This window comes from Neolamprologus brichardi, chromosome 11, assembly GCF_056152115.1.
Source record: "Neolamprologus brichardi isolate AB-2024 chromosome 11, ASM5615211v1, whole genome shotgun sequence".
NCBI classification, from domain to species: domain Eukaryota; kingdom Metazoa; phylum Chordata; class Actinopteri; order Cichliformes; family Cichlidae; genus Neolamprologus; species Neolamprologus brichardi.
The window spans coordinates 7,880,263-8,024,441 of record NC_142114.1 but is presented as its reverse complement, the minus strand read 5'-3'; the positions used below and the strand labels follow the sequence as shown (position 1 = coordinate 8,024,441).

Sequence of the window (144,179 nt, the reverse complement as noted above, 5' to 3'; positions counted from 1 at the left end):
TGAGAAGAAAGCATGCTGGGGATGCATGTGGGCAATGTTCAGCTGGGAAACCTTGGGTCACATGTTAAATGCACCTTGGGTATTTTTAACATGTGAAATACACATTTGATTGTTGCAGACCACGCACACCCTTACGGTATCTGTAATGTCCGTGGCCTCTTTCAGTAGGATAATGTCGCCTCACACAAAGTAGAAATGGATCAGTAATGGTTTGAGGAGCACAACAGAGAGTTTGAGTTGTTGACTTGGCCTCCAAATTCCCCAAATTTCAATCCAATCGAGGATCTGTGGGATGTGCTGGACGAACAAGTCCAATCCATGGAGGCCCCAAGTTGCACCTTGCAAGACTTAAAGAATCCCTTGCTAAAATCCTGGTGCCAGGAGTCTAGTGGAGCCCATGCCTCAACGGGTCAGGGTTGTTTTGGCAGCAAAACAGGGTCCAGCATATATAGGTGGCGACAGCAAGACTTAAGTCACTAAAATAGTTTCAGATTGAGTAAATAAAAGTTTAAGACTGGAGATTTGTGTAAATTTCCACTTTATTCCCTTGCTTTCTGACTTTGTAGGTTTGACAAAGTCAGATTTTTGCAAATGATGTTTAAAGATTTAGCCTTTTGTTTTTTATCAATGCTGAGAAATGTAGGCCGATTGCATCCAGGAATAGAGGCTTCAGCATGACACGGACGGTGGCACTCTATCATGCTTTTGTTTAGGTGTTGTGTCGCTATTTAATTGTGATTCAGTCTTTGTGAAATCATTTTTGTTGTGCAAGCATTCAAAGGGTGTCAGGAGTAAATGTCAGCTAACGTTTGTGTCCCAAGCAGACTGAGAGAAATGCAATTCTATTTCATTTGACTTGATTCAATTTGCTGTCTGGCAAATTTTAATAATATAATTTAAATGTTGTTAAAGTTAAAAATGTCACAGTGAAACTGTAATAACTGGTGTAAGCAAGGAAGAAGACCTGCCTCACACAGAAGAGGAAGACATTAACCCTCATTTTGTTGTTGCCTCTGGATCAGCTGCTAATCACATGAAGGATGCTGCTGGTGAACAAACGGAAGGAAGATATTTTGTGGTCCTATTCTCTCAAACAATACGAATATTACAGTGATTACATAACAGTGTGGAAATACTCTAAAAAGATACAGCTGTATGATTGTTATGATTATTAATATAGCAGTTATTCCATACATAACATTATCAACCTAAATAAATAAAGCTAATGTCTCAGCATGTGTCGGGTGCTTTCTTTTAAAACCCCAAAACACATCCACACAGACAATAGCTTAACCTCCTCCTCTTATGACAGAATGTATCTGTGCCTCTTTGTGTGTCCACGATGTACACAGGGAATCCATATAATCTATTTTTAAAGGTTCGATGTACTGTTGGCACAGAGCTACTATTACAAAGACTCTACATAACCTTGACCGGGGTTATCACAAAACTAGAATTCCAGACTACTGATAATGCAGGAAAATACTTTTCAACACCACAGTGGGGAAAATGACAAATTTAAGAGGCTTTTGTTTAAAAAATTAAGTTCTTTAGTATCTCCAGATTTCTAGTCTTTAGGTTCTGGTTATGTGCCTTCACTGTGTTCCCTGTTATGTCTGTGCCTGTTTCCGTGTCCCACAGTTCTTGTCTCTATGTCTCTATCAAGTCCATGTCTCTGTGTTATGCTTCCTGTTCGACTTTGACAGTCTGTAGCTGTATCCCAATTCAGGGTCTGCAGCCTTAAAGTACGCAGCCTCAACGATCCTCAAGGGCCGCGTAGTTAAAGACCGCTAAGGCCGGAAGTGCGAGGGTTGTGAAATGGGACGGTCTAGCCTCCGTTGCGCTGCCCAGGTTGTCTAGCAACCATGATACTAACAGCTGGAAACGTTTCATACAGCTTTATTTGACAGAAATGAAGGAGAAAATCTTTTGTTCATTTGTTTGTTTGTTTCTACATGAGCTTTGATCATTCTCTGTAAGATTAAGGTCAGCTATTGAACGGTGTATATTTTAAAGTAAAGGCTGTAAAACCAAGTTAGTACAAACGTCACTTATGTCACATGACTTTGCCGACATGTGGCCAACAGTAATGTTTTAATGTTCTTTGTTATTAAACATTTGCACATAAATAAGTGACATGATATTCGGTACTTACTTAAAGTTTACTTTTCGGGCGCCCCTCATCCGCCGTTTTTTTCTGGGATATGTTGGGCCACGAAGTCTACACCGCCATGTCCTTAAAATTCAGGGAAATGAAGGATGCATTTGAGGGCCGTATTTCGAGCAGCCTTCGAATTGGGACAGCCTTCGTAGCGTCGCGGTGACGTAATCGGCCTTAAAATGCGGCCTTTAAGGCTGCAGACCCTGAATTGGGATACAGCCTGTATTTTTTGTCAATGTGTTCTGCTTTGCTTCCTTTGTCTCATTACATCTGATTAGTCCCAGCTGTGTTTCCCTCCTGTTTCTCACTCCCTCGTTACTGCCTGTGTATTTAAGCCCTGTCTTTTCTTCTGTTTGTTGCTGGTCTGACTGTGTTTCTTCTGCTTGTTATCCCCCTATGTTTCATTCATATTCCAGGTTCTATGTTCCTTGTTGTCTGTCTTTAAGTTCTGTATTCTATATCTCAGGTTTTTGTTCCTTTGAGTCCTTTTATTTTCTCCCAGTTTAGGTTTTTGCTCTAGTCTAGTCATTGCCATGTTCTGCTTGTGTTTGTTTCTCATTTCCTTACTGTAAATAAGGGTTCACTCGCAATAAGTCCTTTGTCAGTGCCTGCACTTGGGTCCTTTCTCTCACCTCTCTCCACGACTGCTGTCGAAGCCGTGACCCGTTTATGTCCTGTGCTTTTTTAAACTTGGTGCCACATTTCATTACCTTATCTTATGGAATTGGTAAGGTAGGCTTCAGTCCAGTACTTTAAGAGAAACATAACACATTCAAACACAAAAAATCTGTTATTCTGCTAATTTAACACTTCCTAGTAATATTACAGATGGGCAGGAACCACATTAACCTATTCTGACACCGTTTGTTTGTAATGGTATTTTTGAGTAATGATTAGTAACCTAATATGAGACTTTTTATATTACTAGCATATGTACTTAGCGTACATATGCTGCCTACAGTACCTACTGTAAACAAGCAAGTAGCAGAATTTTGGTATTGAAAGTTACTATAAGTATAAGCTCCTACCATCAGAACAATCCACTAAAACTGATGCTAGTTAGTCAAAGTGGGGACAAACCATAAATGAGCTTCAAAACTTGCCACACCAGGTAGGTTACCACTGTTTCTGTCTTGCTGTTATACTTTTCTCAGCTTCAATCTGGAACTTTAAGACAAACACATACACAAATATTTGTGTATAAATTTCTTTCCCAGTAACTGTGAAAGACTCGTTGCCAGTTATCACAAATGCTTGATTGTAGTTCTTGCATCCAACTCATCACTGTGTTAATGAGAGACAAAGGAAAGCACCAGACAATTAGCAGCCTGTAAGTGCCTGCATGTAAACACAGTCAACGGAAGTGGGTCACATTCCTGCTGCTGGTGACTTAACAGGTGCCTGGAGCGCCTTATTTTTCAAACAGGAAAGACAAAGTTTTAAAGTGAAAGAAACTGGAACATGGGATATGTGGAGTGTAAAATTAGTGTTACAGTGCAGACAATACAACCCTGCACCTGTACAGATGTGGTGATCAGACTAAGTCGTAACAGGAAAGACATTAAGATCATACAGCAAATAGTTGCTGGAGGGGGAAAATCAGCAAATTAGTTTAAGGAGTATATTTCTGCAGCATATTTACAGAATTAGAAGCATTACACTTTTGTGTCCACACTCTGCAGATATGAATATGAATGAGGGACCAGTTTTGTCTCAGGTTAATTAACATGAGTCATGAGGGGAAACTACTGTGGAAAATGTGCCGTGAAACAAAATGAATTTGAGAAGAGTTTTTAAAAGAAAACTTGGCTGACTGGTGTCATAGAGTCAGTTGTTGCTTTCTGTGATTCTGGCTCAAAGTACCCAAAGTCAGTGATAAACATTTAGTCAGGCAATGGAGAGATTAACTTGTATATGTGTCTTCTTTAGAGTGTTTGAAGGTCTTTGACTGAGGTACTCAGTTTACTGTCTAAGCTTTGCAGCGAGAAGCTATGTTGATGAGCCCAACTTACTTTCTTTCAATGAGGAACTTTTGCTCAAATAGTTCTGCAGGCTTTCTGAAAGTCTCTCAAAGTTTTTCTTTTGACATTGTTTTTCACACATTTTCAGTCCAGGCCTTGTATTTGATCATTTTCAGTAGTTGCTTTTTTTTCTTTGCTTGCTTGTTTGTTATATAACATATAACAGTGGCCTAGGAAAGAATCAATCATTAAAAGTGCACCTAACTCATGGGATGAACCAGTGTTGTGTCTGCAAACGACTTAACAAAGAACCAAGTATGTTTAGACACTTTGTTACTAGCAGCTTTTGAGAAAAATACATAATTAGTTCCAATTTCTTATTTGTACATATAAAATATACCAAAAATTAAAGTTTAAAAAGAATAAAAGAGTATTTTTATAGCAGCAAGATAATTCCAAAAGAGTAAGTAAAAAGAAACCAAGCGTATCAGCATGCTTGGTTTCCTTGAAGAGTTGAGTAAAGTGTAGGACAAGAAAAAAAGGGGAAGGCCTGAAAAGCTATCCACAGCAGATGAAAGTCTCAGTCATTTCTTTAAGAAACAGGAAAACAGCGAGTAAGAACCTGAGAGTCTGAAGCCTCATCAGAAACTGTCTCAGTTGGAGGTTGGCTGGAAGCAAAGGGATAAAGTGAGTGATGAAACCAAATTTGAAATTTTTGCTGGCAACTGTCATGATTTCCGCTGCATTTCAGACAGTGGTGTTTGGAATCGTATCAACACTGATGGAATGATGAAAGCAGAATAGTACAATAGTACAATACCACCATGCAATACCTGGATAGAAAAACATAATTCCCCACATTCCTAGATAAAAACTGTATATAAAATGAATGGTGGCACAAGACCTTTGGCCAGTACTGTATATCATATCCTATATGATATAGTTACAGTTAAGCCTTTTGTGACAAATGTGATGTTGAATGTGCTGTAAACATTTATGTTAAATGATATATTATTACAGCAATGCCTCTGCACCCCAAGGGCATACACTACACTTGTGGAAAAGGTGCATGCTTGTGCAAATTCCCAGCCAGTGAAAGTGTGAGCTAAAAGTCAGTAGCTCAACACCTCCTGGATTCATTTTCTTCCAAATTTAATTTGGTAGGGGAACAGATGAAGCTAAGTAAGTGGCCCGTATCATTTTCATCACAAATCACACAAAAAAAGCTTTATCTGATTTTGTAGTGTTTGTTTGAGGTTTCTGGAAGAGGCCTGAGTACTCTGCTTTCTGTCACAGTGGAAAAGATTGGAGTATTCACCCCATCGGGATTTGCCTCTTGAAGCTATGATCACATGAACTGTTGCTGAAGTCGAGGTTCTTACCGAGCTGTTGTTAATTACACTCGGAGGGAAGCCTGGGTTTTTAGGAGGTGTTTTGCTTTCTCCATCATTTCCATTAAGTTTGCAGTAACTTTGATCTTCCTCCACAGATGATGAACTGTAACCAACTATTGTTAATCTAAACTCAAATATATTCACGACACAAGCTTTTCTTTTCTTTCCTTTTCCATCTGCTCATGTTCTGGCTGACTCAGATCTGCAGAATGCTCTCATATCCTGTGTGGGAGCGCGCACACACACACACACCGGCCATTGCTTCTCCAAGCATTAAAGCCCACCTCACAACTAACCAGTGCTCCCCATCCATCTGTGCTCTCTTTTCATTCAGAGAGCAGGATTGCTCTGTCTCGGCTGAGATCCCTCCACCATGATCTTTAAGAAATCATTACATTAACATAGTCATTTTCCATCTCAGTTTGGATCACCATATTTACTGCAGGACACCAGAACATGTTCCTTTGGCTGCGCTAACATTAGTTTATAACTGAGGGTGTAACTTATTATGCTGGTGTGTCTGAGCATCACTGAAGCAGCCTTAAAGAAAGAAGCCTGGGAGAGATCTGCTGATCTTTATCGAGGCCAAGAGGAGCACATGTGGGTTTACTAGACCTTCACTTAATCTTTGACTGCTGGTTTACTTTCTTTCTGAAGGCTTACTGGCTTGGCTGTGGTTTGTGTTTATGCCAGCTGTCCATTCTGGGTCTGAGAGATAGCGCCTCCCTGTGGAATACAACTGTAAGTAGAACCAAAGCAGTAGAAACTCAGTGCCATCTGCTGTTCTTTGGTGTTCATTTATGGGGAGAAATGCCCGCAGTAATACTTAAATTAGTAAACAGGTGGATTGCTTAAAAAGTAGTTACAATGAAAGGGCTCCACCCTGTTGACTAGACGATCTCTAAGGTGTTACACGTTTCGTGGCAATATGCTCGCTCATTTGTGTAAAGAAGAAAACAAGGCAGCAGAGTCAAAGGAGTGCAGCTGTTATTTTTTGAGTGAAGGGTCTGGCAGCTTAGGTGTGGAGAGATGCATGAGAGAGGCCTGGACCAGCTGCTGAGCTCTGGCAGCAGATGCAGAAAACTGTTGTAGTCCAAGCAGGGGGTGAATAATTCTGCATAATTTAGTGGGTTTTGGTGAGATTGTCTCCCATTTGTTTTGTAGTTATACTAAAGTTAAGTAAAGTTATGTGTCGAGTTGAGCTTTTCACTCCCAGGCTGCTGGCTTATGGTTCTTAGGATATTTAAAAGTAAAATGGGAGGCAGAGGCCTCAGCTTTTTTTAAAACCAACTCCCAGTTTGGATTTGGGAGACAGACACCCTCTCTGCTTTTAAGATTAGGCTTAAAATGTTTATTTTTGACTAAGTGTGTCGTTAGGGCTGGATCAGGTGACCCTAAACCCACCCTTAGTTATGCTTCAATAGCCCTTGGCTCCTGGGGGATTCCTATGATGCACTGTTTACACACACCGCTCTGCATGTAGTCATTATTTATTACTAATTTCTGGTGCCTTTGTCTCACCTCCCCTCCCTCAACCCCAGCCAGTCCCCAAACCCCAAACCACTAACACTCAATATATGAAAATATGAAAAGGTGATTTTTGTTATATTAAGTAAAATGTGGCCATTAAAATCTGTTCAGAATTTGCAAATTGATGATGATCGATTTGATAAATGATAACGCGTTACTCTCCCCTACACAGCATCCATCGGCCTTTATAGGTAACGATAAGTATTAGTATCGGTAATATTGGCTCTGTATTTACTTGGTATTTGCAGGATTTGCAGGATCACACAGCACTACTCTTCACCTTAGAATGTCGAGCAGCTTGAAGTGACTTATTGTGATTCGACACATAAAAAAAGTGTACTTGGAATGAAGCAAAACAAAGTCTTTATTTATTTATTAATTTATTTGACAGTACAGTAAGTTCTGTAGAATAGAACTCATCAGTTTTCCTCTCTTTACCCAAAAATAAACAACTCAAATGACTCTTTATTTTTTTCAAGTTAGCATGACTATCTGTGTTGCATACATTTACAATGCAATAATAGTTCCCTTTCATGAGGTTAACACAAACGGAACTTAAATCAACATACTGTACACAAATATATGGCCCTACAGCAGATTACTGTTTGTCATAAATTACATTCAGATGAATTGACACACACACACACACAAAAGCAAAGCATACACACACAAACACACATACACCATCTCCTTGTTTCTTCAGTCTTATCATTTGTTTTTTTAAATACTGAAAATGGTCTGATTTTGACAAACACCTTGCTCTGCCATGAAGCATTGAGCAGCATCAGTGTACTGTTGGGTTTTTACCCACTGTTAGAAATGGAAATGTTTTTAAGATTTTACTATAAGTGCCAAAAAAAACTAAAAGGTTTCGCATTTAACTGATTAATATAATGAATGAAAGGATTCCAAATGCTTTTGTGAGATTTCAAAATAAATAAAATCCTCAAAATTCCTTCATTTAAACAGCTGTCATTACAGATGTGCTTACTTTTTACAATCCACGTACTTCAATGATTGCTAAGTATCTGTCCCCCCCCCCCACCAAAAAAAAACTTTGCTTGTTTAGTCATTTAATCATCAAGAACCACAGCAGGTCAGCATCCATTCATCCCACTAAACACTCACAGGTCCAGGTGCAATGCCCAAACTCGAACTCTAATGGAAACAATGTGCACAACAAAATGTCAGAGTGGCAATGAACAAAAGAAAGTTGGTTTGACAAATCGGATCGGTGAAAAAATGACTGTTGATGTGCTTAAAAATGTTCCCCCGCTTCATAAGTGAGCATCAAAGTGTGAGTTCAAACAGCAGCAACTGGACCCGCTTCAGTGACACCAAACCATCAGCAGAAAACTGTTGCAGACGAAACAACAAGCTGTTAAAACCAGCGTGAATATTTCAAGTCGCTCCATTTTTTAAAAATCTTTTTTTTTTTTTTTTTACAGTTACATTCAGAAATCAAGTCTTGTTTAATATTGCTTTAATCCTTTTTTACTCCCGCGCATGCTTGACAGAATAAATAACAAAGGTGTCAGCATGTATGCAAATTATTCTGCTACAAGGGGCACATGCAATATGAGCAAAAAGAAATAAATGAAGGAAACTAACTTCAAGCCTGCACGACAATGGTCCCTCCCAGTATTCACCAGCATATAACTTTGGTTTACGGTGAAAGCTCAGTGGTTAGCATGTTGCAGAGGTTTTTGTAATGTGGCAGCTTCCATTTGGAATTTGCAGGACTTAAAATGTTATCGACCACTTTATACATCGAAATCTCAATCAAATCACCCAACATTCATTGTCGTCCTCCAGCTGACTAGACAAATACAAAAACAGAGGTGAGCCAAAATTGGGGGGGAGTACTCGTGTTCTCTGCAGGTCTGTAGTCACAGTGCTTTAGCAGATGTCTGTGTATCTAGACTGGTCTGCATCCCCCTTTACGTGTGCACCAAACGCCCCCCAATTTTTTTAAATGACAAAAACAGAGAGCCACAAACACCTTAAATTGGCATAGGTACATTTATGTACCCGCTCTACTGCATACCGTACAATAACAACAACAATAATAATAAAGGCAACATAAAATATGAAGTAATCAACTAAAACAAACGCAGATCCATATTCCACAGACATACAGTATGTTCGTTTTTAGGCACATAAGAAAATTCAGTCACAGCAAGAGGACATAAAGCCCCAATCTGGATTCTCTCTGAAAGTATAAATTACAAAGAGGGGAGGGGTTGCTGGCAGAAAATAATCTCGATCTCTAGAGCCATGGCCACTGCTACGTACCATAGCTTTCGGCTAACTCCACTGCATTGCAAAACACACATAATGCAGGAGTAGCATTCATAAAATGCAGTCTGGACTACAATCCGTCACAATTAGAGACAAGCACGATCTGAAAGGTTTTAATAAAGACATTAATAGGACCACTGTTTGTATGTTAGTTTAGTCAGATTGCCTTCGTCTCTAACCGCGACTTAAATATAGAGCAGATCACATTTAATGAGTCGTCACTGCAGAAATCACAGTCATTCAAAACTTTTTTCTTACAGTTCCTAAACTGAAGATCTTCTAATTTCGCTTTGGCTGACGGTCTTTGGCAACACTGGACTGGACACGACAAACACTCCTTGGCTGCACATTGAGTTAAAAGTTAGAAAGCAAAGCCAAAAACTGGAGGAGTATCTTGTTTGTAGTATCAGCAGGTTTACATAGGACATACACATTACATCTGGTGTATGGCCATGTGTAATCTTAAAAGTACAGTGTAGAACCCCAGTTTCTGCATAAATCAAAAAAAAGAAGAATTTGTTACATTTTTCTGCGAAAACAGGTAAGATGGTGGACACGTGCACCAGATTGGGCATTTAATATTATACTATACTGTATGTCCAATATACTGGGCAGTTACAACAGACAAGAAGGCAACATCATTAGTCTGGCCTGACAGAATATGAGTATAACACAGTGTAACAGTTCTTAGCCAATATTTCCATCCCACCTCACTTATCATGACTGTTTAGAAAGATGAAAATTGTAGTTGGACTCTGTCACTCATCTGTTTTTTAACCTTTTTCTTCCGGGAGAGATGACTGCGGTGTAGTTGCTTATGCTGTTTTGTAAATGAGTGTGTGTGGGTGTGCACGTGTGGTCGTGTCATAAGTACTGTACTCTGTAAAATATGCGAGACTGTGTGTTGTAATATGATGTAATGCGCTTAATGCTTCCATTATGTCCCGGTTTCTTCATCGTTGTGTTTGTCGTGTCTGGTCGAATCCCCCTCCTCGCCGTTTGGCCTGACGTGTCTCTGTATTATCGTCTGCGATGTGACCATTTCTAGTGCATTTAGAGTCTGTGGTACGTGCACGCCTTTTGTGACCAGTGTCTTCTTTTTTGTTTGCACTTTGCCCGTTTCCTGTGTGTGCGCTGTGAGTTGTTGTGTATTTGAGGTTTGCATCGTATGCGGTATGAGTATCTCTGTGCTGGGGGGGCCTCCTGGGTCTTTCATCACCATGCTGGCCCCCACCATGGCGGGATAGCTTCGATTCCTCCTCAGTCCTGGAAGCCCCCCACCCAGTGCGCTGTTCCCCAGTCCAGCAGAACCAAAGGGGCCTAACAGAGTACTTCCAGATGAAGCTGAAGCAGAATGCGGGGAAAGGGTGCGAAAACTCTTCAGTTTGTCCACAAGCCGCAGATTCATCATCTCTGTTTGGTTGTCATCGTCCACCTGGCCCTCCTTCTCCCTTTCTGCCTCCCCCAGCACTTCCCTCAAAATTGTACGAGCCGGCTTAGAAGCGAGGAAGGTATCGTAGTACGGCGGGTCGTCATCGGAAGGGCTGAACTGAAACATGGGGCCTGTAGCGATCGAGGAAGCCGATTTGGAGTGAGGTGAGCTGGGTGGGCTGGATGGCTGAAGGAGGAGGAGGGTGTCTGGACGTTTTCCCAGCTGCTTGACTCCACCCTGCTCCGGTCTCTCTGTGCACCTCTGTGCTTGAACCCCTCCCAACACTGCCGAAGCATCCAGCCCTCGGTCCCAGCTGCGTGGGTTGTACACTGAGGCAGAAATTCCATTCTCCAGCAGGAGGCGCACCAGGCCTAGAGAGGTGCTGGTGGTTTTAGTGGAGTCCCTAAGGTTGGTGGAGGACTCGGCGAGGGAGAGGGAGAGGGAAAGGCGGCGAGGTGTGCAGCAGGGTGTGTAGGAAGGCGTGTGTGGGGCTGAGAAGGGTACAGGGGAGGCCGTAAGGGAAGGTGTGCCCGGGCAGGTACTGCTCTGACACGCAGCCATGGCTGGGCTGGAGAGGAATGGAAGGACATAACAAAAGAAAAATGATGAGTAAGCATAACCAAAATTATACAGACACCACCAGCCTTTAATATGACTATTAAATCTGATCTTGTTCTGGAAGACTGAGCCGTGCACACAAGTTTAAGCTCAAAGACATTCTTTGATTTGTACTCTTAAAACTCAGAAACATCGAGTCTGATTGACACATTGTTCACACATTAAACAATTTAATCACACAGTAAGTTAGTTAATCAAGCCCCGTATACATGGTGAAGAAACATTAAGCACAGCAGTCCAATTTGTAGCCCTTAACCGCTCTGCAGGGAGTACACCGTCACGTGACATTTATCTAATAGGAAAAGTGCCAAAAAAACTGAGACTGTAAACTAACTGACTCCAAGATGAAAGCTGACCTTAAGCATTAAAAGTGAGTGATCTCCTTTCAGCCAATTCTCAGAACGCTTTGTTCAATCCTCCCCCCAAAAAATGGACCTCTTTGCTTAGTTTATTTCCACCGAGTATAACACAGTTAGATTTAATCAGATTGGATCAGTGATTGGATTCCTGGATGTCAGGTTTGTTAGTTACAAAGCGGCTTCTTAACAGGGAAACTTATGAGGCAAATAAGAAGCACACTGTCCAGTGACTAACTAGAGGACACAGCTTTTAAAAATGACATGTTTGTGTTTGCAGAGCTTTTTCGCAGTTTAGTGCTTGTGAAATTTGCCTCACGCAGCTGCCCACAAGTCGCTGCCCACTAAGTTTGACCAGACAAAAGAGAGACAGTGCAAATTCCCCCAAATTATTCTGCTTCACACACCAGCAAATCTTTAGAAATGCACTACCATGCATTTCCTCACCCATGCGCACACTAGTAGGTGTACTCAATGGGTCTGCTCTACTTCGGCCATAACAACCATGTGATACAACTCCAGTTCTTCTTCCTCGTCACATGACCTGTTAAGCCAAATCAAGACATTGAGCGTTATGCGCCAGGTCTACGGCAACACAGAAGCCCTGTCTGGAAACCTACTCTTGATGAAAATCATAGAAAACCTGGCTCGTTCAATTACTTACTACTTCAGGTCTGCCAATTCAGTACAGATATAAAACAATATGTCTGACTGCCAGCTGTTGTTTATCATTACACAAATCAGGCTAAAGACAAAGGTTTATCAATTAAGTATTTAAGTGTTGATGTGTTTATTTATTTATTCTTTACCTGGGGGATGCAGTGGTCAGCTGATCAGAGGGGTGGAGAATCCTGCAGGTGGTGAAGGTGTATGTGGAGCTAGTGTGGGACATACACTTCCCTGGGAAAAGAACTGGAGGAGAAAGGGAGGGAAGGAAAAAAAAAGAAGAGAGGGGAAGATTTTTAGTGTTGACACAAAATAGACCAAACACAACGAGGCAAAAACAATGTTCACAACAACGTGGAGAAAATAGACCGTGGGCATAGTACAGGACCCGAGCGAAAGCCCCAGCTAACATTAGCCCCCCCAGTATACTTGTTTCTGTTAGAGAAGCTCGAAGTCTATCCCAGCTAATAGCCTTGGTTGTGAAAATGTAGTTGCTAAGGGTGAGCCTCGACAACAAGAAACAGCAGCTGAATCAGTCACACACTTATCTGATGTGACTGAATATTCAGTTTGTATACCTAAAGCATAAAGATGTGTTTATTCCACTTTGATCTTTTATAAATTATGAAACACTTAAATGAGGTAGAAGAGTTAAGTTATGAGGCAGATTTTTCATTGCAGTGGTATTAAAGTTACAACCAAGACCACACGGGGCTGATTCACTGCAACACTTTAGTGTTAATAAAGAGATCCAAGATCCATGCCTCTCAAGTTGTGCTCTGCTTTTACATTCACATTAATTACAGTTATAGCACTACAATGTTTACACCCTTTCTAGGGTTTGGTTCACTTGAATTTCTTGCATTAATTTGTTTTATTATTCTCTGTGTTTCCCTGTACTGGGAACACTTACAAAGGTTTATTCTAGTCTGCGCCTCTTCTCCATTTTAAATGGTACCATGTTGACTTAATAAAAATAAAGCTTTGGGTTTTAAATTCTCTCTCTCATTTTTGGCTCATAGCCGTAAAGTTAAAGCCACCCACTCCCACAAGATTTGTACTCTGGGACAAGAGAATATCAATGGCACGGCAGTCATCCACACCAAAGCTGCTCAGTAGGCTCCAATATTAGCCAGCCGCAAGTGTCATGAGTTCATGTGACTCGAACAGCTGCCCCAACAGCACTTGACCTGCCAAATTTCTTTCTGTATCTGTGTGCCTGTGTGCTACAAAACAGTATAGCTTAGCATGAAATATTAAACCCTCCTGCTCCTAAATAGTGTCTAAAATGTTGTACAGAATATACCTAAAGATACTAAAGACTTTGCAAAAGATGAAAAACTTTGAGTGTAAGCGTAATTGGCTGAAATAAAGGAAAAAAAGTGGCAGCAAAAGAAAGTGTGAACTGAGAAGAAAGGCTGCAGATGGAAAATGACGGAAATGAAAGAACAAAAATAAAAACATGTACTCTGTCTCGTTGCCGTTCGCTGGCTGCATACACGGGGACAGCTCCTGGGGTGGGTGCGTGTGCAGGTGTGTACACATGAGCGTGATCATGCAGGATGGGATGCCACGTGTCCAATGAATCCTTTCTCCTGCCCCTAAACCCGCTACCCCTCCTGTTCACCCTCGTCCCCTTTATCCCCATGCTCGAGGGCAAACATGAAGGTGTTGTGGTTTGATGCAGTGCTGTAACCCCAGCTAAGAGGCTCCCTCACCAGGCATGCGGTCCACAGTGTTTGGCTGTAAGGTTTGGCGCTCTTTGGGGTCCACATGCCCGTTGATCTCGGGAGAAAAAGGCAGCGGAGAGGAAGGGGACGTGTTGGAGAGAGGAAAGGGCATGCTTGCAACATGTCCATCATTTCCCTGAACTGCTTCTGCCGCCGCGCAGATCGTTCCATTCAGTGCGTCTGACTGGCTGATTTCTTCAGTGTTGCCATTTTTGTTGCGGCAGACTGCGGGAGTAGAGGTAGAGCGAGGCAGATCCGTGGGTGCAGGGCTCTCCCCTAGCACGCCTCTAAATGAGTCACATGATACTTCATCCTCCTCTGGTTGGTCCAGCTGCCAGCTGTCCTCCTGTTCCTGTTCCTGTTCGTGCGCTAAAGTGCGGAAGCCCTTCGTGACCACACCGGGCCGATGATCCAGCAGAGCACCCATGTGAGGCTGAGCCAGCTGCTGCCATGCGTGGAGCGTAGCAGAGCCTAGGAAAAAACACATCTTCAAGTTACACGAAAATCAACAGCAGCTTCAGCTATTTTTAACAAGTTCATGACCTCCATTAAACACGCATACAGAAAAAGTACCACAAAATCTGTGATTGTCGATTACAGATACAGATTATTAAGTTTTCAATGATCACAGGTTAAACAAACTACATCTGTTTGAACTCTAAAAGCACCCGATTATTGCAGGTGAACACGAAGACGTCACTTATGTTCAGGAGGTGTTGTGTATGTGTTGAAATGTGCTTGAAAACTAGAAAATTATTGTTAGTACGTTATATATACACATATATAAACTAGGCTAAGCTCCAAAGTAGAGACGGGAACACAGACGATGCACGTCAACATATACAACAAATGCTCATTCTTAGATTATAACACTGTCACAGCGTTTCTTTATGCAGCACACAGAGACTCTCGCACACAGCACTGAGGGTGGATGTCACGACAAAGGAGGAATGTCTATAGGCCAAAGTGTCTTCGCACACCGAACTGCTTGAATTTCAAGTCTAGAAACATGGTTTTCTACTAGAGATGCATTTTGAGAGATGCCAGTGCAAAAGAACAAACGCAGAAGAAATGAGAGAAAAGGAAAGTGGAAAATGATGAAGACTTTATTCAAGAAATCATCAAAGAAAGCAAACAAGGAGAAAAGAACAAGAGTAAAGTGCAAAGACCAAAGTGAACTGAAAGGCCAACAAATGACGAGTGGAAGAGGTGGACAGTACATACAGCATCATGACACTAATGAAAGGCTCAGAAATTTATAAAGACAGATGAACATTTAAGAAATAATCACTTGAGATTGTTTCTACATTACTTCTTATTTCTGCACCACTGTTAGACTTGAAATGAAACGTTTCCATGTCTTTTTGTTTTTTACATTTTCATAAGTTCACGTGCTTGGGGAACACATTTTTGTCCTATGACGCAAATGGTTGCAACTTCAAGTTTGGACACTAGGTGGTGCTATCGTACAAGATGTAAGGAAGCTTTCAGTTCCACTGGAGAATACTGAGAGTGGATGGATGATTGAAGAGGTCACAACAAGTACATGTTAACAAAAAACAGGTTTCTGAGATTATAAATATAGTGATAACTGCTCTGAATCGACAATCTAACACTAAGAATTCAATAAATAATAAATAAAGCTCCTCTATTAGAACAAGGCATCAGAAACATGTTCAGCATGTGTTCAAAAATACAGAAAGTGCATTTCAAATACCATACAGGAAATCGCTCACTGCAAATGTGTCAGTGAGCATATGTTGTTATGTGCTAGGTAGGCTTTTTAACACATTATGGCTGTGCACAACTTTATAGTTTGATACACGCTCCAATATCCAAGTACAACACTTGAATAAAATATTAGGAAAAGAAATCATTAAATCTACTTTGTATAAGGTACTGTGTGCAGAACGTGTTCATTGAAATATTCTCATGTTTAAACTGCAGCCTTCGAACCAGTGCACTGCTCCACACACAGCAGGGTAACCTATATTTCAAAGCTGCAGCGCAACTGCGTATGTCTAAAATAAAAGGAGTGCTGCAGATTTAAACTACCATCCTGTTGCACCAACCTCTCCAGCAGACCTGTGGCTACAGCCAGCGGAGACTGTGAGCTTGAGAAACTGCTCAGCTCCATCAAACTGGAGCTCCTTCGCAGCTTGTTAGGATCTGGTGAGGCGCTCAGAAAGATCTTGGACTGATTGCATTTGTGAAAAATCAGGTATTGATTCTCATTCTGAGTTGCTTGACTTTGGGTTTCACAGCCTTGGCTGCGTGCTCTGGGAGGAGTGAGGCTGCAATTTTGCACCTGGTTCTGATTTTCATTGTGTTTTTCCTTCAAAATCTCATTTTCATTGCGAAAGGCTTTTTCCCTGCCGAAATTCTGATTTGCTTTTTCATCGTGTGGAAGATTCGAGGACTTGTGACTCTGAGAGGAATAATCACCTTCTAGCGGCTTTACAATCTGCAGCTTCTCCGGCAGGTAGGACCTGGGTGTGAATGAGTACCCCGACCAGATGCTTCCAACTGAGGTATGTGAGGAAAGCGAGAACAAGCTTTCCGTTGGGGTTCCTGGTCCTCCTTTTTCCTCCTCTTTGGCCAGGTAAGCCAGCTTTCGCTCCCTCTCCTCCTCGAAGAATCGTTTTTCTGAGAGGTAGTTGTCCCGGCGGAGCGACAGGCGACGCAATGCTGCCTCCAAGTCCCTGCTGCCCGGAGTCCCAGGGGTACCAGGGGGGCGCTTGTTGGAGTCCTCTGACCTGAAGAGGGAGACAGACAGCGGTACAGTTTTTTGCAAAGTTAATCTCTATTTTGAGATAATAAAATGATAGTTTAATTTAATTCACTATCAAAAGGGGAAAAAATAAGAAGAAACCTTAAATAATTGTGTTATTTCACTCTTAAGTGTATAAAAAAACGCTCACAAGTCATTTGGAAAAATAATCCAAACGTTTGAATCAGAGAAGGAACTAAATTTTTCAACTTACTGTCAGATATGACAAATAAACACAGGAAATTATTTGTGAAACTGGAACTAGAAGGTTTTTGCCAAACTTTGAAATGAGAACCTTAATCAAATTTCAAAACAGCTGCAAATGAACACTCAACCACATAACTGGGGTGCTTCTAAATTAAATACATTTCATCAGGTCATTATGCTTCATCATTCAAATCTACGGTCCGTAGCGGGAGCGATGTCCGTACCCGTCATCAGGCATCTCCAGGATACTGCTAGTCCTGTTGTCTAGGATGATCCCACTTCCTGTTTCACTACCATAAATGGAGTTGGAGCGTGGCGTGCCCACCCTGCTGGAACGCCCTGAGGTGAAGCATGAAGTCTGATTGGAGCCTGGGATGTTGAGAGGAGAGGGGGCTAGAGAAGAACGCTGCTGTCGCATCAGATTGAGGTTTTTCACCGTTTGGAAAACTCGCTTCGGATGCAGTCTGCAGACACACAAACATGGAGTTGATGGATGACTTTTAGATTATTACGAATGATTAACATCTGAATCAGATCATACTGTGGAGGGAAAAAAAAGGATGTGTACCTCTGCTCTTCTACGTCTGGATCATCCATTTGGAGTTCCTTCCTCATGGTGCCCTCTATTTCTGCTGCCAGTGAGTCCTGGAGAAGAAACAAATTGCTACTTGGGAACTGAAGATGTTGTGATGCAGACAGACAGTCTCTCATCTAACTATGTACATTTCATTTGCATTGTAACAACCCTTAAAAATTTAACTCCATCACTCACCATCGGGAACAGGCCCAGGGAATGGAAACGCCTCGCTGTGCTGAGCGGGAGAGTTTTATTTCTCAGGTTCTTCAGTTCCTCCTGAGCTTCATGGAGCATCTCCATACACTCTGCATACTTGTCTTGCAACTCCTGCAACTAAAAGTGAAGAAAGGAGGAAGAGCTTTACAGAGAAGAAAATGAAACGCATTGAAGCAGAGTGTTTCACCTCCAGCCTGGAGGTCATTTGTTTCCCGTTTATCTCTCAGTTACATTTATACAGTGAAAGGACTGATTTTCATACAATTTGCTTCTCGGAGAGACTGAGCTTTGCATGCTGTTTTATTATGGTATAAAATATGTTTTTAAAAAGGACAATATACTGTGGGTGCTAAATTTGGTGATATAATAATATGTGAAGACAGGAGAAGCCATCAGCAGCATCTCTACAGGACCAATAACATGTGTTGATGGAAGCATGTGGAAGATGATTGCTTTATAATTAGCATCCTAATAATAAAGTAATCATTTTTAAATCATACAATCTAACAAAAAATACAAATCTGATGGCAGGAATATATATAACTGTCACACTACAAATTTGCCTCATCTGGCAGCAGCTGGCAATGCAGAAAACACAGTGCTGTTGCCATGGTGACCAGGCCCTGGACTGCCCTACCTCAGCAGTGAGTTGTCGCTGGGCGTCTTTGGCTGCACCCAAGTGCTGAGTCAGCTCCTCATTTTCCAAAGCATACTGACAACACGGCAGACAAAACAGGACAACGGGTGTGAAACCGACTGCATTCAAAGTATTTTTAGCGTTTAATGTAATCTAAGACAGAGATCGGGACTTTCGTACAAGCTTGGCCTTCTTCTGGAGGTCGACTATCTGGGAGAGGAGGTGTGTGATCTCCTCCTGCTGTCTGGAGGCGTCCTCAGTCTTCCTAGCCAGCTCTTCAGCCAGAGAGGAAATCTGCAGGTTGGCATCGCCTGGGAATGAGAACAGGTGTTCAGCAAAATACAGCTCGTGGCCACACTGCTTCTAAAGAGTGTGTGTGTGTGTGTGTGTGTGTGTGTGTGTGTGTGGAGACAAATAAACAAAAAAAGCCACTCACGTATTTCTTTGACACAGTCATTGACAAGTTGCTGCTCTTTTTCCTCATAGGAGATCGTTTCTGTCTCCAAATGACTCGCCTGGAGGGAAAATGAAAATAACAACAGGAAACAACATTATTATCCTAATAATTAACTTCACACCACAGCAAAGATAAGATCATGCTTATAATTCATATAAGACTTTCTTATATGAATGTTTTTGAAAGGGAATCTATAAGATGGTAGTGAGACCTGCTATGATGTATGGTGTGGAGACAATGACAAAAAGACTGGGGGCCAGTTAGAAGATTTTCAATGGAAGTGACCAGAATGGACAAAGCCAGAAATGAGTATGTGGCAGGGGTGTGGTTTTTGGCTCAGCGGGCTCGAGGGGCAGTGTCAGGGAGGCTGAGGTCCAGGTGAAGGGAATTAGGCTGATGAACTCTCTTTCCCCTTTTAGTGATGTCGGGGACCGGCAGTGTGAGCGTGGAGCCAGCTGGAAAACCGGCCATGGCTGAACTAGCAGTGCCGATCTAAACACATTGGGTGTGTGACATTTAAATAAAAGTGACTAAACAGTTACCGAACACCGTGTGGGTCTGAGTCATTCACTGAGTACTTCAGACTGACAGCTCAGCTCAAGTTGAATATTTTGGAGACAAAGTTAAAGAGGCAAGGCTGGAGACATGAGCAGAGGAGGGAGAGTGGATATACTGGACAAAGGATGCTGAAGACGGAGCCGTCAGGCAGGAGGAAAAGAGGAAGACGACAGTGGAAATTTATGGATATAGTGAAGGAGGATATGCAGAGCAGTCAAAAGAAGAAGAAAAGTAATAGTTTTCTAGTGCATGTGCGTTAGACTATCAGGCAAAAAAAACAAACAAACCTCAGATCGCAATGATTTGTTTTCTTCCTCCAAATCCTTGAGTTTCTTCTGCAACGACTCCAGGGGGAAAAAGTTTGGCGATGACACACTTGGTTCACTGGGACGGACACTGTGAACACACAGGAAAGAGTTGCGCTTGTTAGTTTAAGTCATTCAACAGACTTTATATATTTTCATTAAGAAAACCTGTTAAAACCCAAAGAACTTTTAAGTTAAATTGTGATATTATTAGGATTAATTTTTTGTTTTGTTTTTTTGAAACAATGAGGAAATATACTGAGCAGCAAGGAAAGGAGGTAATAAAAGGAGACTTACGGTGTAGAGGTAATCGACTCGCCTTCGCTTTCTTCGGCTGCATTGGTGTAGAACTGTAACAGCTCATCTTTCATGGACAGGTCATGGCGCAGCTGAGACACCTATAAGGAGACGATTAACGTCAGAAGAAGGGGGGGGGGGGGGGGGGGGGGGCATGCAAGACGTTCAGCTCATCAGAGACATACATTATTACACAGTTCCCACCACCAAATACTGAAGCACTGACGAGCACACATATTGTTGTTTACCTCCTCTCGTATGTGCTCCACTTGCTCCTCCAGCAGTTCATTCCTCTCACTGAGGGCCTTGTTTTTCTTCAGCAATGACTGTCCGATGCGAGCCGCTAACTCCAAGTCACGCTCTTTCTGCAGAGACAAAGCTGCGTTTAGCAAAATGAATTTCAATAGTTTAAACATTTGCAAAGACCAGTGTTAGTAATTTTCCCCCGTTTCAGGTCTACGTAAACTAAACCCCTCAACCATTAGCCTAGTTTAATATATAGATGCTTGTTTCAGCTGCTCCTTTATTAGAAACATGGGTTTGAAGGATCTGTATATTTGATTTAACACAGAGTTTTTACACCAGACAACCCTTCTTAGCGTTTATCAGAATTGCTAAAACCAGCTTTAAATGTTGTGAAAATTCAAATACATCAGTGAAGAAAAGGACAAAACAAAAGAGAGTGGCAAAAGCAACACAATATCCACTAATCACTAAATATGAACCTCAAAAGGAAACCTTTGTACATCAGCCGCACTGGAAAACTCCCGTCAGTCAACATGAGGCAATAATTAAAAGCTTATTGTTAACTAGCCACTCCTGTTTCTATCACTACATCAACAGGACTATTTATTGTACTATTAAAAGCTACTAGCAAAGCAAATACTGCAATAGTTTCATGTGCTACAAGAAATAAAAATAACTGACATGTTCAGAAATATACAGATCTGACATTAATTGTGTTCGCAGTAATGGAAGTCATGTGTTTGGTGATGGTGCTGTTTGTCTAAGCCATGCTTTCACAATGCTGTCCGGTTTCTCAGGTTCATACTTTAACAGTGACGTCACCCTGTTTTCCTCCCTGCTTTACATTCTGTTGGTCAGCGCAGTCAGCTGAGGAGGATAAAGTTACATTTGAATATCAGCCGATGGAAACAGCTTTATGACGTTGCTTTCTTTGTCGCAACCCTGATAAATCCGCCCGCGTTTTGACTATGACATAACACCATGTGACCGAACGGCCTTGCAGACCCTCTGACAGTGTCCTGGGTTCCTGGTTATTCTACTTTATTGAATTTTACCTCTTCCAGCAGTCGAGTGACAGCGTCAATGTCGCTGTAGGTCTTCGTCATCTGGCCCACTCTGTCAGCACACAACACTGCAGACACAGAAACAGTGAAAGCAACTGAGTGCTGAACATTTCCAGAAGAAGCTTTAACAGTTCTTTTTTTTTTTTTGGACTCTGTAATATAAATCATGTTATTAAATCATATTCTAGGCTGATTTCATGTTTGCTTTCATATCACTCAAGCCAGAAAAAAGCACTATGGGCAACTTTTTTATTGCCTCTTTAAAGATTTTCCATTTCTGTCATACATGCAGATACCGCCAAAGAAAATGAAAGGTAACATTTAATATAATAGAAATAAATAATATATTATTACAATTTTTGATAAAATGTCAGGTTGGATGCTTTAAGGAGTTAGTTTCTATTTTCATACCTGACAAACATGACCTGTATAAAAGTAAATACTTATAAACATGTCCAGTTTTGGGATTTACTTACCTGGATGATTGAGCGTGCATTAAGACATTTGTACAATAATGTGTTGGAAGAAAAGGCATTTTTTCTCCCCCATATAAAGCTCATAGTTATAATGGGTGTGGGCTGTGGGTGTGGAGTGCATTAGCTTTATTTGTCTTCATGCATATGCCCGGTTTTACAGCCCTGTGCAGCACAAAGTGCAGACTGGACTTGACAGCACTAAAGTCATGAAAGCATAAATACGCCAACAATGACCCTACGCATAGCTCAGGGTTTTTGTTCCTAGCAAATGACTCAGAAAAGATAAGTTATTGAATACTGACACAGAGGTCAGAGTGAAGGGCCACGCCTCAGCCATGCTGCTTATTATTAACTCCCTCAGTCCTCAAACAGAAGTTTACATCTGTATGACTTCATAGTTTAATTTGGAAACATCATTTATAGACAGATAACCTGCATAAAACAACAAAACTAGCTTGTCTGTTCCTTGATACCAACTTGTTTCATTCAAATTTATTTAAAAAAAAAATATAGCAACCTTTTTAGAAAGTATCTTCACTTGTGAGTGCAGTTTTTTTTTTTTTTTTAAAGTTTCCACTGCATGAAAAGTGAGACTTTCATAAATGAACATTGCTATAAATTCCTGTGGAAATGCACATTAACGGCAGAAACTCGGGGGCAGGGAAGAATGTTTCACACCAAGTTTCAGCCTGAAAGGACTGGCAGTTCACCCCCATACCCCTGCTCAGGCCCAGGGGAGCCTTTAAAATGTAAATGTTGTGAGCTATACAAATGCAAATCATAGTAGTATGGAGCCATCAAGCTCCACTAGTTACACACATTTCTAAAAAGGTACCAACTCTCTTTTTGATCAGGCTTATTTTAGTTGTAATCCCATAAATTGTCACTGATAGATTTGCAATATGTCGGTAAGCTCACTAAGATAAATTATGTTATTTGTAACCAATAATAAATTGTTAATAAGTAATTTCATCAACATGCTAAACTGTGTGACGTTCTGGCAGAATGCAAAAGAGAGCCGGCCAATGTAAACAACAGATTTTCATGTCCTTGTGTGGTGCAGACCTCATATGGCTGCTGGAAACAAGGAAAAGGATGCTTGATGGAAATAAAAGTTAATAATAGATTAAATCCTTAACTAAGTAAGCTAACAAAGGTAGGAAACGTTGAAGCACTACGAAGGCATTTTATTTGATTAAATAAGGGCACCTTGGCTTGTTTGTCATTTTGGAGGTTTTCCAGGCATGCACAAGTGGAATCATGCACCTGCTGGAGAGATTATGCATCTCATCTCTATTGAGAGGAGTCTTGGGATCTCTCTGGAGGAACTGGAAAGTGTAGGGAGAAGAACGTCGAATATCCTGCTTTGCCTGCTGTGAGCTGACTTGCATAAGTGGAGGATGGATGGATGGCACAAGTGTGCTGACATGCCAATATTCAAGCTACCTTGATAGTAATACTAAAAATAAATTGAAAAAAACAGTCCCACTTCAAAGAGGTTGTTCACAAAAGGCTAACTATCTGTCAGACACAAGTGTGTCTCACACACACACACACAAAGAGAAACATCCACGCTCAGTCTTTTCTCATGTTTGCGTTGCTGAACCACAAACTTAATGGAATAATTTGGTATGAGGAAACTTGTGTACGTGCACTCATGCACAGACACAGAGACACAACACCCACAAGACATTTATTTACTTGATACCTGGCCTAATAGAGGACTCTGCTGCAGATAGTGAGAGTGCAGCCTGTTTACCTCCCATCTATCAAACTCTCCATGCTGACTTGGTTCCATGGTAACACTCCACCCAGGTCAAACGGCTAAGCTGAAAAAAGTGAGGATGGTTTGACTAACAAAAGCTGATCTGACTACAGAAAGTCTGTCTATTACTGACTGACTTTAATAAGCCAGTCTGGTGAGAAACAGGCATTAAAGACAAACAGCACAGGTTAGAGAAGGTGACTGTAACCTGGATTATCAAAGAGGAAGCGTAACCTAATTCTGCAAGGTGAGCAGGATGTTTTCTTGATATATAATCCAAAGTCTGGGTAACTTAAGACACGCACACACCATCTCTTTCTATTTATTTTGCTCCAAGACAATGACAAAGGAAAGGGGACATCAGACAAGTGGTCCTGTTCAGCAGCTGTGAAAACTATGTGGGTTTTGGAGATAGGCAGGACTAAAGACAATCACCTTAAACACAGATATCTTACAGAGTTGGTGACTCTGTATTTAGAGCCATAATGTAATCAAACCTCCACGTGAGCACACCCTCGTGGCCTTCGGTTTTGTGTGTGCAGCAGAAGTAGTGGGTGCGCTTGAAGTCTGGAGTTACAGACATTATAATAACCTAAATTGTAGCACACAGGTTCATAGAGAAGAAAAGAAAAGTAAACAGAAAGGAAGCCCTGTTATTCACATTAATACCCCAAGCACAGCCTGTGTAGACCATTAAATACCACGTCTTTAGCTGGAGCAGCACGTATTTATCTTAACAGCCACTGCAAAACATATCCATGTAACAGCAGCCGACGTAAACGCGCTGACCAAACACTTCACACATTATCGAACATTAATGCGAAAAGACTTTTTTTTTCTTGCTTAACAAATTGGCATTAGAGTACGTGCACATCCCTCATGATGCACATCCTTCTCCCTCATCTCTTTTTAAGGATCCCTGAAACAAACCCTAGAAGGATTCAACACAGACCGAGTGCGTTTGCAGTTCAAACTGCAGCCTGCTGGCTCTTCATATCAAAAACAAAAGTCACAGCTGAGATGAAAAGCCAAGCCCATATTTGAACTTGTCAGCCCAGCAGGCAGGTGAACCGTGCTGTGTTGAAACCAAACACACAAATAATCAACATCAGGGAGAGTACCTGCTGGATGAAACCACAGCCACAGGAGATATGATAGCCTACAGGAAGGTTAAATGGCGTCTGTTATTTTTATATAGTTCCAAATCGTATCAACAGGTGTCTTACTGCACTGAGTGATAAGGATTAACAAAAGTAACATCAAGAGATTTAGTCACATCTCACTGCTACCTTCACACAGAACTTGCTGCTCTTCATCCATTTCTTCATCCCCTTCGGACCTTCCATCACTGGGAAAACTGGTATATTCTTGCTCCTCCTCCTTTTCTTCTTCTTCTTCTTCCTGCTCCGTGCTGTCATGTTTCGGCAAACAAACATATTCTTTATCCTCGTTCAGCAAATCCAAATTGTCCTCATCGCCATACAAGAAGAGTGCCATCCTCTCCCCTGATGCTTCAGCTAACGAGGTACAACGCCATGGTTTCTACCTGTGTGTGTTTTAATCTCCTAGTCTGTGTGTGTGTATGTGTGAAAGTATGCAAACAATGCTGTGTGTGTTCCGAACGCAACTGACTGAGTTTCTCCCTAAATGTCATGTGCCTCTCTGTGCACTCCATGGTACATGTCTGGTAAAGCCTGTGTGCGTGGACCTGCTTCTAATTGAATTTCTAAGCGTGTGTGTCATTTCTATGGCAGCTCAGTGAGACAACCAAACTCCTCCCCTTTTTCTCTGTGGCCAGTCAGTGAATGGCCTTCTCCACTCTGCCACAAACATCGGGTAAACTGGCACACTCCCTCAGGTCAACAATGTAACAAACAATTTAACGAAAAATAGGTTAAAACGGATTTAATCAAGCAGATGAGGGCATTGAAAATGCATAACATTTATGCCTTTAATTCTCATCTGTGTTATCCATCCAGTGGTTTACTAATGTGTGGTCGCTGTGGTTCAGACCAACAACAACAGAGACAACCAAAAGAGAATTCTCCTTGAACAATTCCCAACAAAAAACAGTCACTTTACAATCGGCCCCCCCTACCCTTAAAATAACTTGGTACAGTCCTGCTCAGCTCTATGGTGACAATAGGGCAGGGCATAAAATAACACACAACCTGTTTCCAGGGCTGGGCCAGACACACAAACACACACCTTCACAGGTGAATGTTTTTGCATACTATAGTTAACGTGCAGACAGTGTTATCAAGAGAGTCAAGAGATAAGCAAGGGCACTTTGAGCTGAGCTGCTTAGAGATTTTCCATGAAGTCAATCAGAAGAAAGACTGAAGAATAAACTCGTTTTATGAGATATACTTGTACAGCCATACAAATTGACCCTACAAAACACAAGGCACTGTGAACCCTAATCTTGCATGAACTGCATTTACAAGGTGAGCTATAATAAAGCTACTTTGGGTTGTTCCCCTATTTCCCAGGGGTCGCTACAGCGGGTAGCTTCTCATGTTTGATTTGGCAGATTTTATACACCAGATGCCCTTCCTGATGCAACCCCAAAGGCATCTGTGTCTCCTTCTGGCTTGTTAGCCCAGTGTGTGATGCAAAAGCAAAAATATTTCTTTTCATTGAATGGGGACATACAGGAAGTGGATGACTAAGACACAACAACAAAAGAGTTTGCAAAGAGTGGACAGACAGAGTTTCAGTTTGGCATCAAATCTCATGCCTCAAGTTCCTGAGCAACAAGCCAACCGCTGACATGAAACAAGCCATTCAAAAACAAAACAAAAAAGATTCCAGCAAAGTTTCACAACATTTCAAGAGTTTAATAAAGACCAATAAACATTTTGATGGCTTAAATTAAACCACAAATTAAACAGTAAATTTGTGACATCAGCTTAATGGTAAATTTATAACCTTTATTGCAACATTTAAATAGTTCTGGTGGAAGAGGTGAGGTAAAAAACATAAACATAAACATTTGAAAGAAGATATTACCATAAGACGCCATAATATTCATTGCATGTTAACAAAAAAGATTAAATATATATATATGATCTATGTCAGTGCCACATGTCTGTCTGAGCTTAGCTGTTGAGATGGGCCAGTCTTCAAAAATGACACATCAAAGAAGCTCCGTCTTCTGCTCATTAGTCCGCGATCAACTGTTATAATTATAGTAATTGGTCTAGAACACTGATGACAGCTCAATACTGTCCCGCATGCCTGAGTAACTCCGCTCAATGTTCCTATGGATGCTTCACAGCAGGCAACAAAAGAGCTCTGGACAAACACCACTCAGTGTCTCCAGGCAGTGTTTGCCTCCCCCATTGTTTTATGGTCGTGTTGACTCTTAATGCTCCAATAGTTCTCACACTTTAGCTCTTATGGAAACATAATATATTGTTTTGCAATAAGCTCTGAGTCTTTTATTCAAAAACCAAAAACTTTTTGTTTCGGAAAATGTTGACTTTTGTTGTTAATCCACTTAAATGGTGCATCAAATGTACATTTTATATCAAGTTAAGAAAAAGCTTCCCGAGAAATTGATAATCATCAATAAGCAAATGTAAGACTTTCAAACAAACTGAAATATGTAAGCTGAAATTTTTCAGCATACATATATTAAAAAAAAAAAGACACTAAACGCACAGGCAGATTAGATCTCATTTGCAACTGCTCAGACTTCACTTTCCACCTTCTACAGCTGACACACAACTTCACATAACACTGCTATGCCAGCAGCTAGGGACCATAGACAAGGTACATGGACGTAGCTACTGTGATATGAGAATGGGCAGGCTTGACCATTTCGTACCACGGATAATCCTCCAGTTTGAAACACCAACATTTACAAAATAGACTTAATTTTTTATTCAATATGACCAAAAAGGACTGACTGAGCTCATGAACTCAGCAGGAAAGTTCATGAGGTCAAAACTGAGCACTGTTTTCACATAGACTTCTATAGGACAAGACGTCTTTTTGCAACCACAGCTATCGCCACCTGGTGGCCTTGAGACATAACGCAGGTTTAAGGTACTTCCATATCCAGTCTTTAAGTCTGACGTCATTAGCCGTGTCCGGGTCCAAACTCCGCTTCAGGTCCCAAAATCAAACAAACACTGTGGCATCACTGAGAGTTACAAACTGTCTGAATTCTTTCACCTTCAATAAAATGATCTGTGTGGCTGCTCTACCAGGTGTAACAAATTTCCATCTAAAGATGATATACCATGTTCTGACTGAGAGATTTGTGAAAACATTTAAACGTACAGCTCTGCTATCACTTCTGACATAAATGAAGACAGAAAACTAAACAGTAGTGACGTTTGTATGGTTACTGAAGTTGGACTAGCTGGTATATAATGATGTGCTACGTGGTGGCTAGCTACACAGCTATGTTAGCTTAATATAAACATACTGAAGCTGGAGGATGAGCGCTAACTTTTTTCCACTCGATAAAAGTTAATGGAAGGTTCCCGATGATTAGGGGACGAAGGTGTCTGCACGGCAGGATGCTGTAAACGGACCAAACTTCAGTCAGGAGAACAACTGAAATAATCCATCTACCATTCAAGGTTAGTCATTAATATACTGATGCATGGGCTGGGCTGTAGTTACAGTGGGGCAAAAAAGTATTTAGTCAGCCACCGATTGTGCAAGTTCCCCCACTTAAAATGATGACAGAGGTCAGTAATTTGCACCAGAGGTACACTTCAACTGTGAGAGACAGAATGTGAAAAAAAAATCCATGAATTCACATGGTAGGATTTGTAAAGAATTTATTCGTAAATCAGGGTGGAAAATAAGTATTTGGTCAATAACAAAAATACAACTCAATACTTTGTAACATAACCTTTGTTGGCAATAACAGAGGTCAAACGTTTACTATAGGTCTTTACCAGGTTTGCACACACAGTAGCTGGTATTTTGGCCCATTCCTCCATGCAGATCTTCTCAAGAGCAGTGATGTTTTGGGGCTGTCGCCGAGCAACACGGACTTTCAACTCCCGCCACAGATTTTCTATGGGGTTGAGGTCTGGAGACTGGCTAGGCCACTCCAGGACTTTCAAATGCTTCTTACGGAGCCACTCCTTTGTTGCCCGAGCGGTGTGTTTTGGATCATTGTCATGTTGGAAGACCCAGCCTCGTTTCATCTTCAAAGTTCTCACTGATGGAAGGAGGTTTTGGCTCAAAATCTCACGATACTTGGCCCCATTCATTCTGTCCTTAACACGGATCAGTCGTCCTGTCCCCTTGGCAGAAAAACAGCCCCATAGCATGATGTTTCCACCCCCATGCTTCACAGTAGGTATGGTGTTCTTGGGATGCAACTCAGTATTCTTCTTCCTCCAAACACGACGAGTTGAGTTTATACCAAAAAGTTCTACTTTGGTTTCATCTGACCACATGACATTCTCCCAATCCTCTGCTGTATCATCCATGTGCTCTCTGGCAAACTTCAGACGGGCCTGGACATGCACTGGCTTCAGCAGCGGAACACGTCTGGCACTGCGGGATTTGATTCCCTGCCGTTGTAGTGTGTTACTGATGGTGACCTTTGTTACTTTGGTCCCAGCTCTCTGCAGGTCATTCACCAGGTCCCCCCGTGTGGTTCTGGGATCTTTGCTCACCGTTCTCATGATCATTTTGACCCCACGGGATGAGATCTTGCGTGGAGCCCCAGATCGAGGGAGATTATCAGTGGTCTTGTATGTCTTCCATTTTCTGATGATTGCTCCCACAGTTGATTTTTTCACACCAAGCTGCTTGCCTATTGTAGATTCACTCTTCCCAGTCTGGTGCAGGTCTACAATTCTTTTCCTGGTGTCCTTCGAAAGCTCTTTGGTCTTGGCCATGGCGGAGTTTGGAGTCTGACTGGTTGAGGCTGTGGACAGGTGTCTTTTATACAGATGATGAGGTCAAACAGGTGCCATTCATACAGGTAACGAGTGGGGGACAGAAAAGCTTCTTACAGAAGACGTTACAGGTCTGTGAGAGCCAGGGATTTTCCTTGTTTGAGGTGACCAAATACTTATTTTCCACCCTGATTTACGAATAAATTCTTTACAAATCCTACCATGTGAATTCATGGATTTTTTTTTCACATTCTGTCTCTCGCAGTTGAAGTGTACCTCTGGTGCAAATTACTGACCTCTGTCATCATTTTAAGTGGGGGAACTTGCACAATCGGTGGCTGACTAAATACTTTTTTGCCCCACTGTACATCGTAAGGTTTTAAAAACTGAGCTTTAAAATAGTGGTAGAATAGTGGTAATAAAAATTGAGAGAGTTAAAAAAATAAAATAAATAAATAAAAAAAGATCTTGCCACATTTGTTTAAGCAAATACTTTGATAAACAGCAGCCAGATGTAAGTCACAAAACTTCACAACACCATGATTGTTGGATCTGTAAATAAATTTTTTGTATCCATGAAAAAGAGAGCCACGGATGCGATTTTAATAAAAGTGTCTGAATCTTAAAAAAAAATAATAATAAAATAAAATAAAAATAAAAATTGAGAGAGGTGATCACCACCTTTTTTAAATTTTTATTTAGGGGCTTGTTCAGATTAAATAGGACAAGATAAAAAGCATTAAGACACGTTGAAAAACCAACAACCTTAATAAACACAGAGTAGTTTGGACCCGGAAGCAGGGTTTATCACGTTATCACTTAAAGATTGGATTGGCTTCATCTTTTTCTGTCAGGCACACAGGCCCTCTTAAGTAGCTGACGTTCACAACATTGAATATCACTTTATGGACCTGCAATTTGTCAAAGCTCCAATTTGAAAAACACTGAGGTATTAAACAAACATTGACGTTATGGTTTGCATTGTTTCTTTTTGTCCCCGCCCCCCACAAAAAAAAGGTGTCCAATATCAAGTATTTTCCTGGGATTTGCTGTCGAGCTTGAAATTCAAATATTGTTCAAACCATCTCTTACATTCCCAATGGAAAAACAGGGCCCTTTTATTTAGCCCCAGTCTGAGCCCAGCTGTCCTGGTTGTCCTCTGTCCATGAAGCCATTTGTTTGAAGGCCTCTGGAAGTGCCAAAAAGTCGTTGTCAGGTTGATATCAACAAGACTGGCTTGGAGGAGCATGCAAATCATTGGGCTAAATATAAGCCAACCTACTTCCTCATCCCTCCCCAACATAAAACCAGCTGCGTATCTATTTCTGCCTCGACACTCCATGAAAAGCTTTATCAAAGAAGCCGTGTGTCCCTTCTCATCCAGCATTTAAACATTTTAACACAGTAAACCTACAGTCAGTGACTACCAGGCAATATCAGTTCCTAAAAAAGACTGGAAATAAAAGCTATACCAGCTGGCCACATGTGAATAACATTTAAGCTGCGCAGCTCGAACTGGGAATCCATCTCAAACTGTTATGTAAGAATGCATAATATAGGACAATGAACTCATTTCTCCTCCAACATTAAACTGCACACTGCATTAAGTGTGCAGTTTAATGATGTCAAAATACAAAAAGTGCACAAATATGTGCATGCGTACAACCAAAAGCAAAGCAATTACTATAGGTGAGTACTATACGTATAGCATGAAATCAGTTACATCCCACTTTAAATAAAGGGACCATAAGCAGGTGCATCATAATTAGGGAGCAAAAAAGACCAAGGTAAGAGAGTAGAAAGACGGACATGATTGTGAAGAAAGAGTAGGAGCTAAAAAAAAAAAAAAAAAAAAAATTTTAAGCACTAAAAGGTAACAAGCGAGCCACTACTGCACCCTGCTGATAGTGACACCTGTCACATGACCGTGTGGATCAATCTGCAGATTCAATCTGGTATTTAATCATTTCAAGTCACACACTAAAGCTACTTTGAGACAATACCACAGGATGTTGTAACACACTGGAATTCAATACATAAAGGATCATTTTATAACGTTGCATTAGTTTAAGCTTGTTTTGTTTTTAGGTCTCCAACAGGGGCTGATATCAGCTAATATCAGCTCTTCATTAACGCTCCAGCAACATTTTCTAATAAAACAAGTCAGCAACCTACAGTGAGGACACCGCTTGACTCCACACCACCATCTGCACAGTGCACTGCTACATGTGCTACAGTGAGACCTCAGCGTACAATAACGACCGAGTTGGAGCCGCTCCGCTGGACAAGCTACAGATAAAAGCTTTCATTTTTGTGCATATGAGCAGAAACATATACATGGATGCAAACTTAGCTAAGACAGGTCACAGATCTAAACTCGAAACCTTATTTCTAAGCAATTACAGGTTTCTTCTAAAAAATCCTGCTCTTTGTTATGGAGATCATTTACTGCAGTTATGTCATTGAGACTAGATTATTGTAATTTGTTACTTAGTCACCATCTCCACAACATAACCTTTATTCATTTTGTCGCTATGTGCTAACGCCAGCTACCCGCTGCATCAGCAGCAGGGAGCTGGCGTTAGCACAACAAGATCTCTAGTTGTTGTCCAGAAACACAGGAACCACCATAAAGTCCAGTCACACCTCCAACACTTAACACCCACAACTACTACTTGGCTCTATATTAGGAGCCACTGACTCACCAGCCAAACACCACCTATTACAGCACCTACTGTTTATAATGCTGCTCCTCTCTGTCCTTTCCACAACACCTACCTTCACGGTTTTGCTGAGAATGCCAAGCCACAAGGTGACATTCACATGATTTAATTAGGAAAGAAACTAGCATACATTCAAGCGGATCCCAAGAGTGAGTTACTTAAAAGACAGTAAATGTATATTCAGTGTGCACGACTTCCTCAAAGCACTTCAAATATGTGTGAAATTGAAGCCAAAAAATTCCCAGCTAACTTTCCAGGAAGTCCTCCATGCCCCTGCTTTGAATTGGTTTCTTTTTAGATAGATTGCAAACAATTTGACATGTTGACGTATGTAAAGTGCAGGAAACAGCTCTCTTTCTCCATTGTAGTTGCTCCCATTTTCAGTCTCAACTGTTCTGTACTAATAATGTCTTACTTGGATACAATCCCCACAACAGCCGTCTAAGTAACAGTCTTCCACTTGAAATCAGCTATCCAATAGAAGCTACTTACATACAGAAATTAGCCTCTTTCCAACTCCAGGAAAGTGTCTGGCTTTTCAGCTTGTACATGTTAATCCACACTAAAGTGCTCTCTTACCATCAGTGCACTCTTCATAGTACCAGTCCAGCTCGTAGTAGTCTGCCTTAACAAACCTCTGGCCTCTGGTCTGGCCTCGTCTCTTCATCCTCACTGCTCTGACAGACAGATGTGCCAATGTCCCAGCATACTTAACTGTAGCATCCCAGCATGGTCAGAAACAAGCATCTGTCACTTTAACCAGTTTCCAGTAGAATCTGGTGGTCAATAGGTCAGCATCTCAATTCTTCTTTCTCAGCATGCTTAGCAGATACCAGAATGGACACGGTTACTTTAGGTAAGAATCTGCTTCTCATGATCAGATTTCTTTTCTGTTCCACACTGAGTAACACCAGCTCGTTGCTGTGTTATGCTTAATTTAATGCACTGCTGGTGCCATTTTTGGATGTCATCAGTCAGAACCATTATTTGCGTCATCGGCTGTCAGCTGGAAAAAACACAGAGTCACTTATTTGTATTTTAGTCCGTCAGGAAGTCTTTACCATTTTCAGCAAATTTTCCATCTTCTGCCAAATATGTCCCTCATCTTCCTTATTTTCTGTCGTCACATTTCCAAAGTCACTCCAAAACAAATCAGAGCAAATAATCAGGTCCATCCACTTATAGCTTCATGTCAGGCCACCTTCGGCTGCTGTCAGCTGTTACTCTGGCCATGTTGTCTTCTTAAGGTCGCAAAATGACCTTTTCCTTCCCTTTTGTAACATTCTTTAGCTCAACACATGGACAACCGCATCTCCAGCAATGACTCAATAAACACAGAGATACAGAGAGCGAGGCAGCAGCAGTCACGGGTTTTGCAGCAGAAATGATGAGAATGACGACACAGTGGGATGGGTGGGCTAAAAGGGTGTCTGTAGCCAATGAGGGGGGGGGGGGGGGGGGGGGGAATTTCACCAGCTTCTTCCCGCCCACCATTCACATGTCAGCATTTCGCCCTCCCTCCTCTCCTCTACTTTGTCCTTCTGCGTGGTTGTTATGGAAACAGCCTCAGACTCCAAAGCCATGGCTGAGCAGCATGTAGATGCAGAGAAGGCAGTGTAGCGTTGGCAGGGGTGACGTGGCTAACTCAAAATGAATGAACCAAAATGGGGATTCTGGGATTTGTCATATAGGGAGTGATGAAGCGCATGCATGGGAGGCAGAAAGCACGTGAGAGGAACCAGTGCACATTATGAAACTACAGCGTAAAGCAGCTACATGCTCACAGGATGGGCTAAGACAAGGCTAACAACATACAAACAGCCAGTGTTTCTTACACAGTGTGAAAAAAAAGCAACTGCTGCTAACTAAGTGACATCCATGGTTTTATGCTAATGTGCCAGTAGAGTCATATAACTGCTTACTCATGTAATGCAGTAAGGTTGCATAAGACCCCATTACAGGATCAGTTAGAGCTGCTTGCCAAGTGAGCCTGCACATTAATACTTGTATTATCATTGCATTTATATGTATCTGTGCGCTGCTATTTGATTTCAGGCATGCAGTTGAACCAAAAGATAAAATAATAGGAAACAACGCAATCCCGAACATACAGCTATTCTAATTAAAAGCTCAGTCTTTTTAAAAATGACATCTCTTACATGTTATCTGTTACTCTGTTGACACATATCCATCACCAGCTGAGGCTGTGACACAAATTTACCAATCAGACAGTCCACAGTCTTTGTTACATGTGCATTTTATGTCATCACAGCATGGATTTGCCTTCGATCGGTCAGCTGCCTCATGTCACAACCTCCTCACACTCATCCTTCTCAGGCACCAGATCGAATCAATGTTTACTCGGATGATGCAACAGCGAGTAGTATATCCCCCTCCCCCACAGCGCTCCTGATTAAGATGCAAGTTGGGTTGGACTTTTCATTATATAACTGCTTAAAAAGATCTTAGCTCATGTATCGCTCCTGCTTAGGGTGCCGATACAGAGCCATCTCCTTGAAGCAGATGGGGATAGCTAGTAAAAATCTAAGTGGAGATACAGATGATGACAAATCACAGTGATGGCATTGACTGCACAGCAAAAAACAATTTTCATGATTTGTAATAATGGCTCTTCTGCCCCCTCGCTATCACCTGATAGGCTGGTTCTCTGTGATGAATGTCAATACCAAATTGAAGGTGCAGGCAATGGGGCAATGGGGTGTATTTGCAGCTCTTGATTAAGCCTATTTATAAGATGCTTGGTTTATTTTTAGAACATGTTTTTACCCTGAGTCACTATTCCAAGTAGACATGAGTTAGATATTAATAATTAATTGTGAAGAAAAAAAACACTTTACACTCCCTTGGTTTGCCATGTGCAGTGTTTGCACATGTTATCACGAGCCTCTGCATGTTTGTTTAATTCAAATTGTGTGTATGTGGGTCTGTATGTGCTCTAGCTGGCACAGATTGCAATCAAAAGCCACAGTTTGATAAGATAAATGCTGACGAAGGCATAAAAAACACACAACATGCGCACTGAGTACACAAAAAAGTAAAACATTAACCAGAGTGAGATAGACAGCAGTTATTAATTTTGTTTTGGCAACCACGGTCACTTGGTTCGCCCACACTAACGGAGACATGAATGGAGTCAACACCCTCTCTCATTTCCACAACATTAACGTTGCCATAACACTCAGATCTCTCATTGTCACTCTCCAACAACAGCACACGCGTGTTATTATATTTTGAAAACGCAGCATAACGAACTTACAGAAGTATTTGAGGGTCTCCTCAATCTGTTCAGTAGTCAGGTCAACGGCAGCGTCAGGGCCCAAGAGGGGAGTGTGCAGCCAATCATCTTGGTCATAACCGAAGATGGTGTCAGCCCTCAGCTTGTACACCGGCAGTTGTTCTTCCAATAAGCTGATAATCTCGAGCTCCGGCAAATCAGTATTGTTACACACATCTGCACAAGGAGAGAAGACAAAGTGAAGAATAACTGCTGCTTTCTTTGGAAATATTTACTTTCACATTTTTCTTCAAGTTAGTGGACACAGGAAACACCAGAACTTCTGAGTTATTCAATTTAGTAATCAGGACAACATATTTCATTTAGTACACTCATGCAGTCTTCTGAACCGCAGGGTGTATGAGGCCCTCTAGTGGCCCACTGAGGAACTGGTTAGGTTTTAATTGCAGGATTTGGAAAAAAACCCAAAAAGGAGACCAGCTGAAAGTTGAGTTGGTATCCCTAATTAACCGTAGCTCTGCAATTGTAAAGGCTTGAAATGAGCTGTATGTCAAACATTTCTAATCATTTTTATAAAATACTGGCTTGCCAAACAGTTTAAATTAAGTTTGAATCCGGTGTTGTGCCACATCCTTATCTAGGACAATAAATAATTCCTCTGCCATAATTAAGCCCATTATTACCCCGAAAGAGATAAAGCAATAAAAAGCATAAAGCATATGCCATGCATACCAAACAAGATAAAACAAAATCAGGTCTCCAGTCTCTCTGCAGCCAGCTGATACGAGATTAACCTGCTCAGACATAATAAAGAAACAGATCTAAGTAGGTGTCGACTAGCTGCAGGGCTTCCCTAGTAACCTGAGATCAACAGTCTTAATTTTTTCCTATATTTTCCTGCGAAAATGAAAAATAAAAGATGTGAAATATATACATCTCTTACATAGTTATATCCCAAATTGGGATTGCTCTCTGTATGGTCTCTTTCTGTATCATTTTAATAATGATTACTGGGTGTTTTTAGCCCTTGTATGACAGCTGCAGTGATTAGAGATAGTAAAGGGAGATGGATGGATGACATTACACGCCACAAAAGTTCCAGTCAGCTGGGATTTAAGAGGGGACTGAAGGATCAAGGCACGTGAGCCCTAACCACCGAGCCACTCAGTTGTGCACTCGTTTTTTTCCTGCACAAAATCAACAGCAGCCTTCCTCTGTGAACCACTGATTCAAGCTTTCAGCTATGCAGCTCTCTGTTCACACATCACTTTAGTGTGCTATTAAAAGCGTCATCCATTTTTGGCTCTATTAGAGAACACATTCTCTCTGCTTACACACAAATCAAGTTTGGTCTTTTTTCTTTTTCCCCTCCTCCACAAATATAGAACAGAGAAGCTCTTGGACTGACAGAAGGAGACAAAACATGGGAATTAACATACAGTAAAAATAAAGTTCTTTGTTTCTTTGTTCTGTCTCTCTATCTGCCCGTCTGTCTGTCTGTCTCCCCAACAATGCGCTCTTACAGTTTTTCTAATGCAGACTGAATGACTGACTGTGCTGAAAAGGGGAACACACACTCACAGCAGAGGCTGGGGAAACATTTAGCAAGCGCAGCCAGAGAAATTTCAACACAGATGTAAGTGCTGGATACCCAGTTCTATCAGAACAAGTGACATTTCACAATTTTCTGGATTTTGCCACTTTGTGCTGCCTCTGGTTTGTGTAAAAATTGTGTAAAAGTTCTCTGAGTAAGATTATGATTGATTAGCACATCTCTGGCAGATCATTTGGTTTTACGCAAAGTACAGCAGCAAATAAAATTATATTGACACTGAAGTTTTGTAACTGAAGTGTATTAAAAGCTTTCCTGCAGAGCACAATCTGACATTATATGAGCATGAATTCAATATACCCAAATGTACTGCAATATTTGGATTCTGATATGAAATATGAACAGTAAACTGGGTGATGTTTAAGAATGGTAACACTGCAAATGTCATCCAACAAGGTTTTGAGCTTTGTTTAAAGGCAAAAAGAAAGGCAGGATGAAATGTGTGTGTTTTCTGATATTAACATATATAGAAAATGTATAAATGTTACAGCCATTGCTCCTCCTCTCTCTGCAGCTGTAGGTACCAACTGTCTGTGATTTGACACTACTGAGCATTTAGGCTCAGACTACTTTGTGTCTCCACAAAGTAGAGAGGAGGTTTACACATTCGCCTAACAAGAGAACGATCCAGGTTTGATCCTGGGAGGAGAAAAAGTCCCTTTCGGTTGCATCAGGAAGGGCGTCCAGTGTAAAAATTGAAACAAATGGGGCTCCCTCTTAGAATAAGTGAGCAATGAAAGCAGATCCCCTGGACCTCTTGGGAAATGCAACAATTATACATATAAAAATATTTTTGAAATTATTTTTTCATGTGACAGAAAGAATATCGCACAACTGAACTTTAAATTTACTATGGACCATTTAAAAAAAATCTTTTTGTATCGCACCGGCTCTTCATAAGAGAGTGGATAGTAAAACCTTTTGAAGTAAAGACAGAGCACAAGCGGCGAGGACACCACAACAAAAAAGTTCAAGTTCAAATGTAAAAATAGGCCTGTCACACAGTCCATCTGAGCGATAAACACACCGCCTAACACAGCGAGCAGGCTACGAAGACACAGAGAGGGTTTTATCACATTAAAGGAAAGCTACTGACTGACTAGGATCAGCTGAAATGTTAGCAGTCACAAGTTGTTTGTGTCAGACCGTTCAATCTCCCAGACATGACTTTCAAATCTTTAACTAGAAACCATAGATCTGAAATGCAACATGGCTGCCTCCTGTTGACCAAAACAATGCACTTCTGCCCCCTGAGGTCAATGCTTGAAAAGCCAGTTTTTTCCCCTTCTTCCTAAAACACGCTCACTAACAGGCTTTTAACCGTTTAAACCTGAAAATCTGATATTTTACAATAAAACTGAACCCACATTATGACATGTGACACTTTTGATTTTTCACAGATTGAAAGAATTCAAACATAAAAAACATTTCCTTTGCAAAGCCAGCTCTTTAACACCCCTTTCAACATACAAGGTTAAAAAGACAAGAAAGCAACAGTCCCCGACAAACAGATAACAAAAGGGATAGCCAGAAGATACAGCGAGCGATCTGTCCAGATGTTAGTCAGACTGCTCATAACTGTCACTAGATATGAGCTGAAACTGCTAGAAAACCATTCTCCACACAGCGTACTCACTCATGGTGCCCGAGCACGACAACCACTGCCCCCTCTTGCCCTCCAATTACATTTTCCAGCGATCCTGGAGAGGGCAAGGTCGCGGGAAATGGGAAGAGCAGAGTACTAAAAGTTTTAGAGGACAGTACAGAGTGCAGGAGACCAAAAGAGAGGCGGAGAAAAAAAAAAGAGGGAGGGAGGAGCGGCCGGAGCCAACCAAACTGGTCCCATCATGCTTGACATGCCAATGACGAGAGACCACATGGACCGCCCCACTCTCTCACTTTTCCACACTCTGGCAGCCAACAAACCCAGCTGGGCTCTGCACACAAGCTGAAAGACACACACTCTATTTTCCCCTATCCTGTATAAACCAACTGTGGCCACACCAGGTCTGATGCTGCTCAAGCTCAATTACTAAAACACTACTATCAAGAGATTGGGCCTTTCAAGATTTTAAAAATGTGAGTGTGCGTGCTTCGAGGTGTGGTGAAAACACAGCCTGAGCCAAAAGATAATAAACTCAACATAAAGGAGATTTTGCTATATTAGAGAGCAAGTGTTAAACTACCACAAAAACAGACCAGCGGAAAAGGTTTCTCCTCGTTACAGCAGTAATCACAGTGTGTGCGCGACAGGAGCAAAGCTCCAGCAGAAAACCTGCCAAAACACCACTCAAGATTTTTCCCTGTAATCCCACAGATCCCAGCTTTTGGCACCAAAAGCTCGATATGATTACATGTGATCCTAAGCTGAAGTGTAATAGTCTTGGAAGCAGACTAATAGCTGCGCTAATCAGTTTAGAATCACTAGTTACCAAACTTCACGGTAATGTGAGCGATTAGGGTGGTGCACAAAGTAACCGATCATTGAGATGTTTCATTTTAGAAATGAGGTAATTTCAAGTAAAAGGAAGTACAGAAGTTGGTGGGTGGTTTGATGCAAACTATAATCCACTAACACTTAGAAAATTGCCTCCATTTAAGTTGTAGTGCTGCTCCGTGGAGTTGCAGCAGAGTGTTATCTAGATTTAGATTGCAGCACAAGCAGCTGCTGGTCACAGAGGGTGCACTCGTGAAATAAAGCGCAGTAGTATGTCAGTGTTATCAAATGTCACCGGCAGCTCACACATCTACACGTGGGTGGCGAACCAGGGTTTTCAAATGTCACTAACCCTGTGAATCTGCGTCTAGTGTGTTTGCCAAGGTGTTATTTTTTTGTAAATAAAAAGTTTATTACTAATAAGTACTAATAAGTCCTACCTGACAGGTTGAAAGTAAACATCTTGAATGACAAACGTAACATGGGATTGGTTGTTGGATTTCCCAATAAATCATTACAATTTCCATCAAAGAAGGATTTAACTGTGGATTATAAATCACAAATATTTGGTCAAGGGACTCCCACTCTTCCAGGACAAAAACCATGCAAAATTCCACACAACAATGCTTCGTTTGGTTTGTGCAGTTAGTACAAAGAGATATTATGATATCTGTATTAATAACTAACTGCACAAACCAAACGTAGGCAACCACAGAAAATATATACACATGTATAATACAGATAGTTAGTATTTTTCATGTGTATATATTTTCTGTGGTTGCCTAATAAACTTCTGATAACCTGAGTCACAGAGCAAAACCAACTTCCTTTGTGTAGAGCTCAATCGTGCCTACTGGTCGAGGGATGTTTGCACGAGATGTGGGGTCTGGCACCGGATCATTTGAGTCCTGTGGTATGAAAGATAGTGGTCTCTATCGAAGGGGCTTGTTCCGGGGCATGCGGAAGATGTTGCATCAGATTGGGATCAGCGCTTTGGTCTCTTGGTTTCTGAAGCTGTTTGCGAACTCTCCAGCTGGTGGAGGAAGCAGCTGTCGGGGAAGTTACACCAATCTGTTCTTAGTAATAGTGCGCTTAAAAGTAAGAATCCACATAATACAAATCTGTTTACTTGGATACAAATGTGAGCTGGCGATTTTGATTAGTTGGTCATCCTGTGGAATGACACGGTAACGCTGCATCACACCGCAAGCGACATGGCAACCAGAGACCACAGAGAGTCAATCCCGTTCGGTGATGTCAAGCGACTATGGGCAAAATATCCGCTGATGAGACAAAGTAGCTGTGACTGAAGATATTTTTTCAACTTATATATCTATACAAATACAGATGCAGGCAACAGGAGTCTGAAACATTCACAAGTGACCAGGCGTCGGCTACAAAGCGATGCACGACGAGCCAATCGTTTCCAGTGTGGACGCAGCTTAAAGGACAGCTTTAACAGACAAGAAATGAAGGGCAAAGGAATACTTAGACATTAAAATACATAAAATATGTAAATGCTTAACCCTAACCCTTAATATCATCAGCCAGAATAGTAAAGAGGCATCAGCTTCACAGAACATCAGATACAGTACGTAAATATCTGAAATCACTTATTTGTGTTCCATTTGTTTCCAGATGAGATCATCTGTCTACATCTGGCACAAACTCACAGTGCATATTTTATAAATGTTAAATTCAGATTCAACCCACTGTTAAATATTTTTCAAGTCCACAGAATTGATGAAATCCAAACTAATGAGGTTCAGTTTGTTCTGTAAAGTGTGCAGTCAGCCACTGTTCTTACTCCCAGTTGTTCTTGCTGGATTATTCATAGTTTTTTATGTACAAAAACATTGTAGTCATAGCAACCCTCTGTTTATGTGTACAGCAGCCCCCCCCCCTCTTGTCAAAATTTTCCACTCCATGATTACACTCCCTCAAACAGTGACTGCACTGGTCAGACTGACTAGCTCACAGAGGCTGATCTCCACACACAGTGTTTTGAGCGCTTTACTGAGGCTCTTGTGGGTCAGCACAGGTTCAAACTCGTCTTTGTGAAAACACAAGGAGAACCCTGCACTCCTTTGAGAAAAAAGAAAAATAGCAGCACAGTGGATGTTTCTGCGTACCGTGACTGGATGAGAGCCAGGGGACCATGCCCATCAGATCAGATTCAAACTCCGTTTTTCCACTTGCCATAACTTTGCCAGCCGCTTACCAAAGTTATCCGTCCTCTGCCTCTTTTCTATGTGTCTGTTTGCTCCCAATCGTCCTCTCCACATCAGACATCCCATAATTTCACTGTTACTCAACTCTTTACATCATCGGAGGCTGGTAACCACGGAGAATTAATCTCACACCCAGAAACTGCCGCATGGCAATGAGCTGCTCTATTCAGCTCATTGTGTTCATTCATTCGCCCGTACCCACTCCCACACCAGCTCTCTCTTTCTGTGAGAGACTCAAAAAGAGAGTTGGAGAAGCAGAATGACAGACGGAAGGCTGAGAGAGGGAAACATGAGGACACAAACAAAACAACTGCAAATTTGAACACAAACCAGCAGATGGCAGCACTGTCCTGAACACCTCAGCTGACTTTAAACAATAAAAACTGGGCTGCTGTAGATCCTACCACAGCTTTGATTTTGTAAATACAAGTGACCTGTTAAAGAATGGGCTTGTCAACCTGAAATCAAGAACTGGGTTTCATGTATATGTTAAAGAAAAAGAAAAAAGAAAAACACTGTCCTTTGATTCAAACAGCATGCATTAATTATGCATTAAAGCCAACAGTTAAAGGAAAATTAAGTTAAGTTAATAAAGAGCAATAATATTATAGATTTATAGGGCTTTTTAGGGTATAACAGACTACCTACAAAAGTTGGCAACTGATTTTTAGTGAATAAGCTGTCATATGAATGTACACAGCACTGTGGGGTTTCAGTCTTCTAAAAGTCCATTTCAGAGAATCACCGATAGGGGAATTGGTGATTTAAACATCTGATATATTGGCAGATATTTTCTACTTTAGACACACAAAGCATAAACATAACCCTTCACTTTTATTATGTGAAGTAATTTATTAGTCCTCACTAAGATCGCATTACAGTGCAGTTTAAAATTAATCTTTCTTTAATTATACAACAAGTCGGGGATTACTCGTTTACGCTTACGAGCTGCCAGCAGGGAAAAGTGGTAGAGAGCTGTACATAACACTCATGACATGGTTAAAGGGCGTTTCTTCCATCTCTCTCTCTTTTTTTTTTTAATTTATAGGTGATTGTAAATGCTGATACTGATAAATCAATAAATGGCTGATATTGGCCGCCATTGATATCGGTCGGGCTCTAACAGTAAATATAACACTTTTCAGACATGCAGTTCTTTCCATTAATTCTTCTTTAAGCACTTAGGCCTGTTTTCCATGAAAGTTTAGATTTCGCAACATTTATGTTTCACTTTCAAAATGATTGCATGTTTTTAATGGGATTTGCTCAGCTCTCTTAAAAACATGATTGTTGGGCAGAATACACTAAACACCAATATCGTCAAATTCATAACAATTCAAAACTTTTCATTCGGTTCATTCAGTTTGTAGTGGATCCCTAAAGGAACAAAAACTATCATCCCTGCTGTAGACCAAGAATGGCCCTGTTCTCTAGGATGGATAATATGAATCGCCACTTATATCGGGTGGGTGTTAATTTACTTTGGTGGCCTGCCCACGTAAACTCTATATATGGGGAAACCCTACACTGCACCAGCTACAGTAGATGTGTGTACCTGGTCACCAATAAGCCATAAGCGCAAACCTTTGATTTGGTCATGCTGAACGAGCAGAGGTGCTTTGGCTTACTCTGTCTGGTGAGCTGGCAGTTGATTTGACTCTAAAAGTGTAACTAAATCTAAATATGAGTATGACTTTCCTACATGACCTTTTTGGTAACATAAAAATAAGCGAGACCTCGCTGTTCAAAATAATACAAGGAACTGAGATCATGCCCAAGGGTGGAAAAAGGATGTCTTTGGGAGGGTCTTTTCCTGTTGCTCCTGTGAGTATGAACGTTACACAGTATGGTGCTGTATAAGTGCTTGACAACATTTATGAAGTGCTGAAGTAGCTTTTTAGCCAGGTTCTACTTAGCTCCCTCTCCCTCCCTTAATGATCCGCAGAATCCCAACCTCCTCTAATCTAGACTTCTGCATGATTAGCATAGCAAAAAGAAGGAAAGAAAAAAAAATCAATACTCATTCATTTTGTATGTAATACCAACTCAATTAAAAGTGTCTGGTGGGTGTTCTTCCCAGACTGTAAAGAGAAAGGAGAAGGGCCAGTGCACAGCTACATTTTGGACACTAGTGTCATCCTGCTCTATTGAGGAGGGGGGTTAACAGGGTGATGGAAAAAAAAAAAGAGGAGGGGTGACACGTAAAAGAACTGACAGAAACAGTCCACTGAGAGCTCTTCTCTCTTTCACATGCTGGCTCACACACAGCTGAAGTCCCCTGGAGCTGCTTCACTGACAGGATGTTACATTAGAGAAGGGTCACAGAAAAGGGACAGTTTCTCACAGCTCCAAAGGCCTCACTCTCATCCAAACCACCTCCATCAGCCTGCAGCGTTCCTAACACCTTACTCCAAAACCATTAGAGACTGGGGGCTGGCATTACTGTAAACTTTTAATTGGGTTAAATTGTGCTGTACTGTCTAACTTCTATAATACATTAATGCAGCCAAATGGACTTGTAAAGGACCAAAGGAGATCATTTCTGACAGATGAATTATACACATGTCTGCACACAGTGCTGATACAACAGCGCCAAATGGGTTCCAGTAAGTTTTGTCTGCCAACAGTTATAACATATGCATGCAGCAATTACCAGTAATGGTCTCAGCATCTGTGTAGGTAGCCGTGAACTTCTGAAGTGCAGCTTCACTGACATACTCCTCCTCTTCCTCCTCCTCACGGGCCAATCGGCGCGCTTGGCTATGGAGCTGGGATGCGTGTATGTGTTCGGAAGGCTGTTTAGGGGGCGGGGCGGAGGAGCAGGAACAGGTGGGGGGAGTCTGAGCCCTCGGGTCCAGCTTGGCGCTGAGTGATTACCGATTAAAAACAGGACCGGCCATGGACCAAACTTGGACCCGCCGAAGCAGAAACTGAATTAGAAGTGTCCTGAGCGCATTTATTTGACAGGGGAGGACGGAAATGGTCAGGTTGTCTCACCAGCAAGGCACAGACGGGGCAGCTGCCAAACCAGACTCCTGTGAGCGTGCAGAGACAATGTCTGAAAGACAAGACAAAGAATTACATTTCGCAACGCTTATGTTAAAATCGCAGCGTTTAAAAAGCAAAATCATGTAAAACAAAGCACAACATCTCACCAGCTCAAGTTAAAACTGTGTGTTTTTAAATATTATTTAGTTTGCTGTGTGAAAACACATTTAGATTCTCTCTTTTTCTCAATCACACAAGGGCAAGCAGTAGTATTTATGGACATGGTATCACACTTCTCTGCACGATGGATGATTGGCTAAGAAGCTCGAGTGTAGACAGTGTCATAGACATTAACCTGTCTTATCAGCCGGTCAGGTATACCGCTATGACCTAATGTAAACCAGTTAAATTGGCATGTAAATAAAATTATGCCTGAGTAGGTTATAATTAGGTTTTTATTTTTACTTTAAAAGGTTGTGACTTGTGGGCAGATAAATAAATACATGGATTAAATGAAATACTAGAAAACCCTCTCAATATACTGTCAACGCCATCCAGAGCATCACCTCAAAAAAAAAAATGCCTCTAAATCACATACTCCAGTATAAGGAAAACCAATGTGCCAATGTGACGCAGTGGATAACTACCATTAAGTCACTGTTTAATTAAACTACAACAATTCAGCCACAGCATCTATGATAAAAGGAAACCTGGGAAACAAGCTAAAAGGTGGACACAAGTCACATCACTCTCCAGGCTGCCAAATCAAGAGGAACTCATCTACGTTTCTCTTTAAGCCATTCAAAACACACTCACTCCTGATCGTCATTAATTTAAAAAAACAAAAAAACATGGAAGTGTGGTTTTAAAACTCCCTTTCCCTCCCCTGTATTTCCCCAGACTCCTTCTCTTTCTCACCATCTGTCTTTTTTTCCACCAAGGCCTCCTCTCAGAAGTACTGAGTAAGATCTCATTGTGGGAAGCAGAATTTAGGTCACAGAGTTTCCATTATTTAAGGGCAAATGTACATCATAAAAGGCCTAAATATTGTTGCTAATGACAACAGTCTCTGCAAAACATACACCAAGCCACAGTTTGCACTGCAAGTCAAAACCTAAATGTTTTAATTAATGTTTGAATTTAAAAAAAAAAGTCTTAATTTAGTTATCACAACTTCTAAAGAAATTAAAATTGTTGTAAATCAATGCAAACACTGCAGATTACGTCATGCATCTTTATTATTAGCAGCTGATTCTAATACCAGGTGATGCCAATATTGATATTTTTATTATCTTCGTTTTGCTTTTGATGCCATTTATTCCTCTTTTTTTCGGTTTTATGTCCTGGACCAATACTTAAATGGCACTTTTCTGTTCTTACTAAGCACTCAAAAAAAATTTTGTTTTTTTTTCCCCCCCTTTTAATGCCTCGTCACACTGTCCTAGAACCACTAACCAGATCAACACTGATGCGGCACAAAAAAATAAAAGCCTGTCATTCTATTTGCCGATATCAGTCAACAAAAACAGAAAAACAAAGCAACGCTGTTATTAAATAGTTTCATTCAAGTGTTTTCCTTTTGAGATAATTGAACTGTGTCACATTTAGCAACCTGAATGAAGGATGTGTCATTGCTATACAAGTGTAATGCTGACCGAGCACTACTGTACTTTGAAGTTAAGTTTCAGTGATAACTCGGTCAGCAACACAAGGATCAACTATGTTATGGCCACAAAATTCCACATGGTGGGAACAACATATCATCATGCTGTGGAGCCAGGGCTCAAGGACAAGGTGTAGTTTCCACCAACTTCATTGTTTTCATTATGTCACAGGTTTTGCAACAATGATACAGTAAGGTCAAGGAGTTTTTGGACAGTAACAGTCATTTTTATATGTAGTCCCCCATTTTCAGATGCTTAAAAGTAAATGGACAAACTAATATGGGTGGATAACAAGGGTGTTGACATGTTAGAATGTTTTAAGCATGTTCTCTAGTTGTAGTAGACAGTGGTTTAAGGAGGTCCAAAAAACTACAAATACCTGGACAGGATTCATAATATTATATATAATAATATAATATCCATAACAATGCTGTCATTAAAACCTGTCCTAAGTCGGAGTCAGTCTGCCATCGTCTGCGATTGAATGGGATCAAGTTGGGAGTAGGGCTGGGCCATATCATACCTTTCACGGTAATACCGGTATAATTTTGGGCAACGATAGAAAAATGAAATATCGCGATAGAATATGGGTAAAACGCGCATACGCAGTGCCTTTGTTTTCATACGCACACGTCGGAAAAAGCATGGCGGCGAAAGCAAATCTTTGAATGAAACGCAACTTCAGTGGTGTGGAACTGGTTTAGCTTTCGTCCATCAGATACACAACAAAGCACTATTTTTGGTAGAGCATGCTAGCGGGCCGTCGTTATTACCGTGTTTTTTGGAAAATACGGTGCACATAAAATCAATCCTTTGATTTTTCTGAAAAATCGACAGTGCCCCTTATAATCCAGTGGGTCTTATGTATGAATTCTGGTTGTGTTTACTGGCCTCAAAACGATTTTGTGTGGTACACAGCGCTCGAAAATCTGTCAAATGTTTTAGTACGACTTTGCTAAGCTACGAAGCCGCACTGCTTGATGGATTGTCGGAGCATTACTGCTATCGCAGTCAGGAGCCTGGCGGAGTGATACGTACTGTGCTTCAACATAATATTACCGTATTGTGTGTGTGTATGACCTCTTTTTAAGTTTTGTGGATATTATACATGGTTATGCTGAGGATATGTCGGCCAATTTCCACTGGAAATGCCTTTTGGTTAAACTGTGTTGAGAATAGATTCCTTAATATACATCAGAGTTAAAGAGAATATAGTTTGTGATTGCTTGCAACATTATAATATTGCGGTTAATGGGTGTAAGAATACAAAATAGAAAATAGGCTTGGAATGGGAACAAAGAACTGAGGTACAGGGCAGGAGGACAATCAACCCCCACCTCCAGGACAGTAGCAAGAGTTACTGAGGGTGAGGAGCAGACAAAGGGCAAACGGGCACTACCATAAAAGGAGATGGGGGTCAGGGTGTCAGCACCCTTGGCCACTGTACTAGTGTATTTCCATTGTGGGGGTGTTTACTGTAGGGGGGAGGAGACCAGAGGTTATAACTGTAACTGTTGTGTGGAGTTCTAGAGATCAGCCTTTAGCATAGGACTGCAGTGTGCTGATCTCCAGATGCATCTGTAAGAATAATTGGTAATAAAAGGATTGTGTAAAACATGGAAACATCTCAGCGTGATCTCTACCAGGACCAAAAGAATCGCAGAGACTGGCATTGTCTCAACAATTGTCAGCAAGGAATTTGCATTTGCACTGTTAAATTTTTATATAATTTCAATTCACATAAAACACCTGCTTGTTTAAGTGAAAATACATTGATGTTAGTTTTTTTTTTTTTTTGCACTAATAAAGTTGTGGAGTTGCAAAGTATTTTGTCTAGTGTCAGTTATATCGTTATCGCAAATTTTCAAATGTATATCGTGATAAATATTTTTGGTCATATCGCCCTGCTCTAGTTGGGAGTTACATGCAATCGGTTTCTCATAACACACCAATTAATTGTGATAAATAGTCAGGACTACATAGACAGAAATTCACATTTAATATTTACGTTTGTGCTCAGCAATACCTGTTCCATATGAAAATAACCAGCTGGCAGTCAGTTGAGTCGAGTCCACTCAAAGTGTTGAGACTGATTCAGACTGCTGCAAACATGTTTATGGCAACATTATAAATGGGAATGTTTTAAATTAGATTAAATTATTTGCAAACCTTTGAGAGTAATTGCAGTCTCTCCTAGTCAGTCTGTTTGCAGAAAGGTGCCTCCTATCAGGTGACCTGTGCAATCACCAGGCAGGTTGTTTTATTAATTAATTAATTAATTAATTTTAGTATATCCAAGGTGGTTGCTGTCCTACCTTTACTCGTGTGACTAAACCATTAGCTTACTCCGAATTAGCAGGTATCTTCGTCAAGCTGAGTGTGTCCAGTTTTGGATTGTTTTTCAGTTGAGGTCATTTAATAAGTTTGCTCAACGAACATTATCTCAGGATGGTAGTGCATGAGAGAGGCCATTTTATTACTGGTATTTTAATTTCTTTAATAAAATACTGATATTTGGTGTCCCAGTATGGATGCAATATCACATTGCAAAACAGCATGACTTCACACTGTGTTGACTTTTCCCCCCTCCTATCCTTCTCTTCCATTGTGTTTTAGTGTGACTGAGCTGGTCAGTGTATTCATTGCTTTTAAGTACAAGAATTGTTCCACTGTATCACATATAAGATGACTGCGATAAATACATCCAAACACACATCTTCATCACTGATTGTATTTGGTTAATAACAGTAAGTGTGAAGATGGGTTTACTATGAGATTACAGAAATTTTAAATCATTTACATCAGCTGTCTGGAAGGCTTTACGTGTGGATCCCTAGGACTTGAGTTAGCAAGTCTTTAGATAAAACTTGTGACACCCCAAAAAGATTTTGTCAACTTACGCAGAGATAAGAACTATTCAATCTTAGCCCTGACAGTCTGGAAAAAGACAAACAGCTGATTTGTCAGTGCAGTCTGTTAATAAGTTACTATTGACTGGGCTTGAAAATGCAACAACATGGACATTACAACACAGACCACAAATATTCAACAGCTGCTTTAAGAAACCAGAGCTGCACCACCCAAACCTTTTAGTAATGCTAAAAACATCTTCCTTCAAGACTGAGTCAAGGCCAGCTCAGTGGCCTAACCCTTCCTTTGTTCCAACTTAACCTTAACAACTCTTAGATAATAGGCAACAACAGAAAAAACACGTATACCATGCACCAAGAGAACAACAGAAATGTGTCGATTCGAGTGAATCCCAATAGCATTACACTTCACACATGTGACTTTAAATGCATGGGAACTCTCACAGGAGTCACCACAATATGTTTATTGTTTTCTGGCACATGTGGTGTAACCTCACAGTGTTCAAAGGTGAGTAAGCTCTTTCCTGACATCCAACTGAGGATGAGCCTCCTTTAATGTTCGACTACTTGGAAAAGAATAGAAGTGCTTTAATCCAACGCCGACTGACAACAACTGATTCTTACTACATTCAAATACACACACACACACACACAATTCTAACAACCTACCACCTTTTGATCGAGACAACTGTGAATCAAAATAAGCTACGCTGAACAACCAAGTTGGCGAAACAAGACATCCAACTGCGCTATTTGCTAAATATCAGCTACCTGACGGAGATTTAATACTGCAGTTTTCAAGTATTGTGAGAGTTAGAATTGGGATACACAACACAACCTATTAGCCATACCATTAGCATGTCTGCTATTAAGCACACCACAGTCAATACATCAATTCACAATACATGCTTTTTGCAGCACTTTTTAGCAGCTGAGTGTTCACTTTTGTCCTAGCTAGAGGGGATTTCCTTACTTTTAGCAGCAGACCACGTAAAGCACTTAGACTTGGAGCTGTGCAGTTTTCAGTGTTTTGCTATGTGCAGCATGTGTGTGTTCTGGATAATGGAATATACAAAGATATCCTGACAGACATTTGGTGGTCATCAGTCTAGTAGCAGGAGAGAGTGCAAAACAAGCTGTGATCATGAATCAGAGCGTAAACGCAGGAAACGCTGTGTCCACCATAAACTACTTCCTATCAGTGTTTTTTGACTCAAGGGACCAATTGAGCTGAACTTAAATCAGCTCTAAGACATATTTCAAAACCTCTTTTTTGGCTATGCTCACAAACATGTAAGAGCCTCAGTGGCAAATGGGTGAGGTGTCCTGAACCAGACATAAATGTGTAAAAACTAGTACCATAACATCTCTCAGGACTGCAGGCCGACATGTTAAATCCCTGAATAAATAATAATGACATGAAGGTGACAGAAATCAGGCAGCCATTGGTTTTGACTAAAAACCAAAACGCCCACATAATCGTGTTATTACACAACAAATGCACAAAGGGATCAAGCACTGTTGAATACAAAGGGTAATGCTAATTCTTAAGCCGTGTTTAACTGGTCAGAAGCTTACCTAACAGGTTCAGTCAAGTCTCAGATGTGTCTTTAATTCCCTCTTTAATACCCCTTACTCTTTTTCCTGCAAATGAGATTATGTGAAACCTTTCATTTTTCCCCAGCATCATCTTCTCTAGGTTTCAGATATCAGCAATGTCAAATATTTCTGCGCAAACAAAAATGTCCTTAAGCGTATGTTGCTATATTTACATGTGAAGCACATGGTGCCAGTGTAAGCTAACCAAAACATTACCTCATAAGTCAAAAACTGCTTTTTGGGATTAAAGCGTTTTTTTGTGTGAGTATGTGTGTCTCAGTGGAAATGTCACTATGAACAAAATGTTTGAGTGGCGCTGTAAATGAAGGTCAGTCCAGGATTCAGGACTTCCTGTCAGCCACTGTTTGACCATGGGATCAATCAATACCCTGATATCCTAGGCCTGACTAGAGATGCAATCAAAAGGTGTGATTGCATACAGACTAGATTAAAAAAAACAAAAAAACAACTATTCAATAACAACTTAAAGTGATTCACTAAACTTTCAAGATTTAAATGATAGTTTTTAATATTTATGCAGTAACCAATGAGGAAAGCATGAATAACACCCAGGGAACCTCACCACAGTTTTCTAGTCTCAGGTAGTATTGTGCACCTTTTTTGTGAGTCTGACACTGCATCTGCAAAAAAGTGGTGAGGAATGAAATTCAAAGGACATAACCCTGTAAACACACTGCTTTTGTAGAGATTTAGTAGTTTGATGGTAGAATATGACTGCTTATATCGTACAAATGTATGAAAAAGGAGAACTAGAGAATCTTACACCCCAGTGGCTTTCAGACCACACCCATCTTCAAACTGCCTGCCTGATCTCAAGGACACACCTGTAAGGTTTCATGGCTGTAACTTACACTGTTGCAATCACTCACACTCCATGATGTGACAGACAAATGCCCGCCAGAGAGTACTCAAAACTGTCTTTTCTGTGCTCTAAATGCAGTATCTTTAGTACCCACACACTGTTACAGTTGGTGTTTTTTGAAACACAGCAGCTCCAAGCAGGATCTCATTTGACTAACAAATGAAATCACCTTTGTAGATGCAGGGACTTTGATTTAGCATTCTGCCTGCTCGGTTCAGTTTTATATTATTATGAGTACTGAATTTACAGAACCCTGTCCTACAGAGGTGGTCGTATCACTACAGCATTTAAGTCCTCGTGCTTCACTGGCACGATTTGTTGATGATGAACAGATCAGGACTTGCATAAAACGAACACGAATAAAGGAGAGAATCTCTTCTGGCCTTTCATCTCTCTTCACTGTATCCTTCTCTGACGTACTTCCTACAATGCGAGCGCCTTTCAGTGACACATAGCAACCAGTCCTTTGTGTTCCTACAGACTCAAATCATGTTGTCAGATAACAGAGATCAGATACCATTACTCATATGGACACACACAGTCTCAATTCAACCATCTTCACAGGGAGGAAAGAGGAAGACAAAGAGAGAAGTTGAGGAAAAATGTCACATGACTGGCTGAAGAGGGTTAAGACTGCTTTTTCAAAAACCTTTCCCTTCACTTATCAGAGTTGAATACCTCCTGGTTGTAGTGCTGACAGGAAGGGATGCTGCTTTGCAAGAGCAAACAAGAATAAGGAGTTGACAGATTCTCATAAAGATGACGATACAGCCACATTTAAAAATAAGCATCAATGGAGAGAAGCTCTTCCATCCCAGCCATCGGCTGGAAAGACGAGACCACATCCAGAGAAAGAATGAGAAGGAGAACATGGTGGAAGAAGGATTAGTTCTTATTCCATCTCTTAAAGTGATTTATAATTGTTATTATTCTATAGACAAGAGAAAGACAACAAAACCATGGCCAAGAATGTCATGCATACAGTTAAGCTGTTTACAGTAGGTGACTCACATTGGGATAGCCCACAGTTGGAATGGAAAACAGATCTTTCAAAAAAGAAAAGAAAACCATCCATGTCGACACTTTGTACTGATTGCACTGTACTGTAAATCCCTCCCACGGCCAATCTGACAGTCTGAAGTGATACTGCAAACTGTGACAGCAAACCAGAGCAGAGTACACAAGGCCTGGTATTTGCACACTTTGTAGTATTTGTAAAACAAGAAGAACTTCTTAGCGCAAAGAGCACTGTGGGGAGTATCTAATCCAGCAAGCCTTTATCTTCTTTGTCCAATAAAAACAAACTATTAGTTTTTTGGTTGGAGTCTGATACACACTTCAGCCCGATTCACAATAACCACCAGCACGTATGCTTTGCAGAGACAGCTCAGCGAACTGTAACCCACTAAAAATAACTCTCTTCCTGTTTGCCATTAAAGGGTACCCTATTATGCTTTAGGCTTTCTGCTATCATATTTATACTCAGGCTTTTTTTTTTTCTACTCTAGGTTCTGTATGGTGTCAAAGTGGGCTGATATCCTCATTATGACCATCTCAGATAGAGAGCTTGGGCTCTGAGGAAAAACACGGCCACACCCAATCGCTGTGCATAACTTTTGCTTGCCGGGGCTAGCCAATCAGAAAAAAAGTTAACCTAAAGAGATAGTAGCGAGCTAAAGCTGTATGTTTCAGACACTAAATGAATTAAATAAGATTAAGGATTATTTTAAACTGTGAATCATTCAAAGAATAAAAATACTGAGGTAAAAATTAGCATAATAATTCACATTAAATAGGCTTTTTTTTTTATCCATAGTTTGTGTGCTTTTAACAGCAAATGTCACTATCAAGTAAAGTAGTCAGATATCACCCATGACGTCAAAGCACACTGATGTGAATCACTGTTTGTTTTTTAGACAACAGTATTAAACAGCAACACAGATTCTACAGGATGTGCTCGTCCTTCTTTTTTTTTGTTATTGTTGCACACTGTACGATATGAAACAGCCCACCAGCTGAAGGCTTTCAGTACATCAGCTTCATTTGTGCCAATACAGATAAGCTAAAGTTCACTTCAGTTAAACCTGCTGGGTGACACATGATTTGGATTTAACATTTTTTTCCTTTCTCCTGCTCTTCTGTTTTATCTCACAGAATCAACGCAAGACAAAAATGAAGGTCTCGAGGACAGAGTTAAGGTTAATGTGGCTCTTCTATTTTATATATTTATAGTTTTTTTTTAAGTTTATATATTTTTTAGAATGGAATAAAGTTTACTCGGCACCAGAATTATTCTTGTGACAGTGCCAGTGTTAAGGCAAACAAAGGGCGATGCCAAAGGCAAACAAGTGATAAAAATCACAATGACAAAGAAGAAAAGTGCCCATTTTTGTTTGTTTATTTAAAATCTGGAAAAACTGTTACTATATTTATTTTTTAATAATATTTATAATTTAAAACAAACACCAGACCATATATTCATACAAGTACAATCCCAGTGAAGTAAGAGATGTTTGAAGGTCCTTAATACTCAGAGTCTCATTCATAAAAGCAACCTTTGACTTATTCTGGATTTTTCAGAGCATTTGTAACCAGTGTACAGGGTTATTATGTCTTAGCACATCAACATGGAGGTCTGGGTGCTGACTGATTATGAGTTGGAGAAATATTTCTTATCCAAAATAAATCAATGTACATTTTACAGTCCTTAAGAAAGAGGCTCATTCTGGCTTATTGAAGGGCTTGGCTAATATCCTACTACTAACAGCTCTTTGAGGAAAAAAAACAACCAGAGACACACCTCAGTCAATCTGTCAGTAACGCTGTGTGAACTTCCTTGGCAGACGCAGCGTTAACAGTGTGTTCTGCTGTGTGTCTGAGCAGTGAGACAGTACGCAGACCATCCACAGATCATGTGCTGTTAGTTGGCAAACTAAGTGGAACCTTTATTTAGCTTCCTAGGAACGACAAAGAAACGTTGCGCCTGAAAACTATCACTTCATAACAATAAGTGTGTTTGTATAGCACTTTTCAAGACACAGAGTTACGTAGCGCTTCACAGTTTGGATAAAATGCACACTTTAAAATATACATGTTCAAATACAGACATACAGACATGGCATGCATTCCAACATGCATATTTCCATACATACAAAGAGCTGTAAATGACATCCCAAAATTAAGAGGAAAAGATTAAGAGAAAGCTAACCAATAAAAATGTGTTTTCAGCTGTTGTTTAAAACTAATAATGGAATCGGCTGACCTGATAGGCTGAGGAAGGCTGTTCCACAGTTTGGGTGCCACAACCTCAAAGCATGAGCGCCTCTCATTTTAAAAGTAGAGCGAGGAATAGTTAGGAGACTCTGGTTAGAAGATCAGAGACACCGGCTGCAGTGATAAAGTTTAAAAGGCTCTGCTATATAAGCAGGGACCTGTCCATGTGGAGCCTTATATGCTAATAACAGGAAAGATTCCTAGCTTCACTGGAAGTCAGTGAAGGGATACTTACTATGTGTGAACAACTTGGTATAGCAGCCTACTCAAACATGGTATATATGATGCAAGAAGCCTCTAGAGAGTATATAAATGGAGCAAGAGTTTAGTGTACTACAGACTGAATTTACAATACTGTGTTGCTGTGACTTCTCTGGTGGGCTCTTCCCTAATTGGGTGTATTGTCAGAGTGCCCCTATTTCTGACTGGATTTTGAAGCTCAATTTGATACATTTTCTGCCAATTTGTTCCCAAAAAACTTTATATCCAGGTTTTATTCACAGAGGCAACGATCCAACTCTCTAGACTGAGAAATGATAATAATAACCTCCTGTCACTTGACATTAAGGGCAAAAGTTGAGGTTGTGGTAATCTGTCAGCCCGCTCGTGAAGACCGAGGGACCTTCGGCTGCTTTTAATGAATGAAGACAGGTTTACTGTGATAAGATTAAATCAACCTAAATCTTACCTTAATCTTATTAAAAGTGCCCACCCCAAAGCAGCAGCGACAGGCAAGGACTAGAAACAGTGGCGATACATGAGACAGATGGCTCTCGTGCAAACACGGCTCCATTATTAGGCTGTCGATCTAGCTCAAGGGATTAGTTCGGTTACAAAAACTCTCACTTAAAACAAAATCGTATAAAGGAAATGCAGTGAAACATCGCACCGCATGTTAACGCACAGAGGGTTCACATCGGTTTTTTTAGGGTTACAGTTCAGGGGTACCAGTTTGTGGCAACCTGCACCTGCTCCACATGATCGGCAAACTTTCAAACCTGCACACACAGCACCGTGAAACACTTCTTACCACTTCTGTGGCGCAAACTTCCCCGAAGAGTCCAAATGATTCCGGTTTCTGTTTTGGGGTGGGGGGCGAACACCAAAGGACACTTTAGCGGCTCCGTCGGACCCTGCTCACACTGTGGCGGTATAAAATGATCCGTGATGCTGCCGGTCACAGTACCAGCTCAACACGAGGCTGGAAATAAAACAAGCAAACCAGCGATGGGTGTAATCTGAATCAAACCCCGTGTCTATTCACAAAACTTGTGCCGCTTTCTTACTTCCTCGCCAAGAGTGAGCGAATGTGTGGCGCTTGAAACAAAGCTGCTGACCGAGCAGAGCTGAATACAAGCGGGAAAAAATCACTACAAACGTCCGGTCTGTGAGATTTCAAAATAAACTACTTAATGACAGTATTCGTTGTCAAACTACATGAGGCTAACCTCCATTGATGAAATATCAACTAGAACATGCAGTAAAATCAGTATAAATTTTGTAAATGGCTCGTGTGTCGAAGATAAATTAGATCTAAATGAAAATAAAGCAAATCTGAATTGAAATTAAATTTATCTGACAAACCATAGACATAAAACACAGACATACAACACATAAAAAATTAATTAATTAACATAATACAACGGATAGTGAGAAAAATCATTTACCTAGACAATGTCTGATTTCTTTCTTCCCCATTTTCATTTTCAGAGTAGGAGTTTACTTATTTTCTTGTTCATATTACAGTGTATGGACACATACACATTTTTCATAAATTTAAGTGGCATTGCATAGGAGTTACTATTTCATTCCCAGATGAACAGAATCAACTTTTTGGGGTCTACTTACATTGATGATGGAGCATGCGTCAAGACAATCTATTTTATTGAACCAGGAAAGCTGTCATTGTGTATTTACAAGGTTCAAGGGTCAAGGTTCTTTATTTGTCACATGCATATTTATACAAGTATAACACACAGGGAAATGTAACCTGACACGCTCCTCTACATGTGCAAAAATGGGGGGGGGGGGGGGGACGACGACGACGACGACAATCTGACTAATTTACAGAATAGACAATATAAACATATTTAAAATTAAAGGAATTTGAAATGTACATTGTGCCTGGGTTTAGAGTGTTTGGAAGAGAGTCCTGTCTCAGTCAATTATAGATGATGTGAGAGGGCGGGTGTGTGTGTGTTTAGGGCCCGGATGGCTTGGGGATAGAAGCTCCTCTTGAGTCTCTCTGTCTGTGATTGCAGAAGTTGGAACAGTTTGTTGCCAGGATGGGACGGGTCCTTCAGTATCTGCGCTGCTCTAGTCCGGCATCTCCTGGTGTAGGTGTCCTGAAGCGGGGGGAGAGCAATCCTGCAGCAGCGTTCTGCTGTACGGATCACTCTCTGGAGAGCTTTTTGGTCCTTAACACAGCTGTTCCCAAACCACGATGTGTGAGGATGCTCTCCACAGCGCCTGTATAGAAAATCCTGAGGATCTTTGGAGAGACCCTGAACTTCCTCAGTTGACACAGCCGGGTTACACAGCCGGGTTAAGAAATGTAATGACTGTTGTCTTTACTTAAACAAAAAACTGTAGTAAATACATTGAAAGCATCACTGGCTTTTATTTTGTTGAATGAAATATGTTCTCCGGAATTCGTCCCTGGCATTTTATGTAACCTAGCTAGTTGGGAAGTTTTAAATTTATGCAGATTTCCACCGTTCCCTGCTCTTATATGGAGAGAAATTTGCCGCAAAAGAGTGACATACTTCTATCCCTAGCTTATTAAGTTATTCGTAAGCCAGCTTCAAACATTTTTTAAAAACAATTTATTTATTCATTCTCATTTCCAGACAGTTTGATTAGAGTGAGGAAACAAAACAATTTGGTTAGGTTTAGAAAAAGATTTCAGTTTCAATAAAGTCAATCACCTTTTAAGAAGCCACAATGGAAAACGTCTCACACATAACCACATTTCACACAGTTTTAACTCAATTCACCAGTGTCCTCGCTGCCCTGTGGGCTGGCAAACACTGTAAGGCCTTTTGTCTGCCAATATCATTTAATTAATGACGTCATTCTACTCTCTCACATGGATTATGTGTATGTCCGCATTTAGACCCCGAAGACCGGAGTATGACCAGAGTTAGAGCCTACCTACGGAATATTCAGAAGTACTCTGAAAATTATTTTTATAACACAAATTTAAAACTGAGTTTTATAAATTTCTCTGTTATAGTTTATTATAAAACGCCATTACAGTCACTTTAATTTGGATTCCAAGCTCCCGCTGTCTGTTGTGTTCACTCTAGTATCCTAGCAACGTGGGAATATACCATTTGGAGGTGGATCAGGTTAAAACTAATACAGCGTTTTCCACAAAATCACAGTTTGCTTATATCTTATTTAAACCGAAACATTTTATTAAATATAATTACTTATCTGTATGCACATATAATGACTATGACGAGAAGATACAGCCTTTATTTCATGCCAACATTTTCACTACCCCCCACTCTTCCATTTGGAACAATGCGACCCATCACTCTTCCGCTCACAAACAGCGGGTCGTTGAAGAGGTAGGTTTCAGGCTACTTTAATGTGAAGTGTAAAAAAAATAACAAGCTCAGCATTAATCGCAAATGTTTTTCTGAGCCTGTGTACAGGCGTGTGCAGGTCTCTTATGATTACTTTCACTTCAACTGTTAACTTTTTTTGTTCAAAGAATGCAAACTACCTGAGCTCCTGAACGTACGACAGACCATGAAGCCCCCGAGGTCAACCGTTATTTCAAAGTTTACGTTAATGTTGCATAACATATATGTTTTTTCCACACATAAAGGTTAATTATTTATTTTAAGCATAAAATACACAATTTGTTGTCTTGTCTTTCTGGGTGAATGTTAAGAGTTCGTAATAAAAGTGGCTGACTCTAATGAAGCTGCTGTAGTAAAACAGGTGTTCCGCTCATTAAAGGTAATCAGGCGGATTGTTTTACAGGTGTGGCTCTCCAACAAATATAGTACCCCACCTTTAATTATATATATGTATTTGGATGTTGTTTATGACAGGATTTCCAGAGGTCCCATTTATCAAAACGCGTCAAATGTGCAAGAGCAGATAATATTCCATACGTACTGTACAACTTGCATGGTATAGTTTGAACTGTAAGGCTTCTGTTTTTCACTGATGGGAAAAAAAAAGTTTGAAGTGAATAATTATAAATTAGGCCTTTTTTTTCTTCTCCACAGCAAATGGAAAACTTCATTCTGTACGAGGAGCTTGGGGCAGGCCACAACTCAGTTGTCTATAAAGGAAGAAGGAAGGGCAATCTCAACTATGTTGCCATCAAATGCACTGACAAAACCAAGAAATCCGAGATTACTAACCATGTAGGACAATGTTTGAACTTAGTAGTACATTTGCTAGTTGTATTAGTTCTATATACCAATAACAGAGTTGTTTTTAACAGTCCAAAGAAGGCTGTGATTAGTATTGATATATCTAACTGTCAATCTATTTTCCGCCTGTTAGGGCCAGCAATCTAAGCAGGGATGATCTCCCTTTCTGAGGCCACTGCTCCCAGTACACTAGCATATATACAGTGTGCTTTTCATATTGAATAAGATCATGTGAATGATTAGTGCATGATATTTTTAGGTGGAATTTGCCATTGAGGTTTGCCGTAAAAAGCCTGCTTTATAAAAGTGTTCTGATGATTCACTCTTGTATTAGGTACGCCTCACCCAGGATCTGGATCATCCAAATATAGCCAACTTCTACGAGTGGTATGAGACAAGTAACCACCTGTGGTTGGTGGTGGAGCTTTGTACAGGTCAGTCATTATTCCTGGCAGTTGTTATAAACAGTACCCGAATATCAAAGAATATATTTGATGAGAACCACAACTTCAAGCAGCTTAAGGCTTAAATTACTTTAATATTTTAAGTTTTTAATAATAAATGTCCTTTCAGAATGCATTTTTCCCCATTACTCATATATATTCAGTGTTGGTATAGTCTGTAACCACATCTTTTTTTAAGCAGTGCAAGGTGTGTCATTCTTTGTTCTCTCTGTTTTTACCTCATGTGCCAAACTTGCATACAAACGTGCTGTAAATTTCAGGGGGTTCCATGGAGTCTGTAATTGCCCATGATGGAAGCCTGTCACAAGATGCGGTACGAAGGTTTGGATGGCACTTAGTCAAAGGACTGAAACACATCCATGAGTTAGGAATCATTTTCTCTGACCTGACTCCTGCTAAGGTTTGCACCTGCATTCATCTCTATGTAAGTGTATAACAGCAATGCTACCATCATATATGAATGTTGTAATATTTCTCTTTCTGTTGCTCATAGATCCTACTTGATGGCAGCGGCATTCTGAAGTTTGGTAACTTCTGTCTGTCTAAGGCAGAGGGAGACACGCTGCAGGATTTCCTTACCTTGTTCTCTGCATCTGAGGAGATAGAGGAAGGAGACAGCAATCAGAACACTGACAACTTAAAGAAAAGATTACAAGGTTAGTAATCATGCTGTTTCTGTATGCTGTCATTTGTTGACTGTATAAAACCAGCTGATTAGAGATAAGAGAGGCTCTAAAGATATACAGCTGTTAGTAGCTGCTGTTGATCAGATGGAAATGTAAGCAAGGACTTAATGTTGCATCCAGTGCTCTGGGTGTGCAACCTTAGGAGAGGTATTTCACTTAAGGCAATGACAAAAACAAGTCTTGTGTAGGGAATATTGTTTTGAAATCTTGGTGAGATTAAAAAAAATAGCAGCATAAAAACTTTTAAAAAATATTATAATATGTTAAGACTATACCATATTGTATACTTTATAGTATCTGTTTTTTAAACTACTCTGTGTGCATTTATGTATGTATATTTTCAGGTTCTACAGCTTACAGTGCTCCAGAGGTTTTGGAAGGATCAGAAACTAATATGAAGTCTGATCTCTGGTCTCTTGGTTGTATATTATACTACATGTACACCGGTACTGATATGCAAACAGACTCAAACTAATGAAAATACTAATTCTGGCCTGTAGTATGTTATACAGTACTGGTTTATATTGTTTTTGTTTCCCAGGTAAACCCCCCTTCTTCTCTGACAACTACACTGAATTGAGAGAGATGATCTTGAATAAGGAACCACCACCTCCCAGGCAGACAGGTGACAAACACTTCCTCGCACACCCACATCATTATATACAGACACAGACTCGCACACAAAGATGTCACATTTCATATAGTGTTTGATATTTAGAAATAAACAGTTTTAACAGATAATTGTTGATTTTGTTCTTGTTGTTGTTTGTTTGGTTAATTGTCTTCTTTGTACAGTGGTTTCTGCAGGTCCTCCCTGCCAGGATTTCCAGAGTCTTCTGAAAGAGTTGCTCAACAAAAACCCCGAGAGGAGGTTAAGCTCATACACACACAACAAACACTTACAATTCTGATACCGTTGCTATAGTTTCATCATCTGGATGCTCAAATGCTTCTATAAATTGATGCACATGTTCAGCAGCATTGGACAGACAGTGGGATTTAATAAATGAATGATCAGTATGAATGAATGAATGCTCAGTGTGCTGAAAACAAAAAATCACCACACCACTACACCACCTGTCTGAACTGACACAAAGCAGTCTGGGTTCATGGAGTCATGCTAGTTATGCCAAAGTCTGACCTTGCCATCTGTGTGCCTTAGCAGAAATTAAAATTCATTATTCATAATCATTAATTTTTCCAGTATTGGGTTGTCCAGTTTTTGTGAGTCTGTTCCCATTGCTGCTTCAAATTTCTGATCTTGGCTGATAGGAGAGAACACACATGGTCCTGTTTTGTTGTAGCCCATCTGCCTGGAAGTTGTAAATGTTTTGGATGCTCTTCTGCTCACCCCAGAGTGGTTATCAGAGCTCTTTTTGGCTTTAATGTCAGGTCAGCACACTCTGGCCATTCTCCCGAGATTTTTGTAATTATCAAGGTATTTCTCAAGGGGTATTTTTGTTTCTCACTCCAGTTCGACAGAGGTGTGCAGACTGCAGTGAGATCAGTAATTATAGAAATACCCAAACCAACTCGTGTGGCATCAACAGTAATGCCAGAATCATGGTTGGAAATACGGCCTGATCATATTTTTCCCAATTCTAATGACATTAACTGAAGCTTCTGAGTGCTTGCATGATGGATGTTCTGTTATTTAACTGTCCTTTTATTTTGCCAATGCATTGCAAGAAGGACTCCCTTTCTAAATTACAGGCCTGTGTAATGGAGCCAAGTCTGACTTGTAGTTTAGTGTAGTTTGATTTTCTACAAAATTACCAAGAAATTACACAGTACTTAAAAATACTTATGCAGTATTTAAAATACAGTATAATACATACAGTATAATACCAGGAATTTAGGCACTACTTAAAATTTTTTATACAAGCTTAAATTTACCTACAGTTTAATTATGTCTTTTTTTTTCTTTTTCTTTTTATAAAAACCTGACTTATTAACCCCTTATTCTTGGGAGATTACTTGTAGGTAAATGTAATTACAATGTAATTTCAAATAAAATAATTAAAGTTCCATTTCATAGGGGAGTTGCTGTACTTCCTGGTTGTATTGTAAAGTGTTACTCATAATGCATTTAATTTTTTGATGTATCTTTAGGATGAACTGGCCACAACTGCTGGCTCACCCTTTCTGGACACAGATTATAAAGGAGGAAGAGGATGCAGAAGAAGGTGAAGAGAAGAATGAAGAAAATGAAGAGGCAGAAAATGTTTGCAAGGAGGTTGTTTCTTGTAGTTTGAGGTAGGTTATTTTTTTAACCTTTTAAAAGTCCAACATATTTACCAGCATTTATTTTCCTTGTTATTTTTGGCTGTCAGTGGGGATGTGAATCGTGTTTGACAAAGGTTGATATCAGAGAATTTAGCTAATAAAGAAACAGCTTGCAGAAAGGGTTCTGTATCGCCATTTTCACTCATGTGCTTCAGCATAGACCTTTTCTTGGCATTATCAGATGGAGCTACATACAAGAACACCGATGTTGGATTAAGTTGAATTGATCATTAAATTTTCTTTTTTTGCCTGCAATATCTGACTGGATCCATTCAAGAATAGTGCAGATAATAGCTGGGTGCATTCATGAGTAGACTTCATGTGTCCTGCTTTCTGCAGGCAGCACTTTCACTTACACCAACTGACCAAGTAAAACGAGTAGTAATACTTTTTCGAAAATACTTTTTCCGTTTACTTTTTCTCTGCTACACGTTAGAAAGGGTAACTTCAGCCAGTGCTCAGACCTTAAAAAGAAGAAAATGAACATGAAGTCTTTTTAGTTCTCACTACCTCCACAGACACACAAACACATGTGACCTTTTCCATCCGTGGCAAGCAGTGAGCCTTGCCAACAGCTACTTAGCCCTCAGTCAGCTAGCTTATGGGATGTCTGAGAAACTAATATCATCTCTTACAACAACTGACAGGCCATGTGACAGAAGGACTGACAGCCAAAATTCTGTCAACCACACATCCTCTGGAGCCTTGAGCCAAAGCCAGACCCTGAATAGTGAAGTTGGAAGGGAGAGAAGAAGAGAAGGAGAACCTGACGATGACTCTAAGTTAACTGGGAGTCTGCAGATGTGCCGCACACTGCAGCCCAATAAGTCATTCACACTAGGTAACATATTCGAATTTGTTTGTGTTTGGTTTTGGTTTGTTGTAGGTCTACATTATACTAGTAGTTTCTATTGTGCAGATCTGATTTCTGCTTATTATGATGTAAGGTTCATCTTTCACCATACCACAGATATATGTGTCTTTAAGTACACACGTGCTTACTTATCTCCAGATAATGTTTCAGACCTGAAGCCAAAGAGTGGTTTGGATGAGGACAGCACTGAGGCCATTTTTCTGCTCAGGTATTCTGTTCTCACTCTTTCCTAGTTTCCCTTACAGAGTTTTGTTCCTGTTTTCAGTGCACAGGTTTACAGATAAATTATTCCAGAGGAAGAATGTGAATCTCGTGTCTCAAAAGTGATATGTAAGCTTTGGACTTACTCTTACAGTAGGAACACACCTAGAACGAGTGGTACTCAGATGTTTATAGTAAACTATACATTGCTCTCCATACTCTTCTCTTCCTGTTCTTGTAGCTCCCGTGCCAACTCAATCAGAAACTGCAGTTCATCTGACTGTCCAAATCAGAACATTGCACCTCAGGTTACTCTCACTACCAGTAACTGTACTGACACTACACCCTGTGTGAAGGATCTTCTCCACACTGAATTTGATCTCACTGTCACCCCAGTCCTCGACAACCCCAAGGTAAAGGCGTGTAATTATATGATATGATGGCTGTTTCATATTTCTTTTTTTAATTCATTAAAATACATCTGTCGAACCTCTGTTAGTCTTTAAGTCTTCTTAGTGGGAAACTTTCTTGCACCTTCTTACATTACATAAGAATAAGACATTTATTAACAAACCTTTACTAGCAATGTAGAAAAAATGGCTACAATTGACTATTTTGAGCTCTCTTTAACAGATTTTAAAGAACACTCCTGTGCGATATGATCCTAAAACCCTATGTGTACCTGCATATTCAGGTACGTTTTTTGAGCTGGCACAAAGTCAGTTTAGTGTCCTGAAAAAAAAGCAAAAAAGTATCTCAGTGTATTGTCCCTGTTTTTATCTTGAATCCTCTCTATTTTCCTGCAGGTGAGAAGCTGCAGTCTCTGAGTGATGAAGAGTGGACTGTCTTTCTATCACAGCTTTGTTCATCCATTGAAGAACAGAGCCACTCCACTTCCACAGCCACTCGATCAAAACTCAACCTCCTGTGCTACCTCTGCTGTGTGGTTGGACATACAGTTATCGCTAACAGGCTGATTAACTCAAGACTGGTAGGAAAACATATATTTGTTTTAGACTCCTGTTGAAATATGATCTGCTGGGTTTCTTGAGAACAGTTGCATAACTGTGCAGCTTAATAGAATGTATTTAATATCTCAACCCTACATGACAGCAAGGGATCCTTAGTGTTAGCTGAGGAAGATTATAGTTGGAAATCTTTCCACTGGCATGTCTACAATTGAATATTTATAATGAGCTATTGTTTTCCAGTTTGTTCATTTTCTACTGACCTTGTGCTGTCTTTTTTTTGTCTGTTTGTTTGCCCTGTCAACAGAGAACTTCAGTAAGAGGATGTAGGTGTGTGGGTCATGCTTTTGCTCCCAGCTAGTCATTAGTCAAGTGGGAGTCATTAGTACCGCACAAGGATGCAGTTTCATAGAATTATTCAGGGCTCAAAAAAAGATACCTCTTTCAATCTGATTTTGGGCACAGAGTTCCTGGAAAAAATGTAAGATTAAGATTAACAAAAGCACAGGAAAATTATATTTAGAATGTTTTTTATTTATGGTATTATTACTGATATAACCATACTTTTTCTATCTGTAATTAAATAAAGTAATGATAATTGTTTTTTATACGGCTCATCTTTTCCACTCAACAATTAGAATTTGAAAAAAGTTAATTTCTTTTTACTAAAACACCAAACACTCTCATTAACAATCCTTTTTGAAGTCACAGTGAACTTAGATTCCATGCTTTGTGGCAATATATCATCATTTTCTACATATTTACATTGTTTGCTATCCTTTTCCTTCTTTCTGTCACTCTAATTTCCTCAATCCTTCATTCAGCTTCTAGTTTTGGTCCACCTGTTGCGACAAGCTCCTAACTGGGACATGTAAGTACACAATGTATGTTTGTTCTGTAAACAGGGGACACTGTAACATTGCTTTTTTTAAAGTGCTAATTTCTGATGTGGCAAAACACTATGATTAAAGAAAAGCTACTGAATAATTAAAAGAAGCACGATTCTACATCCTCTCCCAATTGCTTTTTTTAACATTGTTTTATGAACTGCAGTTCCTATGATTATATCTAGAGTGGTTAAGCATGCTCTAAGAAATTTGATGTTTATACATTTTCTGGATACTGGAAAACTTAAACACCATGACCAGTTTTATAAAATCAGTAACTGAAAATGTTTTTAGAAAATCTTGAGTTGATATCCAAGCTGAAAATTCACAATTAACATAATAAATAAAAATGAAAAATGCTTTGCAGACGGAGCAAGGTTCTCAGAGTGATGGGACTACTGGCTCTGCACTGTAGTGACCTTGGATTGGACAGTCCTGTTTCTGAGGTCAGGAATATACACATATATTAAATAGAGTTACACTTATTTACTTTAGATTTTTTTTTTATTTCCATGTATTCATTTATTTATTTACTTAGGGAGAACAGCTACTGCTCATTTGCTCATTTTTTTTTAACCTTAACCTAACACAATTTTCAAATGTTAGTATAAAATTTATACTAGGGCTCCTAGCTAATTGTCACAATTGTGTAGGTGTGCCAACACAGATTTAAAACCCCAAGACATTATCAATGCAATTATATAGATATTTTATTTATGGAATTTTATTTATTATGTATTAGAAATAAAAGTGTAACACTAGCAACTATAGAAAGAGCAAAACAGTCATTTTATTTCAGACAAGTTATTTAATATGCTCAGTAACAAAAAAATTGAGAAGTCCTGTTTTCTTCAGAATGTTTCATGATCCTCAGACCTGCAGTACAAATTTACACCACGATGTGGCAGTAAATACCAGAAAGAGCACATTTATTGATAAAATTGATAAAAATTTTAATTTATCCACAACAAAATACATAAAGGTTGATTTAGCATGTCTTGCTTAATTTTATTGTGCATGTGGCCATAATTAGTACTTTTGTTTAGAGGCATGCCAACAATAATCAAAGCTTTTAGCTGAGGAAGGAGGAAAAAAACTGTCCTGAAACAAGATGTAGAAATACTTTATAATACCAGTATTTACCAGCTGGCGGCGTTAAAAAGCTACAAGACAACCATAGCCTGTGTACAGTAAATAGGAACTTTAGAGATATCTTGTGCTCTCTTGCTTCTGCTCTCTCTCTCTCTCTCTCTCTCTCTCTCTCTCTCACTTTTGCTCTCATCAGTTCAGTTAAATTCAGAGTGGCTATACTGGCACGGTGCTTCTGAAAAAAATATTGCCAAAGTAATTTGAGTGTACACAATAATAGTGGTATAAATATTTATACAATTTATTTAATCAAATATAAAGATTGATATATAACTGTTATGTATCAGTCTATGATATATCATTTTCGTGTGTCTGTGTTTGTGTCTGGATGAATCCATGTAATGTGTGTGTTTTGGTCATTCAGGGACCCTTGGGTGTGCCTCGCTCCTTGCCAAAGGAGTGTATATATAATATAAAGAGTTGAAGTTGTTACTGTAAACATTGCTGTTTCATTAAACATTAGAAATTGTAGGAGGACGTGTATCTCTGCCCACTCAACTCCACTCTACGCAAAGAGTGACCACTAATGTACTTAGTTAAGATTGTTATTGGTGTGCTTCTAACCCTGGAGTAGATATTCTGCTATAATTTCTTTTGAAATTGGCCAGCTCTACTTCGACTTTTTTTCTTTTCTTTCTAATGTTTGAAAATGGTTTCTTGACATAATTTGGGGAACTGATTGGTGCTTGGAAAGTAGTGTTGTTGTGATAATAGCCAGAAAATGTCTGAGAGGGAGCGGTTAATCTCAGCCCCAGCTCACACAAGGGACTCTTTTCTGGGCTCATCTTTTAGTTTTGGAGGGCTTTGGACTAGAGGGTGTCTGAGGGCTAGATTTGAGGTGATTAATACATTTGAGTGTTCAATTTTTAATTTAAATTTTCAACGGATGTCTGCCTCATTCTGCTCTGCATCCATTTGTGGCTGTTTTTCTGTGTACATGTGCAGTAAAGTGCATCTGCAGGACTATACATGTAAACAATTCAGTTTTTTCTCATAATTACTGTGGTGACTCAGTGGAGCCTTTACTGTACTATCTTACAACAAAAATTGACTGGTTAACACTTTTGCTGAAATTTGGAACTCAAATGAGGAATCAAATTTGCTTTTAATTGCATTTACAGCTTGAGCTTTTTTCTTTTAGTGTATTTACTGCCACGTTGAAACTCCCTGATGCTGTAATGCTCATACCAAAACAGACTTCCCTCTAGTCACTAAGAGACTGGAATCAGCACATTGATTCTAAAAAATAAATACTTAATTTTCAGCCATGACAATCACTTTTCATCAATTTAAAAGGTTTGGTTTGTCAAAGTGAAATGAGCATATATATGTTCAATAGTACAGTGGTTTAGGTGGAAGATTTTAATTTCTCATGGGTCATCCATAAACAACATTTAGTGACCTTTTTTATGAATGTGCCTGTGCACATGCTGACATAGATGCCATGGTACTTACATGGTCATGTTTAGTGTCACAAATGAGAGAAATTAACCTTATGATAAAATATTGATATTACCAGTGGCCATATTAGCAGGAATGTATTGATTGTCTTGTTTTTGTTTGTCTGTTTTTTACTATATACTGATATGTGATTTGTCAGATAATGTAACTTTAAAGCCTTTGCAGATTTGTCATCACTGTCTAGGGCCCATCATAAGCATTGCAGTTTATCGGTTTCCCTTGTTGAGTCATTTCTCTAAAGAGTCCCCTCTGAACTTTCTGTTAACTATGTACAAGCAGAAAGGAGAGACACATTACCGGTGAGACTTACAAAACAAGTAGTTTCTGATTTGTAGTTTCATCATATCAGGCATCATTTTTTTGAGTCCTGGACACTGGCAGACTCTTGATGGAGTTTAAAAAATGGCTTCATCAAAGTAGAATCTACTGGGGGTGTATAAATGGCACAGAGATCTAGCTATGTGCTATTTGTCAGTGATGCCCAGGGCTTATTCTTATTTACCATGGTTTACTGTCGACATCTTACGCCAGAGAACTGTTTCATACCACACCAGTTGTCTTCTGGCTCTTTGCTGCTACTGGGATGGCTGTAGCTCAGGCAGTAGAGCAGGTCATCTACTGATCATCTACTGTTACTGGTGGTTTGATTCCTGGCTTCCCCTAGTCTGCATGCCTCTTTGTCAAGATACTAACCCCAAATTGCTGTCCGATGCATCCCTCGGAGTATGAATGTGTGTGTGAATGTTAGTTAGAAAGCACTAAGAAAATGTGCTTGTTTGAATGGGTGAATCCACATGTTGTGTAAAGTGCTTTGAGTGCTCAGAAGAGTAGAAAAGCACTATATAAGAACCAGTCCATTTACCATTTACTGAGTCATCACAGCAATATACAAAATGGACGACTTTGGCATCGCAGTTTTTCGCAGCATCTTTGTGTCCGTAGTCGTGTGTCCATCTATAGACGCAGCAGAGGTGTTTTGTGTGCTTCTGCAAGTGTGCTTTTTTTTTTTTAAACCATGTTTATGCGAGGACTCAGCAGGGGTCTCCTTTATGACATTGTGTGTGTGTGTGTGTGTGGGGGGGGGGGGGGGGGTGTTTGTTTGTTTTTTCTCTCCTTCTTTTGGTGCATCTGTGTTTGTGTTTGTCCTTATGTTATAGTGATGCTAACAGATGACCAATAAAAGAGTATTTTTCTCTGGTGTGTGTGTGTGTGTGTGTGTGTGTGTTGTCTCAGCAGGGGTCCTCTCACTGATATTCTGCTAATCAGAGTTTTGGGGCTGGGCTTAGTTACCATGGTAGCTGCTATATGCTTTCATTACTCTTCAATAGACACACTCGTCTGTCTCTCTTCCTGTCTCACTGTTCTTTCTTCCTGTCCTGTTTGTTTCTCTTTTGTCTTTCTATAGTGAGTCTGTCATTGTCCTTCAGCTGTCAAATAGAAGTAAATGAAAAATAAATGTTTTGTTTTAATGTTGCTAATGCATGTTTCTTGCTTTCTTAATGTGAGATAGAGAAGCTGTGCTTTCAAAATCCACTACACATGATCTTCACCAGCTTTTCTGGGAGTTTTGCCACAAAAGCTTGAACTGTGAAGGGTTATAGGAAAGCAATGAATTTTAAAAGCTCACAGCAATCCTTAAGAAGACATATTCAGAGGGTAATGGCTCAACAAAGACATTTCTGGATTTCTAAATATCCTTTGTAAAAAGTCTTGTTTCCTAGAGATATTTGGTGAATGTGTTTTTAGATGCTGTGATAATCTGTGCCTGACATTGTTAGTATAAGATATGTGATCCATTAATCTGAATTTAGCCGTGCAACAAACTGACAACCTATCCAGGTGCGCCCCCGCCTTTCACGCTATGACAGCTGGGATTGAAATCCTGGTGTACTGATTTATAAGTCAGTCTCCTCGGTCACCGCTTTATGGGCTTGTATTACCTATTAATTCTGGTTGAGTCTTCAGTCTTCTATAAGGCTAATAGTCCACCGCAGTAACTAGTCATTGCACTGTTTATTGTGTGTGTGTGTGTGTCTGCGTTGTTGTTTATGTGTGTTAATCAAGTGCATGGGTTTGTATTTCCTTGTGTGCATTGATGTGCATAGTTTTCACCTGAAGTGCTGATGCTGAGATAATTGTAAGGTGTTCTCTGGGAATTATTTTTTATATGTCTTCATGTAGGCTTTTTTTTTCTCTACCTCTCCCCTCTCCCTGAGTGCAGCTGCTTGACCAGTTTCTAACACACCCCAGCATATTAATTCCCAACCTTTTCCATTTAGAAATTGTTAGTGGTTTGATCTCACTGAGGGAGTGAGAGTCTCTCTCACTCCCTCAGTGAGATCAAACCACTAATGGCAAAATATAATCGCTTGAGTGTAACTGTAGAAAAACTTTCTGTGGGAGAGAACATGAATATCTGTCACACCTCCTCACCCTAAAATGGACAGACAGAACAACATAGCTAACAGACAGGATTGGTGAGAGAGCTGTAATAGAATCACAGCAGGCAAATTTAAAATGGAAGAGAAGGAGATGTGTTCAACAATACAGAAACTATACAAAACTGGGAGAGAATGGAAACAATGGAAAAAATAAAGAAGAAAGCAGGAACAAAAGAGGAATGAGGCAGAACTTGCATCAGATCACAGAGGGGGAAAGCTGGCAGTAATGCTAATGTCAGGAAGCAGCCAGCCAGAAAGGCTGTGTTTGCATATAATTAAGTCTGTATGTGTGTTTACATCTGAGTTCAATGGGATTTTTTTTTTGTATTTAATGTATATCCCATCCATGCTTTTGTTTTCTTATCTCTGCCCCCCTGAACTGGATGAATAGAAGGCCTTGAGCATTTCCATCCTCTAAGTCATGAAATACACCCTGGACATGTTTCCAGCCTTTCACAGGGCTATAGATAAACCAATTATGTCTTATTCCAGCAGCTAATAATCTTGTCCTTACTTAAAAGGTAAACCATAATATTATATTTTAACTCCATACACAAAGTATTTTGTTACACATTTTTGCTGTTTGTTTGTTTGTTTGTTTGTTTTTTGCATTATACAACTTATACAACAGTTTATTGCCCAAGGAGTATTTGATGTGAGAGCAGTGTCCCTACTGTAGAAACCAACATCAGTGCTGTAAACCTGTTGACCTCATCACTCATTGTTTCTCAAAGTCAAGCTTTGACTGGTGGATTTGTTTGGGAAGATCCAACCTGAGCATCACTCTGGGTCCTGCAGCCTTTCACTACTGGCTTTGTGTTAACCTCATAGAAGTGGTGACAATATTGCATTTGCATGTTCTTTCAAAGAACATCAGTGGATAATTGTTCAGCTTTACTAAAACAAACAGTTGTTAAATGTTTTTCAGGTTAGCATGACATTGTTGCCGTTTTAGTCATCAAATTCTAAATAATATGCATGTCTTCGTTCCTCAAAAGTTGTAGACCAGGTTTTTGTTGACTACAACACTGGCAGCTCCTGGTAGATTTGGACTATAATCCTACACAGTGGGACAGCTTTGCAGGCTTTGAAATTATGATCTCTGTACACAGTGGCCTTAGTGACTTTGACAAAATCAATTTTCCTGTTTTTCCTTAAGATTTTTAGTTGATTGCATTCATGAATTAGATATTTGGTTTTAGCTAAGCTTTTTGTATTTGCTACCTCAACTTAAAAATAATGTTAGAATATAAGAGTTTTGAAGTTGAAATTTTTATGTGCTAGCAGAGCATTGCCAAGCTTCTGGTGATGTCTCTGGGTAATACAGATGCCCCTGGCTTGTATTAAAAAAATAGAATATGTCCAGCCCTAGGGAAATATATAAATGTACAATGAATTGTAATTTTATTGTGCAGATAGTATCATTTTTTTTAATTATTATTATTATTTTATTTTTTTTAATTTTCATGTGATTGAACTTCAATTGAAAATAGAAGTACTATTGAAAGTGTTTGTCATGCTCTTTGCAGGCTGTGTCCACACTAACAGACCTGCTGAGGGAAAATCTAAGGAACAGTAAAATAAAGCGGCTCCTGCTGCCACCACTCGCAGAGTTCCTCTACCTCATCTCCTCTCAGGTACACTTTGAATGTCAGAAGCCAACGTGAAGAGACCATTTTTAAAGAGATAGATATGTTGCAGTTTATTGAAACATGATTATGTTTCCAAACACGTCTATAGAAGTCGGTCCACATGCATACTTGCTTTAGGCATGAAAAGGGCACTCATTGCAGGAGGTTGCATAAGTGGCAAGAACATTACTCGTTTTTTTAACACTCATTCTTTGTGAAGTAGATTTTTCCTTGATTAGAAGAGGTACAACAGAAGATGAGCTGTTAATAGAAATGTTATTTGGCATTTTTGTCAAGAAGAAATTAGCAGATTGGGGCAGGTGCATTTCTTACTCTTTGATTTTATTTTATTTTTTTACCGTTAACCTGCGATTAAAGTCTGTTTTCCATACGCCATTGTTAGGACTAATTCATTAAGGTCTTTAATTAGTCTCAGACAAATTATCTTAATATTGTTGAAGCTTTCTTCTACAATACTAGACAAGGCAGTGGCATATTATGTCATTAAATGACCCCAAACAATTATGTTAATACAAGCAGTAAGGAATACAATGAAAGAAATGATTCACTGGCTGCTCACCTTGCTGTTAACTTTAAGTGGCTGTGAATGTGTCATATCATCTTTCGCCAATAGTTCAGCAGTGAAATTGATTTCTTCAGTTAATAAGTAAAAATGAACACAGAATTGATGTCACAAGCAAGACTGTTTGTTATTTCTTCAGTGGTAATGTTCAGCTTTAGGTGAAATGAATGAAAGTACTCTGTCATCAGGTAATGGACTTTATATCTACATACTAACTAAATTCAGTTGGAATTTAATTGACCTCCAGCCCTGAGAATTAGAGCGAAGGGGGCCTTGTTTGACTTCATTACCAGGGGCACTGCCAATTTATTGCCAGTTAACCTAATTTACCCAGGCAGGTCAATTAAGCATAAGATTTTTATTTACTCAACTGATGGATAACCTTTAAAAATCAATCCGCCCACCTGATTGCACATATTATTCTCTGAAACCTTAAACAATCTCATTGCTGTGTCGAAGCTCCTAATAAATTGACTCTTAAGCTCCTGCAGGAATTGTGTTTGTCCACTGATGCAAATGTGTTCTTGCTCCCACAGAGATCATCTAACCAGCAATTTAAACGTATACATTTTCATTTAGTTATAGTAAAAAATGATCTTATATCAACTTACCATCCCTAAGATGCTCTGTAATGTAGTGTCTTTAGTGTTACTGAAATTTTAGTGCATATATATATCGCATATATATATTAGGGGTGCAACGATACACAAAATTCACGGTTCGGTTCGGTTCAATACTTTGGTGTCCATCCATCCATCCATCCATCTTCATCCGCTTTATCCGGGCCGGGTCGCGGGGGCAGCAGCCTAAGCAAAGAGGCCCAGACCTCCCTCTCCCCAGCCACCTCCTCCAGCTCATCACCAAGGCGTTCCCAGGCCAGCCGAGAGATATAATCTCTCCAGCGTGTCCTGGGTCTGCCCCGGGGCCTCCTCCCGGTGGGACATGCCTGGAACACCTCACCCAGGAGGCGCCCAGGGGGCATCCTTACCAGATGCCCAAACCACCTCAGCTGGCTCCTTTCGATGTGGAGCAGCAGCGGCTCTACTCTGAGCCCCTCCCGGATGGCCGAACTTCTCACCCTATCTCTAAGGGAGATGCCAGCCACCCTTCGGAGGAAGCTCATTTCCGCCGCTTGTATCCGCGATCTCGTCCTTTCGGTCACTACCCACAGCTCGTGGCCATAGGTGAGGGTAGGGACGTAGATCGACCGGTAAATTGAGAGCTTCGCTTTTACACTCAGCTCCCTCTTCACCACGACGGACCGGTACAGCGTCTGCATTACTGCAGCTGCAGCCCCAATCCGTCTGTCGATCTCCGGCTCCCTTCTCCCATCACTCGCGAACAAGACCCCGAGATACTTGAACTCCTCCACTTGGGGCAGGACCTCATCCCCGACCCGGAGTGGGCACTCCACCCTTTTCCGGCTGAGAACCATGGCCTCAGATTTGGAGGTGCTGATCCTCATTCCCGCTGCTTCACACTCGGCTGCGAACCGCTCCAGTGCGAGCTGGAGGCCCTCACCCGATGAAGCCAACAGAACCACATCATCCGCAAAGATCAGAGATGAGATCCTGAGGCCACCAAAGCGAAAGCCCTCCGCCACTTGGCTGCGCCTAGAAATCCTGTCCATAAAAATTATGAACAGAACCGGTGACAAAGGGCAGCCCTGGCGGAGCCCATCACCCACCGGGAACGAGTCCGACTTATTGCCGGCAATGCGAACCAAGCTCTTGCAACGGTTGTATAGGGATCGAATGGCCCGTAGCAATGGGCCAGACACCCCATACTCCCGCAACACCTCCCACAGGACACCCCGAGGGACACGGTCGAATGCCTTCTCCAAGTCCACAAAACACATGTAGACTGGTTGGGCAAACTCCCATGCACCCTCAAGTATCCTCGAGAGGATGAAGAGCTGGTCCAGTGTTCCGCGACCAGGACGAAAACGCATTGTTCCTCCTGCATCAGAGGTTCGACTAGCGGACGAACTCTCCTTTCCAGCACCCTGACATAGACTTTCCCGGGGAGGCTGAGGAGTGTGATCCCCCTGTAGTTGGAACACACCCTCCGGTCCCCCTTCTTAAAGATGGGGACCACCACCCCGGTCTGCCAATCCACGGGTACTGCCCCTGATCTCCACGCAACATTGCAGAGGCGTGTCAGCCAGGACAGCCCTACAACGTCCAGAGCCTTCTCCTCCCACACCCGAGTTTTTGCTTCAGCCACTGCCCGAGCCGCATTCCGCTTGGCCTGTCGATACCTGTCGGCTGCCTCCGGAGTCCCACAGGCTAACCAAGCCCGATAGGACTCCTTCTTCAGCCTGGTGGCTCCCTTCACCTCTGGTGTCCACCATTTGGTTCGGGGATTACCACCACGGCAGGCACCAACCACCTTGCGGCCGCAGCTCAATGCAGCAGCTTCGGCAATGGAGGCGCTGAACATGGTCCATTCGGACTCGATGTCCCCCGCCTCCCTCGGAATGCTGTTGAAGCTCTGCCGGAGGTGTGCGTTGAAGATCTCGCGGACTGGGGCCTCTGCTAGTCGTTCCCAGCACACCCTCACTACACGTTTAGGTGCACCAGGTCTGTCCAGCGTCCTCCCTCGCCACCTGATCCAACTCACCACCAGGTGGTGATCAGTTGACAGCTCAGCCCCTCTCTTTACCCGAGTGTCCAGAACATATGGTCGCAGGTCTGGTGATACGATTACAAAATCGATCATCGACCTACGGCCTAGAGCGTCCTGGTGCCACGTGCACTTATGGACACTCTTATGTTCGAACAAGGTGTTCGTTATGGCCAAACTGTGATTAGCACAGAAGTCCAATAACAAAGCACCGCTCGGGTTCAGATCAGAGAGGCCGTTCCTCCCAATCACGCCCCTCCAGGTCTCGCTGTCGTTACCCACGTGAGCATTGAAGTCTCCCAGCAGGACAACAGAGTCTCCAGGTGGAGCACCTTCCAGCACCCCCCCCAGGGACTCTAAGAAGGCTGGGTACTCCGAACTGCCACTCGGCGCATAAGCGCAGATGACAGTCAGGACCCGTTCCCCGACCCTAAGGCGCAGGGAACAAACCCTCTCGTCCACCGGGAAAAACCCCAACGTACCGGCAGCAAGCCGAGGGGATATTAGAATACCCACCCCAGCCCGCCGCCTCTCACCAGGGGCAACTCCAGACTGAGACAGAGTCCAGCCCCTCTCCAGGAGACTGGTTCCAGAGCCCAAGCCGTGCGTAGAGGTGAGCCCGACTATATCTAGCCGGTACCTCTCAACCTCACGCACTAACTCAGGCTCCTTCCCCACCAGAGAGGTGACATTCCATGTCCCTATTGCCAGTCTTGGCAGCCGGGGGTCAGTCCGCCAGGGCCGTGGTACTTTGGTGTCACGGTTCGATATTTTTTCAATACAAAAAAAATGTTTATGCCTTTTTAATTTGTCATTTATTAAATTTTCACGGCACATTCTGCACCACATCTCTGTGCGTTCATTATTTGTTTGAAGCCATCTCACCTCCTGCAACCACTTTTCCGAGAATACGCGCTTCTTTTGTGGTTCGGACTCCTGACACTTCTTTGGAGGTGGAGGAACACCAAAGTAATTGCTTAAAGGAGCTTCTTCGACATCTTTAAGAGTTCTAAACAAATGTCTGTCCTCCTCCAGAAAATCTTATGTATGCAAACACGTGTTGCAACTTCTTATCTTGTGCGCGTTTTTTATTTTGACAGCGAATGCGCACCTGCGGACCACTTATGTGCAGCCCTGGTTATTTAGCTTGTCGTATTGCAGCCACAGAAATTCTTTTGTCCATGAAACCATAAAGCTGCACTTTCTTTTTGCCTTATAGTCTGATTTGTCATAACTTTTCCGTTTTGTGGTAAGCTTTTCTTTGGCTGTCACTTCTTCACCCTGACCTGTCTTATTTGGCTCAGCAGAACTAAAATATATATCCTGCTGCTTTTACACACGCACTCACATAACGCTCAGCGATTCTCTGCGCGATCAACCTCTCACATGTTTAAGCTTGCTGCGGGAGATTTCACTTGTCATGTTTGCATAGTAAGCTAACGATTGATAAGATGATGTCAGAGGAATTGGTGCGCAAATTATCATCACTCACCAATCAGTACTGTCGCTCTCTACACACCGTTCGCGCGATTGCAAAGTGAAAGCAAAAAACAAGCGCAAATTCAAACGCGATTTCAATATGTCACATATTGATAGTGGCTCACCGATGCCAATGACATAATTACCCAGCTACATTTCTGAAAGAATGCAAAAACATTGACATATATTTTTCCTTCCTATGATAGACCAACGGGCAGGGCAGAGATAGATTTTGGTAGCCCGACTGGAAAAATCGCTAGCCCGGGGACGTCGGGCTAGGGATTTTGCGAGCCCTGTATCTGATTGAGGAATCACTCATTTTTGGAAAAGAGAGTTTATTACAGAGAAATGTCTCTTTCCAAAATAAAAGCTATACTATACGCTTCTTCTGGGCTATACTCTCAGCAGCATATTAAACATATCAGGTCCCCATAAGGAGAATCATGTGCTAATGGCTGTCTAAATGACTCGGGTAAAGTTTGTATGCGTGCTTGTTGTTTTTGTCTGCTTCCACTTGTCTTTGCACTAGGATGATATCGGCGTAAATGTGCAGTCATATTCGTTGTGTTCCCACTAGTGCTGTCAGCGTTAATCTGATATGACGTTAACGCCACAACACGTTCGTTGCACCCCTAATATATATATATCGCATATATATATATATATATGTATATATATTGCAAACTTCAGAGTTGTCAGAGGAACATTATACAGTGGGGCAAAAAAGTATTTAGTCAGCCACCGATTGTGCAAGTTCCCCCACTTAAAATGATGACAGAGGTCAGTAATTTGCACCAGAGGTACACTTCAACTGTGAGAGACAGAATGTGAAAAAAAAATCCATGAATTCACATGGTAGGATTTGTAAAGAATTTATTCGTAAATCAGGGTGGAAAATAAGTATTTGGTCAATAACAAAAATACAACTCAATACTTTGTAACATAACCTTTGTTGGCAATAACAGAGGTCAAACGTTTACTATAGGTCTTTACCAGGTTTGCACACACAGTAGCTGGTATTTTGGCCCATTCCTCCATGCAGATCTTCTCAAGAGCAGTGATGTTTTGGGGCTGTCACCGAGCAACACGGACTTTCAACTCCCGCCACAGATTTTCTATGGGGTTGAGGTCTGGAGACTGGCTAGGCCACTCCAGGACTTTCAAATGCTTCTTACGGAGCCACTCCTTTGTTGCCCGGGCGGTGTGTTTTGGATCATTGTCATGTTGGATGACCCAGCCTCGTTTCATCTTCAAAGTTCTCACTGATGGAAGGAGGTTTTGGCTCAAAATCTCACGATACTTGGCCCCATTCATTCTGTCCTTAACACGGATCAGTCGTCCTGTCCCCTTGGCAGAAAAACAGCCCCATAGCATGATGTTTCCACCCCCATGCTTCACAGTAGGTATGGTGTTCTTGGGATGCAACTCAGTATTCTTCTTCCTCCAAACACGACGAGTTGAGTTTATACCAAAAAGTTCTACTTTGGTTTCATCTGACCACATGACATTCTCCCAATCCTCTGCTGTATCATCCATGTGCTCTCTGGCAAACTTCAGACGGGCCTGGACATGCACTGGCTGCACTTCAGCAGCGGAACACGTCTGGCACTGCGGGATTTGATTCCCTGCCGTTGTAGTGTGTTACTGATGGTGACCTTTGTTACTTTGGTCCCAGCTCTCTGCAGGTCATTCACCAGGTCCCCCTGTGTGGTTCTGGGATCTTTGCTCACCGTTCTCATGATCATTTGACCCCACGGGATGAGATCTTGCGTGGAGCCCCAGATCGAGGGAGATTATCAGTGGTCTTGTATGTCTTCCATTTTCTGATGATTGCTCCCACAGTTGATTTTTTCACACCAAGCTGCTTGCCTATTGTAGATTCACTCTTCCCAGTCTGGTGCAGGTCTACAATTCTTTTCCTGGTGTCCTTCGAAAGCTCTTTGGTCTTGGCCATGGCGGAGTTTGGAGTCTGACTGGTTGAGGCTGTGGACAGGTGTCTTTTATACAGATGATGAGGTCAAACAGGTGCCATTCATACAGGTAACGAGTGGGGGACAGAAAAGCTTCTTACAGAAGACGTTACAGGTCTGTGAGAGCCAGGGATTTTCCTTGTTTGAGGTGACCAAATACTTATTTTCCACCCTGATTTACGAATAAATTCTTTACAAATCCTACCATGTGAATTCATGGATTTTTTTTTCACATTCTGTCTCTCACAGTTGAAGTGTACCTCTGGTGCAAATTACTGACCTCTGTCATCATTTTAAGTGGGGGAACTTGCACAATCGGTGGCTGACTAAATACTTTTTTGCCCCACTGTATAATGTATATTGCCTTAGATCTCTGCAGAAATTTGCTATGCAATCACCCAAAGCCCTTATTAGAGTGTGGGAGGCACATACATTCAGTTTAGTTATTATATATACTACAAAAGTTAATCTAATCTTGGCCTGGTGATATGAAATTGTATTTTTCAATGGTTCTGGCTGTCCTTGATGTACCATCAAGACTTAAATGGTCACGTTTATCTTTTCAAAACTCAGTTTTTCTTGAATGCAGCGTAATTACATAAAATTTTTGGTGGGTATATTAATTGTCTTGAAAAGTCACAAACTAATTCAAGTGTTTCAAATTAACTTCTTTTTGGTTTCATGATGTTGAGTGCATATATCCACAACATTTCTCTGAGTCAACTTCTTTAAAAGGACCCCTCCATGAAAACGTGTTTTAACCTTGACGTTTTTTCATTCCATGCCAGTTTAAGAATTAGATCTCCAAAAACACAGTCGTTTTTTTATTTGGACTGTTTTTAGAGTCTCAAGGTTGGTGGTCTGATGATCTGATAGGTTTTCTGCTTAGTGTCAGCTACATTGCTTCCTGTGTTCTTGAGGCTAGATATACCCTTGAAAAAAAACATAAAAACCTGTATCTTTATTGGGCTTTACAAGGATGAATTAACATATTATCAGACTGATTTTAAATAGTAAGTAAAATTGTGTGTTTTGTTGTCTCATGCTGTCAGCTAACAGTACACGACTGTCTTTAACATCTTAGTTAAGTTAATTTAGCAGCATTAGTGAAAGCAAATGTCTTAATTACAAACAGTTCAGATGAAAATCCTTCATGGGATCTGAGCTCTACCAGCCATGTGGACCCACTTTGTCTCTATAATGGCAGGAGAAACAGTTTGAGTAATGTGGAATGGCTCTGTAAGTGTCCCCTGGTAAAATGATCTTCTTTACTCTCCTGCAGCCCCAGTCAATGACAACGATTAGCTATAGCCTCCAGTGCTGACTTTATCCTCAAGGTTAGATGTAGCCTAGAGCCTATACAATTGCAATGGAACAGAGAATTGTTTGACAAAAAAGTTGAATTAATGTTGAATTGATCTCAATTTTGTGGATTTTAAGACAGTTAGTAAGACAATATAAATGTAAAGCCCATTTTGCCAGGATAAGAAGTAAATGGTAAACATATGATCATGTGAATAACTGAAAATGCAGTGGCAACATTTTTGATGACTGAACATTTAAGTTGATTCACAGGAAAAAATACCATACTAGATTTCCCAGATTAATATAAAATACATGATAATTTCAGGATTATTCAGAATTATGTGTGAGTTTATGGTTTGACAGAGCAACCAAAACCATCAGCCTAGTCCATAGGAAGTTGTTACACATTATTTCAACTATTTTTTGAAATATCATTTACTACTAATACTAATAGATAACCGATTGTTTCTTAAATAGTCAATGAAAAAACACTATTTATAATACTCACATGTACCTTGTTCCTATATTTTTAAAATATTTTGATGGAAAAAGTCTTAATTTGAGTATTGCAAATGCAGTTAAGTAATAAAGATGCCCTGGCTCCTTTTGCACCCTTTTCTTACCCTTTCCTCAACTCCTCTCTGCTGCACTCCGCATCTCCTACACTCTGCCTTTCTCTGACTCCCACTCTACTCCTCCACTGCCCCCCTCCTCCCTTTACTGTATCCCCTCCATCTCTCTTCTCTCACCCTTTCTCCCTCTCTTTTCTATGCCTCTCTATCAGGAGAAGAAGAGAGGCTCCCCAGAGGGACTGTGGTTCGTTCCCGCTGCCGCCTACACTGGCTTAATGAGGAGCCTGCGGGAAGGGGTGAGTGTCTCTGTGTATGTCTGCGTGTGTCTGTTTGTCTGTGCCTGTGTAGCTGTGACTAAGTCTCTCTAACTGTGTGTGTGTGTGTGTGCGCAAGAGTGTGTGGCAGGGGATCCCTGTGAACTGTAATGATGAGGCAGCTGTGGGGGCCTAAAGCGTTGTTTGCCAGCTGCAAGTCAAGGGCATGCAGAGCAGTCACACACACACACACACACACACGTGCGCATTCGCACTCTTACCTGCATCAAACACAACCCTTTACTGCTCAGCAGTCTGACCTCAGCAGCAATTAGGACCCTCCAGACACACATATACAGTAGATGGAGCAGAAACACAAATAGAAATGTAGATACTTCTTTCCTTTTTGCAATTTTTTCTTTCACTTTTTTCTTTTTCTGTCTTATTTCATCCCTTTTTCTTACTTTGCCTTTTACATTACTGTGTGTTTTTTTTTTTTTTAAAGTGAACTTATAAGACTGTAGTTGATTTAACACTAAAATAAAGATTAGAAATGGGCTTGTGCTTTTTGAAGCATATCTATTAAGAAAGTGCTCCTACATCACATAAAGAAATATACAGTGTTTGTCTTTCTAGTATTTTTACACGGTGACCTTTTCCCACGGATTAGGGACACATTTGGTAGACAGTGATATACAGTGAACAGGTAAAAGGAAAGAAGGCAATGGATGGATGTTGTTTTGTCTCTCAGGTGCAGAAAGGGTCTTGCTGTGGTGGCCCACTATAGCAGAATGAATATAGATGAAACCGGTCTGCACAGTTGTCAGCTAGTACCTACTGTTGCTTCATTACCACTGGGAGTGTAGGGGGGTAGATGAACAGAGAAGAGGTGTGTGTGTGTGTGTGTGTGTGTGTGTGTGTGTGTGTGTGTGTGTGTGTGTGTGTGTGTGTGTGTGTGTGTGTGTGTGTGTGTGACAGGAGCGAGGAGAGGGGTGTAGGGGAGGAGAGAGAAGGTTGACTTATTTATCATTATTGAGCTGAGAGAGTATGCTGATGGAAACACACACTACTCACACACAGCCTTAGGGACCAGACACTCATCCTAAGACCCAACCTGCCTCACTCTTTTTCCATCTCTCCCTCTCACACTCCATTTTCTCTCTCCTCCCAGTCTCCCTTTCCCTGACGAGCTGTTTTTCCAGTAGAATAATATTTGTCATCACGTTACAGAGCTGTCTATTTGGGCGAACTTTGTCTCATGGGTTTTACAATTATTGGAGAGATAGTGGTCACATTATATGGTTGGATGTTTGAGATACAAATCCTTGTTTGGGCACCTATGGGCAAAATACTTGTTTTGTTGCTTTATTTTCTTTTACTTGTTAAACAGTAAAACTTGATTAACAATTTCAGTGAAGCACTAAAACGTGTTGAATAGGTTGAGAACTGCCATGGGCTTTCTAAGAAATTGACTGAGGAGCTTTAAGTTAACTGATGTTTATAAATCAAGTTAAGGCTATATTAAAACACCTCCACATTATAATTTCCAAAATCTTTAATAAGGTCCTCTTAAGGAAAACTGTGAAAATGAAAAAAATTGCGGTTCATTGTGGTTGCAATAAGCTTTAGCAGTATTTTTCCACCATGCAGAGATGATGCACCAAAAAAGTCATTAGGAGGAAACTTTACCAAGTACCCCATCACAAATGTCAAGATGGAGTATACAAAGCCAGATCTGGTTAAGATGTTGCTTTAACTTCAGGTTGTGCACAGATGAAGTTAAATCTTAGCTTTTTGTCTACAACTTCTAAAAGTAGGTTTAGAGAAAAAATAATGCAAAATTTGACCATGAGATTTAAAGCATCCTCCTTTTTGGGACAGTTAGTGGCATATGAAATATTGAATGGATATAGAAAACAGTTCCACTAAATATCAGAAGTTTTCACTGCAATGTCCTCCAGTTAGTCACGTAAAGGCCTGGCAAAAACAACACAAATCCAACATGAACTGTTTAAATATAAGCAAACTAGAGATTTCTGAATGACCTTTGCAGTCTATGGGAAGAGCTTAAGCATGCCATGTGAACAAAATAAGCTAAAAAATTGAAGTGTTTAATGGCTTAGCTGTGAGAAGGTTGATGGAGAGAGGGCTACAACAGGCTACTGAGTAAAGTTGAATTTTGCTTGACAGGGGTGACCTGTTAACCCATGATGAAATAGCCAAAAATAGAGAGTACACGCACCCCATATAAAAGAATGAGCTGCTCCCATGGCATCAGTGTTGTCTTAAATGTCAAAAAATGTGAATTTAGATCTAGTCAGATGGTCTCTATTGATTTCTTTAAGGTTTAATGAATCCCTTACCCTAAGGAAAGCAAAGTGAAGACAATATGAGACTAGTTGACAATTCTGTCACATATAAGGCTAGATTTGGTCCAGTTTTTATATAAAAATATTGATCAGTATAGCTAATTAGTTTTTAGATGAAATATTTTTAGTAGCTAAGGCACAGAGCCAATTTGTTGGTTTGTCAGTAGAGCGATATGGTGGAGGAAATGGGGACTGACAGAAATGAAGAAAGAAGGATCAGTGTAGTGGGGAAGGGGGTGGAGATGGCAGGGAGAAAGAGAGAAAGTTGTAGTTGGACAGGGGGAGTGGATGGCATGGAGTGAAAGGCAGGTTTCCAGGCCAGACTGAGCTACAGGAAATTATTTATGAGTCTGAATAAGATGATGCTTCAACTGCCTAAGATGAAAAGTGTATGTGTGAATATATGTGTGCGTGTGCGCGTGTGTGCAAAAAAAGTGATGTGTGAACAGTATTGCAGTGATAGAAGCCACGGGGCCAAAGGCAGAACTCCCCCTTACACACATGGATCCTTACATACAAACATACATACACACACAGCGGTGGTGGGCTTATTAATGATTTAACACTATCTTCCACAAAGGAGAGGAGACCAGAGGGGGATGTCGTGGGCCCTACCCTTTTGTCTAACATAGGATGACCATTGTATATGCATGAACACACACACACACCTAGCGTTAATGTTAGTAAATGTGTTATATAATAATGGATACTTACTCATCGTATTCTTCAGAATCCTTTTTTAGAATTAATCCCCATGTTTAGTGAACAAAAAATGAAGGAAAATAGGCCAACATATGACGCAGTATAACCTAAGTTTATATTATCTTTACTTATTATATTATTGTTTTTCATAGACAATCGAGCCTTTAACTCTTTTGGAGTAAAAAAAAAAAAAGGGTTGAAATTTGGCACAGTGATTTAGGGCACTCCTTGCTAGCTTTTTCTGTGGTTGTGGACAATTAGATGGAAGGTTCCTGCCTGAGTAAAAGGATCCAGATGTATCTACCTGAAATTAAAAGCTTGCAATGAAAAAAAAGTAATGTATTTTTTCGTTAGTTCTGCCTTAAGCACAATTAGAAACAAACACAATCTGACTTTGCTAACAACATACAGAGATGTACATCTCTGTCTTTGGATGAATACAATGAATAATTACTCAGATCTCAGTCTGGAAAATCAATCCCTCCATTTATCCATGCATCCATCCATTTTCTGCTTCTGCTGCTAGTTTCGAGTCTTACGAGGCGTAGTTTAAGCAGAGAAACCCAGATCTTTGTCTCTCCACCTGGGAACACTTTGAGGTTCCCAGGTCATCCAAGAGATGTTCTCCAGTATGTCCTGGTCTGCTCCAGTGCCTCCTGCTGACAGGACATGTCTGAAATTCTTCATCTCATTTCTTTGGTCAACACTCAGCGCTAACTACTGAACATAGCTCAACTGATAAATGGACAGCTTTGATTTTACACTTGGTCTCCCTTCACCATAACAGCCTGGCACAGTGTTGGTACTTGAGAAACTCAACAAGTACCAACACTTACTCAGTCTCAACTTGGATTGGTCAGTCTGACTTGTCTTACTTTGCAAAAAATGAATAATCATCTTTTTCAGTAATTCTGTTGTTGATTTTAACATTGACCACATGCTTGCTTGGTTATGTAGCATTTTCCAGCTTTCTGAATCCTTATTATGCTTCTTCTAAGGCCCTGTCAGGTATGGCTCTTGAGAAGACTAGACTTTCACAAGACACACTGTATGACTTTTTTTTTTTATGACTTTTTTTTTATAGGTAGGAGCATTTCTACAACCCACTCTTTCATTCGCATCCCTTTAACTGGAGGATCTGACTTCAAGTAGCTTTGGGAGAAATCATTAGCATAGAGGTTCTTTTGCTTATCCCAGTCTGGACCAAGAGATTTCTATGTTGAATAAAGGTATAGAAAAGGAGTTTTTATATTGGTGTTAGTTTAGTCGTATAGTGTTTTTCCGTAACGCTGGGATGAAGCTCATGTGCCAAGTTGAGATGGTGTCTCACTGAATTGTAAAACTGCCAAGGAAATGTGCATCTTCATGGGTTGTTTGTTTTTGTTTTTTTTGGTTTTTTTTTTTGGGGGGGGGGGGGGGGGGTTGTTTTTTTTAAAGGAAAGGAACATTTTTGCTTCCTGTTTGACTGAAATCTCATGAAACTCACGATTGAAACTCACCACACCACAGTGGGTCTGAATGGTTTCGCTAATAGTTCTTTACATAATTGTTAGCTAAAACATATGTTTGAATTTTAGCAATGATGTACCGTTGGCTTCATTTGATCAAGTGGAGTTCAGAGCACTACTTCAGTTCATGCAATACTTAATTTTCTTTACAAAAAACCCCCAAAACTTTAATTAAATTAAATTATTTGCATGGTCATATTTATTTATTTATTTTCAAGTTTTGGCAAAATTGGCAGAGATACCCAGCCAATCAAATTTGGCACAAAGCTGTGAGATGAGAAGTAGTATCTTCAAATTTCCTTTTGTTGACATAAAGGTGAAGAAAATTGTATGATTTGACCATTTGGAGGCGCTGCAACAAGCTTCCCCATAACATGCTTCCATCCAGGCTATTGACCGGATCAAGTTGCCTCAGTGACAGTGGCCTATTGAACCTTTTGTCCCCTCCTCAGTGCTTGCAGCTATATTTAATATGTACCGGTATGTTTTTCTTTTTTTTGTGACATATTGGTTTTCCCACCTAATTGGTCCTTTCCCACATCTCTATTACTTGTGCATAAATTTTTTCTCCTGTCAGCTATTTTGTCCAAGTCAGCTTATAAGCCTTTGTTCCTCGATGTTTACCTGTTTGTCTACAAGCCTGTGTTTCTCTTTGGGGTGTTAGATGTGTAGTGTGCGAGGTCAGTAGACAATGTCTGCGTTGCTGCCATGGGGGCTTATTCAAAACCAGGTGCACTGGCTTCTAAAGGATTTTAAATGGAAAGAGAAACCACATGAAACGTGAAAAAGTGTGCTTAAACATGCACAAGATTTCAACTCAAGAAAGTGATTTAGTTTTTCTGATCTGCTTGTCTTTGTACTTCAGACTCAGCAGACAGGTGCAAACATGTTTGGATATAAATCTAATCCACTGATCAACATTTAAAGACAGGGTTTTATTGTTCAGTATCAGCCCAGCCTTTGAAGTCTTTCATTTGAATTTTTTGTTCTTTTTATTTTGCCAGGGGTTCAAAGCACATAAATCTTTCTGTGGAAAAAGGAAGATTTTTTTTAAAGTTTAAACTACTTGCCATAAAGCCAGTTAGTCATATTGATTTCTGATGAAACCGATTGTTTCTATTTTTGGTAATTCTGAGTTTAAACCTTACAAACTTAAATTTGTATGCTTTGCTTTCCTGTTGCTTGTGTTAAATCTGGCCAATGCACTCCTGGAAAGCTGAATTAATCATCGTAACATTTTGTTTCTTATATTTTTACAGTTATTATACTGCTATTGTGCTATAGACCAAAGGAAAACCTTTGGTCTAGCTTTGTAGGTTTTACCCGAGATCATGACTCTATTTTCCCTATAAACTCTGTAACCTCTTCTAAGGTCAGAATCAATCGTATTTTAATCTGTCAATGATTTGGAATTTGTGAAATGTTTTATTCATTTTTGTGCATTTTTACTTTTGGGGGGACAGGACAGTACAGTAGACAAGAAAGGTGGAGAGAAAGTAGGGGGAATGACACACAGGAAATAGCCTGGGGCAGACTTGAACCTGGGCCTCAGCAGGTGAGCCATATGCCCTCTGGCATGTGGTTCACCTGTTCAACCAGTAAGCTACACTTTTTAATTTAACAATAACTAACAATAACTTAAACAATAGCTGATAATGCTAGAAATATAATTAATATTAGTACATGTTTTGGAATTCAAAGCCCTGTATCTCTGATTTAGTCCAACACAGCAGAAGAGGATACCAAAATATACCAAACACATCCCTGGTGTCTGTAAACTAGAACAAGCAAAGAGCATTGTCTTGTCTTGTCAGCTGAGGTCATGAAGTGAAATTGCAGTGCTGTCATTCCAATTACCAGTAAAATGACTCTGGCAGTTGCAACTTGATTCTGAATTTTAATAGCTCATAGAATTATTGATAGAATGAGGCTTAGTATACCACATTTTCCCAACCTAATTATTTCATCAGTTCCTTAACTCAGAACCAAGAAGTTGACATTTTTCTTTTTGAGTGAAATACTATGGCACACACTAAATTGTAACATATGCCTTTAGTAGTCTACCTATAATTGCATCTGTGGTCTCATGTGTTAGAGCATGGTTAATAGTTGATCCCCAGCCCCTCCACATGCCAAACTGTTGTTGGGCAAGATGTCAAGATGGGGGTAAATCTATCTTTAATGGCTGCTGTGTGTCCAATGGGGATGCAAGTCATAGTTTGTTACTGACAGAATATATCTGAGGTTACGTTTACAAATACGGATTAGCTTTACCTCTCTCTCACCTTACTGTGCTGATCATTTATAAGTGTTACAATATTTGGCATCGCAAAATGCCTTAAGGGATTTTTTCCCCATTATTTTGTTTTTGTTTTAGGAGGCGTGATGCAAAAGTGATTTTAAATGGAGGGTGACGCCTCCTCTAGATCTTCTTCTGCCTCATGAAACTAAGTGGTGATGGGATGGTGATAAGTGGTGATATAGTTCCAGATTTTAAAATACATTAGGCTCGGCCATAGGTATAGCTCTGGTATATAGTTCTTACTCTACATTTGAAAAACAAATCCCTAGTATATCTTTTATTGTCTCACAAGTGGCAGTAGTAGCCCTGATCCATTTAGCAACAGAGTAGCATTACGGAGGGTGGATTACCTTGAAGAGTGCACAGTAAATTAACGCCCCACCAATATGCACTGAACACATTGAGCTATTACTAACAGTACAGGCCTGAAAGGGGAAAATTAACTTTAGTCGGTGGTAGAACCTCCTTTAGGAGCAACAACCTCAATCAGACACTTCCTGTAGATATTTCCACAACAATGAGGAGACTCTTGGGGCCATTCCCATTACGGCCTGTCTTAGCTGAACAACCTTCATGTGCAGAGGATGTCAGTCGGTTAAAATCAGGGTACTGACTTTAGGTTAATGTCTAGTTGCATCATTTTGTTCTCACAATGCTCCATCCACCCTGGTTCACAGTTGGGATGATATTTTGGTGATGGTGTGCGTCTCCTTTTTTCTTCTTCTCCATACATGATGTTATACATTTTTGTCTCAGAGTATCAGCCTAGAGGTGTTTGGAAAAAAATGGAAAGCAGTGATTTGACAAACACTGGTTACTTTTGTGACTTTTTCTTATTTAAAACAATTTATTTATTTATTTATTTTTTGTTCTAGGAGTTGGTGATATAGTCTTCTGATCTCATTTACCTAATTGAAACACCCAACTCTAAATAGCTTCTGGAGAAATTGTTTACAGAGCGGTTCATATTCCAGCCTGACCATCTTATGACTTCATATGTTCAAAGACATGACAAGTAAAAGTATGTTTCTTTAGTTCAGTCTTGTTAATGCTTGTTAACCCCTCAAGCTCTTTTCTGAACTGAACAGTTTCCATCATATTACAGGCCTCTTTATAGAACAAAATGAGCAAAAATATTTTTATTGGTCATATACCCAGATTATTGGAAGAACAATTGTAAAAATGTTACTTACTAATTTATTTGAGCTTACCTCTCTGGGAATGTAAAGTCTAACTAGAGCTATAAGGATAATATAATGAGAGTACTTATACTGGGAGACATTATAGTGCGAATGACTTACTCTTTTCTCTGTCTGCTGTATTTCTCTCTGCATCATAATGATGGAATTTCTTGCATTAGCAACTTGTTTCTCACCACATATAAGGATATCTCTCTCACTCTATCTCTCTCACTCTTTGTCTTTAACACCCCTCCTCTTCTCTGTGTAGTTCTTGGCAGGGCTACAGTCTATTAAACACACAGACAGTGGGTGCTCCCCCGTGGGCTCATTAGTGAGCTGGCCCGCACGGCCTGGGGAATGCTGGAACAGACCATTCTGTCAGTTCCCGGAGGGGTGCCAGAGGATTCATTATGCCGTTGTTCAACATAGTCTCTTGGTGGTGAATAGTGCAATGTGATGTTCTATATTGGATTAATAGGTCATCTATTTAAGATATTAGTCTTGATTTTGTTTCCATATACTTGTTGTATGTCGTATGTGATGTATGACATGAAATAACCAAGGCTTGCAGCCTGATCACAGATGCTTTCTTCAATGTCACAGGTAAATGTGTCCACAAGAGAACAAACTTTTTAACACCTAAAATTACATTTTGCCATTTTGTGATGAACATAAGCCAAATGATTTATCCTTTTTTTTCAAGAGAGGATTAATACAAAATGTTGTTATTGTATTTTGGGACCAAAGGATATTCTTTGACACAGTCAGAGCACATTATGTAAAAACTTCAACTTAGGTCTAATGTGAACATCATTTCAAAATGACATGATATGAGTTCAGTTGTTTTTGAGGGAAAAAATATTTTTTGTATCAAGTATCACTGTTATTGTTTCGACTTTGTCTTAAGTATCGCATTCTTTATACTTACTTTATAAACAAAAGTGTTGACGTTGTGAACTGTACAACAGCTTTTAAGTATAAACTGATGTGTTTTTCAGAATTAACATAATACATTTCCAGAGTGAAATAAATGTTTCAGCTGTTCGTATGAGCCTTTACCACAAAATATTATTAGCTGTTTTTGTATGAATAGGCTCTATCGTATCCCACATCTAGGGAGATTGCGTGTAAATGATGTAACACAGTGAAACACAATAATAACTTGACAGAGGCAATCACTTCTGTTCTACTTCCTGGCTTTCTCCACAATGACATTCCTGGAAAACTAATTTCCTCAGCCACAGACATTTCATTAGCCCATTGTCTGAACACTGACAACTATTCTCTACTGAAGCAAAGGTGTGTGGGCACATACAGTATACACATCGAATATGCACACAAACATGTTAATACACAAGTTCACTCATACATACGCACAGCTTCGGTCTCCGTTTTGTACTGAGATGTCACTGAGAGCTAATCTAATTGTCAGTTTGTGATTTTATTACTTTTTTTGTACATCATGGCCACATTTTTCAGTAATCGGGTTTTAGGTGTTGAATTTAACAATCAACCAGAAAATGCTGAACCCTTATCATTATTATATACTCTGCTATTAAGATGCACACCAGTATGAAAGCTTAGCTTTACACATGTGTGACCTTCACCAGTTGATTGTGCTGGCACACAAATTGCTTCTAGCACAGGCAGTGGTAAAACAACAACTTTTTCTGTCTGTATTGTCTCTGTTTATGTTTCTAAGTGTTTCTGCTTGGTATTCTTTGTCTTTGCTGAAGGACAACTGTTGAGGTTTTTGTCACTAGCCTGTTATTATAAGTGTAGTTGGTAGTGTAGTCAGTGCCACCTTAATTTGATCATTTTACTATATGCTACATACTTAAATTATACATTACCTCGTGTAGTCCCAGTGCAGTTAGCTGATCTCTATGTCAGAGTTGATATACATGATTTAGAAATACATTTATGTTTGTCTTTCAGGATGACACTACAGTTCATCATATGACAGCAAAAGCAATAGAGAACATATCAACAGTGCTGTCTGGTCCCTCCCATCACCTGGTCACCACAGAGATAGGCTCCGCCCTGTGGTACCTGTTCACTCACTCCACTGTGGAGGCTGTCAGAGTCACTGCTATTTCTGTAAGCTCACACATATAAAGATATATCATAGATGTACAGCTAACTTTGTAAGAGCTATAAAGATATAGTAAAAAAAATGTGATTAATACAAGTTGACTTTGAATAATTCAAGCTGATTTCACAAACTTATTTGCATCAGCTGTATATATTACGCAAAGTTAAAGCAGCCAAATGTGCTTGACTGTTTGAATTTCTTGTATTGCTGTTATAGTCTGCTAAAAAATAATTAATTCTGATGCGATTCTCCTAGTGAACCACAAGTAATGAATATCAACTACTTTATTATGATGCGTCACAAACCACATACTTTCTGAAACTATACCAACTTTCTCTACCCACTTTATTATGATGGACTGTGTATTAATTCAGGCCATGTGAAACATTTGATATCCCACATCTCCCACTGTCAGGCTTTGAACTATATTAATGTTTTTCTTAATGGCACAGTCATTTGTTATTCCATAATATGTATCACTGGACACTTGTTCCTTCACTAATGGCAAGGAATTTCAGTGCTATGTTACAGAGGAGCGTACATTATCTCTGTGTGTGTGTGTGTGTGTTTTTCTGTTTTTCCAGTCTATTTCTAGGCTAACCCGGGTGGTCCCAGCAATCTTCCTATCAGTAATTGACACCTGTGGTCCAGCAGCCATCTTGGAGGGCATAGGGGGTGCTGGAGCCCGGGTCCAGCAGCACCTGCTCACTGCTGTGGCCGCTGCCTTGCTCACCTCATGCACTCAAACACACCGTGTCACACAGAACAGGGTATGTGTATCACTTGTGTAACGCGTCCAGCTACACGTACAAACCACAGCATTAGGTACACCGGTTAACAGCTTCTTAACACAAATATTTAATTTGATAGTCACTTGGCAACACGTCTGTACAGTTAGGCATGTAAACCTATAAAAATATGATCAGCACTGTTGCCTCACAGCAAGAAGGTCCTGGGTTCATCTCCACCATCTGGCTGGGGCCTTTCTGTGTGGAATTTTCATGTTTTCCCTGGGTGAATGATTTGCAAATCTCATGAAGTTATATTTTATTGAGAATAAAACAAAGAAGACTTATTAACTGTTTAATCTGAGAACACACCACACCACAGAACAGTTTGCCTCAGTCCATTTTAAATGAGCTTTGGCTCACAGAAGGTGGTGGATCATGCTTCTTTGCATGACAGAGCTTTAACCTGCACTTGTTGATGACACAGTGAACTGTGGTTCTGGAAGTGTTCCTGAGACCATGCAGTTATTTCCGTGAGAGAGAACTGTATTGGGCATGAAGAGCACCATCCAATATTGATTTTCAGCCTTGTCTCTTAGACATAGAGATTTTTTCCAATTCTCAGAAGCCTTTGATGATATTATGTACTGAAGCTGATGAGCTAATCACAATATTTGGAATTGTACAACTTGTGGAACATTTTCAGAATAATTTTCCACAATTTGTAGATCCAGTGTTTTGAGTAGAGTAAAGTAGGAATTTGGTGTAAACAATGTGAAAGCATGTTTTTTGGTGTAATGGTGTAGAGCGTATTTTCTTGGCTCACTATATAAACTCTATATAAATCAATGCCACAAACAATGAAAGCATTTCTGAATGTAAGAATGTGTCTAACCTATTATTAGCGAGGTGTACCTAATAAAGTATTGGGTGAGTGTATATTTTAATGTATAGCAACAAAAAAAGTGTGTCTCAGAAACCTAGACACAAACAACCATTGTGGTAAAATTGCTAGAGCATTATTTGACAGATGATTTGGTGGTAACATCACTACAAGGAAAGGGTTGATTTTTAGTTCATGTGAGGAATGTCTCTAATTAGGGAGTTTTACACAGTGGCTGAGGGATACAAACACTCCTGGATAACTACACAACAACACCAAGAACAAACGAAACTGGCCTTCTCAGATTCCTAACGTCTTCACACTGTTTTTACCACTCTCTTTCTCTCTTCCACACAGTTCATGAACTGATGCTGAACTGTTCATGAACTAATTTGTCAGGAATTGCTTATTTAATTTTTCATAAGACAGTCCATCAAGTGTGTATGTGATGTGCTAATCTTGGTAAGGCAGAGGAGCTGAAATTGATTTGAAGGTTTTAACTTGAAGTCTAGCATTGGTAATTGACTCTGAACTGAATTTATTTGCATTGAGTATTTCCAATTTAACACCAGAATACAAACTTAGTACTTCAACTCTGCTCTAATTATACAATGATATGCATTCACCCTCCAATCCCCTCCCCCCCACACTTTCCCTTGGCACAAGGACAGACAGACCAAGAGTTTGTTTACACAGAACTCTGTTAGTGTGTGTGTGTGTGTATGTGTACATGCATGTGAGTGAGTGACTGTGTGTGTGTGTACACTCAAGCAGAAGCGTTAATTTGTTGAGTGTGTCAGTATCTAGGCTAATTGGCTGAATGAACATGCTGTAGCCTTCTACTTCAGCAAAGCATTATGGGTAGTGGGGTGGGACTTATCAGCAAGGCACACACTACTGGGCTTTTGAAATTAATTAACTTAGTGTGTAACTCCATAAACACACATGTATACACATGCTTTCTCATTGCTGAGACACACACACATTCAGTGGTGCTGGTGATTATGATAATGGTAATGAAGGGTGGTCAGTCAAAATGTTTTCCAACCAGTTACTGCTGCTGAGTGAATAGTTGTTGTAGCTGTAGGCATGCGAGTTTGTGTATGTGTGTCTAGTCTGGGCTGATTAATTTTTAGCTTGTTATACGTACATTTTCGGAAAAAAAAAATTAAGAAATGAACATGTTATTAGTTTGGATATTTTTCTCTTTTCTGTTGATTTCTGTTTCTTGTGATAAGGTGATATTAGGACAGCAAAGTCCTTTTTTCTCTTTAAACTTTAAATTTACCAGAGTACTTATTATGTTACCAAATTAACATTTTCAATTAAATATTTGTTCTTAGCAATATTAAAATCTGTAAACTTTTTTGACTATATATGATTTTGTCTTAATTACAAAGCTTAGTTTTGTTTTGGTTTGAGGGGGTTTTGGCAGCAGCAGAATAATTAGCAGTTGCACACCACCAAAAACACCAGTCAACTTGAAGTATTGGTTTTACAGTGAGTCTGTTTGTGTGTGGCAGAATGTGGTCCTTTTGACATCTTCTGTAGTAACACAGTACTTTGTCTGCTGTTAATTTGTCTGTGTGTGTGTAGCTTCAGAATGAGCATTAATTGAAGTAAAAAAAACAGACAATAATTGTTGTGTTCAGCTTTTTTTTGTTTCTTTACATCTTACAGAGCATCTGATCTTTTTTGGAAACCTGGTTGCAATTCATAGAATAGTAGATGTGTCCAGGACCACATTTTCCCTTAATCCTACACAAACACACAATACTAGCTATGTTGCCAGAGGATGTAATCTGTTTGAGGAATAATTTGAATTTCCTTGCTTTTAGGATTTGGTTTTGAAAGTGCTGCGTTGTCTAGAGAGTCCGTCTACGATAACAAGAGCCAAAGCATTACTACTGCTTCTTCTGCTCATACAAGACAACAGACACACACTGCTTTACTGCTGTCAAAACAGGTAAATAAACATACAGTACACATCCACATGCCAACAGTGCACACACGTACCAACAATATGTACTTGTGTAAAAACAGGTAATCATAATATACATATTGTTTTATCTGACCATGTGAGCAACAGCTACAAAGTATGATGTGTGTGGTTGAATCTCACGAGTCAGGTCTTTATAAACAGCTCTATGAGCCACATTGCTAGATGAAACAATTAGAAAGTAATGTGTGTGACCTTCCCAGTAGTAGCTTTGAAAAAGACGTTAACTAGATGCAATCATGGTGCAATTTTGAATAATAATTCAATTTTGTCAATTAAAGAATCACTGCTTTTAATGAATTGTATTGCAACACACTAATAACACATTAATCTCGTTTCGGGTAGTGAGATTGCTTTCTTAACTTACCACATTTCACTGTGCACCCTGCAACTGTCTAACTGTACTGAGATTCAGACCAGTGAAACTCATACTTAACTCCTCTCAGTCTGTCAGACCACTGGCTAATTAGTTTCTCTGGAATGTAGTTGCCAGTGTTCACACATAGGCTGAGCTGTCAGAGAACAAACAAGTAGCATTTGTGAAATCCATTTCAGGGTGGGATTGCCCTTTAATTATTTAGCTGTAGCTTTCAGTATGAGAGTGTGTTCTCATACCGAGCCTCACCACAGCTAAAACGAAATTCCCTTTTCAGTATACTTTGTGGGTTGGCAAATACAAGATTGTGTTTTGGTTTTGCAATTTAATAATGTTCACTTGGAAGAAACTATTGTATGTACAACAGTTAGTTTAACACCTATTTAAATAGATAGACTATGTATTACTCCAGCCAAGTTGGTTCCAATGTTATAACAGCTGGCTGACTGCACAGGAAGCAAAATGGTACATGCCACAGAATTTGTTTCAGTTTTAGAGCATTTCATGTTTTCTAGGCAATAAACTTAATTCAAGGTCCACAAAAAACTTTCTTTTTTTTTTTTTTTTTGCATCTTCAAGAGACTTCAGACCACATAATAAGTTTCAGGCTCACTGACAGACGTGATAGACCCCTCCTAAATATATTGCCCTTCACCAGCAGATCATATCATGAATACATTTACATCATACATTTTCTAAATGCTCGATTTGCGTTTGCCTAAAAAGAAAAGATGGATTCAGTGTGGTGGGCCAGAGGTTTGTTTCACAAAAATGCCTAACCAGTCATTGTTAACTCCCCTGGTGTTGTCTTCATTTTACCTTTCTCCTCCACTCCACCTCTCTCCAGATGTGCTGAAACTGCCAGCAAAATGCAGTATAGACTATCATAAGCACATTAAGTGCACATAAATCAGGCAAGTTTGCTAATATATTCTGTTTTTCCTCCTTTGGTTGCTGTAGAGGGAAAAACTGCATGTAATACTTAACTGTTACTCAACTCATTAAACTCATGGAAACTTTAAGTCAACAAATCTTACCATTCATGCATGTATTCATGTATCCGTTCATTCATCTGTGTAAGATTTCCTTTATGTAGCACAGAAACTGTGGGAATTAGATTACAAATGTATTTACCCTGCACCTCAAATGTATGATGCTTTATGCTATTGGAACTGTAAATTGATTATTAACTGATCATCTTGTGTTTAACAACACACTGTGCAATGCTATGAATGTGAATAGCTCATTTAATTAGATGCATGGTCATTATATATATGGTTGCTAGAAAAACATTTTGGAAGGATTTAGAATTATTAAGATATCTATACTGAATAATCATGCAGTGTGGTCTGCCCTATAATTTAGTACATTCCAGTGCAATCTGCCTAGACTAAAAACCCACAACCAGTTATACTTAATATCCTCCTCAATTAAGTGTATTGAATAATCTCCATGTAAGCTGGAAAGTACCCTTGGTACTTTAGAAAAAATGTGTGTTTAGTAAAATTAAATGTATTTGTTCATTAGTGAAAGCAACTAATTTCCTCTAGGTGCTTTTGAGTTTTCCACAACAATTGGTTTGAAATATTTCTGGGTTGTATAGATTGCACAGCCCATTTTAGGTTATGCCACAACAGGCTATGATGCCCACGTGGCCATTAATGATTAATTTTCTTTTCCCATTAAGGTATGGATTTCCTTTTTATGCTCTGTGGTCTTTTACTTGTTGCTTCACCTAACCCCTCCTAACCAGTACATGATCGATTGCTGCCCTGCCCTGCTCCTGTAAACGTTTTGGTACAATTTTTAGCATATTGTTCCCTCAGTGATTGCAAAGTGCCCAGGCCAATCCACAATGCTCCCTCCATCATGCTTCACAGCTGTATTTTTTCTCTGCAGTGTTGTTCTTCCTCTGATCTAATAATGAAAAACAGATGAGGCTTGTTTGTCTTATTGTAGACTCAGGAACACTCAGATTTTTAGTAGTGCTTTTGCATCCTCTTTCAGCTTTGTACATCTGTATAGTTCTTCTGAGGTCCTGTAAAAATTGCCCACACCAACCATTTGTTATTGAAAAGAGTAGACTTTGCAAGGTAATCATATGTATGCCTATTTATATGGAGGAGCACCTCTTTGCTTCCTATTTCATCAATTTATTCAAACATCTGAAATCTGTGTTTGTCTGTGGTTTTGATTTGACTGAAGGTCGGACCGTATTTTGTGAGTAATAAATGCAGAAAAAATAAGCATATTATTAAATATTTGATGTAGTTTTGTTATTTTACCCTGTTACACAAATAAAGCTGAAAATAGTGTGTTATACTACACTCATATATACATCAATGATTTGGTTTTTGATTCAAACTTTGGCTATAATTGACACAGTTTGTGCAAGAAAAGATGAGCCGGATGTGAGGAATAAAAGTTTTGGAATTGGATCTGGTATAGTGTGAGGAAATCCTGGAAAGCAAAACATAAAATTTCCCTCAGGGTGGAAAATAAAGCAGCATTTCCTTCTAAAATGTTGCTTTAAATATGTTGTTTTCAATTTTTAAATTGGCAGTGGCATGAATCTCTTTTAATGCATTTAATTTTTTAGTTGCTTTTAGGCCCAAATGTTCCAGCACATTGGATTCTGCTATATTAATTGCCTTAACACAGTAGCAACTGAAGTATAAACATCTATATACTTGAGGATCTAGTTGGTGTCCTCTGGAAATTATCAGTAACAGAAAGTGTAAATGAAGAACCATGATTACTTAGGATTGTTTCTGTTTGACCATTCACTCTGAGATAAACACAGGGCCAGAACATCAATTGCAACCCTGAACACAGCTTACAATGACTGTTAAGGAAGTTAATGTGATTTTTACCTCTTGCTTTCTCTTCATGTTTTTCCTCTGCCTGTTTCTTTTCTCTCCCTTCCAGTGTCCCCACACACATACACACTTAAACTCTTTATTTCTTTCCTCACACTTGCTCTCCCTCTCTTAGCTGAGTTAGAGCTGTCAGAGTTGACCTGTCTGTCTCTCTCCCACTGAGCACTCTGCATGATTCAACCGTATACAGAGACACACATCTTTTCCCCAGTCCTATTCTTTCCCAGGCACGTTGTGTTTAATTAGCTCCTCAGTAGCATGGAAATTGCTTCTGTTTTTGTTTTGTTTTTTTGGTCTCTGAGATAAAATTGCATGAGTCTTATTGAGAAAGTGTCAAGATTGTCATTGAGAGTGGAAAGTGATGGCTTTCAGCAGTGGAGAGGCATATGTACACAAAGCTGGGTCAGTAGTTTGTGTGTGTGCTTTGTGAGTCTCCCACAGCGACTACCATGAGGTGGCAGGTTTGTGTCTCTTTATGAAGCAATCTGGAAAATGGCTGCAAGAAAAGGTTGCAAGTTGGTTGATCCACTACTTTGATCCAGCCGAAATACCCCAAAAACTACTTTACAGTAGGTCCAAATCCTCTCATGGGATGCAAGATGAAAATATGCTTAGGCTGTGTTCCTGATTTTATTTTAGTTTCTAAGTCACAAACCTTCATGATTGCATCAGTTATAGCCCCTGAGCCCCTTCTTGTTTGCAGTGGTGATGGACAGGTTGTCAGATGAGATCAGGCAGGAGTCTCCATGGACTATGATGTCTACAGATGGCATTGTAATCTGTAGTGAGAGTAGGGAGCAGCTGGAAGAGAGCCTGGAGAGGTGGAGGTATGGTCTGGAGAAAAAAAGAAATGAAAGTCAGTAGAAACAATACGTGTGTGTGAATGAGAGTGAGACAGATGGAAAGGTAAAATTGCAAGAAATAGAGATGGCAAAGGTAGACGATTTTAAATACCTGTGTTCAACCACCCAAAGGACAATGCACAAGAGAGGTGAAGAAGAGAGTGCAGGGAGGGTGTAGTGGGTGGAGACGATTGTCAGTGGTCATTTGGGAAAGACAGAGACCAGCAAGAGTGAAAGGGAAGGTTTACAAGGTGGTAGTGAGACCTGCTATCATGTATGGTTTGGAGATAGTGGTACTGGTAAAAAGACAGGAGGCAGAGTTGAAGATGCTAACAATTTTATTGGGAGTGACCACAATGGACAAAGTCAAAAATTAGTTTATCAGAGGGACAGCTCAGGTGGAGCACTTTGGAGAAAAAGTTAGAGGGTCGAGGATGACATGAGGAAGGATCTTAGAGAGAAACCGATGGGTGTAGTAAAGGAGGATGTGCAGATGGTTGGTGCGACAGTGGAAGATGATAGGAATAGGGTGAGATGGAGGTAGATGGATACACCCTGATGACCCCGAAAGGGTGCAGCCAATAGAAGAAATCGTCAAAGACCTTCATGGAACAGAACTTTTTTTTTCCAAAGATTTATTTATTGCTTTTCCAAAAGTATTTTAAACAAGGAAGACAGAGAAAAATAAAATGAAATAAAATAAAGGAGAAAATGAATACAAATTGAGTGTGTAATAATAATAATGCATGCTCATCACGTATAGACGGTGTGCGTAAACACACAGATACGGATATATGCACTCACCCATGGAGATATACCTATATATTGTTTAAAAAAACACCACACAAAAACAAGGGAACAGACAGTGCTCAAAGATCAGGTACAACACAGTGAGACATTAGGTTTAAGTTCGTTACTCCAGGGTTTTTGGCGGGAGTTTAGTCCAAGGATTTCAAGTTAGTTAGAAAGGCATCCGACAAAACGGCTGCAGCAATGAGCTGTGTCCTCTTCCATTTCAGTCCATTTAATTTCACATCTCCATCTCCTGCCCTTCCATTGAACAGTCCAGCATATGCAAGCTCCCCAGGTTCTCTTCAAAAATCACAGCAACACATCTCCCGTACAAGTTAAATGGGTACAGTCATAACTGTTCACTGTCGGTCATCTCCTCACATTCCAAAAACAACAAAAAATTTCCCCACATCTTTTTAAAGGAAGCATGTTTACCCTTAATCACAGACGTAAGTTTTTCCAAACAAGGGATTTCGACAATGTCAAAAGCGAAGTTCTCAAGTGTGGTCTAGTAATGGATCTCCATGATTTGGCTATGCTATATTTTACCGGTAACAGGCAGTAGATTGTAGTATTTTGGTGAACTTTGCTCAGCTGGCTTTCAGTGGGGAAAATCCCTAGGATACATAATTTAGGACACAGATTCAGCTTAACACCTGTAATACGCGCACTGACAACTAAAACTTCTTTCCAAAACTTTTGGATTTCTGAACATTCCCATAGACAATGCATCAGTGTGCCTTTATCCCCACATTTAACACATATGTCTGGAGTTTTAGGGTCAAATTTGTTTAACAATGTTGGGGTGACATATGTTCTCATTAGCCATTTATATTGGATGGTTGGAGGTTGCTATAAAAGCAGGATATTAAGCCCTTCTTCAGCTGATGGTTTATTTCTATGTCCTCTAATGAGGTAAGAGTGGGCAGTGTTAGGGATTTTTGAGTGTTTGAAATAGCGATGGACCGATCCGATATTACGTATCGGTATCGGTCCGATACTGACGTAAATTACTGGATCGGATATCGGAGAAAAATAAAAAAATTTAATCCAATCCATTAAATATCAAAAAAGCACCTCGCAAAACTTGCGACATGGCGTAACTCGGCCCATAACCGTAGCACATCGCAGCAGTACGGGTCACGTGATAGAGCGGTTGTGTGTATTTGTAGCCTTGCTAGCAATCTGGCATTTCATCTCCGAGGAAGTTTTCCCAGAGAGAAGTAAAGCAAGTGTGTAAGTTCATCTCTGAATGTTTGTAAAGCATTCCCGCGTTAAGCTTAACAACCGATATATGGAGGGACTGCCTCTCTCTCCCTCTCCTGCTGCTACTTCAGTCGTGAAACTGATTAATGATCAGCTGATTGGCTTTTCTGTCGCGAGTCCGTCTCTCTTGTTTGTTTATTGCTCACTTCGCACCAGAAAGAGGAAACCAGTGGCTGAACAACAGCAGCACGTTTAAGCTTGATAAGCTGTTGTTAGAATTTATTTAATATTACTTTCTACACCAGGATCCTTTTCTACATAGCTGACGGCTGGTAACTGTGCAGGGGCGGATCTAGCAAAGTTTAGCCAGGGGGACCGATAGGGCATGAACAGGGAAAAGGGGTGCACAAAGACATACTTTTCTTTCTTATTCTCATTTAAAATGTCTAGCTTTTAATAAATAATTATCCGAATCTTACACCCAAAGTTTTAATCTGATGTAAACTGTATAGAAGTCCATTACTGTATATATTAACTATTAAGTCTAATATACCCTAGTAAGTACTTTTTCCTTTGGGAAGGTACAATCTGTGCAGTCTGCAATTTTGTTGAAGAAAGATGTTGAATTTATTTAATTATTCTTGAAAAATAACTGAGTTCTGTGTATTTTGTTTTCACACTGCATCAAATTATAGTTTATTACGTCAATTAAGCATCATGAGGTGGAGGGTGGGGGGTTGTTCCCTATTTTTTATTTTTTTATTTTTTTGCTGGGAGTTTTAGAACAATATTAGTTAGGTTGCTTACTCTTTAAAATACCAGAATAGGGAGGATGGAGTAGGTTTAAGTTTATTAGATTGATCAGTATTGCTGAACTATGAAATATTTTGGGTGCAGTGTATTTTTTGCATACAGGTATAACAGAATAGCTTTAGTGTTTGTTTTTTTTAACTTGAGTATGAACTTATACAAAAAGCAGCAAGATATTAAAAAAACTGTTTTATTGATTAAAAAACACACTATATCGGATTCATATCGGTATCGGCAGATATCCAAATTTATGATATCAGTATCGGACATAAAAAAGTGGTATCGTGCCATGTCTAGTTTGACATAAAGCTTCTGATTTGAAGAAATGTTTAGTTGGAATGCCAAATTTCCTTTGTCCTTGTCAAATAGGTCTGCAACTTTGCACAAGCCTCTGGCAGCCCACACTTTAAAACCCAAATCTTTCCAACTGGGTTCAAAGGTCTTATTACCCCAGATAGGCGAGAACTGCGATAGTGCTTGTGTCTCATTTTTAAACTTAAGTGCATCAAACCAGACACGACTGGTATTTTTAACAAACGGATTCAGTGTATCTTTCATCAAATCTTTATATTTTGCTGAGTACAGGCAAGAACTGAGCAGTAAGGGGGTGCTTGTCCTTTCTAAATTTACCCAGGATGAGGTTGTCGTTGAAATCCAGCATGAGGCTGTAGAGAGTTGGGCAGCCCAGTAGTACCATTTGAGGTTTGGAATACCCAGACCTCCCCTATCATACGGAAGATACATTAACAATAGACGTAGTTCGGCTCATCTGTTATTCCAAATGAAGTGAATATTGTTTTTGCCTTAGTGAAGAAGTCATCTGGAGGGCTGAGAGGAATGGCTTGGAAGAGATAAAGAAATTTTGAGAGAGCGTTCATCTTAAGAATGTTTATGCGTCCAATCAGAGAGATTGGCAGCATAGACCATCTATTGATTGATTCAACAACAGAGTTGATTGTTGGAACGTAGTTTGCGTGTACCAAATCATCTATTTTAGGAGTGATTTTTATACCTAGTAAGACTGTCTCTGGCAACTTGAAACATTGTTTGAATGAGTGGTTTCATTCTTTCAGAATGTTTAAAGAAGAGGATGGCCGATTTGGATTATTTAATTTTATAATCCAAGATGTTGCCGAAAGAGTTAATTGTTTTGAGTAGCTGAGCTCTTTAATTTGGACAGCATTAAAATAATGTCATCTGCGAACAATCCAATTTTGGACTCAATATTGTTTGTTCTGATGCCAGAGATATTTTGGTTGCTCCTTATGGCAATAGCCAATGGTGCAATTGCTAGTACAAAGACAAGAGGGAAAAGGGGGCAGCCTTGGCGTGTACCTCTACCTAGATTGAAGGGTTTAGATATAATGTTGTTGGTTGTAACTGAGGCTATAGCTGTATTATATAATATTTTGACCCAAGTCATAAAGTAACTGCCAAAGCCAAACCGAGAGAGTACTTTATATATGTTCGACCCTGTCAAAGGCTTTTTCTGCATCTGGAACAGGATCTTAACATGACATTAACATAATATGATACTTACTGCATGAAATCTGTGTATTTTTATCATTTTGGTTTATTTCTTCTTTACTGTGCATCACCAGTCCTAGTTCTCCATTATAATTGTTAAATGTGAGACTTAAAAATGCTATTAACACTTTGTTGTTATTAATGGTTTAGTTTTGTACAACAAGAATAACCCTGTGCAGATAAAATAATATATAGATTTTTTTAATGACATTACATAATGACAATGACATTGACAGTAAGAAAAATTCAGTTAAAACAAAATTAGAATAATGATATAAAAATAGGATTGCATTAACATGTCTGCTTCTTTCAGAGATTTAACTTTGGCCGTACCAACCAGGCTAAAATTTATATAAAATTTATATAAATAATTAAACTTAATAAGTAATCTGAAGGTCTTTCTCAGTTGCCAGGCTCAAGGTTGCAATGCTTTGCACTAAACAAAAATAATGTAACAATAAATGAAGTAAATAATCTCAAGAAATGCACTGGACAACAGGTTAACAGTTAAGTATTTCTTGTTCTATATAGTTGTAAACCATGGATGATCATCTTTTATGGAACAACGTGAGAAAAAAAATGCAGAATTTGTAATCCACCGGTCCCCTGCATCATTGCTACTCTAAAGCTTCGAACCCCTCTGAATTTCTCCATTTATTTTCTGTTTATTTTCTCTGTGTGTGTGTGTGTGTGTGTGTGTGTGTGTGCGTGCGTGAGATGATATACATAAGCATGTACTTATGTGCTGGTAATGAATATGAGTTAGTGGTGGTAACCTTCTCTCCCTGCTCAGAATTTGTAAAGAGAAAATTATTGATTACTGTTGAGTACATACACTCTGATGAGAATAAATATGTTCTTAAATTGTGTGTGTCATGGACTTCTTGCCCCCTTATTTTGTACCCTATCAAAATTTTACTGCTGTGCATTGATTATCATGTTCTTGTTAATGGGTCTGTCTCACTTAATCATGCTGCTGAACAACTAACAATGTATGGAGCAGACGAAACACTGGTAACCATTAAACACACTTGATGTATCTGCAATGTTACATAGAGGGCTGAAAATATTTCTTTCTGTCTAGACTTGTGATATACCTGGAGAGAGACCTCCGCAAAGCCACGCCTCTCAGAGAGAACCCCAGCCAATCAGGATACTTGTCTCAGTGTCTCGATTTACTGATTGCATATCTGAGCAGCACCGCACCAGTGATTATGGGTACACACACAAATACACACACTACTGTATGATTATCCATCTGCCATTTGTGTTTTCACCTCCATGTGTACAGAAATTTGTAAATCAGTTCATTTGACATGTTGATTTTTTTTGATTTCCCTTAGCATTACTACATCTGAGAATTTTTTTAAAATCTGACATCTACAAAACTCTTCATTCATTGTCAGGTTACTATGGAAACTTTATTTGTTTCTGGTTCTTGTGCTAGAAGAAAAAATGTGATACTTGGGAAAAATAGACGCATATATTTGTAGGGTTTAAGATGCAAGAGAAATTTACCAGTACATAACATAATATAGTATATGATATATAATCTTAATGAAGATAGATGATAGCCACCTTCTTAAATTCCTTCTCATCTGTTTGCGACTCCTTGCCTTGTCTCCTTCCTTTAGAGGATGTTCTGTGTGCCCTCAGAGGTGTGATTGGGAGAAGACACCCAACTACTGCTCAAAGTAAACAACTCAAACAAACTTTGCCTACTTTGTCCATAGTGCTGGACCTTGTTTCATCCCAGGTAAATGGAGCAAAATTACTTCTCCACAGTGTTTGGTTTTAAAACCTTTAGCAGTTTCTCACATGGATTTTCTCATAAATGACAAACAGCAGTTCTTATTTTTGAACACAGAGTTTTCATTTATTTAGTACATGGCACTAAAAGAAAAGTCAGGAGACTTTCCAAAATAGTCACATTAAATAATAAAAACGAGGCAGACCTAAATCATCACCTCCCTCCCTTCTTGTTTTGTAACACTCTCAGTTGTCACCTGATCACATTATCTTGACTTACCTTTATAAAATGTGTCTGTCTCCTCACAGGTCTTTAGATCTCACATTGTAGCAGGACAGTTTCTAGCTCAAATTGGGTTGCTGTTGGTAAGTGTTTGGTAACCAGTCATAAATTGACACATTATCTGTCTCCACATGCTAAAGGCAAATAATAAAACTAACAGATAGGGTGGACTAGGATATTTGTAATTTCAAATGTTAAAGTGAAGTGAAGTTTTTAGTTGATCACATTTTGTTGCTCTAACATGGAGACATGTTGATTGTATATATTTTTTCAATTATAGAATAAATGAAATTAACCTAAATTATTTTAAAGGCAGTAGTGTAGTTACAGTTTTACAAATTGTTGAGACTGGTGGTGCCTTTCTCTCTTACTGTCAGTACTGAAATTCTTAAAACATCTCTGACATTCACACAACTAACTTTTTATAAGGAAAACTTTGAATGTTTGACAGTTTCAAAGCAAAACTCACATCAAGTTTTTAAATATCTCTTGACAGAACTTCATTGCCTCAGTAGAGTCCAATGAAACAAATCTGGCTAGTGCTATGGGTGAGTATCTTTACAGGTATGAATACTTTATCACTGGATATCAACCTCTGCCATATCTGCAGTAGTATTCCCTTTTCACATGATTAGTCTGTGGTACTGTGATTCTACAGAGCTTCATGTACTGCATTGTTTGTTAAAGTTGCACAGTGTGTTTGCTTAACTTGTCAGGTTAAATGAAGGATAAAAGAATAAATAACGTAGTTAAAATGATTATTATATATTCGAGCCTATCTTACAAGTCAATATTGAATTGTATTGACATGGAGACGGTAAGGAGAGAGACAGATACAGCACTTGAAGACAGCTATGACACTGAATTACAAATGCCTGCCAACAAGGCCAAGCTGCAGTGTGGGCTCAGCCACTCTTCAAGCACCTGAATCAAGTGCTGTGATAAAGCGCCGTGCTCAAAGGCCATGTTATCAGCAAATCACAAACAGAATATATGACTATCCTTAAAAGGTATTCAGTTACGGGTCAGTTTTTATTGAGAACATGAGTATTTGTATTATTATGTTTGATTCTTCTTTAGGTACAGCAATATGTGAAGATTTAATTAGAACATCTCTGTCTATCGTGGAAGTACTGAGCCAGCACCATGCACTCATCAGTCCATATCATAGTGATGTAAGTATCTGTGGAAGAAAATATGCAACTCTATATCCCATTAAATGAATGGTTGAGTGTGCATTTGTTGTAGGTTTTTGACTGGCTACCTGTCTGACTGACTGGCTGTCTGCTGATAGTTTAGTACACCAATATAGGACAGGTATCTTGTGATATTCAACAAATGTCAGTACATTTCCTCTGACGGGACGTTGGAGACAACCTGTCATCATCCTGTTATTCTGTATTTCTGCAACTGTCAGATTTTCAGCATCGATTTTCCCCTTCTCTCATTTAGAAAAAAACGTAATATGCAAGTTGCTTTGCTAGGATAGAATGAATTTCTGTAGACTTTGTCAATAATATGAATTGGACTGTGGTATTGTTTACTGTGTGTCTTCCAGTCTACTAAACCTGTCTATTAGTGATCATAGGACAGAGGACTATTAGGAGAGACACTAATCAACTATTGAACCAACAGACCTCCTGTGTGTGTGTGTGAGTGTGTGTGTGTGTGTGTGTGTGAGTGTGAGTGAAAGAGAGAGAGAGATGTTGATGGGATGGGACAATGAGATTGTGTTTAATGACTATTGACGTATGGAAGTGGAAAACAGCAGCAGGAAGCTAACACGATGGAGAGAGAGAAAAAAAGAAAAGACTTGAGGAACTGGGGATAGGAGCAAAAAGCAAGGCTGTGGATACTGATAGTCAATAACACAGGAAGACACTTTAATTACCCACAGCCAACTCAGATTAGCTTTAATTGTCCTCTGGACAAGGACACGCTCATTTTTGACTTTGTTTACGTTTCTAATTTCTTGTCACAGTTTGAAGCTAGTTTGCAGTTAGTTTTGCCTCCACAACTGCTCTTTTGTTAAAACAGATTTTATGTGATGTGGAAAATGACATTTTAAATTGCTGTGCAGACCTTTAAAAAACTCTCATACCATAACTGAGTACTGTTTGAAAATACTTTGTCAATGGGAATGATGTTTTGCCTTGAATGTGCATTTGAAAGATCACTTCATTACTTTTTGGGTTTGTTAGAGTGTTTAAAAATTATTAGAAAAATACTAAAAGACTGCAACATAATTTTAAAATACATTTTAAATAGCTACACAACACACAGCTGTACAGCAGCGGTCCCCAACCTTTTTTGCGCCATGGACCGGTTTATGCCCGACAATATTTTCACGGACTGGCCTTTAAGGTGTCGCGGATAAATACAAGAAAATAAAACTAGTACCGGTACCGAAAAAAAGAAGATTTATTCATAACACACGTGAAAAGACCCAGGAAAACCGAGTTAACGATAAAAACGATAACAAAATAACGCTGAAAACCGATAAAAACCCTGAAAACCATACATTTCACACCTGAGCCTCAACTCTCGCGGCCCGGTACCAAACGACTCACAGACCGGTACCGGTCCGAGGCCCAGGGGTTGGGGACCGCTGCTGTACAGTACACAGCAGTTAGTAGCAATCAGGTACAATTGTTGTTGAAACCAGCTGTTGTTTTATAACAAGGTAAGTTCTTAAAAAAGTTAACTCAACACTGATTTTTTTTAGTCATGTTCAAATGCAAATTAGACACTTTAATTACTTTGGATATTTATATTATACAACAAATTATTCTTTAGTTACTGTTGGAGTGATGAGATTTCTTTCTGCACCACTAAAAAAGCAGCTAGGAGAAAGACAGGAAAACGGACAAATGTGAACAAGAAAGGCTTTCATAAATACGAAGAACGCACTGCCCATAGTTACAGAGTTCAGAGAGAATGCACCCAGATCTGCACGTCTCAACACACACACACACACACACACACAAACACACACACACACACACACACACGGCTCCATGCAGTCTTTTGATGGTTGTGATAGTAATACACCAACCATTAAGTGGTGGACAACATCCTTTGTAGTTTTTTTTCTTGTGGCTTTCAATGTAATGACCTCACACATCCTCACTCAGCATTAGTGGTGTTTCTATGGTAATATTAGTAATCATGCAAATTCACGCAATACAGATTCATACCTAAATAAGAGCTTTGACAGTTGTGAAAATACGCGTGCGTGTCTGTGTGTTTGTTTGTTTGATCAAAGAAACCATTCAGCAGTGCATTTCCATAGTAATTTGATCCTCTGTGACAGTGGTCTGTGGTTGATGCTCACAGAATTAATATAGTACAGCGTCTCCTGTTCATTTTTATCTAAAAATATAGACTCTGCTTTTAGAGATGTTATACAGAATATTAACTCTATAGCTGTTTAGAGGACACCATGATTATGTTTATAAATACCCTCATTTGCCTCAAATTAGAATATATGGGACATTACTGAACTAATATTTACACCTTGTTCTTAAAAGCCGTCAGCACAGGAGTGGATTTTTATTTCACTTCAGTGTTTTAACCTGAGTTGTCTCACATCCATGACATCATTTGTAGCTGAACTTGTGAAACACTAGATTATAACAGATTTTTCTAGCTTGTTACAGGTTTAATACTAAAACCAACTTGCTTCTTTGGTGACCAGGATCAAATACAGTATCATATAACATTTTTTGTTTGTTTGTTAATGTCTCTTGAAGGTCGTGGATGCCATCCTGCCTCCTCTGACAACAATGGCTTTCAGCAAAAATGGTATGAATGGTGGGGTCAGTTTTTTGAGGAAAGAGAGTGTGAAGGAGAGAAGATGAAGGAAGAATTGTTAATGTCAGAGTGAGAGAGAAAGAAATGGCAAATGGGGAAAGAGGCAGAGTGGGTTCAGAAGCCTGATGGCTGGGGACCTTTAGTTCCTGTCACAGGCAGTGATTTTCTTCTTGTTTCCTGTTTGTTAGGGTTCTAATAATTCTCCAAAGAGATATGGTAAATGGTAAATGGCCTGTATTTGTATAGCGCTTTTACTAGTCCCGCCTAGGGACCCCAAAGCGCTTTTACACGTCCAGTCATCCACCCATTCACTCTCACATTCACACACTGGTGGAGGCAAGCTACAGTTGTAGCCACAGCTGCCCTGGGGCAGACTGACAGAAGCGAGGCTGCCATATCGCGCCATCGGCCCTTCTGGCCAACACCAGTAGGCGGTAGGTGAAGTGTCTTGCCCAAGGACACAACGACCGAGACTGTCCGAGCCGGGGCTCGAACCGGCAACCTTCCGATTACAAGGCGAACTCCCAACTCTTGAGCCACGATCGCCACAAGAGATGAGATCATGAAGAAAAAGTTCACTACTTACCTAAACAATCTGAAAATATTACAGCATTTAACAAACTAGCATACTGCCAGCTCCCTTGCGATACAGGTAGATAAAACTGCAATACAGCATTGCTTATGTTTGTACCACAACTGAGCGAAATGCCAAAAAGTAATCTTTAAAAAAATATAGGTATCTGCATTTATTAATTACCATATCACCAATACAATAATAACAGCTTCTTTTGGGTTTTGGAACCTGATTGAGTTATTACAGTTTTGACTTTATGGTCAGTATGCAAAAGAGTCAGCTGTCAGGGTAAAAGGTTTTTTGTTAGCCATTATAATGGTGCTACTTGTTGTCTTGTTGAAGCTCAAAATATTTTGTCCCCATGTGGGGCTTTTGTTGTTTTTCCAAGCTTGTTGGTACTCTTATATATAGTACATATGTGTGCTGTCTAATGTTTCTTATAGTGTCGTGTGAAAAACAACAACAACTGACTCAAAGGCTTGTAGAACCACCTTTAGCAGCACTAACTTGCAGCAATCGTTTTCTGTATGACTTTTTCATTCTCTGCCATTCTTATGGAGGAATAAGGTTGAGGTCTGGACTTTGACTGAGCCACTTCAACTCTTTTTCAGCCACTGTTGTATATTTGCTGCTGTGCTTGAGATCGTTGTCCTGTTGCATAACGTAGTTTCAGCCAAACTTCATCTATCAGACACACGGCCTTCCATTTGACTTAATAATTTGGTATGATAAAATACTTTAGTATAAGGAGGAGTTCGTGGTTGACCCAATGATTGCAGGGTGCCAAAGTCCTATTGCTGCAAAACTGAGGCCTGTAGAGTCAGAGATTTAGGTCTTAGATTTTTCCTTAGACTATGTTCATTCTTTAATCCTTAATCTAAAGTTTTGTGACATCCTAAAGTTTCAAATGCCATTCATCAAATTCATTCAGAATTATTTATGCATATTATTGTCACCTCAGAACCCATTGTCCCCTTTCATTTATGGAAGTAAATCATGTGACATATACTTGTCCAACTAACACTAACTACCCCGACCCCCAACACACACTAATCTAATCTAATTGACATAATACTTTCCCTAGCTGCTTACCCTAACCATCAAAAATGAACCCTTAGCCTACACCTAACCATAACATAATTGTAACACTAAAACCACATTTTGAGTTTCAAAAATGCCTTCAAACTTGTGGAGACTTGGATTTTGTCCCAATAAGGGCTGTTGGTCTCCACAAGTATAGTAAACTTGCAATTATTGGTCCCCACAAAGATATGTAAACATGGTACACACACACACACACACACACACACACACACACACACACAGTATTCTAAACACTTAGTCCTAATAATACTCTCTCTTCCTGTGTTTGTGTGGTGCAGTGGAGTGGTCTGTGTTTGTTTTGAGGGTGTTGTCTGAACTCAGTCTAATCCTGCTGGTCCAAGATGGTGTTGATACTGAGGTAAAAGAGGAAAGGACAGAGGAAAATAAAGAGAGAAATGAGAAGGAAGGAAAGGCGGCAGAGGAAAGAGGGGCTGGACTCTTGTGTATCACTGAATCTCTCCTTTCAAGGTTGGTCTGGTTTATTCTAAGTGCAGCTTCAGTGTTTCTAGATTCCTTCTGTATTTGCTGTCTGAACAGATACTTTCCCCTTGGATGACATTTTTAAAATCACTACAGCTTAACCAAAATAATGACAGACTGCCAGTTTAAATGATAGATATAATAATATGTAATATACAATACTAAAGTAATGTCTACCTACTCTTTTGTGCTAAGGTGTTTATGTTCACATTAAAGCAAAATTTCCCTTGACTATTTTACAACCAAGACAATAAGTCTGACCTAATCCTTACCCGACACAAGTAATTTACATAAACATAATATTATAATCAAAAGAGCTTCATTAGTGATGGTGCCAGGTTAAAGACAGCTCAGTTGCAACAGATGATTTCAGAGTTGATCTTTAAAAAGTCTGAGACTGAAGTATAGAAGTCTAACAATAAAGAATTGTTGTAATAGGGGTTTTTTTGAAGATGTATATCAGATATAAATGATATGGTGTGGATTTGTTGATATCAAACCTCTTCATAATATGTTGTAGTTTGTGAAATGCTTCTACAAATACAGAAAACTGGCAAGTGACTGTTCAATCTATGAAAAGGGGACAATGCATTTTACACAAGTCAAAGAATAGCTACACAGTACAAAAAAGATGCTTGTATGATAGCCTCACAGGTTACTGCTTGTTCACTTTTATTTCTACCAATATTTCTCCTCCTCAAAGTCAGTCCTTTCTTCCTCCCAGTTTCTCCCCTAGCTGCTTCTCTCTACGTTCTTTTCTCTGCTTCTCCTATTATAAGTCTAGTTCTCCCCTCCCCCTCTTCTTCACCCCTCTCTCCAGATCTGTTCTAGTTTACTCTCTCTTACTAATGATCAGAACACTGCATTAATTATTAACACTTCGAAAGCCAAATGTTGTACTCAGACATGTTTATGTCTAGGTACGAGACTCTTCTACGAGCACCGGAGCCTATACCCCTCCATGCACTCAAACTGTTGGTATCAATGACTGAACACAACAGTCAGACCTGCAGGTAATGTGAACACATCAGCCACACACACAATTAATCACAGACAAGAAAGACTGTTGAAGCATTGTGACCTTGCTAATATGAACTTTACTTGTAATCTTTATTAGGATAATGTTGTTTATGGGTAATATAGTAAAGAAAGTATTACAAAATACTCCTAGCATCCATTAAAATCCATTATCTGCTTCTCTATTTTTTTTTCCAAGACGCAGAATAGGTAGCGCGCAAGTATTTTGCAGTCCTAGCAGGTTCAGATACAAATATACACGGGCACATTTTAGGCACTCTGTAATGTTTTAATGCCAAGGCCATTCATTCCCAATTCAGCACTGTGAATCATTCACACACTGCGCACACACACACACACACACACACACACACACACAGATGAATGTTCACTGTCTTAAACACACACAAACACACTCCTCCGTATTATAAGCAATAATTTATTTGCCAACTCCAGAACACAGATATACACAAATGATTATTTGCTTGTTGTAGGTGATGCACATTCAGAGCTAATAGCAACAAAACCTTCACAGCTCCAGCACTGCTGGTGATCTGCATTCAATGACACCCTTTGAGCACCCTTAAAGGCGGCATTTTCTACATTAGTAATCAGTTTAGTGGCAGGCATAAGGTGCTGTATCAGCTGAGATGTGTAAAGACTTGACATGTTGTGCTGATATACCTTGGCACATTAGCTAGTCCAGAGAAGCTTTGCTTAAAAATGCGACACACGTTCTTTAAATATACGACACTAAGACAAAATTATTGCTCGCGTTGAAGTGAGATTCACTACTGCATAATGTGGAAGTAATTCACTATGCAGGAATTTAAAAAACATCGCTCAGAAAAGCAGTCATCTGACACCCAAATAAAAAGTGGTAATGATGTGTTGCTGTTGCACAGGAAATTTGCTGATTTCTTGTCTAGCCATGAGATGACTCACTTGTGTGTGCATGTTGTGTGTGTGCGTGCATGCATGCGTGCGTGCGTAAACACATGTGTGTGCACGATGATGTATGTGTGTTTGATAGATGTGCTTTGACAGCAGCTGTCAGTAAGTCTTGATTCTCTGGTCATCTGTCTTCTCTTCTCAGCTGTTGGCAGGGATAGAAAGTGTGGGTGAAAAGAGAGGAGGCAGAAAGATTGAGGAAGGGAAGTGGATAAAGGTGCCAGGAAAAGGATAGGAGGAGGAACTAGGAAAGAGAATCTTGGGAGAAAAGAAAATGTTGATGAGGCCAGAAGGGTTGAGAATAAAGGAGAAGTGTTAATTGGTTAGAAAGTATAATTAGATGTGTGTCACCTGGCTCAGAAGATAACTGGAGGAAAGAGCAGGGAAAAACTGTAAAACTATGTGCAGTTTACACTATGAGATACACATTTCAGCTCAGGAACACTATGTTGTAAACTGTAGTTGTTACTTCAACAATACTCTCAGTATTTTTAGATTTAGTTGACTCTGTGTAAGGCATGCTCTATTTTCAGTATTTTCAGTCATTCATATTGGTGGAACACAAATTGGACATGGACATGTACCTGGTCAAATGCTGCAGTTGATCCAGAGATTTACATTTAATCCTTCATCTTTAATCACTAAGTATTAATTTGGAACAATGATTAAGCCTCTGTTTTGTGGTTTCCTAATTTCCATCCCAGCTTCTTTCCACATTTTATCTTCTCCAGCAATAATAGTTCAACAAATCTCTAATCACTGCCAGTCACCTTCCATCTCTATCCATCCCATCCTCCTCTACTCCTAGAGTTTAAAGTTCGTCCTCACAGCTGAGTAGGCCCCTACTTCTCTTATCAGTAATATTACCCCATTTCGTCTCCATCCTTCTCTTCCACCACCTCTCCTCATCCCCCTTTTTCTTAGACACAAGTAGAGTGACGTGAACTTTTCAAATTGGTGTCAGGACTCTTTCCTCTACATCTGTTTTCGCGCTCACTCTTTTCCTTTGACATTATTAACAACATTTTACATTTTTTTTCTCTGCCTCCCTCGCTCTCATTCTCTCACCATCTCTAATTTATTAACATTAGTCCACATTTTTCTTTTTCTCTGTGCCCTTTCTCCACAACTTTCCCTCCATCACTGCGGTTATACAATCAGAAATTAAATTGCCTGGGTCTTGGTTAGATAAGTGTGGCTATGAAGCCAGCCGAGCAGTAATTAGATGGTAAATTGGGGACATTAACGTTGGGAAGGCAGCCTGCTGTCTCTCTCTCCATTATCACAGTCCAGACACACCTTCAAACAACTACATTTACTATGACCTTTAGCCGGAGAACCTCATGCTGTGTGGTTACATATGTGTTTGCCCATGGATTTTCAATTTCCTTTAAGGCATCTTTTCAGCATGCCTGTATGCCATATGTGTCGATGTGGTATTTTCACACATACCTATCAAGAAAGTAAAGAGGTAGTATTGTCATAGTTTAACAGTACTGGCTGTTTATAGATTTTATTTTGATAAGATTTTATATTTAAACAACTCATGTTTTCTGCCTGTTCTTTCCTTTTAATATGGACTCATAGACTCAGAGTCTATGAGTCTAAATCCATTATATCAAATTGCAGTAGTTAATTGGACACCAACATCTCTCTGTTCTATGTAAAGTGGATTCATTAACTGTTAACACAAAAGTGGCCATTTTCTCAGGCTAAAACGCTGTAATTGCCTCTAACAGCCTGTTTTACTGGTCTTACTCTCCACTGTAAATAAATGGGGAAAGAATGTCTTTTTTTAAGTTAGTTATTAGAAAAAAGTGCAATTTTCCTCTCTAGGCAAGTACTAATACATTATGGTATCAGATAATTTGTCAGTGCTGTTAATTATAAGCCCCTGACTGTAGCTATCTACTTCGTTGTATTTATCATCTCTTTATGTGCAAAAAGGTTTCATTTTGAATTTTGTTAGCTTTACAAAGCTGTGTAGCTGACATAAAGTATATAAAACTAGAGTAGAGCTGAGGTTAATAAGTGCATACTGTGGTATTTATTGCATTACCTCTAATGAAACAGCTGTTGAGTGAATGTGTGATGTGATGATGATGCAGTGCAGCATTGTCTCGTCTGTGTTTTCCTATTATAGGTTGTCTGTTGAACCCTGTTCATTGTATGCTGTTGCGCCCTGTGTCCTGATGAATGGCTGGTAGTTTAAAGGTGGTCCAGTTTATCATGTTGTGCTGGCCTGGCCTGTCCTTTCATCTCTGAGCCTATCACCTCTCTAATAGGAGGCCATCCATCACATCTACAAGCAAACAATCAGACCCAAACAATAACAAATGCACGCACACGCACACTTTAACACATGTCTAAAAGGTTGAACTGTACATTAAAATACATCACCATGGCAGGTAAAGAGAACCTACAACAGCAATTCATTACGTTCCTTAAATTCACATTTCTTCAAGATCCCTGCACCGGTAGTCAGTGATTGTCTTCATTAAAGATTATGGAGATTGAGTGACTGCAACTAAAGATAAAGTTACACTGTGCTTATACTTTTGTGGTGCTGATGACAGCATCCATCAGAATATCTCAGTTCACCAAAGTAAATCTAACAATGTAATCATAAAGGGATCTAATGTTACTAACTAAAACCACAAAGTTAACTTTTAAACAATAGTTACATGATGCCCAGGAAGTATGTGCAGTGGTGTAGAGAATATGTTATCATCATGAAACATGCTTGCTTTGTTGTGGCTCTTTGTATACAGGGTAGGTGAGAGGACATCAGTATCTGATGGAACAAGGAAACATAAAAGAACAAACACTCACAGAAGACAGTATATAAGTACAAATTGCGTGTAAGTGGTTAAAAAAAAAGACGCTTGAGCTCTGAGGACAGCCTGAGATGATCATTTGGTATTCTTTGCTGTTCAGATGTTCTTTTTACTTAGTCATCTGACTTTTTTTGTTTGTTTGTTTTAATGAAAATACCTCCAAGTTAATGAGCCATTGTTTTCAGTTTCTAGAAGCAGCACACCAATAAAATGCTGTCCCATATTTGTAATGAAGTGGAACATTTTGTTTGCTAATTTTAAAAAAAGGGCAGTTTTTTAAGTTTAAATCCACGTTTCCATAGGTTGAATGATCCTGCTGGAGAACCTATAAATCATAGTTAGAACATGGACAGATTTATAAATCAGTGGGCAGGCTTTGTTACCGTCAGAATATCAACACCTGTCTGATTTTTGCTAGTTCACTTTACTGCCTGAATGCTTTCTTGCTTACTAATTCACAAAGACCCATAAACAAAATGTGCGTGCATATATGTAGACACTCCACCCACTCAGTAACTGATTGAGGTTTAAAGAAGATCAATCAAGAAGTAGACAGAATGTCATTGTTAATATAAACATCCATCTCCCTCCCTCCATCTTTCTTCTTCTGTGTCTCTTGCCTTTTCCCCCCAAGCTTTTCAGTGTGGATTTATCCACATTACTCCTTTTTATTTTCCATTTTCCTCTCATTCGTTTGTTCCTCCACCTCCTCCACCTCACACCTCTTCTCTAATCTTCCCTCTTTTTCCTCCACTTTGCAAAATGTAATCTTTTCTAACCTTATCTTGCTTTAAACTCTCATCACCTTTTTCCATGTCCTTCCCTCTTGTCTCTCACCTGCTTTTACTTCATCTGCTCACATCGCTTCTTCTCTTTTTCGTCTCGCAATTCCACTGGTACTAGACGGAAGTCATTGTACCAGAACTCCACCCTTAATGAAGATGAAATAGCCAATTTTATCTGCTTGTGTGAGAGTGTGCAAACAGCATGCCCGAACAGCACATTTAAAACATTAAATTAATTCCTTGCCCTGATTTTTCTGCTGCTACCTAAAATGTATATTCTCTTTTTCTTCTCCTTTTCAGGTTGATCAAACGTAGTAGGATCCTACCAATGGTCTTTCAGCTCATTATGGTAAGAAAGCAGTGATGTTTCATCATTTAGTCTTCAAGCCAGTATCTAAGTTACTTTACCAGTCAAACTGGTCAGTAAATTCAGTGCAGTTTTAAAATAAGCTCATCAAAGTTTGTATTATTGTAGCATTTCTATTCTGTTTATATTCAGCCTATTATGTCTGTTTCCTTCTTTTTGGTCTCTCCTTCCATCTAACCCTCAAATGTTTATGTAAATGAGTCTGAATAATGTTGACCTATTAGAGGGCTGGTGTAATTGACTGGCAGGTCAGCAGCAGAGAGGAGGAACAGTTAATAGAGTGAAAAGATGAACTCTGCTATTAAGATCATGTACAAGGGCTTGCACGCAAACACATGACACTCGTCTGTTCTCAGTGAGCCATAACAGTGTTTCCAGTAAACCATTTCACCTGACCCTTTTTGCATGCGAACAATTTAATGCACCCACCAACACAGTACAACCAAACCAGCTCTAATTTATGCTTCACACAAACACATGCACTCACACAAACGCGCACACTCAATAACTCTGTTCTGCATGGCTGCCTGTCCAGCCCCAGCTAGCTGATACAGAATTTTAAACACTGCTGTCCAACAGCCTGATTAACTCGTCTCCTGATTGTTTACTCCTGCCTGAACCAGTCATGTCTGTCTCCATTAGTGCCGTCTATATTGCTCACATTTGAATTGATTTATACTCCCTGAAACTCTCTGATGTAGATTGATTACACCTGTCGCTGGTGATCACGCTTGTCATGGAGAAACTCACCTAATTGTATTTGTCTAAATGATGTAGTAGTTCTGCTTCAGACATGAAAGGACCTCAGGATGCTGGTTAGACCACGGCTCTGAACGGGGTGTTAGCCGTGCCTGAGGTGGCAAAAGACTGATCAGAGGGGATTGCTTGCAGTAAATGCTTTAACAAATCCTGCCTGGCTGAAAGTGTTCACAGTGCAGCTACACCGCTTGTGCAAGTCAGATACTTATCCCTTCATGTGCAAGGTCCAAGTTAAACTTTGGTTTGCCGTTCCTCACTCTCCATTGTCAGCTTTATGCTTTTAGTGAGAACGTACAGTACAGTGCAGTATTTTTATAGCTTTTTAGTCTTTAAAGATCAAAATAGATTAGCTTTGTCATTTGTGGCTCCTGACAGGCAGTTTGTCCTCAGCACAAACTGATGTCATTGTCTCCAGCCGCAGGCAATTGCACATGATGAGTACTAGCCAGACTAATCACCACGTACACAGATCACACCGATGTGCACCAACCCTGCAGGCAGAGCTGGTGTATCTCAGAGAGGATCAAATAGTGAAGTGGGGGCAGAAGGGGGAAGGAGAAGTGAATAACTGTAGGAGGGAGGAGAGAATATTTTGAAAAGAGGAGAAAGATGAAGTAAGAGGAGTAAATAGGATGGGTAAGAGGGAGGTGAAGATTACACTTTCAGTCTTTAAAAACAAATAAATAAAGGTGCCTTTTTTAATAAAACAATCCACTACTTTATTAAATAATTAACTGTGTTCTCAAGACAGTATATGCAGTATAAATAACAAAATGATAACAAAACCATGTTAGATATTAGCTGTTTTGGGTTAATTGTGAAATGTTATAAGCAAACCTGTAATTTACTTATCCTGTGTCTGTCTCATGTTTTTCTAGGCCAATAGAAGTAACGTTATCAGTGGGATAGTCCAAAACGCAGTTGTTTTGCTCTGCAATCTTAGTGAGGGCACAATTCAGGATCAGCAACCACTGTATCAACAAGGTAGAGTGTGTCTGAATTCCTCATGGAGAGAAAGATCTACATTTTCTCTCCTTTAAAAGGTACTAAATTCTTCTTATATTTTCCTGCATTGTGTTGCAACACATGTACTATTATCAAGGACACTTAGTCATCGAAAGGCATCTGTTCTGCTCACATTAGTGATTGTTATGTTACTTGTTGACATCATTGATACCCGACCACACTGTAGTGTAATGCTTATTCAGGTCAGCAACCTTGGCTGTGTGTGCCTGAGGCGGAGGCCATGCTTTTTGTCTCTCAGCTACTGTGAATAATCTGAGATTTTCCTGTCAATTGCAAGTGATTCCAGGGGATCCTTAGGGAGAAGTCAAATTTATGTTTTTTGTTCTCTTGGTGTGAGGACATTTTTCAGAAGTCTAGTTTAGGCCTATTCTGGCCATGAAGATTGTGTTAGGGATTAGGACTTTAATTAGGAGGAAGCAATAGTGAGGCACAAAGCTTTGGTACACTGTGGATGCCTGCCCAGAGTGTGTGTGTGTGTGTGTGTGTGTGTGTGTGTGTGTGTGTGTGTGTGTGTGTAAGTAAATGTTTCGGGACCCACAGTTCAACAGTGTGATTGCAACACCACAATAACACACATTTTCTCAAGTTTCTATTTGAGGACTGTGTTCATTTCTTTCTTTCTTTTTTATTCACTCATCATTCTGTTTCATTTTGTCCATCTTTATATACTTGCATACTAACTCCTCCTCTCCCTCTGTTTCCATTGGGTCAGCAATGCAGCAGTCTTGAAGTCAGCATCATTATCATCCAATCAGCACCTCTCTCAACAAGAATTTGTCAACCCAGCACTAATACTGGCCTGGCAATTAACGCTATCTCCACTCCTCTCCTCTTGTTCTCCTCCCTCCTCTCCTTTTTGTCTCGTGCTATCAGCCACTTTTCCAATCTACTCAGCTCACATCTTGGCCCCTCATCTCCTTTCCTTCCTCGCGTCTGTTCCCAGTTTTATCCTCTCCCATCTCCTCTATTTTGGGCTCCTGTTCTGCCTTCTCGTCTTTCTCCCTTGTTTTCCTTGTGGTCCCTCCAGATGAGTGTGGTGATGGCAAGAACGAAGGGAAAGGGAGAGAAGGAAAGAAGAGGAAAAGGGAGGAAGCGTGTATAATTGGGTTTTTAAGGTGTGACAGAGCGAGGAGGGGAAGGGTGGTGTTCTTGTTCATGTCTGTGTGTGTGTGTGTGTGTGTGTGTGTGTGTGTGTGTGTGTGTGTTAGGAGGCAGTGAAATAGACAGTGAAGAAGAGAAAAATAGGGAGGTGGGTTTTTTGTGCCTGTGTAACTGTATTTGTGCTTCTGTGTATCTGTGAGAAGAGGGTGTGTGTGCAGCAGTGAATGCAGGAAAACCTCATATTTGTGTGCATAAGAGAGAGAGAGTTGGGGAGATGAGGTTTATAATTGGGCAGATTTGCCTCCGACTGAGATAATACCCCCTGGGGAATGAAGACAGAGGAAGCAAAGAGGGAGAGAAACAGAGATAGGGAGGAAGAACAGAACAACGGAGGAAAAAAAGAAGATGGCACAAAAGCATGAAAGAGAAAAGGGATGGAAAATGACGGAGGCAGAAAAGCAAAATAGGAGGTAAAAAGAGTAGCATGAAGGTGAGAGAGGGAAGCATGGGACACACAGAGAGCGAGAATGTGTTGAATCTGGGTTGGAGACAGCAAGGGATAACACGCTAGAGGAGAAAATTGGAGGTTAAGATGAGTGACAGTTTGATAGCAGAAGAGATTTTGGGATGTAAGAGGGAAGAATAACTTGATGCCTTAGTGTGAGATTTCTAAAAAGAGTAAATATTTTAGGTGATAATGGATGATCGGCTTTAATTTGAAAACATGCAGCAGACTAAGGAAGAAAGTTTAGGCTCTAATCTGATCATACACGGATATAAAGCCTAGGGCTTCTCTGCCGAGAATAAATTTGAGACCAATTTTGCAGGCACACTGGCATGCAGGCTGTTATTTAATAAGAAAATGGTCACATCTAGAGCATGTCAAGCTCAGAAATTCAGCCCAACACTTCAGAAATGTTTGCACCTTGAGTGAACCTTGAGTTTGGTCCTGGGCCGAGTGTCAGTTAAAGTGTGCTTATCCTTTTAATTAATTAAAGAGCTCCTCAGGGGCTCTGTTTGTCTTCAGAGTTCTTGACAGTCACTGTGGTGCCTCTCAAGGTTAAATCAATCACACTTCATTTTTCATTATTTCTCTTGACCCTTGTAAGAAACTGAGATATTTCAGAAAATCTTTTCTGCTCCGATGTTATCTAGTTTCTTTCAATTTGCATTTATAAATTCCCGTTTCAAATTGGTTTCAGCATAATTTCCCAAATGCATTCTCTAATATAGTTCACACTGTGTCCATATGTGTCCAGTCAAAAATAATGCCCCCCAAGCATAATTTATACCATAAAAATCTGTCTTTGTTAATTAAGGGTGCAGTATTTCAATGTTTCATTGTCTTTGCATAAAGTTACATGTCTTCAGAGTCTCTACAGACCCAGAAAAATAGAAAAGATTACCATGCATGTCTCTACAGATCAAAAAGAAAAAAATCAACTGTTTGGGTCTGCAGCCACCTTGAGAAGGCTATAAATTTAGACAACAGACTTGGTAGCTAACTGACATAAATAACACATCATTAACTATATGTTGGTTCGCTAAAGTCAGTTCACATTAACATTAGGGGTACTCAGGCAGAAAAGGCATATCGGGCAGGTTATATTTGAAACTTAGACATGGAAGATTTGGAAGCATAAACATTGTGTGGTCCAAAGGTCTGTTATCATAGGAAATGTCACATTTATGAGTTATGGTACACAGAATTAAAATCAGCTAAAATATTATTTATTAATTATATGTACAGTACATCTTAACATCTTACATATTAAACTTAATTGTTACACCTCATAAAGCAGCAACACTGATCATTTTATTAAATATGAAAGAATTTAGACAGTTTTTAACTCTCAGTGATGCCGCAGTTTTTTGGACCTGAAGTGGGCGGAGTTTTGGACTCAGATTACTCTGCAAGGCTCCTGACTACGGTAGCCGTAATGCTCCGACAATCCATCAAGCAGTCTGGCTTCGTAGCTTACCAAAGACGTACTAAAACATTTTTTGACAGATTTCTGAGTGCCATATACCACATAAAATCGGTTTGAGGTCAGTAAGAACAACCAGAATTCATACATAACACGCACCGGATTATAAGGCGCACTGTCAATTTTTGTGAAAATTAAAGGATTTTAAGTGCGCCTTTTAGTGCAGAAAATACGATAGATGTTTGTGTGGTATACTATACTATTATACACCACATTCTATAAGCAGAAAAACATCGTCTTATAGTTAGGTCCATATATTTGGACACGGACACGTTTTGTTTTTCTACCTGTTTACAGAAACATATTTATAGTTATATAATGACCTTAACAGAAGTTATATAAGTGGATATAATGTGTAGAGCTTTCATTTGAGGTTGTCTTCATTTAAATTTGAGGAAGGGTTTAGAAGTTTCAGCCGCCCTTTTTTTAAAAGGACCACAAGTAATTGGCCATGAAATGGCTTTGACTCAAAGGCAATTTCATGGGCAGGTGTTGGCAATTCCTTCATTTTGTCATTACCAATTAAGCAGATAAAAGGAGTTGATTTGATGTGTGGTGCTTGCATTTTGGAAGATTTTGCTGTGAACAGACAACATGTGGTTGAAACAAGGATCACTTGTTTCACCTGCATGGAAAGCAGGTGAAACAAGTGATCCTTACGCTGCAGAAACAGAAGAAAACCACCATTATCCATGGTGAAGAGAGCCCTTCACAACAGCCAACCAGGTGAACAACACTTTCCAGGAGGTAGGCATATCAATATCCAGGTCTATAATAAAGAGAAGACTGCATGAAAGTAAATACAGAGGGTTCATTGCAAGATGCAAGCCACTCATAAGCCTAAAGAACAACACAGGTCTGGAAAAACATCCTTTGGACAGATGAAACCAGGAACAACCTCTTCCAGAATGAAAAGGAGGAAACCCAGCAACTGGTGATGCCCATGAGTTCAAGACTTCAGGCTGTCATTGCCGGCAAAGGGTTTTCAAATAAGTATTAGAAATTATTGATTTTACTAATGATTTTTACTAGTGAAAGATTTTATTTTCAGTTCTTTGTCCAATTACTTTTGAGCCCCTAAAAAGAATGGATTGTGTTAAAGTTGCCTCTGCACGAAGACTGTAGGTGCTACCATTACTTTTTTCTCAGTTTAATTTTAATGTGAATTTTGACACAAGAACATAACTTTATAACAAAGAACAGATGTGATGCTTGGAAGAGCCAGCTGTAGGACTCAGGATGACTGAGGATAAGGGCTGAACAGATGGAGTGAAGGGCAGGCGATGGTGGAAGCATGGTTGGTTGGATGGACAAGAAGCAGCGAGCCATAGCAGAAGCAGTGTTAAGTAGGGGTGAAGGTTTGTCTTTAAGGGTTAGGGTTAAATATGCAAACTATTGCATCCCATATCTTTTTCTTAACACCTTCTCTTGACCTTGATGTAAAATGTCATAAGGCCCCCAGGAAAGAAGAAGAATTTATGAAACCATAACCATTTGTAAACACTTACATTAGGCTTTATAAATATGCATCAATGGCAGATGCGGCTCATTAGACAATGAGCAGACAATGTGGAGAAAGTTTTGGACCATTCCTCCTACAAAACTGTTTTAGTTTATCCATATTTCTAGGATGTCTTCAATGAACAGCTCTTTCCTCATTGTGCCACAACATCTCACTTGTTAAGGTCAGCACTCTGACTTGGCCATCCCAAAACATGAATTTTCATTCTCTTTCATCCATTCTGTTGTTTATTTACTAGTGTGATTTGGGTCAGTGTCTTCTTGTATCACCCAGGCTCTCCTAAACTTCAGGTCATGAACTGTTGCCCTGAATTGTGCTTTTAAAAGTTCAAGATACAATTTTGAATTAATCAGTCCCTCCATCAGGCCCCGAGGCCAAACATAGCTATGTGGATTTTTGCCAGAAAGTTCCAATTTTGTCTCATCTGTCCAGGAAATATTTGTCCCACAAGCAAACCGGAAATGTGCTGCTTTATTTATTTATTGTTGGACAGCCTTTGTGACCTTCCATTAACACCATTTCTAGTCAGTGTTTTTCATTGACACACAACACAAAGATTAAGCAAGGTGTAAAGCTTTCTGCGGGTGTTTTGCTGTCAGTCAGTAGTTGCGGTATTGGTGTGATATTTACAGACTGTCCATTTACTCAGTTTGTAGACAGCTTGTTTTAGTGCCAGCTGATGCATACCTTTGCATATGCTTTTGTAACTTTTCCACCTTTGTCCACCCTTAAAAAGCTTCTGTTAAGGTCATTTTAGTGTAATTAAGGAGTCATTTACAGAAGCTTGTCTTGTTTAAAAAGAGCACACTTGGTGAGTAGTAATGATCAGCAAGTATCAGCAGCATAATACACAAAAACTATCTAAGTGGGACTGTGTTGTCAAGTTGCATTAACAGGACAAGTCTTTTTTGATTGAACAGTCAAAAGTAGAGCAGCTTGTCTAATTAATTATGAGACTGTTTGACAGTGTAACAGTACATCTCGCTGACAGCAGGCAAACTTAATGGCTTTCTAGTGTCTGCAGTGTTGCACTTTCACTCTCAAAAATAAACACACGACATCCACAGTCTAAATAAAGATCTGTTGGAAGACGAAAACAAAACTGGGTGTATTTTCCCTAGTGAAGACTATGATTTAATACACATGGTTATATAACTAAGTTTTTGTGCACAGAAGTAGAAATGAAGGACAAATCTGGGCGTATTGATTGTCTAGGTATTGTTATATTTATGGGCACTGCATGTGTCATGTCTTCACTGTGACTATCCTCTGTGTCACTTTAAATTTAATAGTGATATAACATGGGTTTGCACTTTAGTAGGTGCTATTCATAGCTTTGCAAGAGGTAACAACCTCATGTTGTACATTGGACAGTTGTGTAGGGAGAGACTGAGTGAGGTGAGAGAACAGACAAAAAAAGATAAGAATGAGTTTTTGGATGAGTGTGTAGTGAGTTGTCTTGCTGCCTCTGCTGCCCTTATGTACTTTCTCATTAAGGGACTGTAAGCCTGCACAGTTCAGTGTCGTATTCAAACAGTTTGCTCTGATGTGCAGATTGGTAATAACAAAATGTTAATTGAATTAAGCTTGCATATAGGCAATCAATCTGCTCTGTAGCTGAATCAGAGCCTGAAGTTACAGATATTTATGGGTATAGTCTAATTTTTTTCCAGCTATAGAAACATTTTTGGTTCACATGAACTTAAAGATGTTCTTGTGAATGTAATAATGTAATTGCGGTAATGTGCGTGAATTGCGTTTTGTTTCTCTTTGTTTAATAAAATGTATCGTGAACACAGGGCCCCTCAAAAAAACAAACATCTAATATATAGATCATTATAACATATAGAATATATTAATTGATACAATTTGTATTAAACTAAAGATTTTTGGCAGTTAAAGTGACAAAGCCGTCCTTAATTAATTAGGTTCTCTTATATTATTATCCTTATTTTTTATGTTCATGGCTTAATAGGTTAACAATTTATATAGGCTGACAAGTTCCCAGAATGCACTGGGCATATCCAAAGCTCTGCAAAGATACAAGTTACCAAGTAACCCAAGAAAACTAAGAAATCATAGTTCAGATACAATCTTCTCCACTTTTCTTGAATACACAGGGCTTATTGAGGTGGTGGTTTGTACCCTCTCAGAAGCTGCGCTTGCTCATCTAGATAGAGAGGAGCATGCTGGAAGGAAGGTCGGCCACGTTGTGCTACAAGCTCTGTTGGAACTGCTTCACAACGTCCTTAAGCAAACATCAGTTGTTGTCCGCTCTGCCCTGCAGGTATGAACACTCAGACACACCTGATGAACACAAACTTTACAGCTGACTGATGTCCCTTTGTGATTTCATCATGGTCCTCAAAGATGCACAGAGAGCAAACAAGAACTGCCATGTCTGAAAGATCATCGCTAGTGATGTGAGCTAGTTGTCCACCTACAACCCAGCAGTTTTCAGTTAAAGAGTCACACCGGAAGAGATCCGGTGCGCACACTGCAGAGGTGCAAGTACAAGAGGAAATAACAGGAGTTTAACTGAAATAGCAGCCAAACTAGAAACTGTGTGAGCATACCAGAGAAGGAGATCATGAAAGGGAGATCATTCAAATTTAAATAAAGTGTGTTTTTTGATATTTTTATGGGCCCATTCCCCTAAAAGAAACTTAAAGAAAACTAAATATTAAGGTATCCAGGCATAATTTCAGTATCACACACTTTAAAACGCTCAACGGTCCTTGCAAAGACATCCTTAAAGAGCCACAAGCCTTAATTTAGAAAATAATACTAAATTATTGTTATTTGTTAGTTTCTCTTGGCTTCATCTTGTGAAATTGGTCCTTTTAGGCTCATGTATGTCCTACAGTGATTCACCACTTTTTGCCAACTTCATCTTTGGTGAGTGCGGATTCACCAACAGAATCACAAAGTGTACTTCCTCAAAATGTTGCCCTTGTATCACGTCCCTGAAGGCATGTGTCTGTGTGTGTTTGAGTGTGTGTGCCCCTTGAAGTATACAGTGAAAGCTAGCAGGTTTAAGCAACTGCAATATTGAAGTTGTGGACTCAGGAGAAAGGGTATGAAGTCCTGAATCCCTGGGACGCACGCACACACACACACACACACACACACACAAGCATACACAGAGGGGCCTGTCTGGCTATGTCCCTGCGGCCTCATTATCACCGCTGGCTTTGTCCTTAGCTTGCCTCACTACATACACATCCACGCGCACACACTCACACTCTCGGATTGGCACACACACATCAGCCCCCATCTCCCCATAGTGTGCACCCCAGCCCAGCACATACATATTAATGCCCGGACAGGGGGTGGGGGGACTAAAGTGAAGGCAGGGTAAAAGACTGGGTGAAAGAGAGGACAGAAAAAAAGAGAAGGATGGGTGGAGAGATAGGAGAGACTGAGATGGAAAAGGCAACAAGCAGAATCTGCAGCGGAAATCAATTCTGCGAGAAATGCAAAGCTCATTAAAAAGAAAACTTCTGCCCAAACCAAATTCATTTGGGTAATAAGGTTCTGATAAGGAGAAAGGACGTGACTAGACCGCTTTTCTCAAAATATTACTCAGTTGGTCAAGAGGGAGCATGTCAGAGATTATATACAGTACACTACAGAAGGAAAAAATAGGACAAGCGCAGCAGAGACTTTGGGAAAGAGACAAAATATGTGCTGTTATTAATCACATTAGCCCATCACTAATTGGCCTGAAGTTCCACTACAGGCAGGAAGTGAAGTAAAATAAGCCAAAGTAAGTCATAGAGGTGCTAATAATGAGGGGCAAAAGAGATGACGCCTTAAGAATGAGATGCAAAAATAACTTTGTGACAAAAAAATGTTCAGCTTATGTTATCCTGAGAACTTAAAGAAGGTTTAGAATAACATAATATGTAGAAAAAAAACAATTCCCTGTCTTCATCTATCAGGGTGTCTTTCTGTGTATGTCTCAGTTTGTCAGAATAAGTCTTGGCAGGTCCCTGGATCCATCGTTATTGACTGTCAAATCTCTATAAATGATTTAATGTGTGTGTATGTGTGTGTGCGCGCCTGTGTGTGTGTGTGTGTGTGTGTGTGTGTGTGTGTGTGTGTGTGTGTGTGTGTGTCTTTGCACGTGTGTATAGAGCCAGAGGCTATCTTGTCCAGCAGCAGAGACGGAGGCAGCAGAGAAGCTGCTCCTAGCCAACAGACCCCTGAGCCAACTCAGCACACACCTTATTCACATGGTGAGACCAACACTCACAGATCCTGTGCATGTCTGCGCATGTAAATGTGTTGTATGCATATATATTTTTTATGGTTGTTTCTGTTTGCATGTTTATATACATGTAAATATATGCTGGATACAGTGGCACATATTGTGTTCTTGTACATAACACGTGTGTGTATGTTTTTTAAATGCACTATGTTGTGCAGAGCTGATGCTCAGGTGGATAGGGCACATATCACCTGGGCTAAAATTAGTCACATATACAGCTCAAAGTAGGTTATTCTTTAGTTATACACTAGGTCTCCAAATAAATCAATTAAGATCAGCAAAATGATCAGCTGCATCTGCATCTTGACTAAATATGTTAAAATCTAGAGAAATATCTCACTGCACCACACTGTATGTGTTTCTTTGTTATTGTAGGAGTTAACTGGACAGTTGAAAATGCGTCCATGGACCATCTAATTCCTTCAATTAGAAAAGCTGTGTGCTCCGTGAATATTGTGTGTCTATTTAAAACTGATGATTGTCTACATTTACTGAAGTAATTGGTTTGCAGTTATTACAGTTATTAATCCCAGGCATGTGCAGTGTCTGCTGGTACTAACACAGAACCTGATGAAGTCTAAAAACAGGAAGATAAGCATTGCAACAGTGTTGGCCTTTTGTTATCTCTGCAGCCAGTCAAACATCCATACCCACTGACACTAAACACAAATAAATATGTGATTAACGATATGGCGCCTTGCAATGAGATCGCACCAGCTGGGATGCTCATCAACATGTTGATGTTCTTGCCCCAGAGTATTTAGTAGTCATTAGTACATTATTATATGACACTCGGTACTTACTCGGCCAAAAAGAGAGGGTGCTATGAGGCAGCACACTTCTGGGAAGTCTCCGCCAGAGAGACGAAAGAGGAGGAGACTGTGGGGGATTTTTAAAAAAAAGAAGTCTCCAGGGATGGAAACAGACACTACACTTGACACATCGAGTGTTGTGTGGAAAAGTAGGGTGACCGAGCAGCTGACACACCCCCAGCCTTTGCATATATCTATAGACAGTGTTGGGGAGTAACGGAATACATGTACCGCTGTTACGTATTTAAAATACAAAATATGAGTAACTGTATTCTGTTACAGTTACCGTTTAAAAAGGTGGTATTTAGAATACAGTTACTTTGTTGAAATAAATGGATTACGCGGCGGTACTTCCCTGTTTCATATTGTGGCGGGTCAGGACTCTTTGGGTTTTGTTTGGCAGCTACGTTCTGTTGTTCCAGGTGGCAGCGTTACGGTTGCCATGGTTACAGGGTGACGCTCTCGCTCTGCGTGTTTCCTGGGTGAGAGAGGCCTTTTTGTTGTTTTTGTTTTGCTAAGCTAATGGGCAGAATGCAGAATGTAGCATCATGGGCAGTGTAGTCCGTGCTGCAGGGAGAATGGACTGCCATACTCGTTATGTGTCTGTGAGCACGAGGTGGGAGAAAAAGGAGAGTCGAAAAGTACGAGTTGTCATTGAGCAAAAACGGGAGCTGGAAGCATGTAAATATAATAATAACCACTGCAGCCAAGAAGAGTGCCTGACAAGCCCAGTTGTAAGTAAGCTATTAAAACTTGACTGTACGCTTTGTTCGTGTTTTCCTCAGTTGGAGCAGTCTTTCAACGCCTCGCTCTGTCTCTCGCAAGCAGAGTTGACCCACACAACAAAGTAAAGCTATTTTTCGGCTACTAGCCCTACACGGAACCGTATTAGTCAGAGGTCCCTTTACTACGGTTCGGAGCCGCGGACCTTCAGTAATAGTAATAAATCACACAGCAATAGTACATTCATATAGTTGTAAAATGCATGATAATATGTTAAGTAATTCAAAGTATTCAGAATACGTTACTCTCATTGAGTAACGTAACGGTTACAGAATACATTTTAGGGCATGTATTCTGTATTCTGTAATGGAATACATTTTAAAAGTAACCATCCCAACACTGTCTATAGATAGATAGATTGGAATCAAAGTAAAGGTATGAAATTCTCCTTGGACTCTGGCCACATTGTTATTAGTCTCATTGTCTATTCTCCCATTTAGTATCTTTTGGTTGTTGTTGTACTTTCACACTGACAATGACAGAGGATACAGACAGTATACTTTCTTTTTTTTAAACAATGATTTATTGATTTTTTTGGAACAACACAAACGGCAACAAATCAGCACAACCAAATACAAATAAGAAAAAGAGATGAAAAAAAAAACAAATACAGGTACATGAGTTACAGATGTACATGTCTGGGTCAAAATATGTACAATGTTTCACATTTGAAGTCAAGGGAAAGAAAAAAAAGTGGGGGAGAGAAAAAAAATACAGACATTAAATATTGCATTTAAAAACAAAATGTGATCCCCCTTTATGTAATAGCACAGCAAGGTCACGAGGTTGATGATCAAGCAAAGACATATCCTACAGAATGCATCACAATTGCCCTTTATGATGGCACTAAGGCACTCCATTGGCAGCACCTTGAACATTTCTCTGTACCATTGTGTAACAGTGGGGGGCTGTCTCTGAATCCATTGAAACAGTACACATTGCCTCGCTAAATGTAAAAGTTTACCTAACAAAAGCATCTGTACAGAAGACAGAGAGAGCCCTTCTATAGACAGACCCAGAACGAACAGCACAGGGTTCAGTGGGATCTGGTGAAAGATTGAGCGAAGCTCTATAGCAATATTTTTCCAAAATCTAGTAATTAAAGGACATTGCCATATGCAATGGTAGTAGGTCCCCACATCCGTATTGCACTTTACACAAAATGGAGAAATCTGAGGATGAATTTTATTTAGAAACTCTGGCGTACGCTGCAGTCTGTGTAAGATTCTGTAATGGCTTTCCTGGAGTCTGTTACAGGAAAACAATTTCTTGGCACATCTAAAAGTTTTGGACCATGCTTCTGCACTAAGCTGAACTTCGAGGTCGGTTTCCCACCAAACCCTGGCCTTATCAGTGGTTACAAAATTCAAAGACAATAATTTCCCATATCAAAGAGATAAATTTCTTTTTTGTGATTATTTCCTCATTAAATTTAAGAAGAAAGCTTTCAATAGGATTCAAAACAAGTTGATTGGCTGGAAATTTAAGGGAATTTACAAAATGCATTACTTGCAGGAACCCAAAGAAGTGTTTCTGTGGTAAATTATATTTAATTTGAATTTGATTAAAGGCCATAAAACTACCCCTTTCAAACAGATCGCAAATAAATCTTATATTTTTAGAACGCTCAATCATCAAATATACTAATGCCAATACCTGGAGGGAAAGCTTTATTCCTAATTAGAGGCTGTAGACAGGATACTTTTATGTTTTGTTGACTGCCAATTTTACTTGGATTCAAAAGTTACCTGGGTGCCATTATTGATTCTACAGATTTTAAGATCCAGTACACATAGTAAAAAACTTGATGCAGAACCTGAGTATCCAAAATAGAAACATGTTCTCTTATACTTTAATCTCTGCATGTATTCACTGATTATCTGTCCATGCAGCTGTCTGCTGAGAACCAGGAGATCTGGGAGGAGTCTGTTCATTGTCTGTCACTGCTGGTCCAACTTTACTGTGGAGAGGGTCCTGACTGCCTGTCGCCTTCCTGCTTACGAAGCTTCTCGCATGTGCTGCGCACTCGCATGCACACTGAGACCCCCCGAACACAACGTACAGCTCTTAAAATTATTAAACGACTAGTAAGTAAACATCCACACAGACGGACAATCAGAAAAGCTTAACTGAACACACTGACATTTTCACATACACACGCTCATCAGAGCTCATGAACATTTTATTGGACGTATATTTTGTGTTCCATTTGTGTTGAACCTTGGTTCTATATTTGTAATTTGAGAGCCCTGCAGATTTAACATATTGGAATTATAGACACATAATTCTATATATATATTCTATTATGTGTATAAATTATACAAACACAAGAGTCAGTTCTACTGTGCTGCTGTTCTGAAAATAACGTGTACTTTCACCCAAACGAGACTGACAGAGAGAGCAAGGCAGAGAGGGAAAAATGTTGGGCTTCTATCTGCCTGTCACTCTGTTCAAGTGTCTGTCCAATTTTGTCTCACAGTCAGAATGACTACTACAGACCAAAGCTAGCCTGTAGTACCGTGTACTGCAGTAAAACACATTGAAATTTAGTAAGGCTAAGGCTCCCCAGACAAAACAGAAACATTATTTTACTCTGGTAGCAGTGGGAAGGACTGAGCAGCTGCAGCTGGCATTCAGGATTTAACAAGGTGACAGTTTCTTAACCCTGACAAACAATAGCAACATTTTATGTGTCTAAAACAATTTAATATTAATAGGAACATGCTGTGAATTGAGTGAAAATGTTGGCCCACCTCCTGATAATTTTGAATTTAAAACCTTGTTAAAATGTTAACTAAACTGCCAGTAAAATATTGTCTGACTAAGGCAGATAGTTGTGCAGTAGTTAGATATTTGGTAGACATCTTACATGCTTTGCTAGCAAATGAGTTCACATTGAATGTTTTTGTGTTAAAAGATTTAAGCCCAGTGCCAGCCCTCGTGGCCAAGTAGTTTACTGTTCATGTGACATAGCCGCAACCCGGGTTTGATTACTTTCTCAGTTCAACCTCACCTTTTTACCCATAAAAGGCTGATGGAGTATTGTCTTCACCCTGCCAGGTGGGTGGACGGTGTGGACACCCAAGTTTGTGAATACAATGCAAACTTGAGAACGAAGTAATGGAGCACTTTCAGATTGATACCATAAGTGCATCTACTAAAAATCTCTGACAAGTTGGAATCTCAGTGACTTTGAACTCAAGGTCAGGGGTCAGAGGTCAAGTGTTCCGAAAATCTTCTGAATGTGAAACAACGTAGGAGTTTCAAATTGACACCTTAGGTGTATCTACTAGGAGGCTGAGGGGTATCACTGACTGCCATCGTTATTTTTAAACCATGATGTCAGCATTTTCTGAACATTAATTGCGTTGTTCTAGTTGTCGAAACTTAACCATACTTAAGAATAAGTTATTTAAGTGTGTTGATATTGGATTTTTAATCAATCTGGTCTCTGAATTCTCTCTAGTCTCTGGTCACCCACTGAATTTAATTTAATTCACTGAATACATATCTTTTTAGAGCTTAATACTAAAAAAAAAAAGAGGCAGGGTTGGTGAGTCGGTCCAGCATAAATGCATTTTAGGAAATCAACATGAAGTTAGAAAAAATAGCTGAATGTTCAGCAGAACCCTATGAATTATGTAAAATGCATTTCTAATGTTTTGGCTTGGCCGCAGGGTCATGAGATTCTGCATGTGTGATACAAGGTCAGCTGTCACCCTGAGATCACATGATCTGACTGAAGGCTGTGCCTGGAAGCTACCTTGTGTGTGCATGTGTGTGCGTGTGTGTGTGTGTGTGTGTGTGTGTGTGTGTGTGAAAGAGAGCGAGAGAGAGGCAGTGTTTGCATGTACTCGTGTATTTTTGATTCCTCTTACTAATTATTTCTAGCCACCTGAACCACCCACACACACAAACTGTCACACACGAGCTCTTAGACGTATCTCTTCCTCTTTCTGTCTGTCACACCACATTTGTCCTCATGTGAAAACTCCATTATTACTCCCCGTGCTAGTCAACAAAGTAACATCTGTGTGTGTCTTCTCTGTCCTGATCACCACCCTGGGCAACAAACACACATCACAGCAGTTACTTTCAACTATGTAGCAAATGAGAATATGTAGCTAGTGGATGAGTCACCAAGCAGCATCCCGCACGGAGTGAGCAGCAGAACTCATTTATTTGCTTAGAAAAAGCCTCTGTGTGCATTTGGTCATTTCACTCATTACAACAGTTAATTTAAAAGATTTCATTTTTAAAGTTTGTCTCTCTCTCTCTCTGAGTGCTTGTTCGAGTTCTCCCTCTCTCTTGCTCGCTATCTCTCATTCTCTCTTTATAGAGTGCTTAACAAAATTATTAGACCACCTGTCACAAAAAAAGAAATCTGTGAAAAACTTGATTAAAAATTACTGAGTTAACTGAACTGGATCTGCATTTTTATACCTAATATTGAGCCGGCACATTGGACTTCTCTGAACAGTCAGAAATTAAAGCATGACATTAAACAACTAAAACAAATTTTTCTGTGCAGGTATCCAAGTAAATAATTGTTGTTTGGCATTTTAATCAAAATATAATAATATGGTTATTTTTTTTTTCTAATTTGTAAAACTGTAAATTAAAAACAATTCATATTTATAATATACATATAATTATATTTTAAAATTAGAAATATCATTTTGATTAAAGAGTGTAGGCATACTGGTGGATTAACTATTACAAAAACATAAAACATGATACTGGTAATTATCCTTACTGTTCATTTAGAGCAGCTGTAGCATAAACCTTACATTGGGAGGTGGTCTAATAAATCTGTTAAGCACTGTATGTATCATAGACAGTTAGTTCAAATGTATCAAAACATATCCATCACCCACAACATGCTTTTATACAGAAGACTCACATTCTCTTTCAAACACACATTTACACCCTCAGACAAGTGTCTGCCCTTCAGAAAAAAGCTTTTTAATTATTTTTCATTGATTTCAGGGCTCTGATAATCTCTTTCAAAGATCCTGCTAATAGCTTGGAAACTACAAGGGAGAGGAAATGAAGAATGTATCATGTTGGATTTACTACAATTTTCAACTTGTCTGTCTTTCATATTTGAGTAACAACTTGCAAAGACCTACAGAAAAACAAAATGCTAATTAGATTTGAAACAATACGTTTTTGAAAATAATAGGCATTTATTATCTTTTTTAAAATAATATCATTTCTCAGTCTTTAGAGTTATTGGTCTTCCTCTGGCCTCTCAGTTTATCATGTTCAGTCCCTTCATGTATATGCAAAATATCTTTAACAAACTCAGTTCACACAAAAACTCTTTTAATCAACTGTAACTTAACTTTTTCAGCAGCCATAATGTTCACTGATCTGATATTTGGATATTTGCATATGGATATGTGAGCCATGGTTGACATTGTCCTGTTTTTTTACTTGCTGCTTGTTAACCTCACAAGTGTCCTGAAGCTTCGTCCTCTCTCACCTCCAGAAGCTCAAATGTCTCAGCACACAGTCTCAAAAATGTCAAAGTACATTATGTCCAATTATTGTAAGCTTTTACAGTGCTCAAGCCAAAAACATGAACCGTTATTTATCTTTTAGTCCCTGTTTGTTTTCTAGCTTAGTTAGACACCCATTAGAATTTCCTTGGAAGCTGATGATTTCATTATGACCTATTTTCAGTGGGAAAACTTTGTGGGATTTCCTTTACCTGCAGGATTGATTTCATCGAGATAATTTCCCCTGTCATCAGTGACCAGTGATATTTGTGCCAGAGAATTTCTAAGCAGAAGGGAAAAGTTTTGGTATTTATGTTTCAAGCCTTGCTTTTGACTCCAAGATAATTCTCGAGATTTTTTAGGTTAGAAGCTCTGCATTTTTAGACCTGAGTATTTAAAATAACTGTAAAACAAAAAATCATTCCTTACTAGACTCTTACTTAAACACACACACATACAGATCACAGCAGTGTCTATATCTGTGCACGTCTCTCTTTCTTCCTCTGTCTGATCTCAGGTACGTTTTCCTTGTTTGAACTGACTGTTGAGACAGCCCTGCTGTCTTTCTGAAAGGCCACACGTCTGCCTGTCCTCTGCTGTCTGCCTTGAACGCCTCTCAAATCACTTTAAGATCAGTATTATTGAGTTAGGGTTGGTTGGCTAGAGATGGAGACACATGGAGGATAAGGAGGTGGTGCTGGTGGTGGTGGTGGTGGGGGGGGGTCTGGAAAGCAAGGATGAAGGTTTGGTAAGTAGGTATGCTTACGTGTGGTTTCCATGCAGACACAAATAGCCCCTAATCATGATGGGAAATTACAAAAACTATGTGTTTGTGAAAACATGAAGTGCAATTCACAGTTTCACTTACAGCTTTTCACTTCAAGCTTCCTCCAGATAAGAAATTCAGTCAATCCCCCCCACCTGCTAATGCCTCTCAGAAGAAAGAATTTGTTGGGATCCTTTTTGTTAATATTCAGAAAGACAACTTCCTGTTGAAGAAGTAACTTTACTGTGAGAAGTTATTGAATATTTTTTTCTGTTTTTCAAAAGAGAAAAACAGAAGAAACATAGAAACAGTTGACATTAGAGGGAGTTCCCTCCTGTCTCCATATTCCCGTCAGACTGTCCAGTTTCTAGCATCATGTGCCCCACCGCAGCCCCCTTTGTCTCCTCCTAACCCCGTTTCTTAGCAACGAGCATGCTGTGCCGCCACAGAGACACAGGTGATGATGTCACTGGAGATCAGAGAAAACGCATCCAACAAATAGACAGGCACATATCCACTCACACATTAAACATCTGAAGAGACATACGCCGAGGCATTTTTTATTCTTACAATACCGTTTTTGTAACACAAACTTTTTCAGCAGTATCAGACCTTAACCTAGCTTTGTGTTAAACCGGCGAGAACTATTCTGTGTGATCAGTGAACACACCCTCACACAAGCCTGGGGTCCAGGTGTTCCTGGGTGGGTGAGGAGCCTAGACATGGTGTGAAGAGACATGTCAGGACAGGAGTAAAAACAGAGGAAAGACAAAGAGCAGAGATAAATAATGTAGTCTGAGAATTCAGTGAGGGGGAAAAAAGAGATATGGTTGTAAGCTGATGCTTTAACCTAGTTTAATGTACTGTAGCAGAATAATTAAATATATTTAAACATCAGTAGATTATGAGTAATATTAATATCAATACGAAGAGTGGTCTTATGAAGAATGCAGCCACAGTTCTGTTTTAAATATGGCTTTAGACAAATCCTTTATCAAGTCACTTATTTGTTTCTGTGATCCATTAGGATCCCACCAGCTTCAGCTCTAACCAGGGATACTATTCCTGGCGTCATCCATACATTTATATGTATGTGCAGACTTAAACGAACCCACTCTTCTTAAATCATTGAAGTTCATAGAAACCTTACAACAGGACATTAAAAACAAAATGCAATGATGAGTTTTCCAATGATCCAAAGAACATTCATTCTATAATGTCACATCAATTACAGCCTTGAGGAAAATGAAGTTCATCTCAAGGAGTTGGATGCTTTGGAGTGAAAAAAAAAGGCATATATATGTGTGTGTGTGTGTGTGTGTATATATATATATAGATATAGATATATATATAGATATATATATCTATATATATATAGATATATATATATCTATAGATATATATAGATATATATATATAGATATAGATATATGTATATATGTGTGTGTAATTAGTCAAACAGACCACAAAAAGAAACATTATATTAAGTATTCTTTTAAGATCACAAGGGTTAAACAGGGAGCTGTGCCAGAACTGACTAAAGGTTAAACTTCACTTTTTCTCTGCTTTGAGTGATGTGCACATTTCACCACAAACTCAGTAAGGCCATAAGTAAAGTGTCATCACTTCTTATTAAACTGTTCCAACAGCGTGTCACGATCTGTAAAGTAACTCACTGCTCTTATACATGCAGGCTGGGGTGAACATTTATTCAACCTGTGTCGCTCACTTTTTTCAGGTTCAGGCTACGGACAGGTCAGATTGGAGCGAATGTCCTGAGGGGGCGGAGCTAATGAGTCTACTGCACGATATGACCACATCCAACAGGTGCATGTTTCTGCTGTTTGTGTGTGTCTTATAGAGGATCAGCTCATTATCCATCCCAGTAATTTGATATAACACAAAGGCATCAGCTGCTACCCGAATCAGGATCCCCCACTTCCTGTGGGATCCTGAGATGATTCCAGGGATACAGTCGTAAGAAAATGTCTGTGAACCCATTTGTATTACCATGATTTCTGCACTGTTCTTGTCTGATAGAAAGTTACTTACTAGATAATAACAGTATACTTAGTTTTAAGATATTTGCTGTCAAGTACACTAATTAAGGAGGTAAGACTGTAAGTATGGGTTGTTGAGGTGCTCAACAAAATCAAAATCTGCTCCACTAACAAAATATTGGTTGGTTTGAACTTTTGATAAAAGTATTACAGCAATACACAAATCTGTAAAAGACTACAGAAGGATTTTTGAAGATCTGGATGTTCATCTTTATACAATAAGATAAACTACAAATGGAGGAAACTTAAACACCAAATAAGATTGGTGTCAATAAAAAGCCATGAAAAAAAGCCATATGGGCCAACAAAAAAAGAGCAAACATACTGGGAAACACCAGCGCCTAAAAATAATCTCAGTGGCACGTCCCACATTTCCAAAGAATCCCACTGATGTCTCACAGCACTTCAGAGATGTGAGCAGAGGAGACAAACGTTTTAAATTAAATGAAACTTAATTTTTTGGAAGGGAAAACAAGAAACAAGAAAAAGAAAAAACAACAACAAAACCTCATCCCAGCTGTAAAGCACAGTGGAGCAAGCACCATGGTTTGGAGCTGTTTTTCTACATTATTTCCTGGACACATTGCGGTCAGTAGAGAAACCAACTGAATTCAAAATTGTAAAAGAAGAAAACAAATAAATAAAAGCTTGACAAGACTGAGTCATGTAACTTGAGAATGGTTCAAACAGCAATCATAAATCAGTTGAAGGGTTAAAAAAGAAGGATATTCAAGTTTTGAATGGAAATGTCAGAGTCCTGATCTTACACTGACTGATGATGTGACAGGACCTGAAACAGAGAGGTTCAGTTAATACATCCCATAATTATTAATGAACTGAAACTGTATTGTAGAATTGGTTTTCTCATCTTTGTCTAAGTCTCATAAAGAGCTACAGGAGACATCTGAGGTTTGCCAAGTTTTAAAAAGTGAGCGATTATTTCATGTTTTCTACACTTGAAAGAGCGCAAGATGATTAGTTTTATATCAGTCTATAACTGTGACTTACAGTGTTTAGACCATATGAGTAATAAAATGAGGTCTGATCATTTTATTCCTCAAAAATTGTAATTGTATCAAATCTACCTTTAGTTACCCTCCTTTATTCAGCCTGTGTGACAGCAGCCTGTCAAAGACACCAGCTACTCTCCCTCCTCCCTGATGAAGCGACTCCCTCTGTTGGGCTCTGCTCAATAAGCAATCATGGCAAGTTGCTCTTAGTCTCACCTGACAGAAAGGTGAGACACAGAGAGTCCATCAGCTTTCTTTAGTCTGTGAGTGCATGCAGTATGTCTGGCTATGTAATCCATGCTTTCCTATTTTGTTTTTGAGACCAAATCTCCAAGCATACCGATAACAAATGATTCTGGATTTTGATACTGCCCATTCCCACGTCTTATTATTTCCATGCATGTCAGAACTGATCTTTGTCTAGTTAATTGACAGGACATGCGCCTGTAACAGAGCAGGGTAGCTTAATGGCAAGAAAAAGCTCTGAGATGAAATATGTACACTATTAAAAACGTATATTTAAGTCTTAACATCTGTTACCAGGGACGGGAAACATAATCTGCACTTCTCTCTTTTAAAGAAACACGAGTTTTGAAACTCCAACAGCCCTCTTTTATCTTTAAGTATAAAATATTTTTTATATATGTCTAATCCCATGCTTCACTCTGTGGGTCAGTAGTATTAATACAAATACAGTCGTCGCCTCCACCCACCTTTTCATATATGTAAAAAAATATGTAAAAATCTTTTATATTTACCATATGAAGGAGTTTGTGTGTATGTGAGTGCATGTTTTCATGTGCACACCTGCATCTCTGCATCTGGCTGTCTTTTATGAGTATGTCAGCCAGTTGTGTTTCCCCTCATAGGGCCAAGGGTTTTGTCACCGTAGTGACCGTGCTTCTTTTGATCTTCTGATGTATGAGACTAGCAACCTTTCACACACGCACATCCACACACGCACACACACATCCACACACAATGAATACACACAAATAGAGTCCTTTATTCTCATTTATATACAAACTCTCTGCAATCACACATACACCCTGTCAGATCAATAATGAAGGTGTATTGTTGCCCTGCTATAGAGGCCTCTCCTATTCTGTGCTCCCCGCCTCCCTCTTTTCTCCTTGGTCACCCTTTTCTTCCCCCTTTGTCACCCTCCTCTCCTCCTCCTCCTCCTTCTCTCTTTCTCCACAATTTTCTTTCCTTTTTCTTGGTTTTCTTTCGTTCGTTCCCTCTTGTGCTCTCCCACTTCTCCTCTCTCGCCTCATCTCCTCACTCTCCTGTCCCTCTTTGGTAGATGAAAGCACAGATCAGCTCCAGCCTTTGAAGTGGCAGAGACTGGCACCCTCCCACTGGTTTAGCAGGAGGAGGAGGGGAGCAGAGGTTTTAGGAGAAAGGGCAGGAGATGAGAGGAGTTACAAGGAGAGAGAAGAGGAGTGGAAAGGGATGGGAAGAAGGGTTGAAGAGAGGTTTTAATTGAGAGGATGAGAGGAGCTGGCGCCGAGGTAGGAGACGGAAGAAGGATGGAAAAGAGAGAGGGGAGGTCTGGGCTAAGATCCTAACCCAAATGATGTCATTCACACTTTGCCATGGCAACCTGAGGAATGCCTTTTCAAAACCTCAAGCCTGACCAAGGGTGAAGGGTGGGGAGGAGCAATAGCGTATACTCCCCGTTCCTGAAGAAAAATCATTGAGGTTCTCAACATAAACCTAGTTAATGCTGCTTTCAGTGAGTCAAAGCCTCAGTAATATCTGCTCAGACAACAAAGACAGATCAGAAAACTGCACAACTCTTCTACAAACACACTCTGAGGTCAATCATTCAGAATTTTATCAAAATGCAAACATTAACATGGTGAAACTAGCTGCAGTGTACACATGCAATACCATTAAAAGAATAGTAAGCTGTCTGATCTTCCTTGAAAGTCTCTAAATGTAGTGGTGGGCTGATCACACTAATCTCTGGGTTGAATTAAGCAGCTAAAGAGAAAATACTTCACCCATGAAAAAAAAAAAGTTTACAGATTTAAAATTGGCGAGCCTCCTTTGTTAACCATTCAAAGTCATCTCTGTGCACTTCTGCACTGCTTCCAGCACTCGGGTTAGTTTTAGATTGCTTCATGGGAGTCCCACTCTGAACACTTACCACATACCCATCTGATATTAGCATGGACCTCAGGCTTGTGCAGAGAGAGCACATTATCTGGATCTCTGGCTAAGATCCAGAGAAGAGTCTGCAGTGTCTGAGCACAAAGGTGTATTGTGTTTTGGTTTTGTTATTTAAAATGGCTTGTACACCATACATTTGTCCCCCGGGATCAGATTATCAGCAGTGACTTTCAATACGATATCTTGAGGTGTCAGAGGGAGGACTTTTGCCACAAACACAGTGAATTCCAGTGGCCAGAAAAACACATTTTAAGTTTTGTTGTTGCTCAGTCCTGATCAGCACTATTGTTGCCAACCACTCACTCTGCTCATGAGGTTTGGCTCCCTGCAGCTTTGTCATTTTCCCCAAACAGAAATTCAAGTTGAAGGGCTGCATTTCTGCAGAAATCAGTGCAGAATCAAAACTGTAAGAGGACAGAGTGGGACAGACAGCACAGCAGGAGCAATGGAAGCATCCTAGTGGGACACAATTGATCAAATGCAAAGGGAGGAGTGGCCAGACTTTTATTTGAAGCACAAGGGTTTTTGATTACAACTCCTGATTGTTTCTTGCTGCACACTAAAGACAGTTAGCACAGGATTAAATGAAGGCAGCGGAAACGCTTAGACTCACATTTTGAAATCATTTAGTTGTTTATTTAATCTGAACAAAAACAACAACAACAATAATCTTTGGGTTGAGTTGTGTTGAGTTGTGAGTGAGTCTACCGCTAAAGGAACTGCAGATGATTGTCTTCTTTCTGATGAGTTCTTCTGTTTGTTTGTTTTCTTAAATAATGGAAAGCACACAGATTCCACACAGCAAACATCCCACATGTTGGTGTAAGCAGAGTGTGAGGCTAATGCGATACTGTAATCTAAAACCAATTATTTTATTTTCCGCTGTTCTCTGTGCAGCTGTGTCAATTTGAGGCTGTTAAGAGTGCAAGGATTTAATGAGTAACCAAACTCTAAAGTTTGTCCTAAAACTTTTATGGACCCAATTTATGTTTTCCAGATCCACAAACTTTCAAGGGTTTCCGAGGCCTCTGGGAAATGTGTTAATTAGGTTAATTATGTAGGTTTTAATTAACTAAGAGGGGTGGGTGGGCTTCTTCTGGCCTGGCTGTCAGGTTGCCCCCAAAGACACCTGGGAGTAAGAGGAGGGGGGAGGGGGTGATAAGAGGGGGAGAGCAGGAGCAAATTATAGACAGCCTAGAGGGGCCTGGGCAGATTGGATGTTTTCATCAAGTCTTAATTATCATATATAGATGTATGTTTGTACAGAATTGTGAAAATCATTATTTATACACTTGTATATGTTTTTTTAATTGTCTTACTACAGAGCACATAAAATATTTATTTAATAAGCACAGGTTCATGTGGGCTGAAATTGGGATGTAAAGTTTTATTATGTTTGCGGAGCAGAAATAAATGTAGTAGTCTTAATTACTAATTCAGTCCACTCAGTACCATGCTACGTGGCTGCACCTGTTTCATTGCTCAGCATGCTTAAGAACCCTGATCTATTTTATTGTAATTGTTTCTTTGATTAAGCTGTTTGCGCTCATCACCGGCTAATTATCACTGGATAGATAGCATGCCAGTAATACTACTCTTTTTTTATGTTTCCCCATCACAGGTATCACACTGATGTCACTGGCCTGGCTGCTGATATCCTTCAAGAGATCTCTGAATCCTAAAAGCTTTCAGAGCATTCAGCCGTGCCTCCATATGACTGTCATCATTTCAAATTGGATCAGTGGCAGTAACAAATATTAGTGTGTCACTAAAATGTCTTGACAGGGCAATCAAAACATGCATCCAGTGTTCATCAAACTTCACAGGATTACAGCATGAGTGTTAATTTGGACTGTCATTGGCATCACAACACTGACCTCTGAGTGTGTCAACACACCTCGTGTCATCAGCAGTGACAGAATATTAGATCACGCATGCCGTCACGAGTCATAGATTTCTACTTTGTAATAACATGAAGCTAATGCGACATCTACAAACTCTTTTTTTGTTGGTATTCCAGCACTAAAAAGGAAGTTGTTCTGTTTACTTTTAGCAGACTAGTGCCGTGAAAAACCATTAATACCAAAGTGGTTCACCACATCCACTGAGTTGTGTATAAATCATCCATCTTTGCTTTTACACAAGTTAGGTCATATCATTCTAATTAAATCATTTTCCTGTCCCAGTGTATACCTGATCTCTGCCTACTGTTACATTCCCAATTGTTTTAACTGGATATAATTACTTTGCATAATTAAATATACCATTACTGAGAAGTGTTTGAATTTAAAAGGAAAGAATGACACTTAAATGTTCTAAGAAGCTGGATGAAGTCGGGTTAAATAGGTGAGGTAGAGGTCATGTTAGAAAGATTATGCTTAGTCATGGAATATGTCCTTAAGCTACCTCAGCTGTCCATGTACCACCATCCTAGACATCCACATGTGGACACCACCAGCAGGCTTTTAGTTCACAGCACACTGAATTTTCTGCAACTTTGACTCATGGCATTAAAGCTGGACCCAACTTGCCACTGTACACAGTTTAAGTAGATTTCAACAGTCTCAGTGAACACACAGCAGGTGGACTGCTGGCACATCAGTTTCTCCTCACCTTCCCGTCAATAAGTGTGTAAAACTAATGCAGCAAACCAGGGATGTCAAACTCATTTTACATGGTGGGCCACATGCAGCCCACTTTGATCTTAAGTGGGTCGGACCACTGAAACTACCCTTCCTGTCAGCGTAAAGAAGTTGCACTACACATTTAATCTCTGAGATACTGTAATATAAGAAAATGCAATGTCAACAGCACATTTACATGAAGTCCAACTGTTTGGGTTTAAATTCACAGAGAAGGCCCCATTTCA

The 144,179-nt window shown here is 39.8% G+C and overlaps 2 protein-coding genes across 9 annotated transcripts; one reads left to right on the top strand and one right to left on the bottom strand.

The window, feature by feature from the left end:
* Nucleotides 1-7,402: 7,402 nt before the first annotated feature.
* Nucleotides 7,403-44,725, bottom strand: trak1a (trafficking protein, kinesin binding 1a). 4 transcript variants are annotated; one of them, XM_087848057.1, is made up of 16 exons: nt 44,513-44,725; nt 35,601-35,795; nt 21,475-21,551; nt 20,422-20,538; nt 20,174-20,274; nt 19,859-19,967; nt 18,993-19,071; nt 18,737-18,867; nt 18,557-18,631; nt 17,899-18,036; nt 17,695-17,771; nt 17,351-17,590; nt 16,595-16,905; nt 14,138-14,620; nt 12,563-12,665; nt 7,403-11,347 (listed from the first exon to the last, which is right to left on the bottom strand). In XM_087848057.1, exons 3-16 carry the CDS (start codon nt 21,523-21,525, stop codon nt 10,285-10,287), a joined length of 3,078 nt encoding a protein of 1,025 aa, XP_087704183.1. In that variant the 5' UTR covers nt 21,526-21,551; nt 35,601-35,795; nt 44,513-44,725; the 3' UTR covers nt 7,403-10,284. The 4 variants fall into 4 exon arrangements, with proteins under 4 accessions (XP_087704183.1, XP_087704181.1, XP_087704182.1 ...); XM_087848055.1 differs by lacking the exon at nt 44,513-44,725 and adding an exon at nt 38,828-38,944; XM_087848056.1 differs by lacking the exons at nt 35,601-35,795; nt 44,513-44,725 and adding an exon at nt 32,903-33,756.
* A 13,956-nt stretch (nt 44,726-58,681) lies between these two features.
* ulk4 (unc-51 like kinase 4) lies at nt 58,682-143,586 on the top strand. 5 transcript variants are annotated; one of them, XM_006794903.2, is made up of 36 exons: nt 58,682-58,711; nt 59,384-59,524; nt 59,868-59,967; nt 60,258-60,397; nt 60,491-60,653; nt 61,028-61,129; nt 61,225-61,308; nt 61,479-61,554; nt 62,796-62,939; nt 63,617-63,810; nt 63,994-64,051; nt 64,286-64,457; nt 64,678-64,738; nt 64,851-65,035; nt 65,837-65,883; nt 66,267-66,345; nt 72,480-72,587; nt 81,328-81,411; nt 91,370-91,531; nt 92,111-92,296; nt 94,976-95,103; nt 104,653-104,786; nt 105,203-105,324; nt 105,627-105,683; nt 106,097-106,148; nt 106,681-106,775; nt 109,353-109,404; nt 111,370-111,559; nt 112,492-112,584; nt 117,462-117,510; nt 119,166-119,271; nt 126,045-126,211; nt 128,064-128,165; nt 131,685-131,879; nt 137,801-137,889; nt 142,932-143,586. In XM_006794903.2, the coding sequence occupies exons 2-36, from the start codon at nt 59,387-59,389 to the stop codon at nt 142,990-142,992; spliced, it is 3,975 nt and encodes a 1,324-aa protein (XP_006794966.2). In that variant the 5' UTR covers nt 58,682-58,711; nt 59,384-59,386; the 3' UTR covers nt 142,993-143,586. The 5 variants fall into 5 exon arrangements, 3 of the variants coding, with proteins under 3 accessions (XP_006794966.2, XP_006794964.2, XP_006794965.2); XM_006794901.2 differs by having other exon boundaries at nt 63,982-64,051; XM_006794902.2 differs by lacking the exon at nt 58,682-58,711 and adding an exon at nt 58,866-58,909 and having other exon boundaries at nt 63,982-64,051.
* Nucleotides 143,587-144,179: the final 593 nt, after the last annotated feature.

Excerpts from the sequence above, each read along its gene's own strand:
- ulk4 (XM_006794901.2), top strand. The coding sequence starts at position 59,387 with ATGGAAAACTTCATTCTGTACGAGGAGCTTGGGGCAGGCCACAACTCA. Across the intron at positions 65,884-66,266 it reads CAAGCTCCTAACTGGGACAT|ACGGAGCAAGGTTCTCAGAG; the intron begins GTAAGTACACAA and ends AATGCTTTGCAG. Across the intron at positions 66,346-72,479 it reads TGGACAGTCCTGTTTCTGAG|GCTGTGTCCACACTAACAGA; the intron begins GTCAGGAATATA and ends TGCTCTTTGCAG.
- trak1a (XM_087848059.1), bottom strand. The coding sequence starts at position 25,221 with ATGGCACTCTTCTTGTATGGCGATGAGGACAATTTGGATTTGCTGAAC. Across the intron at positions 18,868-18,992 it reads TGACTGTGTCAAAGAAATAC|GCGATGCCAACCTGCAGATT; the intron begins GTGAGTGGCTTT and ends TCTCATTCCCAG. Across the intron at positions 17,591-17,694 it reads CCAGACGTAGAAGAGCAGAG|ACTGCATCCGAAGCGAGTTT; the intron begins GTACACATCCTT and ends GTGTGTCTGCAG.